Raw genomic sequence first — 139,292 nt, 5'->3', positions numbered from 1 at the left:
GATTTATATTCATTTTGCAACATCAAGAAGTGCTAATTGCATTCCAGCTTCACAGACATCAAACATACCAGACTATGTTTTAGATGTATTCTAAAAAAGATTAGGTAAGTTTCAGTTTCAGTTTGTGATAGTTTTATCATTCATGTAATTTAATTAAATGCTGTGAAATACCTACATGAATATGTATATAATGTTGTTGCCAAAACATCCATTTAGATGGACATCTTCTTCTCACATTTTCTCACATGCATTTAGTAGTTTTATTCAGTTTTAGTGATTATTTTTTGCTTCTTCCTTGAAATAGACAGAAATATACCAATTTATATAAATATATACAATATATATATAATACAGAAAAGACTCCTCAATTTCCAAACCATACATCTACGCGTGTTTTTTTGTTTTGCAGTATCCAATATGATATTACTCGGGCTATCCACGACTATTATCTGTTTTTTATTGAAGTACAGTTTGATTTGTTTGCAGTCATTGATTTCAAGGGAACAATGAAATCACTCTATATTATGTTTTATTTTTGGAAACTGCAGGTCTCTTTCGCCTTTGAACAGACATAAAGAGCTCCAGGCTACAGCACATATAACAACTATCTGTGTATATCAAAGAAAATCAAACACATGACTTGAATATGTACACAAGCTTGATTTTATAACATGTTTGCTCCACTTATTTGTGTTTAATTTCAAATGTTTAAATTCATCTGATCCACAGCATCCTCTCTTTGAGCCCCCTCGCCACCTTTATTTAAATTTTTCTTTCTTTGACTTCCCTTTCCCATCCAAACACATTACCCTTCTTGTCTGCCAATTATCCTGTAAGAGGCTGCAAGCCTCACTCTTAAACAATAGGAGCAATCAGTTGCCCTCTCTCCATCTCCCCCCCTGTGTGCCCCTTTACTCCACTCTCTTTTCCTGTGGAGAGAGTGCAAAGGGAGTATAATTTTTTCCAAACAACAGCATTGGAAGGAAAATGGCAGAGGCAGGAGAAAGGAGAGGCAGAGAGAAATAAAGAAAGAGAGAGAGGGGACAGGCTGATTGGCCAGGTCACGTCAGTTCAAAGAGTCCAGAGCCACATCTGACAACACAACACAACACAACATGCAGATGTTTGCTGTCTTAAGCCGAGACAGGCACATGCACAGCTGCTCTATAACCCCTGACACAGATCCTCCAAACCCTAAAACACACAACAACAACGGGACCTGCATGCCGCATGTGACACTCGACTCTGCTGAAGTGATCCTGCAACAAAGAAACTGATGGAGACCTGCTTTTTTTTTTTTTTAAGGGGTGGGGGTGGGGGGGTTAATTGCAGAATACAAAACACACTCAGACATACAGGTGTACATCATACAAAGACTGAAGCAAGGCCCAATTGTATTTATGTCTAATGTCAGAGATGTGTGAACTAACAGGGTTAAACTAGTTCATAAATGCTTAAGGCTGATTCTTCTTGTTGTCATTTAAATAAGATGTGTGAATTATTTGTTCATCACAGTGTAGCCTAATTCTATTAACCTTCAAAATAAAAGAATCACAGTTTTTGATTAAAAGTTAATAAGACAAGACAACAGTAATCATTTGTGTAGATTTGTGGAATAAAGAGGCAATAGCCTAAGATTTTATAGCAAATAATTTTAGCACATTTTCTTGTGTCTTGATTTTTTTTTTTTTTTTTTTTTAATTAATTCAGGGGTGGGTTTTTTCAGCAGCTTTCCAAATCTTTCAATTTAACGCCTATTTCCCCTCTCATTCATGTTGGCCATCATGAGTCATCAGTGGCCTCGTCCCTGGGGAGGGAAATCCCAGCTGTCACTAAATAACTTTTCAGATCACACCAATAAAGCTAATGTCCACGGACACTAAAGGCCATGGAGTCCATTTAACAGCCAGTTAACGCATGAACACACAAGTGACACGCACACCCACACACACACATATGCATGTGCGAACGCACACACACAGAGTGTTGTGGATTACTCTAACCAAGCTAATGATCTCCTCAATGGGACAACTGGGACTCTTCTGAGACCGTCTCCAGCCCGGGGCCCCACAGGGACTTGGAGAGAGGCTCAGGGGTAATTACAATGTAAATACTGCAGGTCTGTGTGTGAGTGTGTGTGCTTATGCCTCCATGTGCATGTCCAAGATTAGGTTAATCTACAATCTTAAATTTTTAGAATTAAAAAAAAAGAGTAAATATGTGTTTGTAGTTTTTTTTATTTTTATATATATATACTGTATATATATATAGTATATAGCCTACCGTAGAATATTATCATTTTGTTATATGTTAACATATATCACCCTGTTTGTTGTCCTGCTTTAAATGCTCTTGTGTTAAAAACTCTTTATCACTATTTTATCCTGGTATCAGGGCCGTTGAATTCTGGCCCCCCTGAAAGAATACTAAAGTGGGCCCCTGCCCCCTGACTTTTCCACTTTTTTTCATAGACAACATATGTATTATCATTTCTTACTTTGTTCTGATGCTAATGCAGCATTACTATGAGTATCAGTCGGGGTCTTATGCAGAATAATTCAGTCATTAGACTACTGGGGTTTTTTGTGGGCCCTACTGGGCGCTGGGCCCCTAGAATTATCATCACCTTTCTCCCCTATACAACGGCCCTGCCTGGTATAAAGTGAAGTGCATGCAAAGATGTTGAAATGAATAACTGCATTTTGTATTTCAGCTCATTTAAGTAAACATATGACTAAGAAAAAAGTAAAGGACAAAATGGAAAAGCAGCACTAATATTGAATACAGTAGAATAGTTTAATTTCATTTCAGTCCTTTCAGCTTTATTCTACTGGGCAGCACAGTCTGCCCATTTTAGCAAAGCTGAAGTTCACAGTAAAATTGTGTTTGTGCGTTTGTTAGTGTGTCTTAAAAAAAGACATTGTGCAAATTAAGGTTCAGCTCCACCTCAAAGAGACAGGGCTCACGTTTGAAATGATGCTAAAAATGAAAACTCGGTGACACTGGATGCAGATGACGGGAAAGCAGAGGACAAGAAACGGAGGGGAGAGTGTAATTGAGAGGGAGAGAGAGGGACGGGGTAAATGGCTGTATGATTGATGTGAGTTTGACGCTGGCAGAGAGAGGTGAGGGGGGAGAGGGGAAGCAGAAAATGAGGTGGCAGGCACAAATTGATCCTCACCTTTTTTTTTATACTGCCTTTGTTTCGCCTCATAGCCCCTCATCATCATCACCATCATTATTCCCCCCCTCTCTCTCTTCCACTCTCTTTTTCTTTCTCTCTCTCCCCTCTTCCCACCCATATCTGCCAATCAGATTGTAACGTGACATTATGGCTCATTATACCTTGGATGAGGCATCTGCTGCTGGTGACCAAAGCCTCCTCAGGTTGATGCACCGCACAAAACATAAAACACAAATACATGTATGACATGTTCTGGAAATGAACATGCTGTTTCTTTGTCTCATTTCTGTGGCGTGCAGACACAGCTGGATTAAACAGGACATTATGTAACCTGAGGAAAGAAAGCAGTGATGGAAGAAGGGATAGCAAGAAAAAGGGGAGAAATGAAAGAAAAGAAGGGAGTGAGGAATGAGCACCATAAGGAGAGGGAAAGGTAGAAAGAGAGCCATGAACGCTCAAGCAGCAGAAAAACATTGTGGTCATCTGCAGTGCGATGAGTCACCTGTAGGCAACACACACACACACACACACACACACACACACACACACACACACACACACACACGTACGTACGTATACGCACAAACCCAAAAGAGACAGGCTTTGCAATCACAGCCCACAGCTGTGTAGTTACAATGCCATATTGTTTCATAAACTGGATTCAGTTTAACTTTGCATTGTCAGATCTGAAACACAATCTTGATCTGTAAGTGAAAAGCGAAAAAAGAAAATAAATTTAAAAATGTTTTAATGATCTAAAGAAACAAAAAAAATGTTCAACCTTTAACAGCCTCTCTGGTTAAAAATCAAGATATCTACATGATGATTAACCCAAACTATCGCAGTAAATGTTAATGAAAGAGAGAAATTAGTCTTAAGATGGTAAACTGGCAGCATGATGTTGCTGCTTTTGTAATTATTTCAAATGCAGTCTGTGGTTTAACTCAACCATCTGCATGGTGTATACATATTTCCTTCTGTTACCCGTCTGCTCTCCCTCTGCTGGGTTTGAAGAGGCTATCAACATGACTAAGTCATTGACGGGTTTTTTTGACACGCAACCAAACAACACACAGTGTACTACAGAACATATTTAGTACTACAACTGACGTCTATGTTCATTATTGGTTAGTTTGCTTATTATTTTCTTAATAATCCATCATTGGTTTGGTCTGGATCAGTGGAAAACGTCGACGACCTTCTGCTGCACATGGTGACATCATCAAAGATCCAGTTTTTTTCTAACCAATTCTCAAAAACACCCCAAATGTAATAATAATGTATGAAGGCACTTTAATACAATAAGAAGTATCATCTACACATATGAGATTTTATTTATGAATGGCATCAAACACAAACTCAAGGCTCAAACAAACTGGAATGAAACTGTAAACAGGTCACAATAGTGAGGGCCAGTAAATTTGATGTAAATCACATTAGCATCACTGTTTAGTGCTGGACCTCTGTACAAATAACATCAATTCACATGCTTCTGCAGGATCAAAAGTTGTATGAAATTGCCATTTGCATGAATCACCATGTCATTACTGTTACACCAAACAGATGTAATATCTTGTTATCTTATTAGAGAAACCAAAACAGAACAAACACACCTCAAACTTTTGATTTAGCTTGGTATTGAATGTGTTTATCAATCACAGAAGCTTCTGACTATGTGGCAAAGCTACATTTTGAACTGACTCATTATTCAGCGGCTGTCAGATAAGACAAGGTTACTGTAAAACAAAAACAAGGTGTTTACGTATGCTGCAGCGTGACAGGAGATCAGGTGAGCCTTCAACAGCAGCATCACTTAATAGTGACATTATTTCACCACTTTCAATGTCTCCATGCAGACTAACACCATGCTTCTTTTTCCATCTTTATTCATAAAAATGTTAAAGTGAGGATGGGGGTAAAAAAAAAAAAAAAAAGGGGGGATGTAAGAGCAGATCTTGTCATTCTTTCTAATTCTCTCTGCATTTAACTCATGCTCTCCAGCCCCCCACCCCTTTGCCCTCCCCTTCCCTTCCCTCCCCTCCCAGCTTCACGCACACACGTGCACACACTGCCTCACCACCTCCCTCCCCTTCCCCAATTTCCTCCATCCACTTTCATGTTCCTGAACAAGAGATTAATTCAGTCCATTTGTATTAGTAGTAGCTGGTTGTGCTGCTTCATGTTGCCTTAACAGCAAAAAAAGACACTCAAAACGTCTGTCTGGAGGAGGAGCTGCTTCTCATCGACCATCTTCACACACACTGTTTAACCTCGCTGGTGTGTTGTGAGCATGTGCACAACCCCCCCCCCTCCACCGTGTGTGCGCACGATACAAATTATTTCAGAGGCACTCTCATATTCATGGACGTGTGCATCTTTTTTAAAGCATTTCATTTTGGGAACATTTTAGTTAAGTGGTTTATGCAACTTTCAGGAGACTGGAAACATTCAGGTGTGAAAGAACAGAGTAGCTATTAGCTTTTTTTTTCACGGTGTTGCCATGGCAACAATGTCAATGAGAGACAGTTTGATTATTAATATTTCGCCACCACCACGTACTGAGTCGGAAAGTTTTATGTTCTTGAGAAGGGAGGGGAGTGCAACGCGTCTCTCGGTGGTTGTGACCTTTAGCTGGTGTGGGACGACATATTTGGCCAAACTGTTCAAACACAGTGAGTAACACATGGACAAACAGACACACTGGGTCCAAATCCTGCCCTGGCACCTGCTGAAAAGATTCATTAGCCTCCCTCTCTCACATTTGGTCCAAACCTGTATAGAAAAAAGAAAGAAAGAGCATCATCCTGCTGTATGTTTGTTTATCTGTGGTCCCGCCTCCAATGTCATTGTGTGGGAGCAAAAGAAAAAAAAAAAGGTTAAAACAATATGAATTATCTCTGTGGCTTCTTGGTGCATCAGACTGTTTCATAATGGATCTGATTACATCTTAGGTTTGAAATTCAAGGCAAAATATGCAAGTATTTATCAGGAACTATTGTTGCAGGTCACAGAGAAAGAAGAAATGGACCAGGAGGTGTGTAAAGAAAGAAGGAAAACAGATTTGCATCTTTGTGCGTCCACACTTTTCAGATGAGAAACTTTCTACAAATTGGACCAGGTACAAAACAACAGGCAGATGTTTTACTCTAAAGTCACGAACAACCCTGGACCTGAGGTGTTTTGTTGTTTCTGCATAGGTTTTTAATGGTTTTGTTGATGCTTTTAAATCTACATTTTTTTTATATTTGATTGAGCCCGTTAAATGATGTTTGATGTAAGTGATTAATCTTAACACACTACGTGTCTGAGAGTAAATCCTGCCTCACGGCAGCTGACATTGACTCACTTCAGTGCAGTATATGAATCATAAAGGCCAGGGAGCTATTCATCAGTTTTATTTTGTGTGTGCGGAGTTGTTGTTGTTTTTTTGTTTTTTTTTCTTCAGCATCATTATTTATGTATTTTTAAAATGCTGCAGGACTTAGACATAGTAAATACGCCTCATTATTTACTCCAGTGTGTCAGAGTTTGTAGAAATGTTTGTGTCAAATATATTTAAAACTATTTTTATGTTGGTTCTAAATCTGTAAATCGATAAGTAATCGATAATCTTAATATCAGTCATGGATTTGATCTCCCTGCTATGAGGAGAGTTTATAGAGTTTATATAGAGAGAGGTTCAATGTAATGTGCAAGAAGGTCTGTCATGAAATTATTACACGTTCACTGTATGTGTGAAGCATGTACACTGAGCAAACACAACACATTCTCTATTTCACTCAATTTCTGAAACAAGATATGGTGTGTTCTCAACCCTCTTGCAGCAGCTTGTCCTAGCCTGTAAGGATTGACTGTTTTGTTTTTTTATAGACCTGGGAGCCTTTCAAAGTGTCACAAGCTGCTGGTGTGTGTTAGGCGTGATGCTCTGCAGGTGAGGACAGGTCCTCTGCTCTCCTCCTGTGACTCTCGTGTCAGATTGTACATCTCCCGCTTCACTTCCTCACACAGGAAAGAGAGAAAAAACAACAATGTAAAAAAAAAAAAGCTCCCGAGGGTGAAACTGCAAGTGAAAGAAACAGGTTGCCTTCTCTCCAAGGTCAACCAGCTGCCAGAGCAATGAGTCTCTTCACTCTGAGTCAACAAAGCACAGCATCAGTTCCAGGCATGAATTTGTCATGTGTAATGCAGCAGCCCTATGACCCCAGCCAGTCGCATATAATAACAACATGAGTGTAAATGGGAGGCTTTTCACTGAGTCATACAACATGTCCTCAGAGATTGTGTTTAGTTATGAAATTTTCCTCTCCTCCTTTTTTCCCCCACCTGCTTTTGTCTTTGCAGGTGCGAGTGGTCCCCTGTGACACCCTTGGGTGCTGTCTGTTTGTGTTTACCCCTGTGGACAAACCCACAGCTTCATCAAGAGTGCAATGGAAAGGACAGTGTGTCATGAGGGACCGAGCAGCACGGTGCCGCATTGTTTTAGAGACTGGATGAGTCACAGAAGACAAATCAGGGTTGGTGGCATTTGAGAAGTCTGGTCCTTTGCATCAGGGACGACACTGTTAAATCAGCGGCGGAGTTACCACGTGATGCCGGTTCTAGCAGGTCAGACGAGGAATTCATTCATGAAGGCTCAATCTGACCCCGGGTACCTGACAGAAACCAACAGTTACACGCCATGGCTGTAATTTGTAGTCAGAGGAGAGGATCTGTCTTCCCTCCCTCGCTCCCTTCGCTCTCTCGCCGTCGACCTTCCTTCCTCACGAGAACGATGGAAGTTAAAATTCCCAAAACATATTTATAGCACCTCGTACACAATGTGAGTGCAGCGTCGCTCCGACTATTTCAAGTCATTTCTATGACTCACCAATGAAAATTCAAAAGCTCATACATCATCAAAAGAGACAGACAGCAAATTTTCTTCTGCTTTAGTCATGGCTGAATTACTTTTCATCTATATCGTCGATTTTTTTTTTTTTTTTTTGGGGGGGGGGGGGGGGGGGGTGAGATGAGTCTAAGCTTCAATTATTTGTTCCTTTCACAAAGTCTGAAATTTAAATGAGGAGCTTTGACATTTCTGTAGATTTAAAACTAAAATTGTAGTTAAAAAAAAAAATGTTCACGCCCTCTCATCCCCACCCCCCACCGCTTCACTTCCCCCCACTATCTCATTCAGGTTTTTAGCACATTTCAAAATAATGCCCCTCAGTGAGGGTTCAGCTTTCTCTGAGTGGCTGCCTTTGATTTTTTTCTTTGCTCTGCAGTGATAAACACACAAGATTACCCACATACAACTGGGAGGGGAGGAGGGGGGGCTTTAAATCCATTCATTTTTGTGTTGTTTTTTTTACACTTTCAGCACAACCATCATGCATTCACCCCTCATGCGAATGTATGAAGTGCATCCAGGTGACAGACTCTGAGCCCGTCATTCATTTTCCTCTCTGTTACCCCTCTTTTTCCCCCCCTCTTCCTCTTTCCCCCCTCTGTCTCTCTTTGTGTCTCGCCCCTGACCACCCTCACACACACTGCCAACGTGAGCTAGCCGTGTCTGTGTGTCCAGTGCAGTGTGTCATGTGTGATAATCTATGACGTACGCGTCACGTGCCAGCGGTTTTTAGGGTTCCACACGAAGCTACCTATTATTGTTATCATTTTCAGGCATCATCATTATCAGCTGGAGCAGACGCGACGGGTCCCTCTGCGTCATTGTTCCCTCCAAAAAAAAAAAAAACCCTAAAGCGCTCGCCGCCAAAGCTACCCACATGGTAACCAACAAAGGAGGGAAGAGAACAACATCGGAAATCACTCTGGCACTCCTTCAGCATCTCTTCCTCCATCCATCCTTTCACCCCACCACCACTACCACTACCACTACCTTTTCTTTTTTTTTTTTTTTACCTCTCCATCAAATATTGAGTTCTTTTGTCTCGTCCACTCTTTCTTGTTCCATCGCACTCTATCTTTCAGTGTGACACGCTCTGCCCTCATCTGCTCTCTCTGGCCGCCATTATCTAAACCACCCATCTCCTCATCTTTCTCTCAGTCCTCCCTCTCTCATAGTCAGAGAAAAATTTCACAACCTACACACACACACACACACCAATGAACGCACTCCCCCAACACACACGCACACAGTGACACTGAGAGTGCAAATACTCTCACCCCTCCCAAAACCTCCCTCCATGCACACCATACCCCCCCCCCACGCCCGCACGCCCACCCCCGCCACCATCACTACCTTCTACTCTCTCCAAACCCCCCCACCTCCACCCTAATCCTAATCACACCACCACCACCGTCATCAGCCCTTATCTCACTCCACCAAATCTGCTGTGACTCAAAACAATTTCCTCTCATTTGCGATTTTACTACCCGCCCCCTTCAAATACACACACACACACACATACCCACCCACCCACCCACCCCCTGCCTCCTCCTACACCTCCATCAACCCACCTACCCCCCTCCAATAAACCCTCTCCACCTCCTCAATACCCCATCGCTATACCCATCCAGCACAAACCCCACCCAAACGCACATGCACACAAACACAAACACGTCGTATACAAATGCACTCACGTCGTACACACACTCTGAGCAGTCGCCATTAAGAATGACGGCTCGTCATGTGTGAGCAGTGACTTGCCACTGTCATCCAGTGGAGCCCGAGAAGAACTGCAGTGTGACGTCACGGCGGACGCCGACCCCGCTGGTTGGTGGAACATATTTACGTGTGTGTGATTCTGCTGCGTGTGGTTGGGATGGGGGAGCTGGAGGAATACAATTTGGTGGGTGGGTGGACCCGGTGGGCCTTGCTGCATCACTGAACCAGGAAAATGAATGAGAGCCTACAAGAGGTGTCACCCCCTTCCTCTCTCCCATTGGCCTCCGCTAGTTTCCCTTTCTCCTTTTTCTGTTCTTTTCTCCTTTTGACCCCCGGGACAATGAAAACACGTGAAATTTCGACAATGAACCGGGTGTTTGACTGTGACGGTGTGTTTCGAGGTGATGTTTCAGGGTCGCTCGGCCGTGTTTAATGACTTGAATCGGCTTAAGGAGAGACAAATGTTGATAACATTTGATTAACTGATTAGAAATCCATTCAAAGTTCAGTGAAGCAGCCTGATGTGCCAGAGAATTTCGAGCGTTTGAGTTTCAACAGGAGCAAAACAGTGCCACCCGATGGGAGGTTCTCATAGCCACAGCCGGAGAGAGAAGCACCTCACTGAGAGGTGTTACTATGGCAGGAAGAATAAAACATCCGCCATGAAGAGGTGACAGGGATACGAGCATGTGTGTTGTTTTAAAGTGACAGACTCAAGGGTTTAGGCCTCAGTGACGGGAAGTATCAGACATATAACACCAGTTCTCGCTGTTTCCCTGCAGCCATGAAATGTTTATCAGAGGTCTGTTTATTTATTTTCTCCAGGCCGTCAGTGTGAAGCTTGTACTGATGATATGAATTAAAAATATCACAATTGGCCATTAGAGTCCATTCAGATAAAATCAGAGGCAGAGCCACGTTTAATACTCTGAAGGTTGTCTGTCGATGAGTCAGCCATGACGACGTCTTCCAGCTGCTAACGCTGGCTTTAAACCTCGGCGTGAGAGGAGTAGACCAGAAGATGTGCTGATTGACAGCCGAGAGCTCCTTCTCCGATTGGTTCACAAGGGGCGAGGCACACGCAGAAAAACTTTGGAGAGGAATATCACTGCACTGCAGCCGTTCAACATCTTCCATTCAGCTGATTGTGTTTTTATGGCCCACAATAAAATTCTGGCAACATTAATATTTCGCTTTTAGGCACGAAAGACTAAACCAAAGTGGCTACATATGCAGAGCGATTATAGAGAGAAAGAGAAAACAAATCCACAGCAGGAAAGAATAATTTAACCCCTCATTACGTTTACAGTAGCGGAGCCAGTGTGTCGTTTATCTTTACTGTTTAAGCCAAGGGGTAAAAAGTAAGAAACATTATATTTGGACATTAAACACAAACACATTTCCTCACACACACACACACAAACACACACACACACACACACACACACACACACACACACACACACACACACACACACACACACACACACACACACATCTCATTAAAAGCTAAACAAAATAGAACTGTCCTCAGTTTATTATCAAAGCAGGACAGTGTTGGTGCAAACCAAACATCACCTGGCAGCTGCTTGATGCTTTCAGAGCATAAACACAACATTTTCTCTCACTTGATTTTGAATGAGCCTTTTAGATTTGGAGAGGAAGGCTGTTCTGGGACCTGAGGGATCTCCCTGTTTGATAAAGTGGGAGGATGTCAGCTACATATTCAGGGTCCAGGCCATTTAGTGCTTTATAGACCAGAGGCCAAACTGTTAGCACAGTTTTTGCAAACCACACTTTGATAGCTCAAAGAAGCTTTTTCAACTTTATGCTCTGCAGTAATAAACTGTCGGCGTCATAACTTCCACCTCCCATCAGCGCTCTATTAAATTCTGGGTGAAAACACTGTTGCTCATGCGGTATTTTTAACTACAGGCTTGCATATTCATACTTTGACATAAAGAAAAACTTAACCCCCTTGAACTGTGGTGAAAGAGCGAGGATCTGCGACTCTGCAGCAGCTGAAAGAAAAACAACCAGCTTTATTTTGGCAGCACTTTACAGTTCACAGCTTATTGGTGTGTCAGGGGTGGAGATATGTGACAAGACCCAGTGTACTGTATCTGCCCACTCTCACAGACACACAGCTAAGGTAGGCAGACATTGCCTTGGTTATTGACTATCGTCTAGGTAATTGGTTATTGATTACTCCCAGCCTTCTTGTCTTGTCTGTGTCGGAAGGGAATTGTACTGTATGAACATCATTCAGTCGTGGGTGCTGTTTTCTACCAAAATCTCATCTCAGTATGGAAGATTTAGCTCCAAAAAACACATGTAAGGGAGTAAATGGACAGCCCAAAACAGACGAATCATCGTCTGCGGCTGCTCGCAGTGTTGACTCATGCTGCAGATCCTGCCTGAAAAGTCTGAAGCTCTGGATACCTGTGGACTACAAGAATGAAGCCACTCAGTTTTTGAAACTGGCAGGACCTGTGGTAAGACTGTGTTTATAGCTGAGTCATTTTCACATCTTTCGGTACTTTGTCTGCAGCATTTTTCAAAGTGATTGAAAGTGATTTATAACAAATGCAGGTTGTTAGGACTGTATATTTTTAAAGCTAAAAAAAATAGAGTAGTTTTCGATTTCTGCCTTTTAATCCAAATTTAATTTTAAGAGGCTACTTTTTGTTCAACATGAGAATTGTCAATAATTATTTTCAATTTACCACCTGCTTTGTTGTAACACTAATCAAGAGATTATTAACTCCAAAACGAGTGGGACTAATTAGAAAAATAATTGATTCAACTGTGGTCATGACATGTAACAATAAAAATAATGATGCCTTAGATGTGTCAATAGTACAAGAATTAGACCAATACAGTTTGATGTTGGGTGTTAGTCTGAGTTTTGTGGTGCTTGATAAGCATTTGAATGTTTTAGAAGAAGCTCAACAATGAACCTTAACTGCAACCAAATCAATTAAAGCAACCCCCAAAGGATTTGTTTCCCCCTCTATTCAATAAACTTAGATGTATTTGCAAGATGAGAAACACTTAAGCACGTTGGAGAACCCAGCCTGTGTCCACCTTTCACTGACTTACTGCAGGAAGCCAGAGCGTGATAGACGAGGACATTTTGTTTCCTTTTGTGCGAACCTTTTGATGCCAAAGAAGGCTTGTCAAAAACCTACACGAACAATCACTACAACTATTCTATGAAGAAGTAGAAAGGACGTTAAGAAATATGAAATAGCTGCAGCAAAAAAAAAAAAAAAGACAAAAGCATAACACGTCAGCTGCCAGGGCAAATCTGAAGTTTGCTGTTTATGAAAAACAACTGAATGCAGTGTAAAAGTTTTACTCATGTTTGTTGATGTTCATTTATGATGGAAAAAAAACTGGGAGCATGATTTTGTTTTTCAGTTCATTTCACAGCTGATGAGCTTCCTGATCGGCTTCGTCAGCATGGTGTTCTGTGGTCACCTGGGGAAAACAGAGCTGGCAGGGGTGGCGTTGGCAATAGCAGTGAGTGATCTCGCTTTTCTGCTTTTATTGGCGCTCTGCTCTCAAGGATCACATCAACTCCTTCTCGCTCACAGCTTTGCTTTTGAATTTAACCATTTATTTTTGTCCAGACATTTTATTCCAGTGCATCCGTGTTTTACTTTGTTTATATGCTCTTGTTTTCTCATATTTAATTTCAATATAGGTAATAAATGTCACAGGTATTTCCATTGGCTGCGGTTTGGCGTCAGCATGTGATACTCTCATATCTCAGGTACTCACTCCATTCATCTTGTTTGTACAACCAGGTCAGACCTGCTGTGTTAGGGTGGTGCTGTTCCTCATTTGTTTTCCCTGTGTCGGTTTTTCTTTGCACATCAACATGTTGTTATATTTTCCTGTTTTTTCTCACCCCTTCCTCGCAGACTTATGGGAGTGGTAACCTGAAGCATGTTGGGGTGATACTCCAGCAGGGAGTTTTGATTCTGCTCTTAGCCTGTTTCCCCTGTTGGGCCGTCCTCATTAACACTCAGCCCATCTTGCTGGCTGTCAGGCAGAGTGCAGAGGTCGCCAGGTGAACCCTCCCAACTTCCTCATCAGTCCATCACAGCCAAATAATCACATTCGATGAGACAGATTTCTACAAATTCACTTATTCATAATAAATCAAGTGAATCAGTTATTCTTAATTCCCCCTCTTTTCCTGTCTTCCATTAAGACTCTCCCAGCTGTATGTGAAGATCTTTATGCCGGCTCTGCCAGTGAGTTCAGCTTTTTTTTTTCTCTTTTTTTCTTTTTATTTATATCTGCATCCCTATAGACTGTATTGAAGGGCTGTTGTGTTGCATTATAGATCTAATTAACCCCATTCATTGGCTCATGTTGTTGGCTTCTGCAGGCTGCCTTCATGTACCAGCTGCAGGGGAGGTATCTTCAGAATCAGGTGCATGTAATGACTGAAGGACCACCGGTGTGAAACCAAATGATGACTCAAAGTTGGTTGGTGATGATATCGTTTTGTGGGTGTGTTAAAGGAACATGTACTGTGAGACAGGAACAAACAGCAGGTGCACCAGAGTGTGTGTGTGTGTGTGTGTTTTTTTTTTAAACAGTGTGCTTTATTGGTTCACAGGGCATCATGTGGCCACAAGTGATATCTGGAGCCGTGGGGAATGTTTTAAATGCAATAATCAACTACATCTTCCTCATAGTCCTCGAGCTCGGGGTTGCGTGAGTATATCCCCATAATATTATGATAATATAACGTAATAACCTGCTTTTAAAGGTAGATTAAAATGTTGATCCATCTTAACTATCATCTGGAGGATTTACCAGAGGACATCTTTGTGTGATTTTCTGCTTTTCTTCTATTTATTTATACCTCTCGACAAAACTAAAGTGGATCTGCAGCTGCCAACACCATCTCCCAGTACATCTTAGCCGTGTTCTTGTTTGTTTACATCTACGCCAGGGGACTACACAAAGCTACATGGGATGGTAAGTTCACTGTAGGGATAATATTTTATTTGCCTTTTATTTCAAATGATTCCTTGTAAGATTTTGAATTTGGTGCTAATTAAAAGACCAATAGAGACAAAGGTATTTTAGTTAATTGTTTTTGAAATGAATGAGGATGCTAAATGCTAAATCCACCATGTAATCAGTGTGCCATTTCACAGAGCCAAATGTAGTGGAAGTGAAAATTATTATACTGTATATAGTGGATTCAGGATATCCCACAATGCATTGTCAAAGTAGGGTAAAATCAATAGTCACTTACCAAGCAAAATACCATCATGCCTTGAAAATAGTGTCTAAAAAATGTTCATCCGTTTTACTGATAAGCTCATTAAATAATCCTGAAGTCTTGGTGTTTCTATTATTTTGTCCACCTCATTTAAAGACTTAACAACAGCATCTGTAAAATAAAGCATTTGGACATAATTCATATTTATATTTTCTGTGCTCTATCACTGAAATGTCAGTGTAGCCATTCACATATACATACATTTCACTGAACTCTCCCAGGTTGGTCCAGAGACTGTCTGCAGCAGTGGGGTTCGTTCCTGCGCCTAGCCATCCCCAGCATGCTGATGCACTGCCTGGAGTGGTGGCTGTATGAGATTGCAGGCTTCCTGGCAGGTGTCATCAGTGAGGTCGAGTTAGGAGCGCAGTCTATAGTGTATGAGCTGGCTGCTATCGCTTATATGGTAACTCCTTTTACTGGTTTTGCAGTAGTTAGTATTTCTCCCCCTCACTCTTATATAAAAACCCTTTTCCTGCTCTGCATTGCCTTGAACACGATGTTAGAGTAAGATTTTTTGTGTGTGCAGGGTTTGACCTTTGGGACTGTTCTCAAAGAATCTTTGTGATTGCCTATATTTAGCTCCGAAGTGATTGTTTTCCTTTTCTTCATCTTCCACCACAGTTTCCGATGGGTTTCTCTGTCGCTGCCAGTGTTCGAGTTGGAAATGCTCTCGGCGCTGGGAACACTGAACAAGCCAAATTGTCCAGCAAGGTCTCCCTCATCTGTGCATGTATGAGTCAAACATGTAGCCTGACATACCTGCAGCAGCAGCCACGTGGAGTTATATAACAGAGGAGCATCTTTCTTCTGATTTTCAAACCTTTGGACATAATTGTCTCTCTGTCACTTGCTAATTAAAAATACCAGCTAAATTCTGCTATATATAAATACTATGTTGTGTTTCTTTTCACCCACACCAGCTATCGTCTCATGTGTCATCGGTGCCTGTCTCGGTGTGTCCAAGGATGTGATCGGTTACATTTTCACTACAGAGAAGTATGAGCAGATGTTAACACGTGTTGTAGGTTTGTGTATTCTGAGCATAAAAACAGTAACCAACAGGCTTAGGACTGTGTAACTCATCATGTATTAACTAGCACAGCGATTTTGGATTTGTGTCGCCATTACCTCAGGCCTTGGTGGATGCAGTTATATCAGGTCATCTCTCACCTGACCTTGTTGGAAGTGCTTTTTTTTTTTTGCATTTTACTTTTTAGAGACATTGTTCAGAGGGTGGCTGATGTCATGAAGATGTACGGTTTCATCCATGTCGCCGAGGCCTTTGCGGTGAGAACCCTCTGCTGCACAAGTCACTTACTGAGCAAAATAAGCAGGTTTTTAGTTTAGTTTCTTGTTTGACCTTCACAGGGTGTGACAGGAGGGATCGTCAGAGGAGCGGGGAAGCAGACGATCGGCGCTGTGTTAAACCTGGTGGGTTACTATCTCATCGGGTTCCCCATTGGAGTGTCCCTGATGTTTCCTGTCAAAATGGGCATAATAGGTGAGGACAAATCATATATTTATGGTATGAGTGAGAGTTTAGTTGTAAATCCACTTGAGTTAATAAACTGCCCTCTTTCCATGCATGTTGCAGGGCTGTGGACAGGATTTTTACTTTGTGTTTTGATACAGTCCACGGTCTTTCTAGTTTTTCTATGCAAATTAAACTGGAAGAAAGCCACTGAGGAGGTGAGTAAGTCAATGAAATGAAACCGATTCAATGATATTTTGATGATACTGCTATTGTAGATGATACTGCAGTCATTCTTCTTCTCAGTAAACACTCCAAAAAATATCTTTACAGGCGCTGGTGAGAGCAGGAGTCCACACTAAAGAGAAGAACAATATCTTCTGGGTAGAAAATAAAGGTGAACACATAATGCTTCATGCCTTTCTACTAGCTATTACACATCAAACATAAACTAATAATCATGTATTAAATCTCCCTCAGTTCATAGTTCTTTGAGTCTAGCGGAGGAGAATCTGGAGGCGCTCAATGACGGTCAGCAGAACACGGCTCTGTCTGTCCGGCAGCTGGTGATACGACGTGGCCTTGCTGTGCTGCTCATGTTCGTCGTCCTTGCTGCAGGAATCTTCATGAGCGAGATGCTCACCAGACTGCTCCAGTTAGATGAGTGACCATCGATTTTCAGAGCTCTGTGAGTCAACAGGTCTTCTACGTCCATGTTCAGCAGTAATAACCAGTTTAAATGTAGTGACACAAACAAACCACAACACATCCCTCAGGTCTGGATGTTACAAGATTAACAAAAACAGCACATTTTACAAAAGCTGCATCACAATGACACGTGTTACTCAAGCAAAAAATATTCTGTAATTTCATTAAATAAGTGGAGTCTCTGCTCAGCTCTGAAAAGTCGTTGGGGTGAATTCATTCAGATCCATTTTGATTATTCTTTTATTTCCTGTTCTTGCTTCACACAGAAGGGATTGTCTTTGAAGTAAGATTTTCCTGATAGCAGATTCAGTGTGTCATGTCAATTTTCTGGCACTTTCTTCCTCTAATCTATTTAACTGTTCAAGCCCATTCACTTCTTTTTGCAGTTGTTAAATTAGTCATGTTTTGGAAAATCTAAGAGGAAGCGGGGCTTAAATGAGGCAGCCAATGACAAGCTGAACTGAGAGGAATACTGTATAGGCATGTCTCCTTTATATAGAAACATGCTGCGTAAGAAGGGCTCCACTCAAGGCACTAAAAATATATGTTTTCATCCTGCAGTATATATCAGTCTGAATAGATGCCACAATTAGAAATAGGATGATTAAATGCTATATTTAGGGTACAGCGCATCTGTGGATGTGTGCTTTCATCATCAAAGACAGAAAAGCTGCTCTTTTTCTTTGGTTTATTTCTCTTTCCTTTGATCTGTGTCGCCAAATTTGATGGTAATGAAAGGTCTGTGCACTCACACTGCAACGTGCTGCTGGATGAAGACATGTCAAACTGAGCAAATCAGCCACCTGTATCCTCAGTGCAGGAGCAGATAACTAGCTAGCCCTGGCTTCACAGTTACAACGTGCTCATGAATAATGAATGAGCCCTGGTTAACAGCAAACAAAATGATTTTCTGAACGGTGTTTGTCTGCAGATCCTTTAGAATTATTATTTAATCCTGTCATATTTTCATCCAGGCCACAGCTAGTCAGGCTCTCCTGAAGGTTTTTTTTTACCTGCTATGCATATTCTCATTTATTGATTTCACTAGGTGCTAACTTCAAACGAGTCTCTGCCCTGGTCTGTATGAGGCCAGTGCACCCACTGCAGCCACATGTTCTCTGCAACCTGACACCAGCTCTGGATTTTCAACAGACTGATGTTTGCACACATAAAATACACATAACGAACTTGCATATTAATTTATCATTATTCAACATGCAAATCAGCCTTGATTCATACGTGGTTACACCGTTCGTCTGAGCTTCGGTCTCGCTCATCAGCGGAGACATTGCCACAGGCGCCTCACAGAGACTGTAATCTTGGCGCGCTCACCTCCAGAGACTGCAATCAGTAACATGCTGTGGCATCATTAACAAGTGACTGTGTAAAGATTTGCTGTCAGTATCATTCAACTAGAACTTGTGATACAGTAGCTTAGGGCATCTGATATTAACTCCTGGGCTGTGTTGCCATGGCTTACCTGGAACTTAAAAAAATATGGCTGCAGTTCATAATATTGCATATTACTGAGATTCAGACACAGCATATGCACATGTATTAATATGTGAGGTTGTTGTGGCCTGGAGGTGGAAAGTAGGCTACCAACAACAATACTGAGCAATGACAGTGCTTTCTGAACCCAGGTGGTACAAATACTCCTTCTCATGTTAATTCAATAACTTTTTTTTTTTTTTTTTATAAAATTATCTTTGGGAATATAGTTTGTATTCCCTCGACTGTACTGTATTTACCAGAGTGTAGAAAATAAGAGCTCATAACGACTTTATGCAAATTTCTTGGGGTAATAATGTGATTTCCATATTAGTTGATCATCCCAGTAATTTTATTGTCACACATGTTTAAAGTCATTTTTAGCAATTAGGTTCTACCACAGTACATCATATTATTGACTCAAGATATTTCAGTAAAAAAAAACAACAACAACAACCAGCTTATTATTTATCAATCACTTCTGTCCTGAACATATCAGGACAATGATTAAGGAAGATAATGAAGTACAATAATACTGTATATTAAAGCCTACTCATATAGTGCAATACATATTTACATGTGTACATGTAAATTGTACCTCAGATATTTACAGGCATTTTTATACTTGAAGTTAAAACACCAGAACATGATTAAAGGTCAGTAAGAAAGATATGTCACAGTGCAACATGTAAATCAAGAATAGGTTCAAAAATCAAAAGCTATCAGTGGAAAAACATCTGTTCCTTTGTGCCCACGTGTTCTCTTAGTGAGGGATTTGTAATGTGTAAAGCCTGAGCAGGTTAAAACATTATCTTTTTAACAAGACCTTTGTTCATCCAGCTTGTCTCAGGCTCTTTTGATACTCTGTGGATTTGCTCAGCAGTGCAGCACTGAGACATCATTCTCTCTCCATGCAAGACAGAGGCAGTCGTCCATGTCAGGCTGTACTTTTACAAAATGACAACCCAGGCTCATGAGAACGAATTCAACACTTTTCTCTTCGGGACGACTGTGTCCAGCCACTAGGTGTCCACATTCAGAGGTCAACGACAGCTCACAGGTTTGGGGTCAGGGCCAGAGGAGCTGAGGGTGTAGGAGTGGAGGCGTTGGCCCAGTTCAGGGTAAAGTTGGCCGTGCTCTGAGCAGAGGGCTCCGGTGGAGGGAAAACAAAGTGGCAGACAACACCTATGGCCAGAAAAAGAACTGCAGCCAAGAAGGTGAGTCCCCGACGCAAGATCAGCTGAGTGACAGAAAGCAGCGCTGGATGTTTGGTGCTTGCATTATTTTTGCTCTGCTCAGCATCAACATCAGCACCTCCTGCATTATTGTTGTTGCCCTCAGCTTCAAAAGCTGCCTTCACCTCCTGATCCTGGGTGTTGACGGGACTGTAGCCATCTGCTTTAGGAACCTCCTCGCTGTTCGACTGGGCCTTCAGGGTGCAAGGACGCTGCTGTTAACCAGTGTATGAACTAACACAAAGTGAGGACAGGTTGTTTAACTTATTTTCCATAATGCACTTACTGTGTTAGGATCAGTGACGTCAGGCACCATCGCTTCACTCAGCATTGTACTAATGGGACGTTTTGGTAACACGACCGGTTTCTTTCCAGCACGAAGCTGAGCCTGAAAAAGAATTAGATGCAATACAGATTCATGAAATAGTTCATAATAAACTAACATCTTTTTATTCATGTAGAAAATAAACCTGGATGAAATTTCAGCTTCTACAACAGATGTAAACATGACAGAACCAAACTGGACTTTGTGATTAGCATGAATGTTGTAACTCTGTTCAATATTCAGCTGGTATGGGGGGAGAAGAGGCCACAATTTATCTATTGGAGCTCCACCAGAGCAGAAGTAGGAAGTTTCATTTGATAATATTGTTTACATTCATGATTCATACTGTACTGGAGGATGAGAGGATCCTACCTTATGTTTGGCTTTCTTCCAGTTGAGTTTGAAGATTAGAACAAGGAAGAATCCCACCTCAAAGAAAACACATATGAAGAGACCCAGCCACAGGCCTAACAGGTGAGACACAAACACACACACTTAAAAGATTAACGGTGTACTCACTTCATATACGCTAGTAAAAACAAGATAAAATAAATAATATTAAGTTGGAAAAGTCCCCGGCAGTGAGGCTGTACAGGAGTGTTGACTTACTGACATCGGCATTGTCATAATGACATAATTAACAGGCGTGGAATATTTAGCATGTTCACCATCTTATTTAGTTTTGTTAGCATGCTGACACGTTGCCAAGTAGCATTTTAATACAAAGCACTGCTGAGGTTGATGGGGTAGGGGAGAGTGGGGTAAGTTGAGCATAGGGGCAAGCTGAGCCACCCCATGTTGCTACGAAACTACAAGAAAACTTTAGCATGTGACCAAATATTTAGGAGGAAGGCATCATTTCATGGAGTCTGTAAAAGTAAGAACCACATTAGTGAGTGATTAGACATTTATGTCCCCAAAAACATTTTTCAATTTAGTCAATCATAAGTTTCATCAGAATTGTGTTTAGACCAAAAGAGATCATTATAAATGTATTTTATACATCAGTTATAGTATCTACAGTACGAGCTACAACATGAGGTAGTAAACCCAGCATGAAAGTGCACCATATTAGCTGTGGGGACTAATACATTAAATGTATTAGTCCCCACAGCTAAATTTTATTAATATGGTAGCTGTGGGGTAAGTCTGTATATGTCCTAATTATTCAATCATGATTGTCTTGATGTAGGGATCCTGAATATGAAAAGTGGCTCATCTTACCCCACTCTCCCCTAGTATTTATTTTGGGCCTATGTAGGATTATTTTGACTTGATGACATATCATGATCACAATCATAAAAGTCCAAATCTGATGAAAATCCATAAGGCAGTTGCTGAGATATTTCAGTCTGGACTGACAAACTGGACTGTGCCACACTTACACTATCATAAAACTCTGAGCTAGTCCAGAGTTTGTATCTCAACTGTTACCATCAGAAACTGGAGTTATTCAGTCTAAAAAAAAAAAGAGCTACATCAAAATTAGGTTTCTTGTCGCAAAGTTCCTCATGGAGTGAGCGCAGAGACACACACCGCACAAGGTCAGAGCGTCAGTGGACATCGGGTGAATGTGTGTGTGCAAGAATGCATGCACATTTATCAATACATGGACACTGGACAGCAAAGAGCACCACTCTGGTAGGTGGTAAATGACAGGCTGCAGGGAAGGAAATTAGTCAATGGCTGGTGCAGCAGGACGCAGTGGGTTTGTAGGCTTAACTAATGAACCGGGATTTAAATATAGAGACGCTACCTTCAGTGCTGCTTCTGCTGCTCATTGGACTACACAAGAAAGTCCCCAGTGTCATAAAAGCAAATGGACACAACTGACAGATTACTGACAGCTGAATTTATGAAGAAAATAATGTTAGTGTGAAATGTACTGAATCATAGCCTTGTGGTTTATGCCTTCAGTCAGCTGATCCTCCAGATGAAGACATTTGTACCAAATTTGAGGGTCTTACAAAGGTCTTGTGTCCACAAGTCCAGAACCATTGTGAGGTCACCACAAGCTCATTTGATCTATGACCTTTAATCACCAAAATTTAATTTGTTCATTCTTGAGACCTAGTGAAAGTTGGCGCCAAATTTGAAGATGCTTGGTCGAGGCGTTGCCAAGATGTTGTGTCCCCACAAATGAGACATATACACAGGCTGCCCAAAAGCAATATGCTGACCTTAGGAGGGTTAACACCATGCTGCTCTGTCTGGATATATTTACACTCATTCTGTTTGTTTGTAAGGATGCATAAAGACTCAATGTGTCTTTCATCCCTAGTGCTATTGATTTTCTCAATACTAATCTAATTGTTTCCTCTCACTTATCCTGGCCTATTTGCACTTATTGCACTTACACACATTGCACTTTGTGTATTTACATTTAGTATGTATTATTGACTTGTACTCCCTTCCCTGGTTTTATTGAAATCCATATTTGTAACGAATATCCAATAAAAATAAGGTGTTGAAGACCAGCTACTGTAGAGATAGAGTGGGATGAACAGTGTTACCTAATACTCTGAGCTCGGTATAAAACATCAGACCAACTGCCATTGGCAGAGCGAAGAAGTAGTAACACACAAGATTGGACAGGGCAGCAATTTTCTGCATCCCACATCCTACAAGAATCCCTGAGCAGACGCACTGGAAACACACACACATTGAAACAAAGAGAAAGGACATTTAGTCAACAACAATTGAATATTTAACACAAGAGCAAAATAATTTGTTCTGTTGTGTTGCAACATACCAGCAGTGCATCAAAGAATTGAGCAAATGTGTAGACTTTGAGGGTCTCTGAGACAATCCCCACAATGGTCCTGCAGACAGTGGGAGAAGATCATCAGACATGTCTTTACAAAGCACAGGAATTAATGGTTGCTGGTGTGAAACTCACTCATCAGAGGTAAATATGTAGCCGACAACGGACCTACAGCCAGCAATGGCGATACCCTGGAACACGGCAAGCACACCTATAGCGAAGACATAACATAAGGGATAAGACCTGCTTTTCAGTCATGCAAAAAAAGAATTACACACATTTGAAAATAAGATTGCATTGTTCTGCATTCGTAATCCTCATCTACACCTACAGTACATCAGAGATGTCTGTTGTACTATTAGACATTAACACAGCTGGCCAGTATAAATTGCATTGATCATTCATGTTAAGTGTTGTCATACCTGCCAGAACCAGGGTGACTTTACAGGTGAGTATGGCCCTGGAAATGTTTCCAGCCCCCAGAGCATTGCCCACGCGTACACAAGCAGCTGCATGGACACCTAGAGGGAACTGCAGGGACCCAGTGTTACTGTGTGGCATCAGACACATTCAGTTAACATTTTAGGAAATGTGTTTATTCCATGTACTTCATATACATTAATGTGTGGTCTAATATCTTCTTATCTGAAGTGAATTAATAATGCATTTCCTAAAATTCTGAACTATTAATTATGTAAATCTTCATGTTAAAAAAAATGCACACACCATGAATGTTATGGCTGATACTTCCATCATTACATGCTGGGCAGCAAGATCCTTTTCACCAAGTACACCTGATAGGATAAAGGTCAGAGATTTTCAAAAGGATATTCTTTTATGGCTAAAAGCTGCATAAAAGAAACACAGTAAGGAAACTGAGGGATTTTTTAAATGAAACACATGTGGCACATGTAGACTATTCTCTTGTTTTCCAACTGATATCGTACTGCTAGAGAAGAAGTGTGGCCATTACTAACCTGCAAGAAAACCACCAATCTCCAAGATCCACCATTCAAAGCAGACCATGAACAAACTGGGAATAGCCAGTTTCATATACAAGCCCCATTCTTGTAGACAGTCAGTGGACCAGCCTGCAGAAAGTTTGACAAACAACTGAGTACTGAAGATGGTCCACAGGGGACGATAGATTACCAAGGGCAGTGCTGCTTACATGCATTGTTTGCCTTTTGGCCCGAGGTGAGAAGAGGAATTTCAGATGTGGTTATTTAGTATTTGATTTTCATATTTGTGTTTATAACTCACCTCCCCATGTCTGCACATGGAGCTTCTTCCATCTGATGTAGCCAAACAACAGCAGGCAGATGGTGATCTGAGAGAGGCTGTTAGCGATTGCTGACCCGCTGTAACAAAAAAACCACGGGACAATTAGAGTCTGCTTCAGCCCTCCCTCCATCCCTCCCTCTCTCTCTGCAAAGACAAGTGTGTGTCTGTGTCTGTGTGTGTGGGGGGGGGGGGGGGGCTTTACACTGAGGAGTCCGTAAGTATGTCAGCATCAGTGGTTTGAACACACTTGACGTTTATGGGCCTGACCCCAGGAAACTAGCAGGAATCCACGGTTGACATGAGAGAGGAGGGACAGTCGAGTCCATGTTGTATCAAATGTTTGTGCAGCTGGACTGGGATCAACTCCTGTCAGAGCTCTCCTTTCTTTCTTTACCCTACTCTGCCTTGCTCTCTAAATAAAGTACAAAGACAATAAACATCTGTGTTCGACTGACTCTATTTTAACAGAAAAACAAAATTCTTCTCAGATAGATGCCTAACGATCCTCTGTCCCCTTCCTCCTCACAGACTCCTGGCCATTCATCAGACCCAGGCATCTCCTGTCGGACACGAGTGGCACAAGGTCCATAAAAAATAAAAAGGTAAAGAGAAGCAACATGTCACACTTACACAACACCCCAATCGAGCCTGATGATCAGGACATAGTTGTACCCCAAGTTGAAAATATTTGCAGCTGCTGCTGTGTACATCTGCGGCAGAATGATCTCCTGCCAAACAAGAAGAAACAGTCACAGTAAACATATCTGCAGAATTAGTATTCAATCACAAACAATTTAAACTAAGATAAACTTCATTTCATTTTCATTTTTTCCCTCCATGGAAAACGCCTACATTCAAGCTCGCAGCTTGGTGAGGCTACACACATGCATGTGTTTAGCATGTTAGCATGCTATATATTTTCTAATAAGCACTAGTCATTGCAGCTGAGGCTGATGGGGATATCATAAGATTTGCAGGTAATTTGCCATAAACCAAAGTACAGGACAAGTTCATATTGAACTGCACTGATGGCACTCAAGCTAATAGTCAGGAAATTTCACCCTGAGCCAAAAAATCTAAACATCATTGTAACGCTGGGGCGTAAAGTAAAATCAGATGATCATCAGAGCCATTAGGAAACAAATATGACTTTCTGTACAAGTTATGTGCCAATAGCCTTTAGTGTGGCTTTAAAAAAACGAATGAAAATGGAAAATTTTATTTACAACTAATGGACTGGTAATACATATTGTTTTTGCGTCGTACACTCTTTAATGAAACACAAATTAAAGGTCATGAGGTGCTCATTTCAACATTTTTTCCCCACAGGAGTGTCACCATTGTCTGAATTTGTTCAGGGGAGAAAAACACATTGCAGTGAACCTTTGGAGACAAGGAGGAAGTGCTGCTGTTTAACTCACTTGGTTTTGGAGGTAGGCAACCTGCAGCTGGTGCAGGAACATGGCCTGTGGCAGGGAAACACAAAGGGGCCAGTGAACACAACACAGCTGGAGCACTTCTCAGGTATCAGCCAGGGCTCTCACACAGAACTTTAATTTGTGATGACAAACATAATTACTCCTGTATAAAGTGCCCCTGTGCTGCCCCAGATGTTGATATATTGGGGTTAAACAGCAGTATCTCAGCCAAGAGAAGCATGCATGTGAGCATGACAGGCTGGACAGAGATGGATTACTTACCATTTACACTATTGATTTCTGATTCATTATGATTGTATTGTAAAAGTATTTTAAATTCAGGTTAATGCCGAATGTAAATGCTTAAGAAAGTAATTTATACACTCACTGGAACAGCTGGTAGATATGCCATCACGTAGAGTTGGGCAATTCTAAGGAAAACAGAGTGATATTAATTTAATACAGAAAACACGCTGGTAATGAATTACTTTATGCTCAGACATGCACCTGTTTTATTTTAAAACATTGACTTTCTGCTTTGTTGTTTTCTTCCTCTGAAATAAAATAAATAAAATGAAACAAGATACTTAAAATGCATCTGTACATAGAATAACACAAGACGTCTGTAATGCTGCTGACAAAAATAATAGCGACGACACAGGAGAAGATTAATGTCTTGTTTTTTTTTTCCTTCAACAAGCAAACCAATATTTTGTCTTCAGTAAAAATGTAAAGCCTAAATATGTCTTATGAACTGTGGTTGTACCTTGCCACCTCACCCTCTTGGTACATGAGGAGTAATAGGTTTTCAACGTTGAGGAGAAGACCCCAACAGGGCAGGCAGAAGAGCAGCAGGATCAGTAAACCCCTCTGGAGAATGACTCCCACACGTTTCATGTTCTTGCTGCCATATGTCTACAAAATACAAACGAGAAAAATGAGAATCAAATCTGATCACATAATAATAACAAGAAGGAGCAGACGATGTGGTTCGCTCACCTGAGAAATCAGCGTGTCACAGGCCAGAGCCAGGCCTATGCTTGTTGCAGTAGTGGTTAAATTAATGGTCTAAGGGGCAGAAAAACAAATATGAAGGAAACGAAAAAACATCTTAAAGTTATTCTTTATGTTCATAACTTTGGGTGAGCTAAATCCATATTTCTGCCAACATTGGTTTTACCTACTATATTATGTTGTGCACATACAGGTTTTCCTCTTGGCTGTAACTGTATTGGTATTTTCTTGACTCAATATAAATCTTGTGACAGTGAATGGACACACAGGGCGTTCTGACTGGCTTATTCACTCCAGTGTCATTGTGTCCTCCCTCAGTGTGTTGTGATCATCTTACACGGTCACTCAGGAAGACACTATTTCTGTTGTCTAAACTCAAGACAGAGGACTTTGCTGATCCTGGACCTCGGCCCCTGCAGTGCAGGCAGGACAGCTGAGGAGGTTACAGGAGGTGGTTGTTTATTGTCTATGTGGTCTCTGGGTATTGGACACTTACGTCACATGCTCCTGGGGTAGTATAAAAAAACACTTCTGTCTCTTTGGGTTATTTATGGCTGAATCCAGAGAGTTCCAGAGTTTCACTCAGCCCAATTTATCCAGCACCAAACCATTGGAGAGTTTACAGAGTGTTGGAAGTAAATGGCACTCCATGATGTCAGCAAGAGCTGTAATTTGGACTCAGTCACTCAAATCTCTTGCATTTGGCCATGTCTGTCAGAAACCAGTCAAACTACTGTTGTGGGAATCATTCTGATAGCACCTAAGAGCAAATCAGAACTCTGTGCTTCACAAGCGTAGTGTTAGGTGCTTTGTTCGGTCTGTGACCACCAGAGAGTGACGAGCTGTCTGCAGATGTTGTGCACCACTCCAATGCCATTCACCATTTGCAGCTATGAAGATGAACGACAAAATAATCAGACAAGGTTTGGAGACCTGTGGTGCCATCAATTACAAAATCCCAGATTCAAGTCCAGTATGAAGGATCTAGGACATTACATGTCCCCTCCTTCTTTCATGTCAGGACTAGAAATAGATCGTTGAGCACATCCCATGTTGGCATTGCCCAAAGCAACGATCCCCAGTTTGACTCCAAGACCAAGAAAATCTTTACCACATTTTGTCCCGCCCGCCAGCATAAAAATTAAGTCATAAGTTTGACATGTGGTGGAAAATTTGCTGCCATTGGTATTCTCCTTGTAATAAGTGGTAGGATAGTAGTCTTTGTAGAGGTTGTAGTAAAATCATGTAGCAATCCTGTTAAAGCAGAAGCAAGCGGAATGTTTGTGTTACTATAAGTCTTAAATAGTTATATCTTCCGACGGCAATCACTTAGAGTGTTTGGTCTGAAACACGGGTCTGTCAGTCACTCTGCTCTGCTGTAAGCCTACAGCCTACATCCTACAACCTTTATCCAATGAGGAGAGAGAACGGCATTAAGGGGCGGTCCTCTCTGTGTGTGCAGCCAAGGGATGCGCGTGAATGTGGTGACGTAGGGACGAGGGCGGGGACTGCTAACTCCATCGGCTGGCAAGAATTTAGCCAAAACGACCGGATCGCATACTTCTGCTTTAACTCCATTAGTGGAGACATTTGAGTACTGACTACAATAAACAATAAACCCATGTACAACCTTGTTTACTAACTGATCTAGGTTGTAAATTCCTATAGGTACAACAACAACTGGGGTAGCCATTCATTGAGTAACACATCTGTTGACTCTGGGAAGGCTAGAAGTGCTTGTAGTAATGAAGTAACCAGAGTCATAAAGTGGGGTATAAGAAGGGACTGCAACCTCTGTTCTTGGGGCACTACTCTGAACTGCTACCTGCCATGTAATTCTGTGTTCTGTCCCCTTCTCCCCTTCTCTGTGGAGAATGGAGAATAAACATGGGTGCATGCTACCTCTCCTGTCTTGTTCTTTGACTCGCCACCGGCAGAACCAAAAATTTCCATGACAGACATTATTCACATGATGCAAACGTCCTCTTGCATTTTACATTAAATGCCACTGAGTATTAACACATTTCCTGAGTCAAAACACCCCCCAAAGATTACTTGGTAACCCATTAAATATGGCGGTTCCTGTGTAACTCTTACAAAGGATTTGTTTGTTTTGGGTTAGAAGTCTGGTTGTTTAGTGAGCTTCACCATATGCTTGTTTCATCACCAGTGTCTTATTCAGCAGACTTAGTACAAGTCTTTGGTAACCCTTTAGGCCGTTAATTACGTGGTAATGTCAAGAAATAGCCAAGAAATAACAATTAATTGTCAAGTACTGTCAAGAAATAGCCTAGAAATAATAGTCAATTTCACCGTAATGTTGTGTCTTTCATACAGGCAAAAGATTACACATGGGAAAGGCCAGAATTTTTCTCCACCAAGTCCTGGCAATTGACCGTTATTTTCAATCAATCATTATTTCTTGGCTAATGTAGACATTATGATGCAATTAATTGTTATTTCTTGGCTATTTCTTGACATTACCACGTAATTAACGGCCTGTAAATTAAAGGGTTACCCAATCTTTTTGCAGACCTGCTCAGCCAGAACTGGACGGTAGACTGTGGGCATGAGAAGCGTTAAGCTCTGTCAAATTCTTGACATTAACACTGAATTAATTTTGCACTGGTAATGTGAAAGGATTGATAGACTCAATCCCACTGAGGATCAACATCCCAGAGTGCAGCTTGGTGCAGCTTTCAGCCAATTTCACCTCACTGATTTCCATACACTGTGTTCATGATGAACTGTGGGGACCCACTCCCAACACACTCACACATGCAAACTTAATGCTGTCTGCCTGGTGCCAAATGGCAGAGAGCCAAACTTAATGAGTATCTGGTGAAAGGACCCCGACATGTAGCTCGCCAAATACAGCGCAGACCAACATGGCCGACCAAACTGGGGCCGATGATGTGCTAACGTGTCTGTTGTTCTGCTGCTGATCTTGTGTCACGCAAAAGGGACTTTCATCTTAATGAAACAATTAATGAAATTCAGTTAAAAGGTTTGTCAATATTTGAGAAGCAGATCTAATCAGTGCTTTGTCTGCAGGGTGTATGATCAGCAACTGTTTTACAGCAGTTTAGCCAAAGGCACAAAACCACTGTAGTAGAGGGTTTAGGAAAGTATCTCAGGAATGTGTAATATCAATATAATGTCACTCTATGTTGCTTCTCTTTAGCTTGTTATCTGCTTGTACAATACAACTGCTCATCCCCGTTTTATCAGGGTTTTCAGTGTTTTTACTGCACGTGACATAGATATCAGTGTCGCTAAGTGTGTTTGCAAACAGATGCCATATCACAGCAGTTACTGAAAAAACCTGCACCATTCAGACAAAACACAGAACACACCAACACACCATCTGGGTCACCAAAGATAATGGTAAACGTCCGCTGCCCTCCCAGCATACTCAAGTTACTCATTATATTCGTACTATGAGCACAAGAAGCAGCGGTATAGGTATAGTAATAACTGCTGTAGTAGTAACAGTACAAGAACCAAGAGTGGTGGGGGTACACTACATTCATAATTACTTGTATCTGATAACCATAATGGGTGAGTATGCCACAAAGGGGTATAAACTGTACCGCTGAGGCCAGTGCGTATCCAGCAAGTTCTGCATTGCCAATGTGACCACAGAATATGGTGATAACAAACGGCAGGAGGAAGTCCAGAATCCGAAACAGCAGCTGTAGAAACAAACAGAAAAAAAGATGGGATTTGTTTCCAAACAACCTCATCGTTGATCAGGTGAAGCCTGTGCAGCAATTTATTGCAACAAACTGAGCTCAGACAGCTTATCTGGACTCAGAGAAGCAGTCTGAAGTTAGGGAGCAGTGTTGTGAAATCACCAAAGACTGGTTTGCACAAGCATGAAGTGCAGAGATAATTTTTTCCCCCTTTTGCATGTGGCTGATTGCACTGTGCACCATAATTCTACAACAAACAAACACATGCATTACAGTTGTAGTCCTTTATGAATTACATACCAACCCCACCACTAACTCTACTACCAGCAAAAACCCTTCAACTTTCCCCTACTCACCAGTGGGCCTGCGAGCAGCAAGACATGGTAGAGTTCCTCTCTGTAGGCCAGTGGTATCCAGCGTCTCACGCACGCACACCGAAACAGTTTGGAGCTGACCGCTGCCACCTCCTCGTCTCCCTCAGCCCCTGACGCCTTGGCAACAGAAACCCCAGCAACGGGCTCTGCACCCGACAAGGGCTGTGCAGGTTCCGGGGAACCCAGCTTCTCCATTCAAACAGTAAAATAAGAGAGATGGGAGCGAGTAGGGAGAAAAGCTACAGGGACAAGGGAGAGAGGGAGGGAGGGAGAGAGAGGGAGGGAGAGAGGGTGAGAGGGTGAGAGTGTGGAGGAGGAGTGCAAGGGTAAGAGGGGCAGTTGGTCTATCCAGGTTTAGAAACACACTTATTTAAAGTTATTGATTATAATGTAAGAGAATGGATGCAGATGAAAGGAAAAGAAAACACAAGAAGAGACTGTTGTAAAGGGCCAAAGCAGAGTGGACAAATGTGTCTTGATAGTGAGGAAGGAAATACAATATCAATGTATTTAACTGTGTGTGCAGTTAGTGAATGAGTGAGTGTGTTGCACAGCTCAGTAGTAATCTGATGAGGAATGCCTGTTTGCACCGCGTACACAAGGACTTCTAACGGCATAAACACTGCAGGCTATGATTAATTACCTGCAAGTTTAACAGATTCTACATGTTTGTGTTTCTGTGTGTGTCTGTGTGCTTATGTTACACTACTGATCTTATCTGAAGAAGCGTTGTACTTTGAACGCTGACTTTATCCCTGTGGTCGCCCTCCTAATGCGGTTAACACATAAACAAACAGTTTCACGTGCTTTCTAACCTGCACCTCTATTTTCTCCTGGAAGAGCTCGGTAACTTATTCAATCAGCATCCAACCTTTAAGATGCTTAGCTTCTCAGGAAAAGACAGAAGACAGGAGAAGCACAGTTAATGTGTATCAATGGTAACGGCAGCAGCAACATGGCCTGATTTCAACATCAGTCAATTTCTGTCTCAAAGGCTAAACGATCAACGACATATTGACCTTTCGTATGAGAGAAGTCATAAGGACAACAAACAGCTTACACAGTAACAATCAAGACACTTCAGGTGTGTGTGAATATAGTATATGGGTTACGCCCTTCTTTATACAGTCTATGGTTATGCCTGGTCAGTTAAGTGGTCACATAAAGAGCACATTCTTCCTTCCAATTACATACTGCAATAGCTACTAACCTTTGATCTTTGAGAGCAGGTAAGACTGAACATTATTCACTGATTAAGTGAATTTTATTGCCAGTAATGCATTACAATTCATTTTGTCAAATGCAAATACATGAACAAAGAGGAACGGAGTTTGAAGGAGGCATTACTAATACAACTTGCACTTTCTATGCCCGGTCAAAAGCACATAAGGGATTATTTTTGAGAGTAAGTATAAGAAGCTGTCAAAGACTGAAAGCAGGCCTAGTAGATACAGGCCTACCATTTTAAGAGGCTTAAATAATGTGAGCTCTGGTTGAGACGGGACGGAGAGAAATCAAAATCTGATTGAATAAAAAAGTAATAACTGCAACAATGAAAAGGAGATATGATACAGTAGCCTAATGTCTACAGCCTTCAAATTATTATCTTTTGTTACAAAATGGTCGACAAAAAGTATATCCATGATATCAACTGGAAATGAGACTGTGAAGAAGTAAAAAGTTTTAGGCGATACCCACTATTCACAGACACTGCAGCACAGAGATAGGCCTACTATTGTAACCCTGGTTTCTGGATGGGTAGCGTGCCAGGACCGTGGGTATTGCGGGTTACAAGGGTGAAAATACTTCTTTAATAAAAAGGCACCGTTACAGCAGGACAGGAAGACTTTATTTACTTCACTTACAGGTGAGGTTCAACCTTTTTTTTTTTTTTTTTTTTACAGTCTATGGGTTCAACGACGAGGCAACGCACACGAGGGCAGAGCTAGAACTCTCTCTGGAGCGTCTGTATAACCGGTCCCCACCAAAACAAGGGCAAGCGGAACCAACATACTCATACTTTCTCTCTATCTTCAAAACATCTCTGAAGGGAAATACTGAGAGTGATAATAAAATATTATAGACTAAATTAAATAATTAATTAAATTAATAATACCTCATAATTTAAACACAAAATAAAACCAATGACATGACGTGATATAATACAAATAATGTTAAGGGTAATAACATAAACTTGTATAATAATTAAAATAATAAACACATAATAATCTACACGGTTACACTATCATAAGCACATAAAATAATAGGATGATGCGCTTAAAATGGTCTATTAGTCTTTTAAACATTCAATAGCAATGTGATTTTACCCTGGCATCATGTTTTAGTTAGAAAACATCTGAAATAAAAATTACAGAAAATTTGTTATGATACCAGTGCACAAATAATGCAGCAAGTGGGTCTAAAGAAATTACTCAAAAAAGAAAATCATTGACGAAATGTAGTTGCAGAAACATTTTCCAGTTGGACAATGCCTCTCTCTGGTGGGAAAGAAAGGGAGGGCCCACACACACACACACACACACACACATGCGCACACCAATGATGATTAAACAAATCTACCTGTGTGTGAGTGAGTGTAAGAAGGCTCACCTGCTCGCTGTGCAGAAAAGCATTCAGGTGCATAAGGCTGTGGAAGAGCCAAGTCTGAAGATTCAAATACTTAATGAAGAAACTACTGATGTGCCACAGGAGTGAATAGCGCAGAGCCCGCCTCTCAGTTTGGAGTGAACATGCACTTGGTCAGAGTGAGGCAGTGTCTCACAACTTTTCAAGTCCTCAGGCAGCGCTGTGGTCTCACCTAACAGGTGTGTAACTCAAACGCAAGGGTTAGGGTGGGGCACAGCTCTGGGGGCTGCTCTCATTGTTTTCAGTCACAGCAGGCAACATCATATCAGTGGTGTAAATATTTTCTTATTATCATATGAAATCCATTAAATAGCTACACATTTTAGTTTAAAGCCACATCCCAAACCCATCCCTCAGTCCTGTGCCCCTGAAACTCCGCCTCCCCTCTGAAAAGGTAGGTCATTCCTCAGGTCACATGCTCAGCAGGAAATGTCAGGCAGTGGATGTTGTGAACATCATGGGAAGAAGGACAGTAAGTTTTCTCATTTGACTTTTTGTGTATTTGATGATACTATGTTGCTGAGACGGAGAGTGTCAGTCTCAACCTATTGTCCATACTGAAAGAATCATTTTGTGCTCAGTGAGTGAGTTCATGTTGTGCATGCATGTGTTTGGTAACTATGCTAAAAACTCAGTCCTGTTGCTGTCAGTCACTCATTAACAGTAACGGGAGCAGAGGTGAGCAGCAGTTCATTGAAGTGGACTAAGTGCACAACCAAACCCAATCATGGGTCCTCCAGATGGCCATATAGCAGGGATGACTGTTATGGCCATATTTCTCTCCTCTGTTGCTATGGTAACCAGGGTCCTATAGAAAGGTAGGAGGAAAGCATAGACTTGGGAGAATGTTTGGCAAGCCCATAGTTATTGTCAAGGGTGAGCTACACACAGGTGGGGACTTTGTAATATTAACGTGAGGTGATAATACAGAGTTTTGTGACCATTAGCATTTGCACATAGTATTGTTTAGAATACAAATTTAAGGAGAAAATTAATTCCACGAAGACTAAAAGCTCTGCTTCAGAGTAATGAGTTCTTTATTATGGTGGCCCCCCTGAGGGTTCAATGCACTGCAACTTAGCAAAAATACACACAAAGACTCAAACACACTGCAAATTCAGAAAACAACAAGGTGTAAATAATATGTATGGATTTGATCATCATTACTAATCTACTGCACATTCTTTCTATGTTTTACATCAAATAGAATAAAATATAAGCCCTGAGAGAAACATGCTTATGTTGGCTATACTGAGTATAGAGGCCAATAAACTGTTGAAGCTTTTGTTTGCTATACTTCACATTCACATTACATCTCTTGGTGTAAAAATGTAATCAAATTAAAATAACTTGAAATAAGTTTCATTTTCCAAAAACAACCAGCAGGTAGAAAGTTATGACTTTGACTCTAATGTGACAATTATAAGTCTTTAAAACCAGTTCTTTCCTCAACACATCTTTAGGCCTATTTTGACAAATATGTTAGTAAGTTGAATTATCCGTGCATTTAAAACCTTTAACCACTAAAAGCCAATGAAAAAAAAGTATTTTAATCCCAACACCCACACCCAAGACATTTTAGTACCACTGTAATGACTAGTCAATAAAAACACATAGGTGTACAACAATAAAAGAGAGAGAAATGGGTGGGAAGACTGAATGCACATTGACAGGAACAGGCAACTGGGATGATGAGAAAGCCATTTAGAAACACACATGGGAGGTTATAAACGTGTCCTCATCTACATGAGAGGCTGCATATAAGAGCGGCTGAAGATTCAAACAGTCCTTCACATCCTCATCTTCACACAGAGAACATCAGGAATAAAACGCAGATGAGAGATAATCAATACCAGGTAAGTCTCTCTGATGCAAAACCTTTATGTGTGATTACTAAAAGGTATGAGCAATCAACTTTTCATGCATTAACATGTACTTTTACAGTTTATTTTACATGTATGAACAGAGAGAGCATTTGTATAGTGTGACTGTATAACTTGCTGGGAGCTGACATTAATTTGTTGTTGTCTTCAAGTAACAAGAACTCTAGTAAACAATTACTTTTAATGCTTTAATATCTTATATTAAGATATCCTAAATGTACTTTGATGTACAGGCTTATAGGAACTGCACCAAATGCGATGTGAGTCGCATTTGGTGCAGGAGATCTCGATTCTGTTCATCATATAACAGATGTCAAATTTTTATTGTGTTTTACTTAAAATGTCTCATTGAACTATAACTCAAGATTACTACAAATATTGAAATGGCACACATTGACAAGTAATTTGCTGCCTCATGTAGCCTACTATGATTTAAGTGTTTTTAACTACTGCCTCGTCATTTTGCCTCATTTATAACTTATTTTGCTCTAAAGTCGGTTATAAGTTATAAGTTTTGGGAATAAGACACGGGAGAAAGGTTTGATTAGCAAAGAAATCTCTTATCAACAGAAATAGACAGAAACTGGAAATTTAAGAATAGTGGGGATTTAATTCAGACAAGTGTTAGCTTACTCACTGATTGTGAGTTAAAATAATTATCTTGACGAGTGCTGAACTTTTGGGGAAAGATCAGATGAGAGTTTTACAGAAGCACAATGATCTTTCTGATGACCTTTCCCTTCATTCCAGGTTTATACCAGGAAGAGTACAATGAAGACAATGTTCAGATCCTCTCTTTTACATCTGCTGTTCTGCTGTGTAACCCAGACATTAGGTAAGCATGTGTGGTTTTCAGTTCAGGTCACATACAGTAGGTTACAGTTTATCAGACTTTCAGTTAAATAAGTCCAGTTTTTTTGTGTGTTCTAAGTTTTCACTGCTTCACTTAGCGACCCCTTAAAGTTTCAACTCTCTCAAGGTGTCAGTATCCAGTCAGTCCCAGAGGTCAGCAATGAGGGGATTATACAGACAGAGCTGAAGAGGTCGGTCACTCTGCTCTGCCTCCATGACGGCGGCTCTGAGACTCAGGCTGAGGAAGAGCTGGTGTGGTTGAGGAACGGTGCCGTGGTCAGTCTGAAGGAAGAAAACAAGAAGGGTCGCAGCAGCGTGTGCGTCACACCTGTCCTCCACGAGGACAATGGTGCCACGTTCACCTGCCACCTGAGCAGAAATGCCACAATTAGGGCCTCAATCACCTTGAATGTCACATGTGAGTTTCTACAAATGAATGAATTAGTAGAAAATGGATTATTCATGATTATCAGAGTTATGATTCCCTCTGATGTTTCACCACAGATGAGCCACAGCTCTCTGGATCAGAGGAAGTTACAGTAGAAGCTGAATCCGAACTCGTCCTGCGGTGTGATATCTGGGCCAATCCACCAGTCTCATCCGTGTTGTGGACACTAAATGGACGTGCAGTGGATCTATTAGCGGGTGGTTTCACAGTGACCAATGACGGCTTTACGAGCCAGCTGACTGCCCACAGCGTAGACAGAAGCCTGCATGAGGGCTCGTATCAGTGCACAGCTCACTCTCCTCTCTATGGAGATTACAGCAAGAGCTTCCCCGTCATGGTGACAGGTCAGTTCACACACAGGGAGGCACATTTCTACCAAAGCTACGCTACATCTCAGAGTTGTTGAACAGTCCCATTTGATATTAATCAGTACATGAAATGATGAAACATGGGCTGATCACCTTCTTCCTCATCTGCAGAAAAAACCATGAAGTTCCCACTGATGCCCATGATAGCAGGGGTGGTGGTTGTGAGCCTCACTGCACTTCTTGCTGTGGTTGCACGGTGGGACAAAATCACAAAGGTACAACACACACAAAATACAAGTAGCCTATGACTCATGGATTCACTCTGACTCATTACAAACCAAACCCACTGATGTTTTATGTCTCTTTCGACAGTGCTGCAAGTAAATTGTGTGGAAAATAACTGGTCTTCGACACATGAGGCCATGAGGACATCGCCTTTCTCTATTGAGTGCAAGAGACTGTGATTTTGTGACATTTTACATAGACCAGGTTTTAATTTTATATTATATTTGATATTTAAAGAAAAGGAAAAGTTCAATATTTTGGGGAAATGCACCTTTCTTGCTTTACACAGAGTGTAAGTACAAGTTGTACTTACTACAATTACTCTTAGCTATATAAACATGAAGCTTCAGCAGCTGGTTGTCTTAGCTTAGCTTAGCCTTGCTGTGTCTATGTACACTTTGATAAAACTGTGTTTTTAAACAGAGGAGATATAATAATAATATGATATCTCCTCTGTTTAAAAAACACATATTATATCAAATCAAATCAAATCAAATCAAATCAACTTTATTTGTCCCGCAGGGGAAATTCGTCTTGGGCAAGTTCAGATAGATTGGGCTCAGATAGATTAGAATAGGCTACAGAGTTCAAATAAAACATACTAAAAACTAAAAGCAGGGAACATCAACAAGGCCTATAGTGGTCGCGTGTACCATGACGCAATAGCAATGACCAGGCCAACAGAGCATAGGTAGACCTGGGTGCAATATTAATCAGTAAGCTTTAAAAGTAGGCTACTGGTAGGTGTGTTTTGTTTGCACTGGGCAGAGTTAATACCTAGGCTAGTTCTTCCGTTTCCAGTGTTTGTGCTATGCTAAGCTAACTGGCCACTGCTGGTCGAACATCTTGTTTACCATTAGAGACATAAGTGTTACCAATTTAACTCTAAACAATAAAACAAATTGAGCATTTTTTGTTAATATGTCCTTTGCCTACCTACTGTAGTCTACTAGTTGTCTGTCATTTATTTAACTATTGATTAGCTACTGGATTGTTGCAGCAGGATCTGTGAAGTTTGCAACAAGACCTTGAGATGATGCTTAAACTTTTTATTTAACTGTGTGATGCATCCTGATCCTTTGATGCAAAAGTGGGTTGTCAGTTTCACCTGTTTCTCTGTGTCGTTATGTATCTTTTCAATTAAAGTGCCATAAGATCACCTGCCCCTTTGAGAGTCATGGTTTGATGGCAGTGAATTAATGTTGTCAGTGATTGAGCTCCTCTATTCAACAAATGGGAGAAATTTGCATAAAACATGCTAATATCATAACTCATTTCCGTAGGTTTCTCATACATAGGCTATTACATATTATCCTATATGCTCTTGTCAAATCATAAATGATAGCCTACAATTAAGGGTTAGGGTTAGCTGACAAAAAATAGCATCTTTTATAAAGAACAACAGAATAAACAGGCACGTTTAGTAACTGTTTATCTAAAGACTGAGAGCTGAAATCCTTGTTTTCACATTTGCAATGAACTTTAACTCCTGACTCCTGACAATATAATCCAGGCTTGTTAAAATCATGTTATACATTTACTCTTAACGAGACAAAAGGATCGGAACTTGCCGTGTCATTAGGGTCAAGGTCTAGAGCTTTGTGTTCTTACCAATAAAGAGACACTTAACAGGTTCACATAAAACAGCGCAATACCAATCAAGGACAAGAGCACGTTTGACAAGAATGCGCAGGTTTGATATCAACTTCAAGAGGTGATCAAATATACAATACGAGGACATGTTAATTGTCTGACTCATCGGTTTTATCGGAAAAGAGGCTGCTGGGTTGTTCCCAGCGCTTTGCAACACCACTGAACATTTTTCTGTCTCAGACTTCACCATTTAGTCCAGTCAGTGATGATAAAAAATGGAAATGTCTAATTTGTGTCTATTGGGATATCCTCAGCTACTAAACATTTGTTTGAAAAGACATCTCATTGTGTTTTTCAAAGTCAGACTCCTACACTGAGACAAAAGAAACATCTGGGGCCTCCACATTGACTTCCCAATCATGGAGAAACGGCCCCTTTGTATCTTCTCATTGTCCCTAAACTATTACAATGATCTCTGCTTTGTTTCACACCAGGGTGCTGCTGTCAAGCTGGAACCCATTTTATCCAGATTTAATTCCCCAAACCTCTTTGGCAGTACACAGGTTCACCACAAACTGTTTAATGAGACAAAATAACAGGTAGATTAAATATTTAGAAAAGTGGAAACACTGGTTTGTTAATGACTTTATAATCACCCCTGACAAAAACATAATAGATGGCCAAAAAGACAAAGATTTCAAAGCACTGGTGCCTGGAAGCATTTTACATGCAGGTGAACGGTGACACCTGCTGGACACTTTGAAGCCCCTCCTGTGTATTGTAATTACATTTTATGTGAACGTGCTAAGACAGAGAATAATATTCATGGGAAAAAATGAAAAGTTTTATTGAGTTTAGCAAGGAACAAATCTATTCATTGACCTTTTTGTACCCACTCTGTTCTGTTGGTGTCAATCCAAGAGACAGACAGACTTGTGTATTTATTATATTAAAGTAGTTATTAATTTTCTTTCAGCAGCCATTTACACTGAGATGTATATAGGGTTGGACAATATTATGGAAGATTTAGTCTTCATCATAAATGGGGCAGAAAGAAATTACAAACATTTCTCAATATGTAACAATCCAATGACACGGCCTGAAAACTTGCCAAGTTGAATCAACATCTGTCTCATGCCAAGGCAATAAAAATGGGACATTGTAAGCTCACAAAGATAAGCTTATCTTTGTTATTGACAGACTATTGCATTAGACTGAAGCATAAAAACTGTGTGTGACACCTGTACATAGTCTGTGCTCTGCTCATTTGTATTTGATTTCTTCCGTTGTGTATTTAACTGTGCTTAGAAAAACCTGAAAGTATATATTGCAGAGAGGTATGAAGAAGAAGATAAAGTGTATACGGTGAATCTGCAAAGAGTCGACATGACAAAATAAACTATTTACGTTCTAAGTAGAGGTCGACCAACTGTGGATTTTTAAAAGCCAATACAACAATAGTTGGAACAGGCAAAAGCCAGTAGCTGATTAATCTGTCTATGCAAAAAAATAAAAAAAAAGAGCACATTGTGAGTTAGTGGTCCAGACAGCTTGGTCAGAGTCAGAACAAAGAGTGACGGAACACATTTTAATCACAATAACCTCTTTTGTTCCCTGCCACCTCCTGCTGATATAGGCCATGACAACTCAGGCAGCTCAGCTTCAGGCCTAAAAGGCACTGCCACCATCCCAGGAGACATTTTATTTTGTAGGTGTAGTGGGCAAGTGTTAAAGTCAGGGCCTGTTTAGTACAAATTATCTCAGTTTACCAAATGGTGTTTGTTACCTTCAGTGAGGGAATCTGGTGCAATTTATGCACATCTGTGAAGGGTGCACAGCCATCAGACACATTGGAGCTGATACTTCTCCTGATTGTTGAGCTTACAGTAACCTCTAGTTCTAAGGACACTGAAGCTACAATTTCATGAACAGCTAATATTAATTCTATATAGCTACATAAGTTCTGTAAAAATGTAATTCATAGACTTACAATAGCCTAATAAAAAAGAAAGAAAGAAAGAAAATCACTGACTTGCCTTCCAAAATAAATATAGAACTGATACATGAAGTGTACTGACATTAAATCAAACACGATTTTCCAACAGTCAAAACTCTTTCAAATTATTAAACATTACAGAAAATACATAGACTGTAAAAAGAAAATACCATAAGAAGAATCTCTACAACGACGTAGCCATGGACGTACGTATTACGTCATTTGGGGTCCCTTACGTGGGGGGCGTGGTCTGTGCCGTGTGTGCGTTGGTTCTGTGGTCGCCGCCAAATTCAAACCGAGAAAGAAAGAAACCGCAGCAGCCGCTGCCGCAGTGAGCTGAAGCACAGAGGACACAGTCTCCGTTTGCAGGTAAACTAGCGGCTCATGATACAAGTGGATAACAGATTTTTTTTAGTATGTGTTGTTTTAATGAGGCAGACTATTTAACGAAGATTTAGCTCGGTGTTAACGTTAATGGGCTACCGAAGATAAGCTAACGGTGTGTTCACGGGCACATGAGGTTTTTGTTTGTTTGTTTGTTTGTTTATGTGTGAAAGACATAACGTTAAACACACCTCTGTTGATAATAGCGAAAACATGTGATTAACGTTGATATCTCTGACCTAAATGATATCCTCAGATCGCTATTGTTGCCTCCTCTGGTAGTGTTTTTGAATGAACCCATCCTCCATTGATTTTCTAGAAAGGGTAGGGCAGTCTGCCAAGAAAGAAATCCTGGCCAGACAATAGACAATAGCCTTGGACTTTTTTACTAACACAACTGCTCGATTGTATGGGCTCCTAAGGGTTATTTTCTCTTTCATATTTCATTTTATTCAATCTAAAAAAAAAACACAATGCTGTCGACCCTTTACAATCTTATCATATTCTAAATGCATATTTCATTTTTTATTTACTTATACTTCACAATGCATTACTTGATTCTTCAAAAGTTAGGCTGTACTGAAATAGAAGAAAATGTTAAACAGACTAACTTTTTTTTTTACTAGGAGCCCAGTGACCTCTAACTTAAAATTTTAGAAGTGCAAGTAGAAAATTTAGGGGGTGCACACTGCACATGGACTTTCAAAGCAAATATTCACAATTCCCTTTCATTCATGATCCTACATTGCATGTGCCTGACACCTGCAATGACAGATTACAGATTCTTTGAGTACCCCCAACCACATTTCAACGAAAAATAGCAAATTTACTGTTTTCACAGGCGCAAGTAGATGAAAAATTTACTTGCACAGTCTCAAATTTTAGGGGCAGTCTGGAGCCCTGTTGGATATTTATTTTAGGCCCCCCAAACCTTTGACTGCAATTGTATATTGTAGTTTTCTGCTTTTAACTATCAATAATTTTTCATCACTGGTATTGGTGAATCATGTTTTGTTTTGTTTTTGTAATAGAAAGAAACTGGCAATAATTTCCAAATGATTGTTCCAGGGCTTTATCTTTATGTTCTGATAATCTGTGTGAAGCACTTAAATTTCAACATGTGTTTTATTGTTATTGTAAAATATTCTCTGCTGTTTTGCTGTCTTATTTCAGCTCAGTCAACATGGCGTCTTCAGTGATGGATGGAGTTGGTAAAGCTGTGGTGGGAGTCTGGCGGGCTCACACAGTCCTGGATGAGTCCGACGGTGCAGAGAGCTCCCCCGAGGCTCCAGACCGTTTCCGCAAGCTTCGGTCCTCATCTTCACTTAACTCCCTGCGAATGTCTTTGCGTAAGCGGCTCCCGCTGCGATCCGTCCAAACCAACTCCCTCCCTGAAAATCCGACCTGGGAAACCGTGAAGGAAGAACCAAAACCCAGCACGGTCCGCAGACTTACCCGCACTGCTCGCAACTCCATCACTGGAGTGTATCAGGTAGATGAGTCTGTCTGGTTTTACTTGGTTTTACTTGAGTTGGACATGGAGGTGCCAGTCTACTCCAAATCAAGTGTTTTTCTTTTCATTTTTAAAGCTATATGCATCTATTAGTCAGTTGCCCCTCCGACTCATCTTTGTGTCAATTCCTCTTTCTCCCAGAAGCTGCAGAGGAACAGGGAGTTTTCACGCGAGGAGTGTTTGGTAGCCACCCCAGGACGGACGTGTGATGGGGAGGAAGCTAGTGCATCAACTTCTCGCACCCCAAGACGCACACCTGGCCGGGCTGTGACACCGAGACGCACCCCCAGAGCAGCGGGCACGCCCGGGCGGACGCCAGGCTCCAGGGGGAGGAAAACCCCCGAGGCCCGCGTACGGGGGGTGAAAACAGGAGGAGGCAGGAGGCAGCTGGTCCGCATGGCTGCATTACGAAGTCCCTTTGCCTCACCCAACACAGAGAACCAGAGGCTGTGAGTCTTGTTGTGTGATTTACCAACTGCGAAGTTGCTGTTCACGTTTTGCTTTTAATTCTGTTTCTGAGTTTTTTTTGTGTTCTCTTCTGTAACAGAAAGTTTGACCGTGACCTGGATTCAGTCTCCAGTGGACTCAGGAGGCTCAAACATCTGTCCAAAGCCTTTGACGATATAATTGGCAGAGATGACAGGTAAAATAAAATCTTCATTTTGTGTTAAATGTGTTTTGTTTTTTGTTGTTGTTGTGGGTGAATGAATGTAAAGGCAGTTAAAGTACTGTTTATCTGTCTCTGTATGTGTTGTTCATATCTGAGGAAACCACAGGCCCACTTCCTTTTGTTCATACATGGTCTGTATAGAGGAGACACAGGAATGACACTGTCTCCCTGTGCTTCCTCACCCTCCCACCCAAAGAATCCCAGTCCACCGCGGCAGCTTGTTGGTCCCCCCCCCCGACCTCCCTCCCTCCCCCCGACCCACCCACATTCTTCCCGCTTCAGTTTGAATCTGGGTCTGTGCTCTTGGTATTCGGATGAGGAGGGAGTGAGGGGTGGGGAACAGCGGGAGGAGAAGGGTTATGGCTGTGGGAACTGGGGCCAGATGAAATGACAAAAATGTGCTTGAGAGAGTCTGGAGTATGTTTGCATCACTTCCTGTGTTGACTTTCAAAATGTTAAAGCAGCCAGAAACAATTTGATACACTGTGGAAAGCTGAGAGGCTCCTGCACGGTGACCTTGTCCGTTACCAGTGTGAATTACATGCAGCCACATGTTTTCCTTGCTGTATGTATGTACAGCTGGTGGGAATTTAAACACAAATTTGCTTTCCTTTCCTACGACAGGCAGTTCGACTATTCCCTTATTATGGAGTAGGGAAGAAGGTAAATCCAAACAAACGTGCTACTAAAACCAGAGGAGTTTTTGTGATACGAAAGTGCATGACATTCGATGCATGAGCTTCTGCGTCTGAAATTGCAACTTTCTTTGAAGAGCTGCTCTTTTGTGGCTGATGAATTACTCACATTGTCCAAGCACAGGATGCTCATCTTCTCTATCGGACTCAAGCTTCCTTCCTCCTTTGCACCCTTTTGCTTTACAGATCGATTTGTTCTGTGTCGCCTTATCAGTTCCTTACCAGTATGTGTGCAAGCCTAAGAAAAGCCTTAAAGGGATAATTCAACATTTTTGCAAATTGGGCCATTGCCATAATCCCTAAAATTTTAGGAGTAGGTGTGTTACCTTTAATTGTCGGTGCAAGCTATTTTTAGAACAGCGGGGGGAGTTGTTTTCGAGGCAAATTCGTGCAAAACCGCTGATGCGCGTTCCCGTCTGGGGCAGTTTTTCGGCAAGTAGTCTCGAAAAAAACACAGTCTGGTAACGTTCCGTTATTATCTCATAGCGTGGTGAATGTGCAGGTCACAACTTGTCCATGAGAGCGTTTTGGAGTTGTTGGATTGTGTATTTGATTAATGTTAATAGTTTGATGAGGGAAACCAAGAAATCCTATGAGCCTCCGTAGCGTAGCTCTGAGCAGCTCGCGGCTCTGCTCGGTGGTTCTAGAAATATCTCGCACCGACAATTAAAAGTATTGAACCTACTTCTAAAACTATATGGATTATGGCAATGGGCCAATTTGCCAAAATGTTGAACTATCCCTTTAAGAAACTATATATTTTTTGTCCAAATTATAGACGTTAATTAAAACATTTGGAAAGTCATATTTCTAAATGTACATTGTGTTCTGATCATTTGCCTTTATTTTGTTAATTAAGAAGATGATATCGATAAGAAAAAGATAATTCATATGGCAACTGTTAGTACACAAAATTAAGTTAATCTACATTTATAACACTAACCAATAACAAAAGAAGGAGAATAGACAATTTCCTGTGGTAATCGTTGTTCTTTTTCTCTGCAGAACCAAAACAGAGGGACGTCCTGGAGGATCAGTGATGAGGAAGTTGGACCCCAGCGGGAAACTCAGCCGCTCGAACCTCACACGTCGAGCCACGAACCTCTCAAACACACTTGGAGGTTGGGCCCACACAGCTGTGAACACTGTTTACAAGCCCAACTGAATTATATAAGTGTGTGCGCATTTAAAAACACGGGACCTTTTGTAGCTGTGATTCACATTATTATTGGAGCATTTACGTGTAGTATTGTCATTGTATTGGGAGACTATTACGTGGCAGCTTGTTTTTTTTTATATATATATCTGTGTTGTGTGTCATTCTTGTGTTTACTTTTCTCAGGTTAGCTAGTTGTGTAGCTACCAAAGGGATTTCTGTGCTGTTTGTACTTGTCATAGCTGCTACAACCAAATGTCTTAGTTACATTTCCAGAATACTAACATATCGTATGTATTTACTCTACATAGAAAGTTTCTGATAGTTCACGAAATCAAGTTTAAAAGAGATGCTGCATGAGACCAAAATATCTGCAGGACTAACTCTGAATTTACTGACGGAGGGAGTGTTTCTTCCTCTACTTTGTATGTATGCAATGATGTTACTAACATTTGTTACACCTTTTTTTTAAATGTCATTTGATTATGCCAAATTGTAAAGTGTATTTTCTATGAAAGGGTTTTTTTTATATAGTATTTGAATGGGATTTAATAGGTCAGCACTTTTGATGGCCTGTGGGTGATTCATGCGCCAATATTGTACACACATCATCTGATTATGTGATGGGAAAGATGGGATGGCTCGTTACCCGACGACAAAGATGATGCTATAAAGCCATATTCACCAGGTCATGCATTTAGCGACTGTCAAGCAAACAGTGTCAAATAAAGCAAAATGTCTCTCATCTGCCAAAGTGAGATATTGCGTCCAAATGTGAAAAAAAAAATACACATAATAAAACATATTCTTCAAGTAATCTGAGTTTATATTGTGTACATAATTGATGGTGTTACTCTTAACGTTAAAATTTCTACAGAATAATGATATGAGCTTCATATTTTTCCCATTCATATTTTATCAAATACAATGTATTGTTATAAATTGCACTGGCACACTTATTTAGAGAAAATTCATATTAGTAGTTTTTTCTTTTTTCTAACATTAAAAACTAAACAAGAAGTCGCTTCTCAAAAAAAATAACTGTTGTGCATTGTTTTACAAATACTCATTGGTTGCAGCTTCACAGTTCTCAAATAGCACTGCTTTTCCTGCTATTTCTGTGTTTGTCTTTTGTAGCAATTTGATAAAACACCCCTTTGTAACAAATGAGCACTAAATTGTTGGTCAAAACAGGTGCCCTTTGACAGATATCTTAGATTTAAGTTCTGCCATGGAGTAAACATTCCTCCTGGTGTATTTTTGGATATGAACCATTTGGTCAACAGTGCACCCTAGTGGTGCTTCGGGGTCACTGCAGGCAGAATAAACCGCGAGTCGCTCCGTTTGACCCTCGCCGCTCCCCGTCGCCAGCCCCACGCCTCGCTGAAGTCGCCCCTCCCTCGGTCTCTCCGGCTTTGTACCCAGAGCTGAACCCACGCCGCGGCTACCATCTCCAGGATCGCCGGGCAGCTAAACATCCGAAAAAATGGCCCTTCACGTCCCCAAAGCTCCGGGCTTTGCCCAAATGTTGAAGGATGGCGCCAAGGTGAGTCTAAATCCTCACGTTACGGCACTTTCTCTCGCTTTGGATGAATTATTCTGAGCTAGCATGCTAGTTAGCGTTAGCCCCTGAGTTAGCGCGTCATGTGCGGAGAGTTTTCTAGAAAGGAGCCGGGCCTCGCTGGGCTGCTAGCATGGACTGGGGGCTGCTTTCTGCGTCTATAACAGTCCCCTCAAGCACTTGAACATATTTGAGTGTGTAAAGCGGTGGATGCAGACTGTCAGACAGCAGTCACACCCAGACAGCGTTTATCTGACTGTCAGGGATGACTAGAGGCTTTGATTGTCACCTCATCTCTCAGATGCTGATGCTTCCTGTTTTGGGTCAGCCCGATCTTCATTACGTCTTAGATTTCCCCCCTGCTAAGTGTTTATCTAGTGAAATCGGTATAATGCAGAATACCATTAATTACTCCTGTGACTTTAAGACCATTGAAATGTGATTTTTGAGATGTTTTGTGGTCTGATTCAGCACTATTCAGGGCTTGAAGAGGCAGTCTTCCGTAACATCAGAGCCTGTAAGGAGCTTTCTCAGACCACACGCTCCGCCTATGGCCCCAATGGTAAGCACTCACCTCCGGCAACATGACATATAATTGAATGAAGTCTTTGTTTTTGTTTTGTTTTTTAACTTGATAAAGACATCAAAGTCAGTGAAGACTAAACTGTAATGTTTTTCAGGTATGAACAAAATGGTCATCAACCACTTGGAGAAGCTGTTTGTCACCAATGACGCTGCAACAATTCTCAGAGAGCTTGAAGTGAGCTGAGTGAACTATTTTGTGCAACACACTCCATACTGTATACATTTTATTAAATATGATTTAACTGATTTCCTCTGTGTGTGTTGTTTTATAGGTGCAGCATCCAGCAGCCAAAATGATTGTAATGGCATCCCACATGCAAGAACAGGAAGTCGGAGACGGTACAAATTTTGTTCTGGTCTTTGCTGGAGCTCTGCTGGAGCAGGCTGAAGAGCTGCTCAGGATGGGTCTGTCTGTGTCTGAGGTAAATAGATGCTGACACTGGTCGTCATCATCACGACAAACCATACTGCTCAGAATATGTTGTCATAGACCAGCTAGGGTTAAAATGTTGGCATTAAATAGCAGGATTCAGTCATGCTTTTGCAGCTGATGCCTAAATGTCACTGTTACCTTTACACAGGTGATTGAGGGCTATGAGATGGCGTGCAAGAAGACTCTAGAGATCCTTCCAGACTGCACATGTTCCTCAGCCAAGAACCTGCACGATGTTAAAGAGGCTACATCTCTGATCCGTACAGCAGTCATGAGCAAACAGTATGGCAATGAGGACTTCCTTGCTGACCTCATCGCACAGGCCTGTGGTGAGTCAGCAGATCAGACTACCTAAACTAATCTGGGGTTGTGACCATTATCATTTGACAAAAATAACTTGGTGGCAGTATAAACCTTGTTTTCCCTGACGGTCATCGTGTCTGTGTTGGTTTTGCGCTGCAGTGTCCATCTTCCCAGAGTCCGGCAGTTTCAATGTTGATAGCGTCAGAGTGTGCAAGATTTTGGTAAGTGATCTCATCTGTTGAATATAGTGTAATATGTGTGTTGTGTGATGTTTCTGTAAGTTAATGTCTGTGGTGTCTTCAGGGTTGTGGCGTGACGGCGTCCTCCATGCTTCATGGCATGGTGTTTAAAAAGGAGGCAGAGGGAGACGTCACATCTGTTAAGGAAGCAAAGATCGCAGTCTTCTCCTGCCCCTTCGACAGCATGGTGACAGAGACCAAGGTAATGGAAACTATAATGATTATGTCTCTTTTTGATTCTTTATGGAAATCTGAGAGTGGTAGTCCAGTTGCGACTGCGAGTGAGCTACTTTTTAGGGTTCAGAGGAAAAGAGAAGAAATCACGATTTTTATTATGTTACTAATTGTGGTCTTCACTATTTTCAAAGGGCACAGTGCTGATAAACAATGCACAGGAGCTCATGGACTTCAGTAAGGGAGAGGAGGACATGATGGAGGCCCAGGTGAAGGCCATCAAGGAGGCCGGCGCCACCGTGGTAGTAACAGGAGGGAAAGTGGCCGACATGGCGCTGCATTACGCCAACAAGTACAAGCTCATGGTGGTGAGGTAAGACCAGCAGGACCTGTGATGAAACCCAGTTTGTGTAAAACATTTAACCCTTTTTAAAAGTCTTTAACCTATACTACATAATTTGTATTAGTTAGCAACCCTCCACCCTGAGTTTGTATGCAAAAAAAAAGTCGTCAAAAAAAGTATTTTTGAGTTAAATGGCTCTGGAACATTCTGGGACAAGCAGATATTTTAATCACCATGTGTGGTTCTCCTTGCATCAGTCTGTAACTTCATGGCATCTGAGAAAAAAGTCCACATTATTGATGATTACCATGTTTTTAATATAGTTGCACCTTGTACTTCTGAGCCTTAAATCCTCCTCTTCTTCCTCAGGCTTAACTCCAAGTGGGACCTCAGGAGGTTGTGTAAGACTGTGGGAGCTGTGGCACTGCCCAGGATGGTGAGTCATTCAGGTCAGATGTCTGAACCATAATGAATCGAACCATTATATCAACTAAAATCACACTTTTGCACTCTCAGACGGCTCCAACTCCAGATGAGATGGGTCGCTGTGACAGCGTGTACCTGACAGAGCTGGGCGACACTCAGGTGGTCGTCTTCAAACATGGTAAACTTTTGCTCTTTGCTCCAGTCTGGTCAAGCTTCATATTGAACCTTTTTTTTTTTTGTTCTAGACCTAACGTGTTTGGTTTTGATTATTTCAGAGAAAGAGGACTGCGCCATCTCAACGGTGGTGATCAGAGGCTCCACTGACAACCTGTTGGACGACATTGAGAGGGCTGTAGATGATGGAGTCAACACCTTCAAGGTTCTGGTCAGGGTAAGTCGGCACAATGGATCATTGTTTGATTTTGTAATACCTCTGTTAAGTAGTTTAAATAAAGGTTATGTGCAGAAAATTAAGAAGAGATTAAAGTTATTTCACTGTTGATACTTTATTGGTACTAATGTTTTTTTTACTGCAACTCAATAGGACGTAGTACAGTGCACACACACCATCCATCCCCCGTCTCTGTTTAGACTGACACTGCCCACACAAATCTTTGGTCTGTGCCTTAAGCAGGCCTGTTAATACTTCCCCTTTTTAAGCATGGCGGTTCGGTCTTTGTTTATGTGGGCTATACACAGTTATAACATGACCACATCTTGAAAGTATTCCAACCATTTTGTAGTGCACTAGATTCATTCATAATTAAAACAGTATTATTCTTGATAGTGTCATTTTTCAATTTGAGCTTTGAAATAATTGAAAATAATTCAAATGTTTGAGACAAAGTTGATTATTCATTCATTTAATCCACAACTTTATTAGTTTACAGCAGCTTCACTTTGTGTTTTTAACTGTCTCTAGGACAAGCGCCTGGTACCCGGAGCAGGAGCCACTGAGATTGAGCTGGCCAAACAGATCACCTCATATGGAGAGGTATGAAGATATTAAAGTGAAACAGGCCGTTCTTTTAGCCCTGTTTGTTTGTTTGTTTGTTTGGCTGATACATTGCAGTGTGACTGTTTTCCCCCCTGTGTAGTCCTGCCCTGGTCTGGAGCAGTACTCCATCAAGAAGTTTGCTGAAGCCTTCGAGGCGCTGCCACGTGCTCTGGCTGAGAACTCTGGTGTGAAGGCGAGCGAGCTCATCTCTAAGCTGTACGCTGCTCATCACGAGGGAAACAAAAACATGGGCTTTGACATTGAGGTGCGTGAACACAGGAACACTTTAATGACTTCATTACAAACTGATTGAACAATGTATTGTATGGAAAGTCCAGCTCATATTAGACCATCTTATCAGTTTAAATAATGTCAATCAGCCTAATAGAAAATAAGTAAAACTAGCCAAAAGAAGGCTTCTTGTTCACAACCAATATTGGCTCTTTGCTGTAAGAGAAAAAAAGAGGATTTTTTGTAGGGTATCTTGAGTTGCCTGTTTGTGTGTTTTATCTGACGACTGATGAGACGGATGTCATGTTTAGGGAGAAGGCCCCGCGGTGAAGGACATGCTCGAAGCTGGTATCCTGGAGCCGTACATGGTCAAACACTGGGGCATCAAAATGGCCACCAATGCTGCCATCACAGTACTGAGAGTCGACCAGGTGTGTGTACAAATACTCACTGCACACATAATGATCATAACATAACATGTACCTTGAATTCTTGGGTTAGGAAGTTTAACTCGGCTTAACTCGGGTTTCCTGGTAAAAATGATGCTAGGTCATATTTAATTGGGTAGACCATGGTAACATAACTTCAGAGGGTCAGTTCAGCATCCTGATCGATATCACTCACTATAATAAGCTCACTGGGGGAAAAATGAATAATCTTTTCTACAGTATCCTGACCGGGACAAAAGAGTTCACAGCATAATGATGAATAACAAACACTATAGATATTTTGATGGATCAAATTATTTTAATGATTTTATATAGTAACCCCTACACTGACTGAGAACATAAAACCTCTTTCTTTCTATTGAAAATGATCTCTATTCCTATAAATACGTATGTTAAAGGTTAGAGTCAGTGATGTGATTATATTCTTAACATAATAACTTTTGCCACAGAATATTCCTACAGTTTAATCACTTTTTCATCTGGTATCATATCCAGTTCTTAACTTATACTTATGATATTTCACATGTCAATAGCCATCAGCTTTGTGCTACAGGTTTGTACAGGAACACTGTTAGACTGATCATTTCAGTCATATAAATGGTTTATATTCAATTTTTTTCTTTGTATTTGTGAATGTGATTCAAAACTAATGTTCTTTTATATGCAAGTCAGTAGCTCCTGGTAGTTAATGTCAGTATGTGTGTACATATGCACAACCCAGATCATCATGGCTAAGCCTGCAGGAGGACCCAAAACTCCTAAGCAGAGAGGCCACTGGGACAAGGACAGTTGGGACGAGGAGCCCGATCATTTTGATACTCATCATTAGAGGGTGCACACACACGCCCTCTTGTCAGTAGGTCCTGGAATGTGTGTGGCTTTTTCTTTTGTTGTTTTTTTGGACTCGCACGGATCTGCTCAGTCACTCACAGGCCATGGAGAGACGTGTGTATTTTTGCCTGTCACCGCTAATAACACCGGGTGTGATACCGAGCTCGATGCAGAGATGTTTTACGAAGTTGATTAGATTGAACCACTTCACAGGTGTTTCTGATAACCCCAGGTGTGTCACTCACAGCAGACTAAACTTGCACTGAAAAGATACAGTGTGGTGTGTTGGCATGCTGCATGCACTCATGAACTCTTTTCCTCACAGTCGACGTTCCCGGGTTGCATGTAACGTGTTTTAATATGAAGGGAGCATGTAAATGAGATGAATTGCTGGAGGCTGCTGTGGCTTTGTTATATGAAGGGCATTTTCTTCATAAGATGTAGCACAATCACCGAGGCCTCATCAGACATCTGCACTTTTCTACAGTTGCCCGTGTAGTCTGAGATTATTAGATCAGTGCTTTTCTTGTGTTTTCACTCTTATCAGAGCTTCCATTGCCTCACCTGCCTTTTTACCAAGTCTTATTCTAAGATTTGTATTTTTGTGTTGTAAATATTCCAGCACTGAAAATACATGGATGTATTTTATCTGTTTTTAATGTAATTTGTGTCTTAAAAGCATTCATGGTATATGCTACATAATTTCTCCTCATTTCAAACACCGTTGTATGACAGTGTAGTATCTTCATGTGTGCTCATGAATATGTTATCACCAGAAATGGCCATATATGGCATATGTAAGGATTTAAATCTCCCCTATAACTATTGAAAGTGTTCAATAGTGCATGGATTTGAGCAGAGAATTTTAAGGCAAAGCCATGGCAGCCATTTCAGAATCTGCAATTTTTGCTAAACCGAGATGTTTACAAAGCTGGATAATGCTGTTTTCAGATTTTTTATTTCTCCCTGTGCCAGCTGCTGTCCAACATGTTTGTTTTACAGTCAGAGTTTGCAACCTGGTGCCCTGCCTCAGAGCCCACAGCCTGCCGTTTGGATCCCAGAGCTTAGCGAGCAGGGATTAAATAACTGCTGTCTTGTCTTCTTTCAGATCATCATGGCTAAACCAGCAGGGGGACCCAAACCTCCCCAGGGCAGGAAGGACTTCGACGAGGATGACTGAGCATGATGCCGCCTCGCTGATGTGCCTCTAACCCTGAACGCTCCCACATGGATTCACAAAACCCTTTTCTACTTGTTTATTTAAAGCTCAACAGTTTGGTTTATTTTGTAGAATTTACCATGCAGTGGTAAACAAAGTAATATGTGAAAGTAAAATGTCCAGATCGCACTGTTTGCTTTTTATGTTCTTCGTCCCGAATAAAAAGCACTTTGGGCTGTCATGTCATTGTTTGGATTGTGTTTTTTTTTTTACTTTATTGTGCGTTGTGTGTGCAGCAGGAAACAGTACTGCGTATACTCATGGCCATTGTTTGAGCATAGATTTTAATTAATTTATACTAACCTGTTTTCAGCTTTTTGCTATAATTCAAAAAAGGAAAACTAGGATGAAAGCTGGAACCATTATGACCCAGAACCACTGTTCATTTTCCATCTGACTCTGACTCAGTTTAAAGCTGCATCTTCCCTTGAAGCTCATGGTTGATACCACATACATGCATGAATTTACTTTTCATGTTGCCCTGTGGGTTTTGACATGCCATGGCAGCAGAAATTATGCATGCACTCGTTTATTTTTAGACTTGGTGAACTGAAGAATTGCTGGCGAGGTTGATTGAAGATGCATCATTTTGCACTGATCCTACTTTTTATTTCTAAATAATATCTGCCTGTATTTGTTCTCTGCAAACTATGAGACCCATCACACAAGAAAATATATGCAGAAGATAATGGCAAGAAAATTGCATTGTATTTTTTGCACAATTACTGCACGCAGGTCTGGCCACAGAGAGCAGCAGGGGGAGCTGAACTCCATCGGGTTGCTGTCTCATTGGACGGCAAAGATGTGGGCGGATTTGCTCTGACGTTGCCCATAGTCGGGATTAACTTGTTTTTTATGTCGCCATATCTATCACATTTTCCCCAGGATACCCCGATCACCTGCAGGTCGTTGATTCAGGGTGGTAGTTATCTCTCTGTTAGTCGTAGCCTACATTAGTGTGTCAGTGGTGCATGTGACAGCAGACAGGCTGGAGAGCGCACTACAATGTGAGCGGCTGGATGAGGAGCAGCCGTCGCACTGAGGCTACAGGGTCGATGTCCTGGCTCACTGATGGGGGCCGACGGCAGCAAAAACAGGAAGGTGAGTTCACTCAGATTCCTGGTTGCTAAGGTGTGACGCAGACAGGGAGGCTTCCTTGTTTCCATGGCGATGCTTTGCTGCCCAAAAACCACAGGGAAGAGCCGCGGTGCCAACATGGTGCCGAGTAGGCTAACTATTTTTACTCTTTTCTTTTTTTTTGAACAACATGTCACATTTCTGTTGTTAAATTGTAAGTATATTACGTTATACTTGATCATTTTTAGGTATTATAACACATTATCATCTTTTCTATTAGTTTTCTGTATTTTTTGTGCCCTTATTTTGAAGACCTTTGTCACGCTTCCGTTATTGACCTACACAAATCCATAAGCAATTGAACAGCTTTCATCAATCAGAATTAAACCCCGAGATAGGCCATCCTCTGGTCAGATGTCAGGCAGTGTCCCATTGATGTCAGTTATTTCAGCTGAGTGACTATGGATGAGTCCATGTGTCCCTTAATTTTGATAATAACATCCTGTACGGTTGATTACACACATCTTGCTCCACAGAGCATCAGATCTGTTGTTGCAGCTCAAGGCCCCGGGAGGAATAGGGTTCGTGTGACTGAGTGACTGCAGCATTAGAGTACTCTCTGTGCATATTTTCTTTCTTGTTGAATCACAAAAAAGAAGAGTCCACTTCAATGGAAATTTGAGCACCACATATCCATTGTTTTCCCCAAGATTTTGCATCATTCACAAATTTACTGCAGGCTACAAGTCAGCAACACATAGGGCCGTATTTCCATTTTCTATCAAACTACTTGATTGACCAGTGCTGGAAAAATTCCCCCCATGAATGAACCTAATTGCAGATCCTTGCTGTATAAATACATAGGCTATGCCCAATTGTTTAAGTGGAGCTACAGAGTCAATTCAACAGCAGAAGAACTGTGTTTGCACTCGGAGCTCCCCACTCTGTGAATATGAAGCAATGATTAGGAAACTTTCCCTGGTTAAATAGTGGGAAAATAAACCTAATTTTACCAACTCTGTTTGCTCATGAGTTTCTATTCTACATACTCACAAAAGGTCCAGTATAAAAACATTGCTTTTGCATAATAGTGACCCAACGCTGTCAAATGAAGTCTCTGGATTAACAAAGTCTGAGTTTCTGGAACTTTTAAGACTTTTATTATATTTTTTAATATTGTCCCAGACGACAGTGACATAATCCACAATGCTATAAAATACTCTTTGTTGTAACACCTGCAGCACCATTTGCTTACCAGTGCCATCACTGTTTCTTGGTGCATTCTTCCTTGTTGACCCCCCCCCCCCCCACATCCCTTACAGCGGCCCACTGAGGGCCAGGAGGACTTCCCATCAGGATGGCGAGGCCTCTTCTCGAGTATAGGACTGTCTATCCCAGCAGGCCTCTGTCGTCTAGCCCCTCCTGCCCTGCGTCTGGGCCAGCGTCGAATGCTCCAAGGAAAGTCCGCTGAGATACCAGAACACGTCCTGAGGTTGGCAGGAGTCGGCCCAGACAAGCTGAGAGCAGAATGGTGTCTGCCGGGGTTTATTACCATGTTCCTGCCTGAATTCCCCCACAGAACTGTGCCTGGACATGAACACTTTCAGGTAGACCTCAATCCCAACATAGATGCCACTAAGGTTTGATATGGCTGAATAATACATGACTTGGGTTTTTCACTCCACCAGGTGTTGGGTTACATCGCCAAAGGTTCCTTTGGACCCATTCTGAAAGTGAAGGACAAGGCCAAACAGAAAACTTATGCTGTCAAAGTAAGTCTCTCTTTTAAATATGTTTATTTGAGTCATTAAAGCCATGAATGGGCTGCCAGTTGCACAAACACAGTAATATACAATGTGATTATTTGTAGACCTGAGGAACATAAAGTTACTTGTATACAGTTTTGTGCTGTTGAAATGCTGAGTAAGATTACATCTGTAAAACTAAGCAGAAATTTACCTTTAATGATCCTATTACCATAAAGTCAACATAAAGACTTTTTGAAGTTAAAGCAGAAGTAAGTGGTCCGGTCGTTTTCGCTAATGCTGCGTTCCAGGCAGGATTTTGAAATCGTAAATTACAGCTTCAAGTCACAACTTACGACTTTGTAGCGTTCCAGGCAACCCACTCGTGTTTTTCCGACCTGTTTTACCTGTGAAAGTCACTATAACAGCCACTCGTAACTTCCGACCGGTGAACTCGTACCAGATCGAACTGGTACGACTTCACGGTCGGAAAAATACGAGTTTCCTTGAACGCACCATAACAGTCCTCGTCCCTACGTCGCCACATTCACGGCGTTCCTTGGCTGCACACACAGCCCTGCATGCCGTTCTCTCTCCTCATTGGATAAAAACTGTAGGATACGATAAATGATTTCTCCTCGGCTCAGAGCAGAGCAGAGGGACTGACAGACCCGTGCTTCAGACCAAACACTCTATGTAAGTGATTGCTGTCGGAAGATATAACTATTTAAGACTTATATTAACACAAATATATCACTTACTTCTGCTTTAACTATAATTGTGGAGATATCTTTGTGCACATTATATTAGTGCTGGGTCATTCTATGAAAATGGTAGCTTTTTGAACAGCAATTTCATGTTTCATTTGTATTATTTTTTTAACAACTTAAACATGGTCACATAACAGTTAACCACTTGCCATTATAAATCAACATAAATTACAGCTTAATGTATTTTAATATTTCTATTATATTATATTTTTAAAAAATGCTAATGGTGGTTGGTGTTAATGATCATCACTGGTGTTACCCACTGGTCACTGGTGTTACTAACGAAAACTGGTGTTACTAACTAGAACAGTAACACCAGTGACAGTAACACCAGTGACAAATGAACAGAAAAGATGGCCTATTCAAGATGGTGGACATTGCAGGCAAAACCACACTTCTTAACTTGTAAATATATCAGCTTATCATACAATTTGATCAATTATTTTAATAAAATTTCCTTTCCCCTTACTATAAACTCTATAACACCAGTGACGCATCTTAAGTCCTCACATGAAATTACTCGTTAAATCTTAACATTGTCAACATATGAAGAGAAGGTGCTGACTAACCATGTGCTCTTCAAAATGGACACACCTCCAATTAACTCTTGACCCCAGAAGATGTTTGCAGAGATGAAGTAGTTTTTCAAAATAAAGGGTTTTACAAATAGTAACACCAGTGACATGAAATCAAGGGACAGCAATTTTTTGTAAATTATTTAAATTATTTATTGATATTTTCATTATTTTAAGTATTATACTAAATAGCTATAACACTTTCCTTTGTATTATAATCTTTAAAACAGGAGAAAAACATTTATTTAAATTCAAAATATGTCACTGAACCATGACTCCTTACCCGAGGGACAAGCCAAATTCATGTCACTAACAAGATTTTCAAGATATATTTTAAAATAAATGTGCATTATAACTGTCCTATGCATGGTTTAATAACAAGAAAACACTTTAATTACAAAAAAACATGTATATTTTGTGTCATTGTTGAACACTTTTGAGCGCTTTTCCTGGTGAATAATGTAGGGACAGGAAAGTGACCATTTCTATAGAATGACCCTGCTGTGTGTACGTCCTGTGTAGTGTTATTTCAGGTCAGTATTTCTGTCGGTCAACAGGTTATACCTAAATCAGAGATTCTGAGACTCGGGGTCTTGGAGCAGTCAAAAGAAGAAGTTATAGTCCAGGTAAGTACCTAGAACAGAGCCAGGAAACTATAGAGAATACGTTTCTTGAATGTTTAAGACATTAATGCGTTTCATTTCTAAGGTGTCTAATGTAAAAGTAGTTGGACTTGAAACTCAATTATTCATACAAGATACAAAATAATGCATCGTTTATCACTTTTATTAATTGTGTTTTTGAATCTAGACGAATGACTCATCTTTTTAGCTACACTTTTAAACTGAAGGATATAAAAGGTATAAAAATGAGCAAAAAAGCCCACAAAAATGTGTCTTTATGCAAATGATGTTCTTATAAATCTCTGAATACATTTTCTAAATCTTGGTAGAATGATTCAGTTTAGTACACACTGAGTAAGACTGAAGCTTACGCTGTGAATAGAGTCACACCGCCACAGATGTTGAGTATAGTCGTGGGAGGTCATTTTTTCGCCTTTTCCACTGTAACGATGCATCTGTGTCTCATTCAAAGCATCTTTATGTCAGATTTACTAAATTTGTGAGAGAGACATATATCTCATTTGGACCCAGTGAAGAAAAAAAATATGGACTTCTATCTGATCGATGGACATAAGTGAGATTTTCCAGGTTGACCTTTGACCTTTGCTCACAGCGTCAGGTCCGCCACCCATTTGTCCATGACCTCCAGGACTGCTGGCAGACACAGCGCCACCTCTACATTAGTGAGTCAGCCAGAGTCCAGTGATCCAATCCAACCCAGATCCACTATCCAATTCCCCCCCGGTTCCATTTTATTTTCACCTCAACACTGGTAGTCTTGTCCAGGGTCTACCCACAATCCTCAACCCAACACCTAGAACAAAATACAAAGAGCCCTTCCTGTAAAGTCTTTGAATTCCCTGTGTTTTGTTTTGTTTTGTTTTGTACAGCACCTTGAAACACAAACTTTATCAAAACCCTACAACCCCACAACCCCAAACAACCACTGCCTGCATCCTGTAGCTGCTTTGCCCCCTTTCGTCTCCATCAGAGAATTTACCCTTTTTTTTTTCCAGATCAGTCAGTGACTCAGAAAGTGTGACCCAGTTTGTTTGCTTCCCCACCCCCTGTGAAAAGAGCGTTAGCCCGGGGACCAGATGTTGAACACTGCTGCAGCTCAGCAAGAATACATGTGTCACATTTAAAAGAAAGGACACCCCTGCTCGCTTAAATGGTGAATCACCACTGAATCACATCTCTATAATCATAAAAATGAACATGGAGTGTGAGCCTAGATAAACATTTTCTGTTCTTCTTCATGTGTAACAGCAATCCAAAATGTAATTTTCTTCAATTAGAGAAGGGTGATCCATTTCTCCAGACACACACGCCTGTACACTTCTGCACCCCGAGCCCACTTCGTATCAGTAAAGAGGGATATTGTTTTATACCGTCCTCACTTCCAGATTGTACTTCTTTCTCCTAATTCTTTTCACCAGTGTGTGTTCCACATCCCGCTGACTTCCACTACCCCTCTTCAACTCACGTCACAGGACAGAGGCATCTTTTAACACTGTGTCTGTTCCCACAGTGTGCGACTACTGCAGCACAGGAGACCTGTACACCTACTGGCAGATGATTGGTCAGTTCTCGGAGGACACAGTACGAGTGTTCGCGGCTGAGTTGGGAAGTGCGCTCGGTGAGTACGGTCAAAGGACTTGAGTAGAAATGATTCAACCTGCTCACTTAGAGAAAAAGTAAGTCAATTGTTATTGTATGAATATTATTTCTAACACACACATCAATGTATTAATTTTATCCATATTGGAAATATCATTCAAACATTGACAGTTTAGGCTGGAAAAGTAAGTGAAGCCCTCAGCTAATGACATTAACAAAAGCTAATTGGAGTCAGTGAAACAAGACTGAAGGTGTGGGTCGCAGCTGCTTTGATTTATGAAACACTGCAACATTTTGAGTTTGCTTTTTGGAAGAGAGATCTCAGACGACTTGTGATGGAAAACTGTTGATGTACATAAAGCTGCAGGGCCACAGACTCACTCATCTCCTGTCAGACAAACTGTCTATTAATAGAGATGATTTAGTTCTGTGTCGCTCCCTCTCATCGTGGGCATCCAGCTAAGATGACTCCAAAGGCATAATGCAGAATGATCGAACCATGCTATCGCTCTTTAAAAAATACATGGCTGCACCACTGAAGTTTGCCATGGAGAAAATATTCCATGGACTGATGAAACTCAGGTTGAATTGTTTGGAAAGAACACGTAGGTGTGCGGAATTAAGCTTCATTTCAGTAAAGAAAACATCATCCTAAAGGCAAAGCAGCATGGAGGGAGCATCAAAGGTCCACTTTTTCACCAACAATGTGAATGTTAGGTGTTTTGCTCTTGGAACTTAGTTAAAAGATCTTATCACATTTAATGCAGTAATCCAGGTAATTCCAAAGAGTTCAAATCATTTTTCTAGCCACGTACTGTATGATACCCTTCACCATTTTTACTACAGAAAGAATTAGATCAAATTTGCCCTAATCAAATTTCCCACAGTTGTTTAATTGTAAGTAATTATAAAAGAACACCTAATTAAAATGGGATGAGCTCTCAAAGGATATTCCACAAGTAAGGGCAGGGCCAGTAGTAGGAAGACAGAGCCGATTTTGTAACATGTTTACATTTATATTTACATTTATATTTTTGTCCTGACAGGCTTTCTGCATGATTTTGGGATCATCCACAGAGATGTGAAGGTGAGACATGGACACAGGGACCAAATTGAAACAGAACCCACTCTGGTTAATGGACTGACTAAATATTGAATACTCTGTATGGTTCTTAGGAAAAACTTTCACAGACAGAATATGATTTATGGAGTTTAATCAATGATCTTAAGTTTGTGAATTTTGAACCAGTACAGAGTTTATTTTCATTCACATTAATATTTTCTTATCTGTCACATTGTAAATTCAAATTTTTTGAGTCAGTTCATTGATAAAGTAAAAATCCTCTCTTTTGTTTATAATTCTTGTAGTAGAATTGTATCTCAGTACAGTTAAAGTGCAGTAAATTACATGTGTTTCCTGATTAGCTATTAGCTTTTGCTTCTGAAAGTTTTCTCTTTCAAGAAACAGGTGATTCTCTATGACTTTTGTACTATTAAAACTGTTCAAATTTGATAATAGGAAGAACAAAAACCAAGGCAAATGTATTTTTATTGTCAAGTTCATGGGGTAATAATTAGTTCTAGGTGTCTAATTCAGTGTTTTTGGCTCTTTTGTGTAGATGGAGAATATCCTGCTGACAGAAAACGGTGAGTAAAGGCTTGTGCCCAGCAGAGAGCAGCATAGCTCTGGTGTCTAACAGAAGCTCAGAAGCTTCCAGAGAACATCCTGACTGTGCACAGATGACAGTCAATACACATTAATGCAAACAGTACATGTGTCAACACTGAGAACAGGGAACAGCGTGTGCATCCAATTACATACACTAAGGAGATCAGATTATGTCGGGCATTGTATATATAAATAAATATTTCACTGCATCAGTGAGGATGTGTCATGTGTCGTGAGTTTATAATGATGCAGAGGAAATGGTCTCTTCTAGGACACCTCCGCCTAGCTGACTTTGGTTTGTCCCGTCGCCTGGAGAGAGGAGGACGAGCCTTTACTATCTGTGGAACAATCCAATATATGGGTGAGAGACGCACAGTGAATCCACCTCAGTAGCTAATTTCTGCCAGAGCTGCAGATGCTGGAACGCATTAAGAGAGAAGCACTTGCTGCATTTTTACTATATTGTATTAAAAATCAAATATATTAATGTACAAATGTGCAGTACATCCAGTGCTGTGAACATGCTCTGTCTGTCTGCAGCCCCAGAGGTGCTGAGTGGTGGACCCTACAACCACGCAGCTGATTGGTGGTCGCTAGGAATCCTGCTTTTCTCATTGGTTACTGGGAAGGTGAGCTCTTGTTGCCAGCAGCCTCAGAGCGTCTTGCGTGACAAGCTGATGATGTTACTCACGATTACTCCTCCAGTGACACAGCTGAGCGTGAATTTTTGCTGTAAACAGAAAACAGAGGAAACCTTACATTCAATAGTGATAAACCTTTATTTTAAATTCAATTATTTAAACATAAAAGGCTCAGGTGGATTTTCTATTGTTATGTTTTGTCATGTAAAAGTGTAAAAACAGTCATAACTGTTCTTCCTCATGTACCTGAAACTCTCCTCAGTTCCCTGTGCCTCCAGAACCAGACCACTGCAGCATGCTGAGGAAAGTGAGGGGGTTTCCCTATGAAATGCCCCTTAGCTTCAGCCCCCCATTCGCCTTGCTAATAACCGAGGTAATGACCACATTCACCAGGATTTAGGTTTGTTTTGTTGTGTTTATTATTTCGACTTATACCTGTTTGTCTCCGCAGCTTTTGTGCAAGACTCCCGCCCGCCGTCTGAGGACCCTTGAGCGTTTCAAACGCCAAACCTTCTTCTATGGAACAACTTTTGACCTCGCCCTGCTGCAGCGCCAGCCTGTGGAGGTAACTCATGTCTGTCTGGATGTAGTCGACTCAAACACAAGACTGTATGCAAGAAAAGTGCATTGATTATTTTTTTTATTTTTTTTTTATCTCATCATCACTGTCCAGGTGATCCTGGAGCTGAGAGAGAGACCGGACCGAGCCGCCAAAGCTCGAAGAGGTCTCACTTTGTCTCTGCAGCCTCTCAAAGGCTTCGACTATGACTCACTGCTCAGCCCTCCAGCCACGCCGGACACACAGTTGGACGCCGACACACAAACTCACACAGTTGTACCGCTGCCAGGCCCGATGCAGCCACTGCAGCCTGCTCAGGAAAAAGGTCCACGCAGAGAAGTGTTTGTGTGACATTGAGTTTACAGTACGATTACTAACGCAGGAAAGGTAAAGGCCTACAGTAATGTACTTCTGCACACTTATTCACCCTTACACACAGGTGTGGTGCGCCTTGTTGAACGTCTTTTTTTTTTAGCAAAAGCCAAAATAGCTGGTGAGGATTTTTATCAGATCTATAGTTTATTATTTAGTCGAGTAAAAACAACACCTCCCCACACATATCGGTGAGTTTTATCTTTCTTTTTCTTGTGATGTGCTGAGCACTATTCATTTTTCTTATTTTGACTTGTTTGCCTTGCTCCGATGAGCACTTTTTCTAGCCTACTGTATTTACTCAATAGTTGTGCAAGCGAGATTGCACTATTGTCCATCTACTTCAGTTTTCCAGAGACTGGCCGTGGTGGGAACATGATGTACAACTGCTATCAGACTCACCCCACATGGAAAAGTCAAGCTGGTTGAAGACAACGCACCAAATTCCTCTTTTCTTTATCAACAAGTTCAATGTAGTTAAGTAGACGTCCAGACAGAACCACAAAGTGAGTGTATTTCTGAGCTTCTGCCTTCGTTTCCATGGTCGACAGAAGAAACTAATTTCTTGATTCTGTTGAAGGAGGCAAGAAGATAATGCTTTGATTTTTATTTTGAAATCTATAATCTATCTTTGTTCATACTGTGACTCAACCTTCCCCAGACTGACTAAACTCTGTTGGAGCAGGAACATCTCTCCTCCTCTATCATGTAAAAATCATGCAGACATCACAACATCACATCAAGAAGTCTTCACCTTCAACATCTACTTTATCATTTATAACCTATGACTCAGGGGAGCATTAGCTGGTTTTCCCATGTCAGCCTTGATGTTCACTCCAGGACACATCTGGGCTGGGAACAAAAGTGTTGTTTGTCTCCAGTTAACATTTTAATCGATACAGGGCTTTTTCTATTGTCCAAGGCTTAATCGCCTCTAATTACACCTTCATGCACTTTCCTGATCATCAGATTATATTATGATTTTGTAAAATATGCCCCGATATTAACCCAGAATGCCTCACACATGTGATCCTGAGCTTGTTTTTGTTTTCCTCACAAAAATGCTAATTTATAAATTCCTCTTTACAAAGTTTATATAAATATTTTGGATGCTATTTGATGTTATATGTTGTGTGTTACAATGTATTTTTGTAATTAACATGTAGCACAGATGGGATATTAAACTCTTAATGCACAGTGACCTGCTGATTTCCTCTGCATTGATTTGATTGCCTGAACAAAGGGAGAGGGAGAACTGAAATGGTTTTCAACATATCATTCAGTGATATGTTGCAAAACACTTCACTGCTTCACTTCTCATAGCACGACTGTATTCAGTTAAGAAATCCCCTTTTGCAACATATCCAGAAGTTGCATACAGTTCAGTTTGTATTGGGAATAGTACATCAAGCAAATCACTTACACTTTCAGGTATTTCTCCTGAGAAGAAAACAACTCAACTATCAATAAACATCACACATACTCACTCCCCAAATGAGACTGAGCATCTATACGCTTGTTTGTTTTTTAGTGATTTTATAAAGCTTCAGTTTGAGAAAACAAAAGTTTAAATCTCAGTTGTTCTTCAGATAGAATTCAAATGAACGTGAATATCTATTTAACACAATAAGCTACAAAAGCAAACTATGAAATGAGAGACAGAATACGAATGGAAAATTACAAAATGAGTGGGCTTTTGCTTTTATGAATAAATGATTTTGCAAATAAATGTAAATAATAACAACAATCATGATAAATAATAACACTAAATGATAGCTGTAACAGTGAATACATTCTTCACCATAATAACCACTAAAAGAACAACTTACATCCACATATTTGATTTTAAACAGAACCAAAAAGTTTACTTCTTTCAAATATATATATATATATATTTTTTTTTTTACTTTGTTTCATGTTGATGCCATTAAAACTAAAGGCCAGTGGTCCTTCCACCATGCCATGATGGAAAAGTTGCACAATCATGCTGCATTCACGCTCTTTTCCATGCACACGCTGTGTGACGTTGTCCGGCGCATGTGCGACGGCACGTCAGCGTCGTGTGGTCACATGTCGCGGTGACGCGGCGGCGCGAGCTCCGCCCAGTCTCCAGACTTGTGTAAAGGGTCACGTTGCGCTGCAGCACTGACACAGGAGACTGTTCCGCATCCTCCTCAAACGGTTCACCTGTTCTCTGCGCTTCCAGACTCATCAGCAGGTAAGAGCAAACCTTCACCTGATCGATAGGACATCTACACACTCCCCATCAGTTATTGATCATATATAGATGGTGATTATAATTTTAAGGATGATGATGCTCTGCACCACTAAACTCAACTTCATCTTCTTCATCTTATCACTCGTGAAATAATATCTACTCTAACTGTGTGTGGCTACAAATGTCGTCGTTTCCTTTGATTAAAATATTATTCTAAGTCTTTATCTTTGTTAAAATGTTGCGCATCTCATCACATCATCGAAATACGCAACAGGAAGAGAAAAAACAATGACCTTCAGAGGAGAGCCTGTTGCGTCCTCTCTCGGCTTAAACATACGACGAAGCTCCAAGATTTCTATCTTTGCACTGAAGGATAGCTACATCAGTTGTTGGTTATTGACCAGCAGGGCAGCAGCAGTGGTGAGGATGAGGAGGGAGGGCGGAGGAGAGGAAGAGGAGGAGGTGTGAGTGTGTATGAGAGCCAGAGCACGTAGACCTGCTCCTTCATGGGAGGAGGATACACTCTCTTCCCATCATCAATGGTCTCACACTTTTTACCTCAGTGTGTGTGTGTGTGGCATCCATTCAGAGAATATGTGGTTCTGCAGCACAGTTTAGTTTACACTGAGGAGCTGAAATGATTTTTTCATTTTCATTAATCAATAATTTAATTCATAAACTCTGATTCGTCATTTCATATTGAAACTATTTATGCAAAAAAGGCCACCTTCTGCATCTCATGTTTCATGATTTATTAATATCAATGAAAAACGGAATATGAATTCAAGAAAACATGATGTTACCTGATATTTTATAGACTAAACAGTTTAAAAATACATTTGTAGAAATATCTACATAAGAATCAATGAAACATGAGGATTATAGTTAGCCCCACACCCAGAATCAGAGCTGTAACAAGTGACTGACATTGAAGCTAAGCATCTTGTTGATGCACTGATAAGTGGAAATTGTTTCAATCCCAGATATATTCAGTTTTCCATTCACATCTGAACTGAAAATCAATATCTATAACATTTTCTGTTGATCAACTAATCTAGTTATTGCTGTACAGTATATGTACAGTGTAATGTAAATCAATAATATAGCTGAAGGGCGTCATATCTACAATATAAGATGCAACACAAATACAGCAGCACTGGAATCTAGACACAGAATATATTTTGATTTATCATAATAATAGTTTTAAACAAATATAGTTTAGTTTAAGGTGTTTGGGAGGGAAACATCTGCACACTCTGACCAGTGTCACCCTCTCTCTGAATGCACAACGCACACAGCTGTGACGTCTTCCATCGGCTCTTATATCAGAGAGCTGCATGGGAAACAGCGCTCCTGCTAGCGCTGCTGGACCAAGGCCCGAAGATAGAAACAGCCCAAACACATCGACGTGCAACGTTGCCAAGTCCAACGGCCCGTCTGGTAACAAAACGCAGCAAAGCAAGCAGCAGCTTCCAACTTTTGACTAGTAGTGCTGCCCCTCGCAGGCGCCATTTCACCTCCTTAAAGCTCATGCAGCTTGCAATGTAGAGAAAAGAAGGTGGGTAAACTTGGAGGTGGTGATAATCATGCAGACGTGGCAACAAGAACATGATCCCGTTTTCCCCTCAAACGCTCCTATCCTCTCTCCCTACATGCTTATTCTATTATATAATATTAAATATGTTATGCAAATGCCAGCCTGAGTCCCTGCCTGCAGATACTACGCAGCGTAGTACGTGAGCTTCAGACATCTCGTAGTTTAATGCCTGCACCAATGCTTCGAAGACGACAAGCTGCAGCACGATTGCTTGAGATGTAGACGTCCAGTCTGGGCTGTGACTGATGTTTATGTATCTGTGGTCTCTCTCTGATCTTCCTCCTGGGTTGGTAAGTGAGTCTCAGGTGAAACCTTAAAGTAGACCGCAGCATCATCAACATACATGATGGCTGAGTGGAAGGAAGCTGGCATTGCATTATGTATTTACCGCTCCGATATAGCTAGGATCTAATTAAACTTATTTCCCTTGAGTGCATGTCGGCTCTGGTCTCCAGTGTGAGCACCGCTGGCTGCGTTTGATTGATGATTCGTGACATCATGACAGTGGTCACAAGTAGCTCTGCATGACGCCACAGTAGGGAGTTGGCTGTTGCATCTTGATGTCGCAGTGCAGAAGCTGTGTTTGTCGAGTTGAGGTCGACCACTGTGTGCAACAGGCTGGGATGAAAATAACAGACACAATGGAGAGAAGGCAAAGATAATCTCAGCTGTCTCTCCATCACATAGCTTTTGTAATGATCAAATTTGATGTGAATATTAATGTAAATTCATAGATTTCTTTCTTTTTTTTAAACAACGAAAATGCCTGGCGTGAAGCATTTCAAAGCTGTACTTGTTGTACAGTGAATGATGCAGTGATGCTCGTCATCACCGGGTAACCCCCTGTACACTGTGCAACAGTGTGCCTGTGCATCAGAAGGTTATTATCTCAAATCATGTCAGAGTGACATTTTTGCAGCAGGATGCATTTTTGTTGATAAGGAAGATGAAACACCCATATTCCCTCATAGAAAACACAAGATTAGTGAGCTACCAGAACAAGGCTGAAGGTTGTTAATCATTTCCAGGATCTGCTGGTGTGTTACAGTAATAATAGGATTAACATTAGTCCATTCAAAATTAAAACAATGATGTAATCAGAACTACATTTAATCAACATTTCTATAATTTTTTACCAACCCAATATGCACCTAATTAGTGGCACTAGTAATGAATGGACCTCAACATGGAATCAACTTGACTCCAGAGTTTCCCTTCAGACAGATGGTGAACAGATGATGTGTTAAGTCCTGCTGTAGCATCACACCTCTAATGTACAGTAGTCAGTCACCACAGGATCGTTTGAACCAGTCGCCTTACACTGCTCAATTTTAACTTGAACCAAACATTATGTTTTCTCAAATAAATTCACAGCTGTTAACACAATATTTATCTATGAAACCAATGAAACTCTTAACTCCCTTACATGAAAAATCAAGTGTCATTAATTCTTGTATTTATGTCAATAATATTATCTAAATGACTCAGATATGCGGCCAGTAATGATTTCAGACACTGTAAAAAACACTAGCCTTTCATCTGGGCTTTCAATCGATCAAGGGAAATCAAACTCTATGATGAGACTGGATGAACAATGAACGTTTCAGTGCTGAGTGTTTTCCATCCATTATTATTCAATTAAAACCAACAATATTCACAGTGACCAGACAATTTCAATGTCCGGCCATTTGTTAAATCTCTGAAACATCTTCTTTTAACTGCTTAAACAAACAAGTGTAGACGGACAAATAGGAACAACCTCACTCTTCTCTTGATTGAAACTCCTGTTTGTTCTACCAACAAACGCAGCCTTGTGTCGAAACTTCTCTTATTTTAGTTCTGGAGGCAGAAGCAGGTGATAATCATTCAGTCTGCAGCGTTACCTGGAGCTTCATGTAGTTTTGGAGAAACTCCCCTGGAGACACATCAGGTGCAAACACCAAAATAGAAAGCACTGACGTGAGTGTCTCTTGGGTTTTTGGGAAAACTTGTGACCAGACAGTTTGTCCTCCAGCACAGCTGTTTGAAAAATCACAGCTGCAGTAACAGTGCTACTGACTTCAAAAGCTATAAATCCAGTCTCATTCTTCAAACAAACCACGTTCAGAGTCCCGTCTCGTCCCATCAACCTGAGATTAAATATAAAACAACGGTGAACATCAGACAAATATAATATTTCCTCCACCTGCACAGTGCTGTTGCCTGGAGAGTCACAGGTGATGCTGATCCCATGTGACCATTGGTGTTTTAAATAGCTTGTTCATAATAGCATCCACCATGACAACACAGTTTTAGCTCTGTGATCTTCTTTGGCTGTTTATCGCACACCCACAAGATGACAGTAGTTCAGAGGTTTAAAGGTGTATTGCCTGAGTATGTTGTTGTTTTTTAACAACCAACCCGCTCCACATTGTGTTTGCAGCAAACCGGCTGCAGGCTGATCATATGTCAGAGGCAGGTCACATGTGCACAGTTTGTCCTTCAGGCTCCATAATTCATGGGCCCAGACAATAAAAAATTGTGTTGTTGTTTGACTCAAAATTCAGCAAGGACATTTTAGTTGTAGAAACATTTGTGTTTGACTCAACATTGTATAAAATGTAGACTTTACATTGTCTTGCAAATTATTTTGCAATGTTTTCCCAACAGCAAGCCATTGACGAAGCACACAGGTGCTTTACAAAAGATAACAGATATTTGCTGAGCATGAGCCGAGTCTAGCTAACGGTGGAGCATGCACGGCTATGCACATGCAAACATACTCAAATCCTGTGCATAATGCTAGCACGCTTGGCGCGGCCTTTTATCAAGTGTAAATACTGAGTTTTATTCACCAGAGACGTCTGCACACAGTTTATACTCCTGGTCAGACTTCTCCCCCTCAGGGGAGGTTTGTCCCCCCCCCCCGTGGGCCGGGCCTCTTTAATTTCACCTGCATGTTGAATTTAACCATCAGCAGTGAGCCGTGCTCGACGCTCGTGTTGTCATAACTGCACACTGCTTTCACGGAGAGGCCTTTTGTGCGTGTGCGTGCGCTCCAAGGTTGTTATCTCATAGCTTTAAGCTGAGGATTAACACAGAGGATACCGGGTATGTCAGGCACTGTCCTCCCATAACAAACCAGCCACAGTGGGGAATTAAGCAGTCGTATGACACAAGAATGTCAGTGTTAGTATCTGAATTAGTCTACACACATATTCTGCTTCTCTTTTGTGTGATGCTCGTGAAAATTGACATTGGTTGGGTTAATAAGCAACAAAACCAGACAAAGATTTTTACCCTAAAACATGAGTTCAGTTTTAATCTGGACTGAATGAGTTAACTGCATCCACCATGGTTGGACCTTTATGTGACATGTGGCTGTTCGTGTCCCGTTTTCTTTCACTATGGGTGGCAAATGCAAGGGCATCGAATTCCTCCACACACAGCTGACTGGAGGTAACCTCTGCATTTGTCACTAAAGGATCGGCCTCCATCCATCAAATAGAGTCATCTATAGCGGATCCAATACTGTGGCATGTGCTTCAGTTGTGATGCCGAACAAAGCTGCGACAGTGTGGCTGTGAGCTGGGGGGGCGGCCTGGCAACCCGGTGTAGTCAACCAGAAAGAGAAGTCACAGCTTGTTCCCTGGCACAGTCTGCTGCACTAGTGGGAGTGGTGCTTTTAAGTGATGTGAGAACATGGAAATTTACAAATCCCACATATGATGTCGCTGTAGTCAGACAGTAGCAACAGAGGTTTTAAAGGAAACCGAATGGGGCCAAAAACACGGAAGCGAATCATGTATGAATCAGAGCTAAAGGACTAAAGAGCAGGTGTACGTGCACTGCACATAGAGGGGCGTAATGACATTGGTAGAAACCAGGAGAAGGCCGAGTGTTGCTGAGGAGAGGGAAACACGCCGTGCTGCATCCAGTCCTGCAGCTATAATGAGGACTGGCAGCAGAGTATATAGGAGCGTGGTTACATAATCTCTCCCTCTCTCTTCTGCGCATCGGAAGGGGGTTGGGGAGGGGAGGGGTTACGTAACGGCTTATTTACGGCAGAGTGAAGATGGGAACAGGGAACAGCATAATCTGGTCGGTAGTGCGGATGCGCACGTTGGCACGTCGTGACGCCACCGACAGGGTTTCTGTATGACTGAGGAGAAGACGGAGCACATCAAAGATAATTTTTTATAAAACAGTCACATTCAACCTCTGGTGCCAATGAGAAAGGTTTAGCAGGAGTCTAGTAGATAACAGCTACATCTTTGTGCCATTCATTTCCCTCTGCTCACAGTCGTTTATCACATTTCACACACACGGTTTAGTGGTTTTCACCCGCCCTCCCTCCCTCCGCTCTGCAGCGAGGTAGCCATGTTGTGGACAATAGAGGGACACTAAATGAGGCCCCGTGCTGGGCAGTCATCCAGGTCGACAAAGCAAGAAACAGTATGACCTCTCTGTGCCTCTCTCTCTCTCTCTTTCAGCCACCATGACTCACCAGTATCCCGCACTGACTCCTGAGCAGAAGAAGGAGCTGCAGGAAATCGCCCAGAGGATAGTAGCTCCAGGAAAAGGCATCCTTGCAGCCGATGAGTCCACCGGTATGCACTTACATGTCTGTGTGTGTGGATGCACATGCTAAAAATCAAAATGATTAATCTGTGCTGTGATCAGATACAGCAGGATCATGTGTCATTATGAATCTTATTGCACCAAACCTTCTACAAAATACTCACAAAACAAGATATGACAGTCACCTGGATGCTTTTAAAGACATTGAAATTGTATTTTATGGTTTCAGTCATTATACACAACACAGAAACATCTTTGAAAATTCCCTCAAATATTATAAAACAAAAATTATAACGTGTCAAATGAATTCATGAATTAACTGCGCAGTCATGCGTGTTTGTGAATAATTCTGTTTACTGTGTGCTGTTTACAGGCAGCATGGCGAAGCGCCTGAACCCCATCGGGGTTGAGAACACGGAGGAGAACAGGCGCCGCTATCGCCAGCTGCTCTTCACAGCCGACCAGCGCATCGACAGCTGCATCGGAGGAGTCATCTTCTTCCACGAAACCCTGTACCAGAACACAGACGACGGCACCAACTTCTCCAAGCTCATCAAAGACCGCGGCATCGTTGTTGGCATCAAGGTAAACAATTCTTAATCACATTTAATAGCATACAGTAGCACACACTTGTGATTTTTGCCTTTATTTCACTCGATCAAATGTACATTCATTTATAACCTTTCTTATGATGATATTATTTCTGGATTTTATGTTGATATTTTGTCTCTCTGTGTTAAAATAAACACTATAAAAACTACTGACCATCTATTTCTTTGTGGGGGAGCAAACTTACAAAATCAGCAGGGGATCAAATACTTATTTCCCTCACTATAACGCCTCAGAGTATAGTTCTTCAGATGAGATACAGCAGCTTCCCAGTCCTTCACATCATCTACAACATTTTAATTGCTACTGGCGAAACATTACTTTTTGAGTCTTAGATTTTCTGCCTTATTTGGTGGCTGTTTGCTCCCCACTTCCTCTGTGTTGATATTATGTTACGGCCAAGTTTTTCTAGCTCTGTTGGCAAAGAGACAGTGCTCATGTGTTTGGCAGGTGAAACTAAAAGGCTCCCACACTGTGTATGAAAACACAGAGTCACTGTCAGCATGTTTAGACACACACACAGACACACCCACAGCAGAGGGTCAGGTTGTGAGAACAAACTGGGTGAAAGAGCTTCCAGGTGCTGAAAACAATTTCTGTTTCTGTCCGTACAGGTGGACAAAGGTGTTGTGCCCCTCGCTGGAACAAACGGAGAGACCACCACTCAGGGTAGGAAAGCATTAGGAACACACTCTCAACAATGCAAACCTCCGCTGCTGTGTTTCTCCAACCCCTTTAGTTCGGTTCAGGCTCAGCAGGTTGAAGATAACACACTTCCACTTCTTTCAGCTTCATTAAACACAGTAACACAGTGGTTGGTGGTAACGCATATCAGACACAGCTCCTGCCCCTATACATTGAAATAAAATGCAATAAACACACCTAAATACACTTAAACTACACCCAAATGGTTGATGTTTACATTAACAGCTGACCGTTAGAGCAGTTAAAGGTTATAAGCAGTAATAAACACAGCTTCACTCAGCTAAAACACATGCTATTACAGATGACAGCACTTACAAAACATGACAAAATAACTCATGAAACTTTACATGCATTTCAATTTGACTGAAGTTAATCTTGTAATGTGATTTGGGGCAAAAAAAATAAATAACACAATGAAGCCTTAATAATGAAAATAAAAGCCAGCAAAATAACCTGCTGACTAAATAATCTGAATCTGAATGAATGGATAAATTAATTTTGACGAACTTCAATCAGTTATTGATCAGTTACCCTGTTACATTTCTAATCAGTGTCTCTGTGCGATGTGATGTGTGTTGTTGACTGCAGGTCTGGACGGGCTGTCCGAGCGCTGCGCGCAGTACAAGAAGGACGGTGCAGACTTCGCCAAGTGGCGCTGTGTGCTGAAGATCAGCGACACCACGCCGTCTGACCTGGCCATCTTTGAGAATGCTAATGTGCTGGCACGATATGCCAGCATCTGCCAGCAGGTTGGTGTGAGATTGCATACCATTCAGGGGGGGGGATCTCTAAGAATATAAGAGTTTTATTTTAAATCTATACTTTGTAATGTCTCCTAGAATGGTATTGTTCCTATTGTGGAGCCTGAGATCCTTCCTGATGGAGACCATGACCTGAAGCGTTGCCAGTACGTCACTGAGAAGGTAAATTTCAGGAGAATATACTGTATACAACACAAACCACTGTTGAAGTCCTGTTTATTGTGAGACACGTTGACTGTCTCTGTCCTCTGACCTTCGTGTGTGCTTTCTGCTGCCAGGTGCTAGCTGCATGTTACAAGGCTCTGTCAGACCACCACGTGTACCTGGAGGGGACACTGCTCAAACCCAACATGGTCACAGCCGGACACTCCTGCCCCACCAAGTACAGCAACGAGGAAATCGCCATGGCCACCGTCACTGCCCTGCGCCGCACCGTGCCCCCCGCTGTCCCAGGTCAGAGAAACTGTGTATTAAATGTGAACAACAACTTATAGACAACTGAGATTCAAATGTTTAATCATTTCTATTGGTTCTCAGGAGTCTGAACCTGATGTAAATGTACCCATGAAATACAGCATTATCCATTAATTTCCACATTATTTATTTGTTTTTAGCGTTGAAAGGCTTAAATGTCCAATGAAACCTGGTCTGACCAGTTCTCTGTCTTGTTTCTGTCTCTCCCCAGGAGTGACCTTCTTGTCCGGAGGCCAGTCAGAAGAGGAGGCCAGTGTGAACCTTAACGCTATGAACAACTGCCCACTCGCCCGACCCTGGGCCCTGACCTTCTCCTACGGCCGCGCCCTGCAGGCCTCCGCCCTGAACGCATGGAAAGGAGAGCTGGCCAACGAGAAGGCAGCGACTGAGGAGTTCATCAAACGTGCTGAGGTCAGACAACGACAGATACGGTCACGTCTTTGCAGAGTAAAATGAATCATAAGCTTAAACTGTTTTTTTTTTTCTTGTTCCTCTTCAGGCAAACAGTCAGGCTGCGCTCGGCAAGTACGAGTCTTCTGGAACTGCCGGCGCCACAGGAAAATCCCTCTACGTGGCGAACCACGCCTACTAAACATCGAACCACCACATACTGTTGTGGCCTAGTTATTATAGTCTTATATCTGCTCTGCTATTTCCCCCCTCACACATCCGTCAATCACAGGCCTGCGCTGTCTACTGTACTTTAGAGTTGTCAGAGTTATTTAAAATGATATAATTAGATACATGTATTTAAAAACATAACACAAAATACTAAAGGGAACAGGCTGTTTATTTTTTATTTTTTGTCTATTTGGTCAAACACTTTTGAGACAATTTAGGGCTGAAGTGGACAACTCTTTTATTTCATGTCAAGCTGTCTGTCACTGTAACAGTAACTGGGCTCAGAGATGAAGTAAATCAAGATAATCAGTCAGTATTCAATTCACGCCTCCTCGTAAATGCGCCCTATGTTTTCTCCATTCCCCCCCCCCACATGACCAATCTCGAGCAGTGCAGATCAGCTTGTGTGTATCTGTTTCGCTTCTGTCAGAGCAAAAGTGTCGGCTCATCCTGAAAACACCCTCCGTTGACAGTGGGACCAACCCATCATTTAGTGGCATCAGTACACGGGACAAGACGAAAAGACAAACAGTGTGAAGACTTTTCAAGCTGAGTTGATCTCTCGTTGAGCGACTGTCCTTGAGCGTAGAGTGCTGGTTGTACTTTCAGACAGCTGTAGCTCCAGCAGAGGTCAGTCACACTTTAATGAACCGTTACACACCAGGATTCATCCTAACCTTTCTGTTCTCGCGCTTCTAATCACCACTAATCAGAGGACGTCTCGTCGTGTCATCTTGTCTCTTCTAAGTATAACATTAGCTTTAAATTACATACAGTAATTAATGTATTCAGTTGTGTGAAGGTGTCGATATTATGTGATGCTTGTGTGTCATCATCGCCCACTCCTGACTTCCCCCGGCCCACCCCACGGACAGACAAGACGATTTCCATTGACGTACCCAAGAAGTGGACCAATTCGTGGGGTTAGCAGTGGGGAAACAGTCACTGCTGTGTTGGAAAACTGTGACGTTTGTGATGTTAATATTGTTCTTGAAGCACTTGGTGTGTCAAATAGTGGAGAAAAATAAACTAAAATAAACATTAAAAACCAGCAGCCTTGTCTTTGTGTGATGATGCTCTACCTCCTACTCCGACGGTGGACTGTTTTACACTGTCAGGAACATTTTATACAGTGATGTAAGGCAAGCCAAGGTATATGTACAGTCAGTGGTGGGAAATAACAGATTGAAGTATAAATTCAGTTTTGGAATATTTCCATTTTCTCCACCGTATGTCAGCTATGGAATAGGCTACAGTGTTTTTTTTTTTTTTTTTTTTAAAGTGATATCTGTTTTCTAAACTGTCTGGTTTGACATCCAAATTACAGATTGGTCTCAAAGTGTCTGTTTGTCAGCTTTCAAATGTCTATGAGCTGTTAGGATTTCAACACGAAAGACATATTTCCCTCAAAAACATCTGTCAGATAAGACTTGTCTTTGTTTATAAAGAAAGTGAAGACTATAAGATAGAAATAAATTCATCTAAATTTCTTTCCCAGTAGATACATGATGGATCAGCATTTACAGTTTGATGATGTCGTGTACATCTGCCACAAGGATAAATGCTCCGTCAAATGTGCATAGCTACTGCAAAATGTGCCTGTGTATTTCAGTCAGACTTTAGATGCAGGGATTTTAGCTAAAATGGGCTTAATACACTGCCACTTAATGCTCAGGAGCTGCCAGGAAGCTGCATAGAGCATCAAGTGCACTTAATACTTAATAATAGTAATGAAGGGTTAGGGTTAGGGTTAGGGAAACATGATAACACTTACCAGGGCCTTTCTGCACAGGGAGTACTTGTACTATTTCTAAGCACATTAGTCTGGTAATATATCAAAACTTTTGCTTAAATACAATTTAAAAAGCAGGAGTTTTATTTTGACACCTGAATAATAGTGTTATCAATAACATGTGCTCTTCCTTTTATGACAACAGACATGCACTCTGTTGTACGATCTTGTAACATTTTTGTCCTCCAACATTTGCAAACAAGGTGAACAAAATAATGAAAACACTCCTCTCATTTACATGCCAGCTAAACCACACCACTAAACCTCATGTATGTACATAGTCTCACTCTCAACAAGGTCACACTGTGTAAGTCACTCTTTGTATTTTTATATTCATTATTATTTCCATGAAGTATGATGGACAAAGAAGTACATGCATATAAATAAATACAATGAATAATAGAATTTCCAAATTCTAAATTAACATAAATTAATTTTAGTGATGAAAATGCTTTTCTATTTATTTATTCTTATGTAATTTTTAACTCCACAGCTCAATGGAAATCATGTTAATTTCTCCAGCGCAATGACTGAGGCCACCACAAGGGGCGCTGGTTGAGAAAATAGCTCACATGGTGTTGTGCGTTTAATATGCTCATCGTGTGAGTGGGGTGGGCGGTGATTGTCCTTGAGTCTGTCTCTTAATCGTTTAATTCGCTCATACTCTCAAACCCTCTCAGAGCGTTTCATAATAATGTTAATCTTATTGTTTAAATAGTGAGAGATTTGTTTCTGTGTTTGTTTTTTTGTATAAATGTAGATCATGTGACTGTGACTGACTGTGCTGCATCAACAAACGCACCGCAGCCCCTTCACCAACTGAAATGGCTACCACGGAAGTAGGTGAGTAATTGTACAGCTCACTCTTGTACATATGGGCTTTCCCTTATTCAAATGGGACATGTCAACAGTATTCACACCAGTTCACCGCGGTTTATCGGAGCGTTTCGGCCAGTTCAACAGCCGTAGACAGGGTGGTTTGAGGCGGCTGTTTTCTCCATGTTATCGCCCTCTGGAGCTAAATGCTAACTAGCCACACCGGCGGCTGCTGCAGTGATGCACTGACCCTGTCACACTGCTGCAAGCGAACCTGCAGCTGTTTCCCACTTTGGGTCCTTTGTATTCATTTTACTCCACAATCAACCATACATTTAGAGGTAAAAAATTAACCCGCAACCACATTGAAACACACAGTTTCTCCGTGTGTTTTGTTTGTTTGTAGATCTACAACCAAACCAACCAGTCTTACAGCCAGGTTGACAAATGAATGTTTTCTCCTTAAGATCTTACATGTTTGCAACTTAATACTTGAATAAAATCGTATGGGTTGCATCTAGCTCAGTCTAAACATCATTAGTATCAGTATTATTGGTATGCTAACAGTCGTGTCCATTGAGGGACAATCGCGTAAATGTATTGATGTAGATGTAACGATTAATACAGACTATACAGATTGTACAGACATCACGTGACAGAATTTGTATTTTCCTTGTGGATCTATTGACAAATCCATGTATATGTGACATTAATGCAAAGAACATTTACATTGATTGATTGTTTTATTTAAGTGCCATGCACATTCTTTTTGTGCCCAGCCCACACGGGCTTATAGGACACTAAACATTTAAATGCATACATTCAAGAGTGGCTATAGTGTGTCTCTTAAAGGAAAAGAAAGGATAATAAAAAAAACAGAGCACACTAAATCAGAAACAGACAGGCTTCCAGGATACAGAACAACAAGCAGCAAACCACGATTTTATTTGGGATATATAATCCTTCCTGTCTCAATTTCCAAGCTCCTCTAGCTAGAGCATAGATCTCCTCTTTAACAAACCAACACAACATATCATGTTCAGACATCCAGAATAGGTCTGGGTTCTTCATCTCATACAGGGAATGTCTCAGTTTATCATACAGAGGACAATGAAACAAAATGCAACTCATCTTTAACAGTGGCAACTAGCAAGGTCGCTCTTCTGGTATACCCTTGTACCTCCCTACTTCAATTGTTAAAGGCAACGTGCTATTTTATGTATTGCACTGCTGCTTAATGAATAATACAGAATGTTTTTATTGATCACTGATGAAAATAAAAATTAAATGAAATCCTGTTGACATTATTCTCCATATTTGTGTGTCTCTCAGAGCGCAGACGAGGCCAGCTGGCTGCTTTGTCCATAGCAGCAGTGGTCATCATCGTGGGAGTCCCTCTGTGGTGGCGGACAACTGAAACGTACCGTGCGTGGCTGCCTGTCAGTCAGATACAGGAGTTGGCCAAGCTGCAGGTTTGTTTTAATGACTCCACCATCTTCTGGCCCAGTATCTTCCACATATAATACACCTGTACCTTTTTAAAAACCTCTCCTTCTTTTTGCAGCTGCATTTAAGTGCTGATGTGGAGGTTGTGTTTGCTCGTGGGACAGTGACCCCAGAGCAGCAGAAGAAGTTCCCACTGACCCAGACACAGGATGAGAAGCACGGAATAGATGGTGATTTCTTAATGTTGTCTCTCGCTCTTATATGAAGATATAATGTGCAGACTACATGTTCATTCTTGTCTCCAATGACTGTGTTTCCAGAGGACACAAGTTTGAAGTACAGTTATGAAACAAAGTACCGCACGGCAACAGTCATGGAGGAGGACGCCCTGGACCAGCCCTCCGCTGCAGGTGAGCAGCTGTTTGAGATCAGTTCACATGCAAACATTATAAACACATGTAGTGATGTTTCTCTGCCTCTTCTTGTTGTCCGTCTACAGAGGCAGATCTGTCTCTACATACACTCAGCGAGAGTCCATGTGGTTCTTTGGTTGTGTACGTGATCCCAGAGTCTTCTTCTCTGTTGCCTCAGGTATTTTCTTATTTCCTATATTTCTGTAATGAGCATTGTTTGGTTAGTTGACCATCCTGTTCTTTATTTCCTGTGTTATATTATTAATTATTATCTTTTGAACCAAGTATTTATTGGCATCCATATGTATATACACATATATTTTGGTTTACATCAGATTTATTCAAGTTATTCAAGCGATGTGTAAACTGAACAGTCGAACCAATAACAGTTTGGCAAACAACTTAGGCTGGATTGTTTCTGACATTCTTCTGCATAAATCACAAATACACTTGGACAGTTCTCCTGAGACAGCATAGTTTGACAGCATTTCACATTGGTAGATTTAAGTATTTGCTTACTGGAGCCCATCTTGTTCTGAAAATGTCCATCTTAAGATGAAGGTGTGCTGTTATCTTCTCCATTACATATACAGTATCTTCTCCACTCTCTCCTGCCACTGGTGTAGTAGGAGGGAGCGGTTTTAACCACAAGAGAGTTTATTAATTATTATCTGAATGCAGTGCCTTCTGTAAAGTTTGGGATAATACCTCACTGAATACCTACTTGTACCTTCACACCTCTCAGGATGTGGATGTTTATATCGGTCAGAGACGCACGGCATTGCTTCGTATTGGTGCCCAGATGAGAGTGGGCAAGACTCTGGACCAGCTGCTGGCTCACCTGGAGCCTCGGATTAAGCAGGTGCTGCAGGTGATGTCTTTCAGCCACACTGACATCAATGCTGCCCTGAGCGACAGAGTCCGTCTCAGCCCCGGCAGCAAGGAGAGCATCGCTGACAGCATGAGGGCCTTCAAATCCAGCCCAGGTTGGTGTTTGTTTCAGGACAGCCATAAAGCTTTTGTTCAGGTCAGAAAACACTTCATCAGTGTGAACACTCTCCGCTCTCTGCTGATTCTCCTCTTTAGGTTATGAGATGACGTTCAGCCTGTTGAATCCAGACCCAAAGTCCCACCGGCTGCACTGGGACATAGAAGGTGCCGTTCACACCTACATCCGACCATTGCTTACAAAACTCTCCCCTATAGCCAACTTCAGCATTGACTCTCAGGTATGTGTGTGTGTGTGTGTGTGTAGCGGCCCTGTCACTGTGACAACACGCTCAGCTGTGTGTTGATGTGTACATTCTCCTTGCAGACATTATACTACGCCGTGCTCGGTGTCAACCCTCGCTTCGACAGCAGCCGCAGCTCCTACACACTCAACGCTGACAGCCTCGCTCACGTCATCAACCCTGTGGAGGCGAGACTTGGTAAAAGAAAATGGGCACAGAATGATGATTAATCCCTATTTGTCTAATTTTTACTGCATTCATATTAATAACTGTTTTGTTTTTTCTTTTGTTTTTTTTTTCATTTCCAGGCTCCAACGCAGCATCCTCCAACCCGGTGTTGAATTTCCTCCTGTATGTGCCAGATGCCCACCATACACCTCTTTACATCCACGACCACAGGAAACAGGAAGTTCCTTCTAATGCGTTTCACTCTCCTCGCTGGGGTGGGATTATGGTGAGACGTTATTAAAGACAGTATTGGGTGATAGTTGTTTAAATACAATGAATGTTTATAGCTCATTAAGCAACACTATGTAGTTTCTGAACATGGATAGCCTAAATATCGGACCAGTGTTGTAGAATTTTCCAACTAGATTCATCCAGTTGGAATAGAGTTTTTCTACCACTATGAGTTTAGAAACATTGTTTCTCATGAGCTGTATGTAAGAATGTGGCCAAAACTTTGCTGCAGTCAAATTCAAAACAAAGCAGCACGTTGTTTCCCCTCCCTTACCCCCAAGACTCGAGGTTGCCAGATAGCGACGTGAACCTCTGCTCTGCTCACTCACACAGTCAGTCCCAAAGTAAAGATGATCATGCCTCTCTAAAACATGTTAGACTGCATTAGTTAGCTACTACCTGCATTCAAAGGGATGAAGCAGGAGTACATCTATATCTGCCTACCATTTCCTATGTGTTTGCGTTTCTGTAGTTTCTGTAGTCACTGTTTTATTGCTCTGACTCACAGTAACTACGAGCGGAGTTCACGTCACTGTGACCTGCAAGTTGTGCACTCAATTAATTGACTTGATTTCTGAGTTAACAATGATGTCTTTCTGTAGGTTTATAATGTAAATGACTTCTATGGATCGGAAGCGGTGTTCCCCGTTGACATCAACATCAACATGGCTAAAGTTATGGGAGTCTTCCTCGCACAGCTTCGGTAAATGAGCATCTATTATCTATCGCGTATTGAGGTTTTCCTTTGTTCTGATGACAAGCGGTAACTGTGCTGTTTCCTGTCAGACTCCTGCTGGGTGTGCAGTCGTCCTCCCCTCCTCCTGGCTTTCTGATGGCGCCGTGTGGCAGCGCAGGACTGGCCGACTGGGAGCTGGATCGCCTCATGTGGAGTCGGAGTGTGGAAAATGTTGCCACGGCAACCACGACCATCACCTCACTGGCGCAGCTGCTGGACCAGATCGGTAATATTGTCATCAATGACAACATTGCTGAACAGGTAAGTTGCACACACACACACAGCTGCATGTAATTTGTGTGTATACTTGGAGAAGATTTTGGTGTACAGACGTGAACTACTTTTGTGTACCTTTAATCTGGTGTTTTTTTAATGGGTTTGCAGTCACACACACACACGCACACTGAAGCACCTCGTGTTGGCTTAATACCTGGCTTCATTTCCCACATTCATTAATCAGTGTGACAAACCTCATGTTGACTCATGCAGCTTCCGTCTCGTCCGCAAATAAAGTCAAAGGGAAGGATGTGCATGCTGCTGAATGTGAATTATTATATTTTTTTCTATTTAATCTTATTTTATTCTGTATAATCTGTTTTTTTATTTTAGTAATGATATTTTCTATCTCACTTTGTGTTGATTTCTGAAAAATTTCCCTCTGAGGATAAATAAAGTAATTCTGAATATGAATATGAATCTGAATTAGGAAAATAAAAATGAACTCTTAAGCCTAAATTAAGCTATTGTAACAATTAACTTCCTAGGCTGCGCATACATACACAGAAATAACAGCTTGTCCTTTTTTTTTTCCTTGAATGCAATGCAATGACGGTCAACTCCGTGTGATATATCGCATTGGCTTATTTGTTATTTAAATGAACAGCAGGTGTATCTAACTTGTGACTGTCTTTGCTACTGTCTCTCAGGTGTCCAGCGCTGTCACGTCTCTGCAGCTGGCTGTGGCCGAGCTGGAGGCCGGGAACCTCGGCTTCGCCCTGCAGTACAGCAAAGAGGCCATCTTGGCTTCGGAGAGAGCGTTCTTCGACCCTTCACTGCTTCACCTCCTCTACTTCCCTGACGACCAGAAATTTGCCATCTACATACCACTCTTCCTGCCCATGTGTGTGCCTATTCTACTGTCACTGCTCAAAATCGTGTCAGAGGCGAGACAGAAACGCAGAGAAAAACAAGCAAAGAAAGACTAAGAAACACTTGAGGAGAAGAAGATGTGATGAACAAAATGTTTTGTGTGTGGCCTTGACATTTAGGTACAAAGGAAGCATGAAGACGGGCTCATTTGCAGAATTCAAGTATGGGGGTTTACAAATCAGTTTTTATTGTTTTGTCTGAGGAATTGTGTTTAAGATTTTAATGTAAGAATGCTGCGGGTGTCGGGACACTGTACTACTGAAAGCTTGACTTGTTGTAAATAAGTAAAAGTTTTATATATGAATTCCACTTTCTATCCTAAGTTATTAATAAATAAAGACCAAGTTGAAACAATGTTTTGCCTCTTGTCTTTGCTTCCTAACTGGCATTAATGTGCAGTTTTATCTCAAAGTTTTTACAAATATATACAGTATATCAACACAGGGTACACTTACCTGCCTTTCCAAGAGCTTTCAATAGCAGCTCATTCTAACCGGTCTATGGTGTTGTCTGACTGATGTAATAGGCTTTATGCACAACTCCACTACTTCCTGAACTTTAACAAGCTCCTTTATTTCCTGTCTTACATTATTGGACAAACTGATTAATCCAGGTGTATCTGGCCATTGTGACTACTCAGACACACTTGGATTAATCAGTTTGTCCAATGATGTAAGACAGGAAGCACTAAGTTCAGGAAGTAGTGGAGCTGTGCATAGAGCCCATTGAAATCAAATTGTTATTAAATAATCATGGAGAAATACAGTTAATGTAATGCAACCGGGATGCATTTGCCTTTAAAGTAGTTTCATGAAAACAGTTCTTAGCTATGTTGCCACATTATCTTTGGAATTATGTAAAGTAAGTATAAAAAGGTGCCATAAAACCCACTTTTCCACATCATTTGCTGCAAGTTTCTTCAGTCGTTTTGTAAATGTTTGACTTGACATTAACTGATTGAGATCATTTGCTCGATCGAAAGCTCCACATGGACCTTGGTGCGAGACTCTTTTTATGTTCAGTCTATGGTCTGGATGATGTGACCCGGAGCTCCAGCAGGCGGCGTTGTGAGCATTTTAAAGCGGGCTGAGCAACTCTTATTACAGCGGCGAAGAAGGACAAGAACAAGGCGTTGATGGTGGAGTTCGTGGAGACGCAGCTTTCAACTTTTCGCTGTAGTTTATGTGATTTTTTCGATATCTACCTGGAGATATTTCAGTTTCCATTTAGACGGAACTGCAACTAAATAATTATCGTCTCCGTTTTTATGCTCGGTTGATAACCTAAGCGTCGTTTTTTATCGTTTATCCGTGAGGAGGGAAACCTGCTACTCTGCTTGCTAACTTCCTTTGACTGTTGACGCTAACAGTTACCCAGCTTTGTGTGCTAGGCTAGCCAGCATGTCCGGAGGTGTTGTTAGAGGACCCGCCGGGACAAACGACTGTCGTATCTACGTGGGGAATCTCCCACCAGATATCCGCTCAAAAGACGTCGAAGACTTGTTTTACAAATACGGAGCAATCCGCGATATTGATCTGAAGAACCGGAGAGGAGGACCGCCGTTTGCCTTCGTGCAGTTCGAGGACCCGAGGTGAGCTGCAGCCATCTCTCTCTCTCACCCCCCTCAGTCTCACCCTAATCTCACCCCTAGTAGTTCATTTGTTTAGAAAAGATACTACCACACACACACACTCAGTAGTTTATTCAATGATCTGCAGTTATACAGTGCCCCCTTCCTGATTGATTTCATACTTTTTTTTTTTTTTTGCATATTTGTCGCATCTAAATGTTTAAGATCATCAAACAAATTTTAATATCAGACAAAGATAACCTAAGTAGATATAAAATGCATTTTTCAAATGATGATTTCATTTAGCCTATTAAGGCAAAAAGAAAGGGGGGGAAAAAAGCTAATCAAACCTACCTGGCCCTGTGTGGGAAAAGTATTTGCCCCCTCCCCCCTCCTTGTTCGATCATGAACTAATTGTGATAAGCCACTTCCAGACCTGTTGAATCAAGAAATCACGTAAAAAGAAGCCGTTTGAGTGAAGTGAAGGACACTAAAAGATCTCCAAAAGCAACACAATGCTGCGATCTCAATAAATTCAAAATTAAATCATTGTGAACATTTGCTGCCTGTATGTTGTGGCATTTGAGTGATGGATGATTAAACACTCCTCAAGAAAGACTAATTTATTAAAACAGACAATTTCTTAGTTATTCAAGACCAAGGTTAGTGTGAGCCTTATAAACACATTAAAACACTAGCATTCAGAGTGACATTCATTAACTAGTATTGATAGATTAATCTAAGAATCTACAATAAAATGTTGTGCAGTGCTTTCATAGCGGCCATTCCTTGTCCTTTTGTGTTCAGGTCTTTAAGTGCATAATGTGTATTCATTGATCACGTTGACCTCTCTCTTCTGTTTCTTTCTTCATGAATAAACCAGGATGATTAATTAGATTAGTAGTGACATTACCAAGCTTACGTTCACTTCGGCGAATAATTGCAAGTTGTAAAACATGAGATTGATGTTTGATGAGTGGAAACTGTTTGAATCCACAGGGATGCTGAGGATGCTGTTTACGGCCGTGATGGTTATGACTACGATGGATACCGCCTGCGTGTCGAGTTTCCTAGAAGTGGAAGGGGAGGCGGCGGCGGCGGAGGTGGAGGGGACAGAGGTGGCGGCGGTGGTGGTGGTGGGGCAATGGGACCCCCGAGGGGAAGGTACGGCCCCCCATCCCGCCGCTCTGAATACAGAGTTGTTGTGTCAGGTGGGTGCTGTGTTCCTTCTCGTTTTTTGTTCGTTTGTTTTACACTTTTCTCAAAGTGTAGAGATGACAATGAGTCTTACGCTACCTTCTTCCTGTCAGGTCTTCCCCCCAGTGGAAGCTGGCAGGACCTGAAGGATCACATGCGAGAGGCAGGTGATGTTTGCTACGCTGATGTGTTCCGTGACGGCACCGGAGTCGTGGAGTTTGTACGCAAAGAAGACATGACCTACGCCGTTCGTAAACTGGACAACACCAAGTTTCGCTCTCATGAGGTATGTAAAGACTGAAAACCTCAGAGTAACTTGAATTTTTTTTGCACAAATCTGCACATTACAAATCTGTAATGTGCAGATTTGTGCAAAAAAAAAAAAATCATCTGTAATTACAGATTTTTCAACTTGCTCCTTACTTAAAGGGATTTCAACATTTTTGGAAAATTGGCCCATTGCCATAATCCTTATGGTTTTAGGAGTACGTTTGTTACCTTTAATTGTCGGTATTTTTAGAACGGCGGAGCAGAGCCACGAGCTGCTCAGAGCTACGCTACATTGGCTAATGGAATTTCTTGGTTTCCTTCATCAAACTCATCAAATACACAATCCAACAACTCCAAAACGCTCCGGTGGACAAGTTGTGACCTGCACATTCACCACGCTATGAGATAATAACAGAATGTAACGCTATGTGCTGGTCACAACTTGTCCACGAGAGCGTTTGAGTTGTTGGATTGTGTATTTGATGAGGGAAACCAAGAAATCCCATTAGCCTACACTGCGTAGCGTAGCTCGCAGCTCTGCCGTTCTAAAAATAGCTTGCACCGACAATTAAAGGTAACGAACCTACTCCTAAAACTGTAGGGATTATGGCAATGGGCCATTTTGCCAAAACGTTGAACTATCCCTTTAAATGACTGCTGACTCATGTTGTGTACACGTGTGTTCAGGGAGAGACGGCCTACATCCGGGTGAAGACGGACGGACCTCGCAGCCCCAGCTACGGTCGCTCTCGCTCTCGTAGCCGCAGTCGCAGCCGGAGCAAGAGCGGGTCTCGCAGCTACTCACCTCGTCGCGGCGGCAGAGCATCTCCACGTTACTCACCGCGGCGTTCCCGTTCCCGGTCCCGCTCCCGTTCTCGCACCTAAATCCACCGGACCTCACCTGAAGCAGTGGAGTACCTCTTGAGCTGGAGAAGAAATCTTCACATCACAGAACAAGTCATGTACAATGACCATGGATCATCCCCTGTGCTCCCTGTTTGTACTGTCATGTTGTGTGTCCCCTTTCCCCCCTTGTAGTTTTTTTTGTTTTTTGTTTTGTTTTTTGGGCAGTTTTGTTTGTGGTTCTCAGTTTTGCAGACCAGATGTACACAAACCACTTGTCTGGCTTTTGTACATTGTCCCATTTTGCTCTTGATCTGCCATGCTTCCCTTGTTCCATTCTCACAAACATGAGTTTCTGCTTTTTTTTTCTGCTTCTCTATACTTTTTCCTCAGCTTGTCCCCGCTTTATGTTTTGTTTCATTTTAAAAGATTTTGCTTCTAAGTACATACTGCTGTCCTTTGACCTTCTTGTGTGTCTCTCTGTAGAGTTCAGAGGAACAGGATAGGATGGAAACAGAGGAAACAGTTCATATTAAGATAAACAGGAGGAGGAGAGGAGGAGGAGGATTCAAATGTGGCACCAATGGTATGATGTCTGTGCCTTGTCGACTGTGAAATTTACATTATAAGCCTGTTCAGCTTTTTGTTTTCATACACTTGACAATAGACCGTTATGGAATGTTTTCAGTACTAACAAGTTCTGTACAACAATTTGTATTCCCAAGGTTCGAAGCTCGTGTTTCTGCTTGTGCTCATTTTGTAGTTTTCAAAGTAAACCATAGTTTTTTGGGGGGATTGATCATAGAAGGCGTCCCTTGCTTTTTCTCATCGTAAACTTCCTCATAGATGCATTTATTGATATTTTCAATAATTTGTGAAGGTGTGATTCTAACTTGCCTCCTTCTCTTTGGTTCTGCTGGTATTCTGAAGGTTTGGACTGGGCTCATTGTCTCCCCAATCCGGAGCCGGATCAGGATTCAGGATCAGATCAGGATTAGGATTAGGCTTCAGGATGGATACATGGAGCATGGGAGCATTTTACTGGGAGAGGATCCCGACCCCTGGCCCTGTCCACATAACCCCGACAAACCGGAAACATTGTAGTGGAAATTCAAACTAAATTCGGCTTTCGAACGATCTAAATTACTTTTTCCAATTACGGCGGGACCTCAGAGATGCAGTTACTGGCGGCAACAAGATGAGCAATTTATTTTTCAGATTTTGTTTTTTTAATTTATCGTAAATGAGAAGAGCAAAGCTGGGAACAAGTCCAGGAGGAGGGCTGGGAGGTGCAGGATGGATCCCCACACGAAAGGAGAGTGGTAAATAGTGGGCAACCATTAACAGGAGGAAGGGGAAGAGGGCGGACTGGGAGATGACAAGGGAATGTGACCTTAATGTGGTTTGTATCTTCTTTTTTTTTTTCCTTTTTTTTTTGTTATGTTAGTTTTTTCCAGAGGAGGAGGATTTCTGATTTTCAAAGCTTTATTCTCTTTTAATAAAATTTCAAAAACATGAATTCATACCTGTGTATTTTCTTTTATCAGTGATTATATTCCAAGTGCAAATACTGTGAGATTTGTCCTTCAGTACACAACAGTTCCTCGATTACGGACCACAGCGTGGTTTTCCACACAGCAGTCATTTAACTCGGGTGAAAGAATAACAACAGTCTCGGTACATATCAGTGGTCGCTGTTGCCACTATGGCTGTTGCATGGATGTATTAGGGCTGTTGCCGGCTGTGTTTTTGAAATGTCCGGGTTTACGCTCTGCCCAATCAGTGGAAGGCAGTCGGCTGACGTCACGTTTTAGTTTTAGCGCCGTCAGAGGAGCCAGTCCGTGCCGTACCGCGCTAGTAGAAAAGAAGAACCGGAGAGGAGGACCACCGTTTGCCTTCGTGGAGTTTGAAGACCCGAGGTGAGCAGCCGTGTCTCTGCTTCACCTTGTTTCATTGGTCCTATTGAAATGTAATAAAATAGTGAAAAGTTGGGATATGTTACATTAAGTGCATAGCCTATACCTATATATTTAGCTTGTTATTTTGTAGCCTGTATTTGTGTGTCGTAATCAGCTGTTTCCCCCTGCCTGTGGTTGGTTCAGTGAGTGTGGTAGTGGTGATTGTTTGTGGTTGTCATGGGGATGAGGCCTGTGACCCTGATTAACATTTAAGATAACTCATCTTTCAGACGATGTAGGCCAAACTTTGTGCAAAATTCTATTTTTGAGTAAATCCGGGATGAAAGTGTGTATTTTTTTTTTCGCATTGGATAATGCAGGCGCACGGATTATACGTCAGCCTGTACACGATTCATCAACCGCTGATATTGGATCCGTAATCCGTCATTCAAACGTCTGAGACACGCACACACACACGGAGCTCGGGCTCGCCCCAAGCTTTGAATATCCCGCCCGCTCGTTAACGACCAATCAAATTCGTTTTCCTTACTGTTGCAGCTCGTGACAACTCGGCGCGACAAACAGGACAAACGGCCATTTCTGTACATCCCAGCAAATTATCAAAGAAACAAAACACAACAAAAAAGCCTTCTTAGGTTAACTGAATGTTGGCTAAGTGCCTCAAAAATGTTTGGGCGGGTGTACTTGAATTAAAGTATCTCTCACATAAGACAAAAGCAACTGAGCATTTCAGTCTAAACTTGAATTAATTTGTTGTATAAATAGTAGGACATTGCTAGGTGACAATCAGGTTGACAGATTGTTTTGTTGTGGTCTATGTCGTTGTAAAGTCTTTGCTGTGGTGTCCCGGGTGTATCAGGAGGATCTGGGAAGTTGACCGTCTCCTAAGTTGCTGGTTGTTTCTTAGACCAATATGACAATACATCAGTGGATACAGTCTATTACAGTATGAGGGCAGATGTCACCAGAACTGTACGATATGAAAATATTATATTGCGACACACTCTGTGTGTCATTTTAGTTTTAATTCTCACTTAGCTATATTTGATGTTGGTTGGATGTTTTACCAAACAAACATGTTGCTTTACATTTTGAGAATATGATGTGTATGTATGTATGATGTGGCCTGAGTGTATCTGTTGCAACATGACACTTGTGGCGTTAACAATACACATTTACCATTGGGACACATTTTACCTTTATCCAACAAATGCAGCCCCTGTGATTGCGATTTCATTACATTAGTTGTGCAGCTCTATGTATCAGTAAAGAAATATTAAAAATATATTTTAGGGACTTGAATAACAGTACCTCCCATTAGATAATGTTGCAGTGTAATACTTCAGAAAATGATATAGATGGTGTTATATGTGTATATGCTTTGATTGAATTTGACTGAGCCGAGAAAGAACGTGTTTGATTTTTCAGCACCATGGACAGAGACACTGAGGCTGCATGGGTTTGAATCCTGTTTTTTTACAGTCTATGGTTTGAATCAGGTTTGAATAGTTCAACCTAAACTGGATCATCTGTGTCTAAAAATGAGCTGTTTGCTGTACGCCATTTAATGAATGGCCAAGCTTGAAGTGTAAGAATTTTTAACCATGTAGTGCACCCAACAAAATTATTGTACCCTCTATAATGTAGTGTGTAACTCACTGCCATCCTGCAGGGATGCAGAGGATGCACTTTATGGACATGATGGTTATGACTATATGGCTACCGTCTACGTGTTGAGTTACCTCGAAGTGGACGAGGAGGTGGTGGTGGAGCTCTGGGAACCACGGGGTCCTCCATCATGCCGCTCCGAGTACAGAGTCATTGTCTCAGGTATGGTGATTTTCCCATCATGGATGATCTTGTTTCCTTGAACTGTTTGAGATTATTATCACCTTCCTTTCTTCCTGTCAGGTCTTCCCCCCAGTGGAAGCTGGCAGGACCTGATGGATCACATGCAAGAGGCAGGTCTTTTTCAGATAAACTTGTTTTTCTCTAGTGGAGCAAAGCTGAGAACAAATCCAGGAGAAGGGCTTGGATGTGCAGGATGGATCAACGCATGTAAGGAGAGTGGTGGAGAGTGGTAAATAGTGGGGAAAAATTACCAGGAGGAGGGAGGGAAGAAGGAAGTGAAAAGGGACTGTTACTTTGCTGTTTTTTTCTCTGTCTTAGGTCAGATTTTTGCTGCAATAGATGACTGGAGTGTTGTTCTCTTCAATAAAAGTTCAATTCATAATTTCATGTGTCATGTTTCTCTCTTTTCTTTTGGTCGTAAAAAAGATTCTAGTGAACTGAAAAAGCACTGATGAGCTGACAAGTGCAAATTGCTTTATAGTTGCATTATGCGACTAGCCTCAATGGTTTTAATTGATTGTTTTGATACTATGTCCTTTCATTGGGCCTTTGTTAATCTAATACCAATTCATTTATACTCAGAAATGAAATGCTCTAACTGCACCGAACAGCTCACTGACAGTCAGTGGTTGCTGTCAGTTGCATCTGTACATGTGAGGACATAATAGCTAATGGGAAGAATACTTCTGTAGCTAGTAATTATCCTCCTGGATAAAATAAACAGGAAGTCAGAGATGGATGTGCATTACATCACCATCTGCACTGGAGATTGTAAAAAGTTTCATAAATAGGTCACTGAGGACAACTGTGTGGTAAAACTGCCTGCACATTCACTTACGAGGGTCAGATTGCCTTTTCTTCAGTGGATAATGAAGCAGCTCTTGGCTTCAAATGAGAAAAAACTCACACCTCATTTATAAGAAATGATCTTTTTCATTTTAACATTCTCTTCAGTATTATACTCTTTTTTTCCCCAGCCAGCGTGAACGCAGTAGTCTTATCACTGCTGCATCTTCCAGGTGTGCATTATTGCCCCCTTTGTTTGAGTCCAATATGATGTTTTGCAAGTGATGCTGATCAATATTATCGATCAATCCGATCGCCGGATCAATGACGCCCACTGAAATGAAAGGGGGGAGGAGGAGGAGGTGTTGAAAATGGTGCATTCTGGGTGGATATAAGATGCGGACACTGCCTGCAAGTAGAAATTGCCGTCGATAGGGTGGAGCTCTCGCACCAGCCAATCGGGTTGCGGGTCGGATGCGGTGGGCGGGGCTTAGACGAACATTTCCCGTGCATAAATGAACGAAACATTGTACAGCTGCGCGCAACGCACACGTCTGAACGTCATAACTTCGCGGATACACGGTAAGACCGAGTTGCATGTCTGCTGGGCCGAGTGGCGCTTTGTCTGTGTGGTGAGGTGACCTGTGCACTGGTGTGAGCAGGTGAGGGAAAACACGCAGCCCTCTGCTGCTGCTGTACACGCTAACCTCGGCCCAGTCTATTGAATCTATCCTGGGAAGCTGTGAGTCCTGCTGCCACTCAATTAGCATTGTTTGCAGACCCAACCTCACACCTTTGAGTCACGGTTTAGACTAGAGCTACTAACATACTGAGTCATATAAGCAGAAACTTGTTGAATTTTGTGCAGATTTAGTGAAGCAGCAGCTACAATGCTACCACTCGCACACTGTAGGTGCATCTGATTCATGATTGCATTGTGTTTGTCATGTCAGGGCCACTCTTGTTATTGCTTACCGTGACAGGTCTTCAGCCCAGAACAATTGCACTACGTTTTATTCAGCTGTCTGGGTTGGGTGGTCCAGGTTTCCCCCCCTGGATGTGTTGGTTATCCTGCTTTATGAGGCTTCCTGTCTTGTTATGGTTCCAGGTGTCAGTCATGCCTCTTCTCTTACAGCTCTCTGTGGTAAATGATGTAAATCATCAGCTCTACATGCAAATAAGTCGGTACATATTTAAAGCCGGGGCCATGGAAAGTCTCATTAGCTGAAACTAGTAAAAAACTTTGATGAAAATGTCACTGATTATGACTTGTCTCCCTCTCACACAGTTAAAAAGAGCCAACATGTCTGACAAGAAGGCAGTGATAAAGAACGCTGACATGTCTGATGAAATGCAGCAGGACGCAGTGGACTGTGCCATGCAAGCTATGGAAAAGTACAACATTGAGAAGGATATTGCTGCTTATGTCAAGAAGGTATGTTGAATAAATACTGAATAATTTCCACAGAAGTCATGACTTTAAATGGCCTATTTTCTAAACTTCATCTCCCCTGCAGGAGTTTGACAAGAAGTACAATCCCACATGGCATTGCATCGTTGGCAGAAACTTTGGCAGCTATGTGACGCACGAGACGAAGCATTTCATCTACTTCTACCTGGGCCAGGTGGCCCTGCTGCTGTTCAAGTCGGGCTGAAATCCTAAAACTACTTTTAATGCCGCCGTTCTACTTCTGTGCCACGCTGTATATCTGCTCTCACCTCTCTGCAGACATGCCTACCTCCAGGTTTCCTACTTGCTTTAATCTGTTACTGTTTCCCACCCACACCTACTACTACCATCACTGGATGGTGCTTCAGTCATGTCTGGACTGGTAATGTGCTGATCATAGAAAAGCGCATTGTAACACTACTATCATGCCACTGTCAGTCAGCTGTTGCACGTATGACATTCACTAGAAATCATGATTTCTTGATATTATTTCTGCTGTGCGTTGATGCACGGACCTTGTACATTATTTCATGAATGTTGTAAAAATAACTTATTTTTCAAGAAATTAAAATGAGCAACAGAGTTTTCGTTGAAATGCCTTTAATTTTCAGTGTTAACTGAGATTGAATTAAAAAAAATTGCCAAGACTGTTGCTTACATTGAATAAAAAGACTATTACATGCTAACAGGTTCGAGGTTTTGTACATGCTTGGAACATTCCTGTTTTCACTTCTGCCGTGAATGTGAATATTTACAATGTCACTGCTGTGTATCTCTGAAATACAATTTAGTGTGCACTGTGGTATTGTGGTATTTTCAACATGTAGAGTCCAAAAAAACTGTCAGACAGTAAATAGTTTCAAACCGTGCAGTGTGTGTGTTCTTATTCTTCCATGTAGTTTCAGTGTCTTCACTTCTTGGACAGTGTATTGCCTTCTATATATTTGATCATAATGTACAAGCAAGGTGCATACTGTTTGTTCTCCCATGCTACAAACAGTTTGAGATTTTGGGTGGTGTTATTTCAAGATGTTTTATTGGGGAGCCATGATCCACCTGAAAATAATATTAATGCTACTATCATGTATGTTTTTTGTTCTCTATACCCGTGCATGCACCTATGGTTATAAAACAGCTAGATGCCATGCAAAAATTGTAATATCACTTAATAAATTGAATATGCATCTATACAATAGTCTTGCTTGACCCCTGCAACAGTAAATTAACACTTAATACATCAATATTTTAGTGTACAGCACTAATATCATAGCTGGTTTATAATGCCTCTGCACCTTTGTATGAAAACAACTTAAAAGTTAAAAAAAAAAATAGATTAAATAATTAAACGCTTTCATCTAATGAGTGAAATGTAACATGTGTAAGCCTTAAAGCAGAAGTAAGCGGAATATTTGTGTTAATATAAGTCTTAAATAGTTGTATCTTCCGACAGCAATCACTTCTATAGAGTGTTTGGTCTGAAACACGGGTCTGTCAGTCACTCTGCTCTGCTCTGAGCCGAGGAGAAAACTTTCCTTGTATCCTACAACCATTATCCAATGAGGAGAGAGAACGGCATAAAGGGGCGGTCCTCTCTGTGTGTGTAGCCAAGGGATGCGCGTGAATGTGGTGACGTAGGGACGAGGGCGGGGACTGCTAACTCCATCTGCTGACGGGAAGTTAGACAAAACCACCGGATCGCTTACTTCTGCTTTAAGGTAAGGTCAAAGTTTGTCCACTGTTTGCCAGTGTTCCTCAGACCTACAAACTCTGGAGTAGTGAAAAAGGTGACGACATACAAAACTAAAACCCTCTTTCTTCATTCAGTTCAACCAGAGCGATAGATATAGGTTGACATAAAAAAAGGTGACTGTAGCCAAAAGGTGACCAGTTTGCAGGTAAGTTATGGTTCCTGGATCAGCCTGCAGGTGGCAGTAACGAACCGGACACTCGGGTAAAAGAAGTAAGGAAGTAAAATACTTCCGAGGGTATCAAACATGGCGGCTCAAACCGGGTTGTCAGCACCGGTTCTTGGGCGTGGAGGAGTACCTGTTTACCCCCCGATGGCTCTGACAGAGGAGGCTCCCTTCACCCCCATGGGCACCGATGGCTGGCAGCTGTCTTCGCCGTCGGACGCCGAGAAGACGTTTTCCCGCTGCGCCGCGAAGCTCCGAGCTCTGCGGGCAGACTCCTGCCAGCTCCGAGAGGAGCTCAACCTGCTGTTTGACCAACTGCTGTCCGAAAACTACAACAAAACCTTCTACCCCAACATCAACGTCCAACCAGAGGTAACAGGTGCTCCCTATCCTCGACTAACTTAACTTGTGATATTGAAAAAAACTCACACAAACAGAGCCTGAAGTATCTAGGCTAGTTCAGGTAAGTTCAGGTTTCCATGGTGCCAGCGTTTCCATGGTGTCATGATGTCACTGTAGGCTCGCGGACACGAAACGGAGACAAAAAACTGCAACAACAGACAAATATTCATAACATGTCTGTAACTTGAAATATCAAAGAGAGATTGTTAGCTGCAACCCTACACTTCGCTTCTCCTATTACCGGAGGTACGCTCAATTTGAATGATATTATCTCGTGATTTTGCTTTGGGCCCTATCTGTCTCTTCTGAGTACTACATACTGTACATGCAAAAGTTTGGACACCCGTGGTCAAGATGTGGACAGTTAAGCAAGTGGAAGAAGAAATGATCTCCAAAAGGCATACAGTTACAGATAACACATTCTCTTTATATTTTAAACAATATCTTCTTTTTTTTTTCATCCTTAACATTTTCAAAATTGCAGAAAAGATAAAGGTCCGGCCGCAGCAAAGGTTTTGGCCCCCTGCATAGTTAGTACCTAATAGTAGCCCCCACCTTTGGAAACTATTATCACAGCTTGTAAATAGCTTGTTTGATACCTGATATTGCTTAAAATATTGCAAAAGAGTGTTTCATTTTTAACGTTATGCCTTTTGGAGATCATTTAATCTTCAACTTTCTTTAATACTGTTCACATTAACAGAAAATTTGACCAGGGATGCCCAAACTTTTGCATGCCACTGCATGTAATAATGTGGTAGTAAATTGTCAGCCCTTACAGTTTGGGTCTTGTATTTCTGTTCCAGGATGTTTGCGCTTTGCTGAAACATGCCAGCTGTCTTGTGCCGCTGAGTCAAGAACATTTAGTCATCAAACTCTGCCAGCTGATTCACCATCTACTCAATCAGCTGAAGGTAACAACAGCAATCCTTCAGTGAGCAGTAGAGCTCAGTCTACACACCCGCTGACATACAGACTATGAGTTGCGAAGCTTTTCTAATTCTGTTTTCACATTTGTTTTTAAGGTCATTATGGACGAGCTGACACTGGACGTATTGGTGAACTACACAGTCGGTGGTTTGAAAATGTGCAGTACATGGACACACTCAGATGTCCTCCTGGCACTCTCCACAGTAGTGTATGGGAATGGACCTCAGTGCCACCAGGTGGGTGTTTTTACACACTTGCTGAGAGTACGTTTTATTGATATCAGTTGAAACTTTACATGTTTTTTTTTCTCATTTGCAGCACCTCAGTGGCTTACTGGGTGAAGATGGAGTGCTGCTGCTGTATGGTGCTCCTTCTCAGTCCAATATGGAATTACGCCGCGTTGCTCTTACCTGTATGGCCAACATCTGTCTCAGGTAGGCTTCAGCATCCTTATGAATTTACCCAGTAGACATATTGTGCAGTGTTGCTGACAGCCAGAGCCGGTTCAGACCTCCATGGGGCCCTAGGCAAAATTCTGTTAAGGGGCCCTCCGAACTGAACTCCAAAAAGGTGGGGCTGAGGTGAAAGAATCATAAAATAATGGGGATTTGTATTTACTTTGCATATAGAGAAATTAAGGATTTTAAGTAACAGGAAGTAGGAATCTTTGTGCTATATTTAATCTAAAAAGTGAACTTTATCAAACTATATATAAACCCTCAGGGGAAACCTCTCAAAATTGCTACTGCAATATAAGCCATGCTTCCTTTTTGACTCAGATAGGAATGTGTTTCAAAGAAAGTTATTATTTGGTTCTCAAACACTTACATTTCATGTTCTCAACACAGCCCTATTTCTAGTACTAATCATATAAATCAATATTATGTCCAAAATCTATTCGATAAAGATTTTAATTTGTATTCTTGGCTTCTTTATTGTAACATTTTCTGACTGGATGCTTCTTCATCTTAGTGTTTACATTCTTGGTTGTAATTGCTTCTGTGTTTGGCTCATTTCTTTTCAGGATTCCTGGTCAGCCACCTCTGGATGATCAATACAGAGGTGTATGTTTCAGAGTCTTCCTGGAAACACTGCAGTTGCCCAAACCTCCTAACACAGACGAGCTCTTCTACTGCATGGTATGGACCAGTTTGTGTTTGTGGTGACAAACGTTTCCATGAGGAATAATGTGTATAAAGAAGATAGCTAACCCATCCCTGCTCCTGTCTCCTCTGTGCAGGTGATCCAGGCAGCTCTGAAGGGACTTCAGTGTTGTCTCTCAGGTGGAAAGTGGAAATTTGGAGGAGGGGAGGAGCTTGGATCTGTACTGGCCACACTTAAGGTGCCTTCTTTTTAGAACATGTTATGATTGTTATCCTTTTTCGGTCACAGACACCACTTGATAGTTTATGTTTTGGTTATAAGCTGTAAATTCCTCTGATGTATCCACAGAGGCTCATGTTCCAGGGAGCTCCAGGTGTGAGTGTTGTGTGGCCGGCTGTGCTCTACCCAGCTCCTCTTCCCCAGTATGAGGGTCCCACAGCACCAAAACCTGCCGAACCAACAAAACCCACAGACCCACCAAAGGATGCTGCTGCACCGGGCAAAGCCTCGGGGGTAAGATGAGCCTTCATATTTGTCGGATTCAGTTATTGTAAGAACCACATTAAAATCAGTTTCCTCTCACCTAAGAATAAGAAGAGGAAATCCAGGGGAAAGGGGAAGAAGACGACTGCTGAGGAGAGCAAAGGGAATGACGGAGAGGAGGATGAGGCAGACACAGTGTCTGCACTTCAGAGAAGAGGTGGAAGAGAGGGAGAGTCCTTGTGTAAACCGCCTGCCACATCTCTCTATCCATCCTGGAAGCGAAACAGCTCTGACTCTGAGTTTTCCGACACAGAGGGCAACGCACAGAGCAAACTAAGGTACAGAAATAAGATTCCACTTTGATTTGATTTTATGTATCTGATCATCTTTTATTAATGTTATTACATTATTTTTATTTTATTTATTGATTTATTTACTTTTTCACCTCACCTGCTTTTTGCTTTTTTATACCCATGTGTTGAATATCTATTCCATAATATTTTTATGCAATCTTTTATGATATCAGATGCAACAGTGCTTGTCATTATCATTTGATTTGTCATTGCTTTAAAAGGAAACAATAAAAAAAAAAGTATGAATTGAAGAAAAAAAAAAAGAAATAGGATGTTCTTGTTCATCTATCCACACATGTTTCTTTCAGCTACTTTTTTGTGCTTAAAAACCCTCCTGAATGAGCGAGAGAGCTTAGACCGGCAGTCTTTTTCTTTTTTTAGACTTTACCACGGACGTGTGCGTCAGGGAACTCTGCACTGTTTGCTAGCGGTGGTGAAAGGTGTAGAAAAGCGGACTCTGTACGGCTACTGGTCCTCATTCATCCCTGAGTCTCCTGTTGGGGGACCACCGCCTCTCACTCTGGTCTCTATCATACTGAAGGACCAGTCGCCAAAGGTACAACATAACCTCATTTGTGTTATAATACAGTATGCCTCCACACTGTCACTGTGACATCTATCCCCCCTCTCTCTCTCTCTCTCTCTCTCTCTCTCTCAGGTACGAGCGTGTGCGCTCCAGGTGTTGTCGGCCATGCTGGACGGCTCTCGTCAGTTCCTCGCTGTGGCCGAAGACACAGCTTCTCCTCGTACATCTTACACCCCTTTCTCCTTCTCGCTGGCCACTGCCGTCAGAGAGCTGCACCGTGCTCTCAGCCTGGCTCTGCTCGCTGAGACCGCACCTCAAACACTCACACAGGTCATAAAGGTGAGACAACATAACATTTGTCTGGTGTTTTAATCAGGATCAACAGGTGGACCGAGGCAAAGATGTCACCACATATTAATGCCACTCTTCGGATTTCAGATTTCAATGCTTTATTGGCATGTCGGCCAAGTTGATTGGAATTTGTTTCACTGGGGCCCACGATGCCAAAACACTCCAATAAGATCAGATTCAGACAATAAATGTAGATAAATAGCACAATACTGACCAATAAAATAAAATCCAACTATAAAAAGAGATATGAAGAGAAAAAGAAGATAATAAGATAAGATAAATAGCAAAAATATCAATAAATAGCACCAATACCAATTCACCTGCTGAGGGAGGAGCAGCCTCATCAAAAAAAAGTGCACAATGCTTATGAAAGTGCACAGTGGCAATCATTACAATTAAAAAGTCGTTAAAACGTTAAAAGTGCACAATAGACAATTATTAATTATTAGAAACTTGGAGGTCCGTGCTGTTCTTAAATCTGGTTGTTCTTGCTTTGATGCTTCTCCGATACTAGACAGATACTATAAAATAAACCTAAACCCAGTGGTTCTGATGGTGTGTCCACAGGTTTATTGTCCTAACGGTGTATCACCTTTCCTGTGTGTTAGTGTCTGGCCTATCTGGTGGCCAACGCTCCCTACCACCGTCTCAGACCCGGCCTGCTCAGCCCGCTCTGGAAGCAGATGCGTCCTTATGTTCGTCACAGAGGTCTGTATTTGTCAGCACTCTTAACTACAGTAACAGGCCAGTAAGTTGTGGTTCTTTTTAAAAAACACCTGTTCCTTGTCTTTAGACGTGAACGTACGCGTGTCGGTTCTGACACTTTACGGGGCTCTGGTGACGACTCAGGCTCCTCTCCCTGAGGTGCAGCTCCTCCTCCGACAGCCCGACACTGGGAGCGGCGGCGGCGGCAGCGGCAGCGGCTGCTTCACCCCGCAGGACTCGTCCCTCAGCTGGAGACAAAGGGACGGAGTGCCCTCGCCCTTCCGCACGCCAGCCACACCCTCCAAGTGCAGCTCGCGCTCCCCTCATGTTATACACACACCTGGGGAGGAGGACAGCTCGCCGCTGTGGCTGCTGCAGCTCTGTGTGTCGCTGGTCACTCAGCCCAGAGAGGACCAATCAGACAGCGAGGGAGCGGGAGCAGGAGGAGGAGGAGGGGCCGTTTTGGAGCCCTCCCCTGTCCGACTAGAAGCTCTACAGGTTAGAGACAGAGGGCGAGATGGAAAACCACTGAACACATCCCCAGAGAGACACTTCAGAAATCTAAAAAGTGTGTCCTGTATCGTTGTGTTTCAGGTCCTGTCCCACCTGGTCCGAGGCTACTTCTCTCTCACCCAGGCATGTCTGTGTGAGATCGGGCAGGTGAGCGCACGCTGCCTCGGAGAGACAGACCCCTCCATACAGCTGCACGGAGCAAAGGTAGAGCCCTCTAGATCCTAACATGAAATGACATAAGTAACAACCAGAAGGTCCAGATCTGGGCAGTGAAATCAACTTTGTCAATGTCATCAACTTTTATCCAGTTACTAGAGGAGCTGGGGACAGGAATAATCCAGCAGTACAGAGCAGAGAACAACGTGCCTGAGAGTGCGAGAGTCCCCATGAGCCAAGTACGTACACTCTGTCTCTCAACTGTACATCAGACTAAAACTGTTTCATTTAGTTCAAACACAATTAGTTCCCTGTTGTTTGTTTCTGTTTTATTGTATGTAAATAATAAAAATTCATTCATTCATTAAAAAAAAAAAAAGAAGAGATTTATGAGTCTGACATGAACCTTAGATGATAATATTGTTGATAGACAGTGATGGACCAGACCCAATAGTAGAGCGTCAGCCTGTGTTTACATCGCATCCCACTGAAGGCTCATTATGTGTTTTCCTCCCTTTTTTTTTAAACAACTCAGATAGGCTTATGTATCCAAACATATGTCAGAGGTAAAAACAAAAAAACAAGATTTAGAAAACACAAAATTTTTTAATTTAATATATTTATTTGGAAACAGTTTTGGTCAAATTAAAAAAATATTTACTTAAAAAGATACTTCACCCAGAATCAATAATTCACCAATTTTCTACTCACGTCATGCCAAGGAAGGGTTTGGAGATACTACTCATCAAAACGCTTTTCATATAATGGTGGCGGATAGAGTTCACTTTTGAATCGTCCAAAACACACACTACAGTGTTTCCCATACATTCATTTATTCGTGGCGGCCCGCCAAAAGCGTTTTGACAAATCCAAAAGTTCTCCAAACCCTTCCTTGGCATGACAGTGAGTAGAAAATTGGTGAATTTTTGATTTTAGGTGAAGTATCCCTTTAAGATGTGGCATTTTGTTAAGTCAGTTCGTCAGTAAACTATGAGATATTTTGTGGGTGTGCATGATGCAGGTGGTACAGTTCTGGTCCGAGGTGCTGAGTGGCCCTCTGAACGCAGCGCTGCAGAACGAACAACACCCGATGCTGCAGACGAGCGCCTGCGACACGCTCTCCTCCATCCTGCCGCAGGCCTTCGCGCAGCTGCCTGTGAGTTTCACCACAGTTGAGCTTTGCCTCTATTTCTACACTGGTTGCTGTCGTGTCGTGTCGTGACTCGTGCGTGTTGTGTGATGTTGTTTTCAGGAGAAGACCCAGCTGATGTGCATCACCGTGCTGCTGGGGCTGACCTACAGTGAAAACTACCTGGTGAAGACCGCAGCTGTCAGGGCGCTGGGTGTCTACATCCTGTTCCCCTGTCTGAGAGAGGTGAGCCGACTGAACAACAAGTGAAATGTTTTCGGTTCTGTCTAGAGATGTGGAAAAACCCACACAACGGCACTATAGAGAGCGTGTTTCCAATCTGCTCTGAGGTTGTGATGTCTTTTTTTTTTTTTTACAGGATGTGATGTTTGTGGCTGACACAGCAAACACCATCCTCGCCGCCCTTGATGACCGATCTCCAAACGTCCGAGCCAAGGCTGCATGGTCACTGGGCAATCTCACAGACACGCTTATTGTCAATATGTAAGAAATCACACTGAAATCACACTGTACTCTCCTTTGTAATAATACATTAAAGCAGAAGTAAGCGATCCCGTCGTTTTGGCTAACTTCCTGACAGCGGATGGAGTTAGCAGTCCCTGCCCTCGTCCCTACGTCACCACATGCACGCGTATCGTCCTCAGTCTATGCAACTGCCCCCTTGGCGTGCACACACAGAGAGGACCGCCCCTTTATGCCATTCTCTCTCCTCATTGGATAAAGGTTGTAGGATACAAGGAAAGTTTTCTCCTCAGCTTACAGCAGAGCAGAGTGACTGACAGACCCGTGTTTCGGACCAAACACTTTATATAAGTGATTGCTGTCGGAAGATATAACTATTTAAGACTTACATTAACACAAACATTCCACTTACTTCTGCTTTAACATAATCTAATATGGAGCATCACTCACAAAAAGCTGCATGATTCAGTATTCAACTCCTGTAATCTGTGATAATTAGAGGTGTGTGATCTATTTATTTTCTGTGTATTTTTTTATCAGGGAGAGTGTAGGTGTGGACTTCCAAGAAGAGTTGTCGGACATGTTGCTGCTCAAGATGTTGCAGGCAGCTACTAAAGCAGCGGCCGACAAAGACAGGGTGAGAACATGCAACACAAGAGCAAACGGATCGTTAAGTCTTAACGACACATTGATCGGCTCTCATCTCTGAACGTGTGTCCTCCTCTCCCAGGTCAAGTGTAACGCAGTGCGAGCACTCGGGAATCTACTTCATTTCCTGCGTCAGAGTCAGCTGACCAGGTCTGCTTTCCAACGCCCGCTGGAGGACGCCGTGCGTGCGCTGGTGAAAACTGTCCAATCAGAGGCCACGATGAAGGTCAGGTGGAACGCCTGCTACGCCTTGGGAAACGCCTTTAGAAACCCGGCCCTGCCACTCGGTGAGCCATGTGACCTTCAATATGTGTTTTTTCTCTTTCTTTTTTTTTCAGCACATCTCAACAGATTTTATTTCAGCTGTGCACCAGCTCGTGGATTTTTGAATGTCTGACCTCACTAGAGAAAAACAGTCACAGTCTTTAAATCGCACATAATTATAGGACATTTTTCCTCACACTAGCACAAAACCACATATTATGCCCTGAATTACAGTTGTTTTTGTTTTTTTCCACAAGGAAAATCCACACAGGAAACAAATGGATACAAACATACACACATTCACATTAACACATATAAACATATGCACATTGATATATACTGGGGCGCCGATCGAGAGATAAATAAACAAAAAATACAAAAAAGAATAAAACGAAAATATATATTGAATTGCAGTTTTTAAATAATCATAATAATATTTTTTTCCAATATTTGGGGGAAAGGAACTGTAATAAGTTTATTTGTTGATCAGATTATCTGGATAATAAACAACTGGTTAAGTCAATCCTCAATATTTTAACATTAAATTAGAATTTACAAGTTAATTTCTGTTTCTCTCTCCTCCTCAGACTCTGCTCTCTGGTCTGGTGATGCGTTTGCTGCCCTCTGCCATGTCGTTACTTCCTGTAAGAATTTCAAGGTGCGGATTAAATCGGCCGCTGCCCTGGCCGTCCCCACCCGCCGCGGTTGCTACGGGGACGCGGAACGTTTCAGCTGCGTGTGGCATTCGCTGGCCACAGCGCTGGAGAACAGCGAAGACACAAACGACTTCCTGGAGTACCGCTACAGTGCCAGCCTGAGACACACGCTCTCACAGGCTCTGCTGCACCTGCTCAGTGTCAGCCAGCCTCAGGACATGGCCGCCCTCAGGGCGTCGCTGGCCAGCGAGGACGGGAGGGGCATCAAGGAGCATCTCATCAAACATCTCAGAGCAGAGGAAGGAGGAGAGGGGGCAGAGGGAGAGAAGGACACAGGGGGGGACGGTTTCAACCCACAGCAGAGAATCAGCCGACTACAGCAGACTCTGATCAGACTGAAGGAGCTGAAGGCTGAAGAAGGAGGAGGAGAGGAGGAGAGAGGAAAAGAGGTTGTGGTCAGTTTTCTGGAGGATTTGTTAAAGACCTGTGAAGATCTGTAAAGAGTCACGTCTTCAGCTGCAACGCTCGGTCTCTCACACTAATGAAACTGATGAAGTGATGCAGTGACTGGATGCAAAGATTATGTAACTCACTTTGTCATAATGTGATCACATTCACAATGAACCACAAGACGGTTGAAAGAAACCTAAGGTCATGTAGCCTCTGCCAAATTCTTCTTAAAGCTGACAGTGGCTTTTATATCCATTTACTTATACTAATTTACTTAATTGCACTTGCACTCTTTAATGGGTTAACATCTGGTGTACAAAGCCGTGTAGTTAAATGACATTTTATGAACAAATGAACAGACAAATTTTTTAGTTTTAGACAAACATAAAGACAGGCATTAAAGCTGGGTGATGATGATTTATTGATTTTAACTATTATTTTAAGTGCCATTACATTGGAGTAATGAAATCATGTTGAGCTTTTATGTAACAAAACTTTGAGTTTGTTTACATGCTTTTTGTCTGTTCTGTAATGAATAACAGTGAAACAACAGTTTGACTTGATTTTTATTTGTCATTTTACATGAATTGCCATTGACAGACAAATATTATTAATTTCATTAAATTTATTTTAAATTGCCCTGCTATAATTCATGTCATGAGGTACACAACATTGTCTACAGTATGTTAACACAGTAACGGTGACATTGCACAGACTTGGACATAATGTACAGCAAATAAGATGTTAAGAACAATAAATACATTGATTTCCCACACAGTGGCTTGTGTTAGGAGGTCATTCTGAACAATTGGTATTTTGAGTTTAAACTAAATTTGTATTTTCAGTTATTTTCATAGTTTGAGAAAGAAGAGAGAAAAGAAAAAAGATGCCAACAAGCTGGTAAAGAAGGCCCAGTGATGGACAACACCACCCATCCCCTCCATAAAACACTGGACAGACTGAGAAAGCACAGTAACAGATACAGACTCCCCTGCTGTTCAGGAGAGCGCTACAAAATCATTCATACCGACTGCAATACAGCTGTACAATGCCTCTGATCATTCACCCATATGCACTCCGGACCCATATGTATGCACTTTTAACCTTTTTACACGTGCCCTTCCTTTACCCACATATTTATGGTGTTTGAAGTATTTTTTTTTTAGGTATTTCTGTGTCCTATCTATCTATCTATCTATCTATCTATCTATCTATCTATCTATCTATCTATCTATCTATCTATCCATCCATCCATCCATCCATCCATCCATCCATGGGGTAGACAATATAAGTTTGCTTTCTGTTTGTGTTTTCTGTGTCCTGTCCTGTCCTATCTATCTATCTATCTATCTATCTATCTATCTATCTAGTACTGTCATTGTTTTTTTTATGAGTTTTATTTTAGTTTTAGTTTTTATGCTCGATAAATGAATGAATAAACTAAACATCCATCCATCCATGTTACCAATCACCGCCGGTAGGTGGCAGCAGATCAGCGGTGGCTCTGGTTCGACTCGTGCTGCCTGGCTGAGGACGGACCAGACCGGACAGACCACGCTGCTGCTACGCTGCTGCTACGCTGCTGCTGGAGGAATGGACGCCTTCGAGTTGTTTCGGAAACTCGGAGCTGGAGCTAAATTTGACCTGAAGAGGTTTGGACAAGACGCCGCTCGGTTCAAGGTAACGCTAACGTGTGTAGCAGACGACACACTGGATGATAACTGCGTTTACCAGCAGCAGCTCAGACAGTGTGGTCCAATGTGTTACTAGCACGAGTTGTGATGCAATGTTTCCTTTACGAGTGTTTGTGGAGTTGCAGCGAGTTTTGGCGCCTCCATATGACAATGAATTAGATAAGTAAATGAACAGTGTTTGTATTTACACACACAATGTTCCGTTGCCTCGTTTTGTAGGCTGTTAAATCTCACGGAGGAGAAGCGTCGTCAGATCCTCTGACTGCGATCGACTACTTTGGCACAGGAGCAGCCAATGGAGCCCAGAGAAGGAGCACCGGAGAGGAGGAGGAGGAGGATGAAGAGGAAGGAGAGGAGGAAGGGAGTGAGAGTGAAGACTCTGATGCAGGAGGCAAAAGGAGGAGAAAAGATGAAGATGGAGATGTGGTGACAAAGAAGAAGAAAAAGATAAAAAGAAACCAGGCGCTGTTGGAAGGTAAATAATGAGGCTCTTTGCTTTTGACCAGATGTGAGTTGTTTTAATGCGAGTTTGTGTGAGTGCCACATTTGACCAAGCCATAAGTTGATTTACAAAAAAATAAAGAATTGGTTGATTATTCTGAAATGTAAAGTACCATTCGTTGCTGTCCTTTTGTAACCTGTCAAGTTGATCAGTTTCTTTGCAATGTGATATTATAACAATGGTCTTTTTTAAAATGAGCGTGATGTAGCCGTCCCACTGATGTTACCTGTGCTCTGTCTGACTGAAGCCGGTGGCACAGAGGGAAGCGGCATCACCTGGACATCCTCGCTGGACAGAAAGATCCAAAACCTTCCGAGTGGAGGGAAAGAGAAAAACTCTGAGAAGAGGATGAAGCATCTTCATCAGGAAAAGGTCTTAGACACAGACACACAACTTGCAGCACAAATACTGTATGAAAATGATGTCTGCCGCTAAAATGTTCCTTAAAATCCTTTATCCTCTGTAAAGTTTCTTGTCTTTGTAATTGATTTCAGATGAACCGTGTTCGCTCTCAACACCGGATCAACGTACACGGCAGCGACGTACCGGACCCTGTGTGTACGTTCGAGGAGCTGCAGTCGGAGTATCGCCTCAACCCACGCGTCCTTCAGAACCTCAAAGACGCAGGCCTGGACTCCCCGACGCCGATACAGATGCAGGCGATACCGCTCATGATGCACGTGAGTAGTGTACAGACGCCATCGATGTTGTTGTGTGAGTAGGAAAATCCCGACTGTGGGTTGGTGACTGTTTCTGTGTGGCTGGTTTTTATTCGTCAGAGTCGGGAGCTGCTGGCGTGCGCTCCCACAGGATCTGGAAAGACTTTGGCTTTCTGTCTCCCGCTGCTCGCCCACCTGCAACAACCGGCCAACCGGGGCTTCAGGGCGGTGGTCATCTCCCCGACCAGAGAGCTGGCCAGCCAGGTACACACACACACACACACACACACACACACACACACACACACACACACACACGCACGCACGCACACACACACAGGGGTTCAGTCTCTGTAGATATGCAGCTGTTTACCATATTAACCAAAGGGCATGATCATGTTTCTCAAAAACAGATGTTCACTGAAACACGTGAAGATCTCGTTTCCTGTTTAACTTTCTGTCATGAAGCAACCCTGTCCAGTTTTTCATATCATTACTATTCATCATAATTTTTTATTTCCAAGAAAGGGGATATGAATTTTGAGTGGATCCAATGTTAGTTGTTTGTAATTTGTTGTTGTGTTCAGACCTACAGAGAGCTGCTCCGTCTGTCAGAGGGAGTTGGATTTAGAGTTCACATCATAGACAAAGCTTCCCTGGCAGCAAAGAAGTACGGACCACAGTCAAATAAAAAATACGGTGAGGAATGACGGATGTGGTCACAGAGGAGGTAAATCTTGATCGTCCTTCCTTGTTATTCACGTCTTGTGTTTCTGTGCGCAGATATACTCGTCAGCACTCCAAACAGACTCATCTTCCTCCTCAACCAGGATCCTCCAGCTCTCGACCTCAGCAGGTAACACAGCGTGTGCTGCGTCATTCTTTCTTTACTTTTAGATTTTCTCTTCCCTCCACTGATCTCCGCTGTTTCTCACCTGAAAATGACACCACCACCAACCAACACATTTTCTTCTCGCGCAGTGTGGAGTGGCTGGTGGTGGATGAGTCCGATAAGCTGTTTGAAGGCGGTAAGACGGGTTTCAGGGAGCAGCTGGCCACCGTGTTTCTGGCCTGCTCGGGTTCGAAGGTGCGCAGGGCTTTCTTCAGCGCCACCTGCACGCAGGACGTGGAGCAGTGGTGTCGTCTGAACCTGGACAACCTGGTCTCCGTCAATATTGGACACAGGTGATGATCTACCTGTAACTGTCTGTACTGTGAGACTTGTATGAGATTTATGTTTTAAAGAACTGACTTTATCGTCCTCTCAGAAACACAGCTGTGGAGACGGTGGAACAGGAGCTGCTGTTTGTCGGGGAAGAAAACGGCAAACTGGTGGCCATGAGGGACATCATCAAAAAAGTACGGAGGTTACTTTTCATGTTTGTTAAAAACTTAGTTTGTGAACTATCCCACTGTCACAGGTTTGATATTTTTTCCGGCTAAACACACAAGATCTGACATGATAATAAACAATGAGACTTGGACTGAGAACAGCAGAAATGAGAGGATGTGCCTTTCTTTATTTCAGGGTTTCCTGCCTCCCATGCTCGTGTTTGTTCAGTCTATAGAACGAGCACGGGAGCTTTTCCACGAGCTGGTGTACGAAGGCATCAACGTAGACGTGATCCACGCAGATCGCACACAGCAACAGGTTCGCACAGTCACCTGAAATACACTATTGTCAGTTCTCTTTGTGTCACTGAAGTGTATTAATCCTCCTCCTCTGCATCTCCTCTAAATCAGAGGGACAACGTTGTCAACAGTTTCCGCTCCGGTAAGATTTGGGTGTTGATCTGCACGGCGCTGCTCGCCAGAGGAATCGACTTTAAAGGCGTCAATCTCGTACTCAACTACGACTTCCCCATCAGCGCTGTGGAGTACATCCACAGAATAGGTTAGTATTAGATTATTTATTGGTTTTATCAAAATGATTGACTGAATAATCGTATTATCAGTATTGGCTGTGATCTTTTGTCGTTGCCTTTTGATACATTTCTCCTCGTTTTTTCTCCCGTCTGCTCACATCAGGTCGAACTGGCAGAGCTGGACATCAGGGGAAGGCCATCACCTTCTTCACAGAAAATGACAAACCGTTGCTGCGCAGGTTTGTAGCTCCAGTGCAATAAATGTACACGAAGCACACAAACTTAGGTGTAGACTTGTTTTTATGAATGTAACCCTGGAGAATTAGTTTGCCCATTGTGTCCCACATACCTGCAGTTGGGTTTGACAACTCCTTTCTCCAAGTTAGTTTTTTTCAGTGAGTTTTACCATATTTACGCTGTCACTCTTGACTATGTTTCTCCTTCCAACAGCATTGCTAATGTCATTAAACAAGCTGGCTGTCCTGTCCCTGATTACATGGTCGGCTTTAAGAAGATAAATAGGTAAGGGAGATGATGGTCATGATGAAATGTCACAATCTTCAAAGCATTCAAAGCCCTTTTTATTTGCTGTGTAATTTATATTTTATGGTAATATGATTGTAATGGCCCATCTCTTTTTGTGTTCAGCAAAGCGAAACGCAGACTTGAGAAGAGACCTCCCAAGAGAAGCACCATCAGCACAACTCCTCGCTTCTTAATGAAGAAGAAACCCAAAGGTAAAGGACAGAAGGGACCGAAACAGGAAGCGGATGGAGAGCAGCAAGGAGAGAAGAAGATAAAAGAACGGGGACCGAAGAAGAGAAATAAAACACAGAAGGAAGAGGGAACAGAAAAACACAAGAAAGCGTCACAGAAGATGGGATCAAACTCCTCTGGAGCCAAGTTAAAAAAGTAAGATCGGTGCTTATTGTGCATTTAAATTCCAAAAGCTCTGATGTTTTCATCAAGAATTTGAAAAATGTCAGCAAACCAGAATCAGAAATGTTCCTTATTAAGTAAAATGCAGTAATGGTTTAACCACATCTGATGTATGCCATAAGAGCTTTTTTTTTATCAGGTTGATGTTCAAAAATAACCAGAGAGAAAATAATTTAAATTTTCTTCTTTTCTCTCCACCAGGAAAAGTGGGAAGAAAAATAAGCCACAGGAGGAATAGAGGAGCGGAAAGCAGAATGATGTGAAAATAAGATGTGGATTTTTTTTTTTTTTATATATATATATACATCTGAAAGTATGATTTACTGTTAATTTCCACATTTGTGCTTTGTATTATCAGAGTTTAAAATAAACAGTTTTGTATATAGTTGTATTGTTTCTGTTTCTGGTACACTTGCTCATCTGCAACCTGAGAAATAAATTTCAATAAAAGCAAAGTCAAATGATTTTCAAGTGATGAATGCTTATGTATAATAGAAATAATATAAAGACTATAACTCAACACAATTGTAAGATGTTGAGTATACAATTCTGTACAATTTGTAAGCTGAACAAGAAACAATCAGTAATAGACCCACTTTAATTGCTGATTAAGTACGGGATATAAATACAGCATCATACCGCTCAAGAAAAATGCAAACATCGGCAGCAAAATGGTTTTCGTAGTGTCACACATTTACACTTAATTTAGATGTGCAGAAAATGTTATCCCTGTTTTATCCTTAAAATTCAGTTCATTCTAATCATGATAATGAAATATAAAGTTTTAGGAAAGCTAACTGGGAGGGAGACAGCTGGTTGAAAACAAACAAAAAAATAGAAAATAATACATGATGTGCATGTGCAGCGCCATATCTAACACATGTAAGTTTTCATAGCCCTCCTGTTACAGTAGCGAAATGTGGTGCTTTGTTCTGCTATGACAATAATTTCCCAGTCTGGGACAAATAAAGTACATCTCTAAATCTTAATATTCAAGTGCTTTTTGGGAAAGTATTTAAAGTTTTTAGTCTAGAATACATCTGAAACAAATTAAACTCTTTATAAGAAAAACTTAAATCCCATAATCTAAAACAAAAGATCTCAAAACTGTAGGGATACATCAATGGTGAGTCTGGTCACCACTTGAATCAGTAGTTCCAATGTTTTAACTATCGCGATACATTTTCCATGAGATCTCGCCCATGCATTATACTGCAGGAAACCCCGTTCAGCCTTCCTTTCTCAACATGGCACCGAAGGTGAAGAAGGAAGGTTCGTCTATCTTATCATTTTCAGTTGATAAACTGTACAATTTTCACTAATAAAGTCACCAGCGTTCAGTAGACGTACCCGAAATGTGAACCTTAAACCTGGGTTGGCTTAAAACATCTCAGGGTTTGGTTGATAGATGCTAAAATACGTATAAAACGCAGACTCGACTCCGGCATGTATGCCTGAACGTGATGCTAAGCTAATTTTAGCACGTTAGCGTTGACAGTGCCGACTAAAACGCCCTCGCCTAAGTTAGTTACACGGCAAGATACAAATTATTCCGATACTCTGACTCGTTTTTATCTACACCACATCACCATATCATCGTAACGGTATCTATTTGAGAAACTTGTAAACACAAGTTACCCGGCATTGCTAGTAAGTTACTCGCTGCACCCTAGCGGTGTTTGAAACGTTGCGTTAGTCACACGTGAGATACCCAGTCCTTATGTTGTCAGAGGAAAACTAACCTAAGACTTTAAAATTAAGGTTATTCTTCTGAGCGAGTCTGTAATGAAATGAATGGATGTTGATGATGTAACCCCACGCAATTGTCCGTAAGAAGTGAGTGTAACGTTAGTCCAAAGCTATGCGCTAACGTTGTAGTAATATGCTTACATACTTGACGCTGGAGGCCTGCTATAGTTTCAAACGTCGATTTGTTTATCAATGCTCCATCAGTATGTCACATTAATGGCTTTAATAATTGAGACTACCCACATGTGTTGGCTGCATATGTCACGAGTTAAAAACTGACAGTGAAATTTCCTGGGGAATGTGCCTCAGTGGTGCAGCCATCCCTGCCATTTGTCAGGCATCATGCTAAAATGTAATGTTAATGCCTTAGCATGTTGATGAACATGTAGATTTTCCTGATCATACACTTTTCCTGATCATACACCTTTTCTAAGGACTCAATTACTACATGTCATGGTGGTGATGCTGTCAACAATCGTAACACATGGTATTTGTCTGATTTTAGCTGTCCCTGCCAAGACTGAGGCCAAGTCAAAGGCTCTGAAGGCCAAGAAGGCTGTGCTCAAGGGTGTACACAGCCAGAGGAAGAAGAAGGTCAGGACTTCTCCCACCTTCCGTCGCCCCAAAACCCTCCGTCTCCGCAGACAGCCCAAGTATCCTCGCAAGAGCGCTCCTCGCAGGAACAAGTAAGTTGCAGCGGCTGCATGCTACCAACAAATGTACATGGACTGAACATGGTGCACATGATGGTAATAAGCGATCAAAGTATGAAAAAGAATGATTCCAGCTTTATAAACTACTGATGCACCCAGCTGACATAATATTGATAGCTGTATTGGAGATACTGGTATACAGTAATGGATAATCATTGGGTTGTATTCTTAGAAATTTGTTTTGTGTCTATTTGTCCAGGCAAGGATGTGAGCTTTTGACTAAATATACATTGTCATTTTACATTTTTCCTGCAGGTTGGATCACTATGCCATCATCAAGTTCCCCTTGACAACAGAGTCCGCAATGAAGAAGATTGAGGACAACAACACACTTGTGTTCATCGTGGACGTCAAGGCAAACAAACATCAGATCAAGCACGCAGTCAAGAAGCTGTACGACATCGACGTCGCCAAAGTCAACACACTCATCAGGTACGGGCTGGATATCAATTCATTTTATCCTGTTGGAAGCTAAATTCATAGACTTTTTTTTTTATGTAACAATGGAACAGTGGTATATTGGCTTACAGAGCTACAGTCATTGTTACCTTTATTGGACTTTGCAGTTCACGGTCACAATGGTTGATTACAGGACTTGATACACCGTCCCGGGGGGTTAAATCTGTGGTCATGTCAGTTTGGACAGAGGACATTTGAGATTGGGATTTGATTCATAATGTGATCTATGCATCTTCCTGAAGAGCACATTGTTCTCATCTTGGTAATTCGATGTCATGAACCTTTCATTGCTTCACCTTGACCGTCTCTTTTTGTTCTGATCCGTATTCAGGCCTGACGGTGAGAAGAAGGCGTACGTCCGTCTCGCACCAGATTACGATGCGTTGGATGTTGCAAACAAGGTGAGATATCAGAAAATAAATAAAACGGTCTTGAAGTTCAACATAACATGTTTGTCTTGTCAATTCTGTGCAAGTGATGTAAACTTTTATTTGATCTGAATGTCTATGATGCATTCAAAGGAACCACTGATGCCAGATAATGCTGGTACAGGTCTGTTCTCCCTGTTGATGAACAGAGTGTAATATTTTGTCTCTCTCTCCACAGATTGGCATCATCTAAGCTGTGGCTGAAGAGACTTGTGGAAGAATAAATATTTGTATTAACAAAAACTTATTCAGAGTCTGTGTTGTCTTTCTGAAATACATTTTTGGGGGGAAACTTTGATTTGTCAGCTGTGTCAGTTTAAGTAATAGTTTGATTAGAGTTTTCAGTATGCAGGGGGTCTAACGTGTGATTTTCTCACAAAAAGCTCATACACAATTTCATCAAGTAGTGTAAACAAATATGAAGTATTGCATCTTCCTGTCGGTTTTATTCATTGAGGCCTGTAGCAGTTGGGAAATGATACGAAGGATGAAGGGGGGAAACTTGTACTTGGATGAAAAGCAGATGGTGTTTTTTTATGTTCAGTGTGAGTATGGATCACATAAGTGGGTGTTGTCGACCGTTTGTAGTGTGAGATTTAGACATGGATGTGTTTGTGTCATTTTTTACTGCACATGCAATATCAATATTTGTAACGGGTAGTGTCATGAAAAATCTGATTTGGTCATTCACAAGTCAGTTTAATATCATACACAGAAAAATAAAATATGCCATAGATTTACATTTCAAGAGTAAAGTTTTCTCCTCCTGAACTGATCAACAACTCCTACAGCCAGAAGAAACAGTATAATAAGGTAAAATTTCCCTCTAAGTGATATTAGAGTCCTGATCAATTACTACAAACTAGAATCATTATTACACTTATAGATTATAAAACTTATTCTACAATCCTCTTTAATGTAGTTGCTACTTGTTGACACTAAATGCTTTACATTGACCGTCTCAATAAAACCTCTGCAAATCGAAGATCCAAGCATTTTCACTGATGTTGACTGCAGGGCTGCGGTTTTAGACTCAAAACAATTTATTCTGGAAACAATATTGATGTTCAGATCAATAACAGTGGACCACACTGTCTTGAACAATGATTTGATTGTTTTATTTGATTTTCCCATGTGACTCTTGTACGGTAGTATAGTGATCTCGAACATTATCAACCAAAAAACATCAACCAGTCTTGATCTATTTGTTTTATTATATAAGATTATGTCTGTTAGATTTCGTTTTAGATTATACAGAGAGTTGGCAACATTTGAAATGTCTCTCAGGATTCATTCAGATGAGTGGGTGATTGACAAATTAGAAAACTTTTCCAATAAATATAAATTTATATCATATTGCTTACATTCAATCACATGAGGCTGAGATAACTCCACCTCCTGGTTACGAGAGGAAGGTCCGGACTGTGCCTTTGACCAGACCTCTGCAGATGGGGCACTTTCTGAGAGATGGCGCACACTCTTTGCACACCACCAGGTGGCCGCATGGGATGAAGACGATGTTGACTTCTTTGTCCATACACACCTTACAGGTCCGCTCCTCCTGCAGGCGTCGCAGCTGCTCCTCCATGGGAAGGTCTGCGGACAAAAGAAAGACAATTTTCACTTAAAATCCAACACGAGTTTGTAACATTTGAGCCTCAGGAATCTAATGTGTTGTGTCAAATGTAGGAGGTGTTTTACATCAAACGACTAACAGTGTCCGACTGTACATCATTGTTAATCTCAACGTTAAGTCTATAAATATTAACACAGTTGTTTTTTTTATCCATAAAGTAAACTCAATCGCCTCGTTGACAGAGTTCAACATTTACATTGAGGAGTTTCACATGGCTTTTTAAAATAGAAGAAACAAACGGATCCTCAATTAAAACGGGTGTGTCTTCATACCTGAAAGATCTTGGCTTGGTGATGCTGCTTCATTTGACTGGGCTGAAAATGTGAAAGACAACATATAATTAGTACAGACCATCATCTGCATGTCTAACTTGTACTTGATGTCGTCGTATTTTTTATTTTTTATTTTTTTTACTTTTGATCGTTGTACCAAACCTTTGCTGAGAACAATCAAATGCAGTGCGTTTCAGCTTGGACTTGTTTACACTGAGCTAAACCTTGATCACTGCATTCCCTTTTTTAATAATCCGGGTAAATGGTTTCTGTACCAGGCGTCCACACGCTGACTGAAGCCAAATATGTTTCGTACCCATGAGATCTCTGAGCAGGTGGACGTCATTCTTCTGGATCCAGTTGCGGAAGACCTCGGCAGCAGCGTTGCCCTTGGTGAGGATGAGCTCTATCAGCCTGGCTGTTTGCTGCTGGGCCGACGTCTGAGCCTGAAGACCGCTGAACTCCTCGGCAGCTGCAGGTGAACAGGGAAGAGTTGATTCCCAGTCAAGGTTCCTGACCTTTACATGCTACAGCTACAATTATAGAATCAAATTGTTCTGCGAAATACTGTTTGCAAAAACATTATGTTGTGAGTTGGTATCATATTTCAATGTGTCTGTATTATCTAATGATAAACCACTGAACGTAGGTAATTTAACTGAGGCGTTTCATGGAAAGGTGCTCTTCGACGCAAAAGCCAGCTTAGCAATAAGTATCATTATGAATTGAATAAAGTTTTGAGATTTGATTAGAAATATTTCAACTGTAGCCGTTACTAAACAGAAAATATCCGACACCAATGTATTGAACTCTGAGTCCCCCAAATCTCAAACTAAAGCAAACAAAAATGATGAACATACTTAAAACATTTTGCTCTCTTAAATGGTCCAACACTGGTTCAACACTCTTCAGACGCTGGATCAACGCTGCTTGGTGTCTCTTCACAAAGGTGAAACCATCTGAAACAAAAAGAGACAAAGAATTATTAATTAATTTACACTAAGAGGTTTTTTTTTTTTTTAAATATTCACAGGTCTGAGATCAGCTGGGAGTGCAACTAACACAGCGATTAATAGCTGACAGAGGAACAGCTGTACCTGATGCCATTGCCTCTGCCAGCATCTCTCGCTCCTCCTCCCTCTTCTGGTCCTCGGCACTCAGCAGGTCTGAGACCAGCTCCTGGACCGTCCTGTAGTTCTCACCGCTGGTCAGGATCTTGCTCTGGACCGTTTGCTTGACCAAACTCCTCTCAAAACCCATCTCCAAGGCTGACTTAATCACAGGGGTGTTCATCATGACGGCATCCTCGGACCGCTCCTCTCCTGGACCGAGGTGAACGACTGCGAGACAGAGAGAGCAGACATGATGAGTGATAAGACTTTTTAACTTCAACATTTTATCTCAAGTATGTTGATTTTACATGATTTCACACTCACCAGGTGGATCGACAAATTCTCGAGAGCTGGTGTCTCCGTTTGTTAAAAGCTATTTGATTGAAAATAGAAAAATGTGCATTTTTGAAACAACTCATTCTATACGATAAGTGTGAACTGAGAAAACCAGTGATGCTGCTCTCTACTAACCTGCTCAAACAGCCGAGGGAAACGAGCCTGGATCTGGTGAACAAACTCTTGTCCCTTCTCCTGGAGCAAATATTCACACCTGCAATTAACAAAAGACAAAAGAATATAAACACTGGTATAAAGAAGCCTCCTGAAAACTGTACACAAAGTACAGTTTAAAGTGATCTGAACAACACTGGAAAACCTGAAAACAGCAGCACTTACCGAGGAAACCATTTAGCATGTTCCACCCAAGGGTCATCTCCAGACTCCCAGCATCGCAGGCCGCCATCGCAGCAGAAACACTTGACATCATCATTACGACCTGGAGGGCAAACAAAAAGCTTTCAGTGTGACAAATGGTTTTGGGATTTTAAGGAAAGAAAAAAGAAAAGAAAGACCATTGTGATTTTTAGTCAAAGATGCTTGTTCAAAATCAATTTCAATACTTGTTTGTTTCTCATCTTTCATTTCCTCTTTCAATTGAAATATTTGTGATTTCATTGGCAACTTCACCAACATGTCATCGTGCTTAAACACCGAAGAGTTCCTAAGAAGTTTTTTTTCCCCAGGACTTTCCAGCTTAAATGAGACACTAAACAAAACGTGATATTAGTAAACACCTGTCTGCACTGGAACCCCCCTGAAACATGAGTTGGGAAAAACTCACTGGTATCAGAGGTCAGAGAGGTTGTTACTTTGTTTCAACCCTTCAATTTCAGAAGCTTTTTCATTGGAAACGTAAAGTTGATAAACATTAAATTAAGAGAATGATGTATTTAGTTTATAGCTTTCTCTGCCTATGGGGGGAGGGGAGTTTAACAAGCTGTATAAACACATTAAGACCATGTAAAGTTTAAAATGATTGAAAAGTTGTTTCTTTACACAGAGCAGACATGTCAGCAACATTAGCTTTCATTTTCATTCATGTTTATGATAACAACCTGATAGAAGTCCAACATTCACCTTTCTTATGGAGGTCACTGATCAACTTCCTTACCTACGTAGTAGAAGCCAGCTTTAGCCAGCTGCTCGGGGCGGACAGGTATACGAGACGGCCAGTGGACAAAGGTGAGCAGCCTCTCGTCGCTCTGCTGCATGTTGGGGTTGGATACGTTACTGAGAGCTGGGCCTCCTGCGGACGTCCCCGCTCCGGACGCAGCTCCCGCCGCCCCGGCCAGCGACACATTGTCGGCTCTGTCTCCCCGGACAAAACGACAGTTTGGATAATGTCTCTGGTGTTCGGACACTGCTCTGTCACCAGGCTCCCAGTTACTCAACTGCAGATAAAGAAAAAAAAAACTCTTGTCACTCTTTGTTTATATGGGACTTTTTCTTTTTAAAGGCAGAATTAATGTGTATGAATAACATATAATACTAGTCTAGTAGAATAGAAAAAAACAACACTTGGCCAAACTGGTCAGTGATGACACACACCTGTCCACCACAGCTGAAGCAGGCCACTCGGTCGCCCTGGCCTAAATAGTAGAATCCTGCTTTGGCGAGCTCTGCGGGGGTGATGATGGAGAGCGTCCAGCTGTGGAAAGAGTCGAGGCGGTCCTGCTCTCGGCGCATGCTGGGATTGTGGCATGTTGGTCTCTGGTGGGACATGTCTTCTACACCCCGAGAGCTCAACGGACTGGAGGGCGGAGGAGCAGAGAAACCCATGTTTAGGTAGCCGACCTGCTCATCGCCCTGGCTTACTGTTGCATTAGGAGCTGCTGGGCCTGGACCAGAAAGCTGGAAGAAAAAGAAAAGACTAAGAATATTGTCATGTAGCTAAATGAAAGCAGACGGTAGAGAGAGATAACTGAATTCAAAAACACAAACTGTCAAAGTCTTAACTATGATTTTCTTTGATATATGGGCAGTCTAAACATCTCTCATCTTCCTATTGCTGCTCACTTAATGTTACATTGCATTGTTACAACATTTTTCAACAATGGCAGAAAGAAAGCATATCTTTTATTTTGTAAAAAAAAACTTTGTGTGATCTTACTGGAATGGCTGGGGCGATGCGGAGCGGAGAAAAGGCAGAGTGGGAGGAGGAGAGCAGGTTGGCTGTAGACGGGAGGCTCTGGATGAAGGAGCAGGAAGGAGAGAGCTGCCTGTGTCTCTCTGTCGGACAGTCTCCGGCCTGCCAGCCCTCGGCCGTCACGTTGCACCTGAAACACTGCACACGGTCGCCCACGCCTGTGTAGAACCAACCGGCCCTCGCCAGGCTCCGCTCAGTGACTCCTGAAGCCGGGAAACGAGCAAAGGTGGAGATCCGGTAGAGTTCTGTGGATTAAAAAACAGCATCATATTAACATACATCCTCTACTTTGGAACATTAGATGGGGAAATAAAAATAAATCATGAATATATAATTGATAAAAACAAAAGCTTTGTACCTGAGGAGTTGTCATATTGTAGGTCAGGTGGAGGCCCGTTGCGACATAATCCCATTAAAAATTGGTTGTTTTTGAGTTGAACAAGAGTTTCCATTGTGAGGTTTAAATATAATGATATGAGGGAAAAGCGATGTCCTTCGAAGGGAGAGAGGTTTGAGAAAACCCAAGGTCTTACCCTCTGGCACAGACACACTCAGTCACACTGAAACTGAAAAACCGTAAAATTAACAGAAGGGGGGAAAGACGTGGGGAAACCTAAGGGCTCTTGTAGAGATAAAACAAAAGTAAAACCCCAGCAATCAGCATTACCACACAGCAGTGCATATCTCAGCCATTTATCTTCCTTCAACAACCCACTTATTGACTTAACAACAAGATCTAAGGGTAGATCACGTGTGCCCTGTAGGGAGTTAACATCTTAGAGCAAATAACTGCTGAACATGTCCAACAAACCACCTGTGCGGTTAAAAAAAAAAAAAGGATGGACTACCTTAAATTAAAAAGCATTCTCACACCAGGAATTAAGTCAACCAGGATCAGTGCATACATCATGATCATATTCATTTACTCCAAACATGTTTAAAACATTACCTAACCACTTAAACTTAAACATAATGTTATGTGATTATGTGCACTAACTAATAATTATTAAATAAACACCTCAAGCGCGCGCACACACATACACAGTGACCAAGGGTTATGTGTGTATCTCAAACCCCTCCCCCCATTCTGGACATCGCTTTTGTAGGTGTCTAACCCACCATACTTGAATAGTAAAAACCCAATAAGAAAATTATATTCTCCTTTGGTAGGGATAATGGGCTTCCCTCCTTAGTTGGATGATATCAGCACCTGAAGAAGTGAAGAAAACAGACACAATTTGTTTCATTCATTCACTTAAAATGCACAATTTCTAATTATAGAAAACAGGAGTTAGAAGCAGAAAAGCTTAAACAATTTCAAGCAGAAAATTTCACTCTAAAATTGGCCAAGAACTGACTAGGTTATTCAGTAGTAAAAAATAATATATTTCCATAAAGCCATTGAAGCAGTCATGAGAATTGAAGAGCAGAAGTCAGGATAAGTACATGTAGAGTGTTTTTAATGAAAATAATAGTTGATATTTAAATTCCTTGTTGGCTGCTTGCTTGTGGAAAAGCTAACTTACTCAAACCAAACTGTTTTATTTACTTGACACGTTAAAACTTTTGAGTTTTCTGTACAAATGTAGCAAATCTCACAGTGTAGACCTGTGTGACAGTGTCTGACTCTGCACGGCTGCTGTGTTTTTAATGGTAAACTGGTGGAATGTCCCTTTATCATAGCCGCCGAACAATCAATAATAATGGATCAACTAATCAATCATTCGGGTGCTTTCAGAATTACAGCTGATGATACTGAAACACACACATACAGTCAAATAAAACTACATGGTATTATACTGTTGTTGTCACTGTTTCCTCCTGGAGAACTAGGTACTTTCCTGAACACGACGCACTGTTAGTCAGCAGACCACGACCTGGTGATTCGGCTCTGCCCATGTTTCGGGCCCAATTCTGTCTTTGTAGCTCATGTTAGCTATGTCGTATTAATATTAAGGGATGTATTCGATAGATTTAAAAGTGGTTTCGGTGGAACAGTGTTTGTTAAAATGAGAAATATGCAGAGAGCTAACAACGCCCTACAGATATCATCAGTTCATGCTTAGCTAACTTAGCTAATGCTAACGGCTGCTAACGCTGACAACGGCTAACAAACTTTGCTCACGACGGTTAAATACATTTAAAACCAATTTAAACATGAGACACAGATGTTTCGTTTCTCCTCTCTTTCCATATGGGTAGATCACACACTCACCGCTGAGAAATCCCGGCCACTTCTCGGAAAGTCCCGGTGATGTCGATGTTATGTCAAACGGCGTCTGCCCCCAGCCTCGTCTGCTTCCGGTCAGCGCGAGAAGTGAAACACAGTGCATGTGACGTCAGTCTTCATTCAGGTGAGACCCTCAGGTGTCAGTAGTCTGCATTGTCATGGTCTACCATGTCCACATACATTAGGCTACATTACAGTAATACGCTACATAAATCACCATACAATACTAATACTTACTCTGGAAAACTAGTTTGTTAAAATGTTTTAGTACCAACACAGAGAAAATTAACATCAATACCGAGACTGTAATACTGTACCTCTAATTGATATACAGATATCCAATTATGTCCACACCGAGGACCCACTTTTTATACTCGAAGGTACATGTTCAATTAATATAAAGTGTCAGTAGTTACAATATGCATCTAACAATAATACATTTAGGATATAATGAGTATAGCCTACAGTAACACTGTTATTATAAACCAAATAAGACCATGCCGCCGGCAACAAATATTTGTTAAAAGTCAGATCTAGTCAAGTTTATCTAGTGTTATTTAAGTTAAGATATAAATGTGCATTCATTAATATCTTAAATATTCCTCTAAAATAAGATACTTACATGTTCAGGTCTTGGAGACTAGTCAGATGGTGAGAAACTCTGAGATGTAATTTCGATTGGTTTGTATTTCCACTGCTGCGACATTTAAATGCCATTTCCCCTCCCACAGAAACACCTCCTACAAAGCTAGGAGGAGTTCTATTGGTCCTTTCAATATTACAAATGAAATGAAAGCGGTATTTTGACCTAGGCTATGTAAAGTACCTGTCATTTTTACTTCAAGGGTGGTTTAGATAATTTTCCATCACTGACTACCGGTACTCAAAAAGTGATCAATTATAAATACCTCTTTCATTGTTATAGAGAAATCAACACATCCTGGAAATCCCTACAACCTCAAACGCTGTCTTTAAGAGCATGAATTTATTAATCTCTCCACAGATATTTACATGTCGTATTGCTACTCCACCTGTGAGATAAGCTTGTTCATGAGCCTGGAGAGAAGAATTTATACACCTCAGAAAAGCCACATGAGCAAACATGACAACCTGTGAGGTGTTTTTAAAAGTTTATTAAACAGAAACTCCTTTAAAATGATTACAGTGAGAGTAAGAAGAAATATATTTATATAAAGCACATGCATAAAAAGGTACAAAACAGGTCTGATTGCCTCCAAACTCTCTGTAAATAGGATAATAAACATCATTATATGTAACATACATAGCGAGTGTCATGCATGCTAAGATAAATAAAAGGCTAGGTAGTGTGTGTTGCGTTATGTGTGAGCCCACTGTGCTTTTATTTTGAAAAGATTACAAAAGGTGACTGGGCTCTTTTATTTTGGGGATGTTGTGAATAAAGTCTTTATAATCTATATACTGTGTGTATATATTTATAAAAAAAGGAAGCCGGTTAGAAGAAATGCTCTCACAATAATAAAAACAGCTCCAAATTCAGATAAAATATCACAGAAACAAACACACAGCAGAAACAACCCAGCAGATAAAAACAGAATATATACTTATTATATAGTTTAACTAAAGGTGGAGGATTAAAGAGCTCCTGTATTGATGATTGCCTTCTGTATTACAGCACCAGATAGCACCTGTAAATAAAACTAAATACAAGAACACAGCATCTGCAGTTAGTATTGTCCTTGACTCACACTACATTCTCCATACAGCCCTGAAGGCCACTTTTAAAGCACAATATTTTCCTCACTTCTTTAAGAGTGGAAAACTTGAGCCAAGGACAGATTTTGTAGTTTTGTATACATTGATAGCAATTTGTCAATCACATGAATGATATGAGAGCAGGTGAAACAACTTGATATACTGGAGAAAAGCTGTGCGACGTATTTTGATTGTGACGCATTGTTGTCAAAGTAAGAAAAAAATCATTAGCTTCCTTTCTTTCAGTGTTATATTATCCTCATTGTTCATTAATGCAGTGCTGCCTCAAATCAAGCTGCACTTTAATTGCACCACCACACCACAATAACATGTGACCGAAAGAATGATGCACACTTAAAGTTCATAGCTATTGATTACGCAATTCAATTTTCATGAGATTGGTAATTTCTGAAATTATGGAACATAATGGATGTCTGAACTGGTAAGAAAGACGTATCTGTGGTGTGTGCATCCAGACATGGTCAGCTAAGTCTAGCGCCTTGTGGGTTATTGTGTGGTTGTGAGGAAGAACTAAAAGTGAAACTGTTCCGGTCTTACGTCCGTCTACGGTTTAAAGATTCAATGATGCCACTGAATGAACAGATATTGTTAAAAATGTGAAAAAGAAAACGATTAGGAATGCATCACACCAAGAGTGGAAAAGGAATAAAACAGCTTAATCTCAAAGTTCGAGGGGCGCAGGCTGACTCCATTAATATTTATCACTCACTGAAGCATCCCAGCCCTGATGGTGATCATACGGCGTCACTTCTTAAACAAGGGGTGAACATATTATTAATACATCTGTACAATATAATGTAATCTCATAAAACAAATCTCCAATAAATACTACCTTTGTGAAGCTTATATTCAATGCTGGAGTAGACAAAATGACTGGACCTCTTTACAATAAAATGCAATCCAATACAACAACAACAAAAAACGGAAAACACAGCACTGACAAACCCTGAATATTAGTAACTTCAAAACAGGTGATTTTATAGAAAGTAGAAAGGCTGTTGCAGGATTTCCTAACATGTTTGAGAGCGAGAGTGGATGACGTTTTAAAAGAAAAAAAAAAAAAAAAGAACCCTGTTCATAAAAATAAAAAATGTAAGCTCAAGATAAGAAAGAGCAGAGGTGCTATTTCACACAGCAGAGGCCACGTACTGAGTCAAAGTTGAAGCCGTTATCTACTGACTAAATAGATCAAGAGACCAGATGCGTCAGGATTACAGTATCCTGAGGGAAACGCTGTAGTGTGTTGGATTGCATTATACTGACCGTATGTTCGTTTACTGTAGACTTTCTCCATTTTTTTGCAGTGGTCCTCACTGTAAAGAGATATCCCACCAACACACTTAACTGTTAGTGTAAGGGTAAAGTCAAGACTCCTCTACACAGGGGCCTTTTACTTCTATTAAGTGCTTTTGACAGGCTGTGATTTTTACTATGATAAAGTGTGTCCTTGTGAACTTATTTTTGAAAAACCTTGGAAGACATTACAATCTGGGTTCAGTGCAGCCCCACAGTCTCCAACACAGGCTTGTTCGTTGTTGTTTTTGGCTTGTGAGCATTTTAAACTGATCATTTCTTAAGTTTGAGAGTAAATGGGAGTTTGCTTCATTTTCTACCGACTCTTCTCCCTGATGTGTCTGCGTCGCAATGATGTTCATTAAGCAGGATTGTTTTTGGTTTTCTGGAACCATTGTTGTATTAATTGAGATAAATTATTTGAGTCATGGCAGAAAATTATGAATTACGAGCTATTTCGAGGTAGTAGAGCTACTGTAGATGATGCTGTTTTGTTCCATCGGCTTCACCAAGAAACGAAAATAAATGTGGATATGACATTATTTTGTTACCATTAATTACATTTTTGTTTTTTTTTTAGTTCATTTTGACCTGTCTCCTTTGTATTTATGTAACTGTTACATGAAGACTACTATGCCTAACTGTGTTTATTTAAAGATTGCTGTAACCAGTATTACCCAACTGGGGATAATAAAAAAAATCTGTACTCTAAAATTAACTCTGACGTACTTCACCAGAGACGTGGAGCACATCATCTGAGGTCGATGCCTAAAAATGAAAGGAGTGTCTAAAAAAACACAGATGCTCCGTCACGTGTCTCTGTAAGGCCAGGCCCAAAAAGGAGGAGAAACACCAGCAGCTTACCACCTTCTGTGAGAGTCAGGCTCTTTATATTCCTCAGGGTGTGAGTAGTGTTAGGTATCCATCACTCAATAGTAGCGTATTCTCTCAGTTATGATGTTCTGTACCACTTTTGAACCAAAGAAAAAAAAAAAAATCCTCGAAAATTCTCAGTCACGTCATGAAGATCTGATGTCAAACCATATTTAGGCGGCGGCTGGGTGTGTCTATAGCCAGGTGAGCAGGCTGTCTCTGTCCATATGCGATCCAGAGAGAACCGTCTCCATGTCCATCAGAAGGTCCGAACTGAGACCCTCGGGGATCCCGGGCATCAACTCATCGCCCTCGGACATGGGGAGCACGGGCATAGTCTCCTGTAAGGTCATCGAGGAGTTCTCACCGGAGTCACCTGAATGAGTCACAAACACAAATCAGAAAGTGCATTTTCCCCCTGCAGCAATGTGTGTATAAATTAATACACAGTTTAAAGGGATAGTTCAACATTTTGGCAAAATTAGCCCATTGCCATAATCCCTATAGTCATAGCAGTAGGTTTGTTACCTTTATTTGTCAGTGCAAGCTATTTTTAGAATGGCGGAGCAGAGCTGCGAGCTGCTCAGAGCTACGCTAAAGAGGCTAATGGGGTTTCTTGGTTTCCCTCATCAAACTCATCAAATACACAATCCAACAACTCCAAAACGCTTTCGTGGACAAGTTGTGACCTGCACATTCACCACGCTATGAGATAATAACGGAACGTTACGAGGCAGAGTTGTTTTAGATTTAAATATAGAGACTGCTTGCTGAAAAACTGTCCCTGAAGGCAACACGCATCAGCGGTTTTGCAATAATTTACCTCTAAAACAACTCTGTTTTGGAGTTGTTGAATTGTGTATTTGATGAGGGCAACCAAGAAATCCCATTAGCCTCCGTAGTGTAGTTCTGAGCAGCTCGCGGCTCTGCTCCGTCATTCTTGCACCGGAAAAAACAAACCTACTGCTATGACTATAGGGATTATGGCAATGGGCCAATTTGCCAAAATGTTGAACTATTCCTTTAATACACAATTCATAATTTCCATCTCCCTCTCCTACCTCTGTTTAATATGCAAAAATAAATCATACACAGTGCACAATACACTGCTGTTAGTCACGTGATGTAATTAGATAAATATGTGCACAAATGCTAATGTAAAGGAATTATCACAGTATCATGTGGACTCTACTTGAAATAACCCAGTGCATCTGCCAGGCCAAATCGTCTGTGTGTCCTTTATGGCTTTAGAAAGAAGAAATGTTTACAACTATTTTCCATAATTACCACAGTCTACAGCTTTAAAAGAGATCATCTGAGGTATTACAACTAAATAAGACGGTATAATGGCAGGAAATCACTGGCTAAACGCATGTGACACATTATAAAGTGCACCCAAAATAAACTGTTTCCCATTGGTTCTACTGTAGATTTAGACCAACAGATGCCAAATCACAACACTGTGTTCTTCATTACTTTGGTTTCAGCAAAAAAACAAAAAAACACATAATATTTAGTTTGGAGGAATGATTTTGAAAAAGGAAAAAAAAAAAAAAAAAATCAAAGCCTGCTTTTCCACTTCAGACACCACAGGTCTGTATTTCATGACTTTGTTTTTGGATGTTTGTGTGTGTGTGTGTGTGTGTGTGTGTGTGTGTGTGTGTGTGTGTGTGTGTGTGTGTGTGTGTGTGTGTGTGTGTGTGTGTGTGTGTGTGTGTGTGTGTGTGTGTGTGTGTGTGCGCCTGTGTTACCAGTGTCCATGTGATCCACAGAGCTCAGCATGTGGTCCGACGTGCGGGGTAAGCTACTGACACTCAGACCACTGTCAGTGCTCTCATTGCGAGAGTGAGCGCTGCACAAAAACACATGCACATTAATATTCCTTTACTCCTCTCATCGTCATCATCATCATCATCATCATCATCATCATCATCTCTTTTTAAAGACATATACAATCATTTTTCCTGGAACCGTGACACTATTTTCATCTTAACTAACTGAGAAATATTTTTTATACGAACTGCTGCCAGCAGGATTAATAGTTTATCCGGAGCGACTGGGACTTTGTCCCTGGAAAGAGTCGCTTCTGTTGAGTCTCTGAAATGTCATTTTTCAATGCCGTGAGCTGCATGAATGGAATTCCATTTATCCCTGATGTATGGAGGTATTTTTTCCACCTCTGTCACTTATCGACGCTACAGAAGCCGCAGCTACACGACAATAACATTGGACATGAACTCACCCATTAAGTGTTGGTTCGTGGTTCGAGGCTCTGATCCTGACATCCAGAGACGGAGCAAGTGTCGGTGCGTTCCTGTCATGGTCCATCCCACCGCTCATCTGGTTTCTTCCTCCTGCCTCCTACAACACACACAAACACACACACAAACACTTGTATAATATATATATAATATATGATCAAATAAAACCGAAACTGCTTTAAATGAAACACTTTAACTTTAACTCTTGAATCAGAACCAGATGACATGAGGAATAACTCGTGTGATTCAAAATGAAACCACTGAGTTTCTGGGTAGCTCATCCACACGTCCACCTACTGTTTTATTTGACCTCTGACCTGTGGTGTGAGTTGTGGAGGGAGGCCTTGTTTGCATCTGAGCCTCTCTTTTTCCTGCCTTTGCTGCATCGCCAAGCCGAGGATGCCTGGGTTCATCTTCTGCGCTGGAATCATAAAATTCATAGAGAGAGGACGTTTTGACTATAAAGTCGATATTAAAGAGGTAAAACATTTCAGTAATGACATAAATAAGGAAAAACTTGTCAAAACTTTGCGATCTTTCTTATTGTTGCTACTAAACAGCAACTTGTGATGGTGGACATTGGAACAAAATGTTTCTCATTGACAAACAATAATTGTCAATTCAGGAGACACAAATTTGATAGAGTGCTACCTAGACTCGGGTCGACCCATGAGGTGTTCTTATTTATGTGATCGATGTAGTACATCTCTCCATCTGCAGTCACAGCCTGCTCCCAGCCTTCAGGCAGTGGACCTGAACAGCAGTGAAAGTACACAGTGAGAAGGCAAATGGTGGATGGAGCGCATCGAGTGTTGAGAGTAAAAAGTAGAATTTGGCCCACGTCCTTTAAATGTCTGTGCAACTTCTAGTTTGTATAAGGTTTTTAGAACAGAAGTGAAGGTTAGTGGGGAAAACAGCTCCAGCATGTTCTGTAGAGGAACAATGGTCTGAAATCTGGCCTGAGTGCAGTGGATGGGAGATTTTGCAAATAAATATAAGATATTATCAGTACATTAAAGGGTCTCTTTAGCCGAATTACAACAAAACAGCAACTCCTATTAAAAAGAAACGCTGCCCTTATTATTGTGGATAAACTGGAAATGCTTTGTAACTTTTACTTCAACCTGCATCAGTTGATTCTTTCACCACTTGAGGGCAGTAGAAAATAAGCTGTCAACACAACACTGACATACCTCATGAGGTTGTTATAGCGAACCTGCCTTCTGTTTACAACTGCAGAGATTATGAATTAACATTATCATCCATACAGAGTTGAGTTTTAGCTCCGTTTTTGGTCTCCACCTCCTGCTGACAGAAGGCAGACCTGTGGATCTCTTCAGCTGCTAAATGTTTCATTATGAGCAGGTCGTGTTCAGTGGGTTTTTCTGAGCTGCCAAAAACAAGGCTGATAAGAGCAATCGAGCGTGAACCATAACACTACACTTGTGCCTTCAACGACCATAACAATGAGCTGTAAAGATGCAACAACGGTTTGTAAAGCTTCAGGGGAACTGCAGAGTAGAATAATAACTTTCTGGTGGTCCAGGTGTTTTTGTTTTTTTTTTGTTAAGAAAGATTAGAGCAATGTTTTCAATCTGATGAAACCACAAATAAAAATTATTTCTCCTCCACTGTGTAGACCAGACAACAGACATCTCCAGAAAGAAATATCTCAACACTTAGGCAAACAGAAACAACATTGTGGTGGAGAGGTTTAACACACACACAAGTCTGATTTAAAACTACACTCAGGTGCCCATGTGAACATTAAAATCATTTTTGCTTGCTTTAATCTTTTTCTTCAAAGGGAATTCATTTCAAACGTTCATCTGAAGTGAATTTCACCGTGTAATCTGTGTTTCACTGAACTGACTTTACTATTGAGCTGCAGAGTTATAAAGAGATATTAAAACAACTTTAACTATGGAAGATATCCACTTAATTTAAATATTCATAACTTGGCTTGGGGGACTATAGGAACAATTTCCAGTATGAACATGATTGATTACAGAAAGCAAAACCCGTCTCACTGTTCATATGGGCAGTGACTTCACAGATCTTTTCATCTGATCAGGAACTTGTGTGTTTGTCTTGGTTTTTCGGGTGAACCGTAACATATAGTCAAATATAGTTAAACACAACCTATTGGGTGAACGAGCTATAGAACTTGCATTTAAATAATAAAAACACTAAATTGAATAAACTGCTTGAGTTTGAATTTCTCACACTAATCCATCTTGTCATTAACGTTCACCCTGAATCTGTCAATGTGATTATTCCCAACAAAGTCACAGGAAACCACGGAAACAGACACCCAAAGGGAATCCCAAAGAAGCCACACCCTGCAAAGACCCCGGCCCGCTGGAGATGGAGTTGAACTGTGAGAGGCAGGTTTGTGCTTTAAGGAGAAACTGTGGTGAGAGGGGGGTGGGGAGCGGTGGGGTTATACCTGTCTCTGGATTGATGTTTTGTTGCGTGGTGGGTGCTGGGTTGCTGAGGGAGTGGGCGTGGACCGGAGCGCTGCCGATGGGATGCTGAGCCGCAGCCGACTGCAGCTGCGAGAGACGAGGGTCGTGCCAAGTGGTTGTCTTCTCCAGGTGACTGCGAAACACACACACACACACACACAACAGGTCTAAACTCATCTGTATCTGTTAAACCACTGTAACCTGCCGGATGAGAAGCGAGAGTGGACCTGCTTTACCTGTACTACAAGATGTGCGCGTACATCTACCGCTCACGCAGATAATTGACGCTGCTTGTGCCGTTGTAAACTGTAGTGGCCTCTGACTGACAGGAGTGTGAGCTGTCAGGCCATGTGCTCCCGTGAATGAAACCACACCGGCTGAAACCACACGGGTTGCAAAACTAGTTGGAGCGTTTTCTTTTTTTGTAACTGATTGAGGTCTTATATCTTTACAGTTGGATGTCTCTCCCAACTGCTGCCTTTTGTGTCATCTCTCACTCCCTCTATTTGCTGTGCTTTGATTATCTAGATACAATTTTTGATCATTTCATCTCAGCGTTTCAGGTCATTTATCAAGCAAAATGAAGAAATTCAGCTAATCCCAGTTTTTTAAATGTAAAAATTTAATTTGGAGTTTCTATGTTTCTAAATCCAAACTCAAACAGAGCAAGACTCATTTGGGCTTTTGGAAAATTGTATAAAATAACAGATAACGCAGAAATGTAAATATCAGGACAAGGTTAAGTGTGTGGGTCAAGTAACCTGCAGAGCAACAGATCAGACACAACGATAAAAAGAAGTTAGACCTCTTACTTGAGGAAGTATCGTTGGCCAGTAGGCGTTTTGGCCATTTCCCAACCGTGGGGGAGTGGCACGTCATCAGGTATGATCGGCGGCGGTGCTACATCTGTCGCTTGAGTGGAGAGGGAGTTGACTGGGAGGGAGGCAGGGGAGGAATGGGCGCGGACGTGATGAGGAGTGAGGGAACCGCACACACCTCCATCCGAACTGGCCTGACGAGAAAGATTCAGGTTGACAACTGCCACAGGTGACAAATCATAGACACAAACCAGCAGGAAGAAGAAAAAGGTGTTGGATGGAAACCAGAGTGAAAACACTTTTGTGTGTGAAAGTGGCCACTCAAACGTGTGGCTGCTTTACTTTACATAGCTGGTTTCAGTTTAAGATTGTTGGCAAAGTTTTCTAAAAAGCCTTCAGATGGTTTTATGAGCTCAATGAATATCAATATTTGAGTCACAGCTATAAATCTAACAGGTTATTTCAAGGTGTGTTTTGAGGTGAATAAAAAAATGAACAATGCTGAACATGAAACTGAAGTGATGCCAGTTTGTAAACACATCAAGATCCACTGGCGCTTCAACATCTCATCCAATTTAACTCTAATTTCATAAGTATCATCTCCAAAGAGTGGGTTCAAATAGCCTACCATTGAATGCATTCACCTTAAAATACTAATACAAAAATCCTTGTTAAAGTTCAAGGTGCCCAAAGATATTCAGTTAATTATGGTGTTTGGCATCACTTCACAAATCAATTAATCATCCAAACTAGAGGTGTAAATATTTATGTCAATTCACAAAAAACTGAGGTGACTAATTCACTTTTTCAAATAATTTCCCAACACATTTTCTGAATCCTGTTGTTGTTGTGCACGAGACACATTTGATCTCAGGGTGTTCAGTGTAAATGTAAAAGTAGGCCTACAGTAGGCTATAATGTAATAGGAACAATTATTTCACTAATCTGACATTTTATGAATCACATTTATTATCAATTATGTAACAAATGAAAGGACAGATTTATCAATGATGAACATTAATAATCAGAACAGCTGATCGTTTATACTAACTGGACTGGGTGTTTCTAATATCTTTATCCTGTATGTTATTTGAAGGTGGACAAAATATAAGGGGTACACACACACACCTTCCATACTGACTGACATATCAACATGTGGGGTATTTCAGTGACCACTGTGTGGTGTGTGTGTGTGAGTCTGTGGTGTCAGTACTTGTCTGGAGTGACCCCGGGGGTCCGGCTGCCTGAAGAACGAGTCCGGTAGTTTCCTCATCCTCATGGGCAGAGAGGCCGGCTGTCTGGCCGCCTTGCTGGGGTTCATCACGGCGCTGAACAGGGCCTCCAGCTCCGTCTGCGAGTCCCCGCGGACGTGCACGATCTGCTGCCCGGCCTGAGGCGCGCCGCCGACGCGGTGCGCGTCCATGTCGCCCAAAAAAGTTCGGTGGTGGTGTCGAAACAAAACTGTGTGAGTGGGGGTAAAAAAAAAGAAAAGTTCACAAATCACACACACACAAAACTGACACACAAACAAACACAAACAGGAGAGGACGACAACACAGCGGTTCCGTCACGACTGGATGCGTGTGAGCGCTGCGGTTCCGATCGGATTTGTTTACACTCTTTGCCCTCCAACTCCCCCTCCTCCTCCTCCTCCTCCGCCACCCACCCTCCCTGTCCTATCTGAACCGCGGTGTCGGTGTCTATTTCAGGCTGTAACACATCGGGAGTTAATCAGCTGCGGAGACAAATCCAACCCGAGGCCGGAGGAGTCGAAGCGGGGAAGTTTGGAGCGGCGCGTCGGTGTCTAAACGCAGTGCGAGCGCAGCGCAACACGTTACATGCCTCCCACATACCTTCAAGCAGCCAGACCGTTTTCCCCCTCTCTCTGTCTCTGTCTGTCTGTACTCCTGCAGGAGAAAAAAAAAACAAAAAACAAAAACTGGGGCTGGAGAAATCACAGCACGCACGTCCGCTCCGGTTTCAGGTGCAAACTCTCAACCAAAAAGCCTCCCGAAGTGGAAAAAAACACACGTGTGCGTGGAAGTAGTTGAGGAAAAGTGCTTTGAGCGAGTCCTCCAAACTTTTTTCAACATCCACTGTGGAGCCCAGATTCATGTGATAGTGCTGAGGGGCGGGGCTGCGGGGTTTAAAGCTGCCGCAGTTAACAGGGGAAATGTCTCAGTCCAGCTCCAGACAGCACAGCAAGTCGGTGATTAAAGAAGATCACAGCTTCAAATGGGCCGAAGAGCCGTGAAAATAAAAGATAACGAGTCTTTTTGTTGTGTTTTTATCTCCTCGGTGCTGTTTCCAGTTTGTCTGCGGCATGAGAGGGAGAGCGAGAGGCACCCACAGGAGGACAGACAGCCGAGGACCGAGACGGAGACATTCCCCCGGACTCTGGGCTCGGGGTCTGGCCAGGTTTTAGAGGGGGTGGGGTGGGGAAGGTTGGGAAGTTGCATTGGGAAAACATCCGCCCCTGATGAGGCCAACCCAGCCGGAGCCTGTTTGTCCGAGCGGGCTCAGCCACAGTGAAGTGCCCTCTGGTGGAAAACATGCACACATTGGACTGGTGCTAACTGTGCGCTCATTGATATATGGTATCATAAAATTATATAATGATGAATATTAATTTGAAATCACGAACAAACTTGACTAACAAAGTTTTAAAAGCACTTAACAAGCAGCAGTATACACAATTTATATAACCAGACATGAACAAACCCACAAAAATGTATTTTATTCTATTTTAGTCAAGTGGAAATGCCAACATTTCAAATGTCTGGAAAATCTTTCTGATGCATATCTAATAGGCTACATCCACATTATATCTGTGCAATATAAATCTAATAAGTAATCTTACAGAAACTATATCTATCTATCTATCTATCTATCTATCTATCTATCTATCTATCTATCTATCTATCTATCCATCCATCCATCCATCCATCCATCCATCCATCCATCCATCCATCTATCCATCTATCCATCCATCCATCCATCCATCCATCCATCCATCCATCCATCCATCTATCTATCTATCTATCTATCTATCTATCTATCTATCTATCTATCTATCTATCTATCTATCTATCTATCTATCTATCTTTGAGATAATAAAATATCATGTCATATTCTTCTGTGGACCAATCAGGATGCAGAGACAATATTGATTCAGATTACAGGGATTGGTTATTTGATCACTTTCAATCAAATCTAATCAAACACAAACAGTCCTAAAAAGACAGATACATTTTCTCATGACTTTACTAGATCAATTGATCATTGCCATCTGGTCTATCTAATTTATAACAGATTTCATGTTTGTGTCTTTGTGTGAGTTTTTTTTCTTTTGCAGTTGTGTTATTTTTAGAATAAAGTCTATTAAACATCTCTGATGCAATATGCATCTAATTTTCTTCTCACATGCACCACAGCAACTGACAAAAGGTCAACACCAGAGAAAAATGTAACGTATTGTCTGATGTTGGCCATTAGATGGCGCTGTCTCACCTCAACACCTGAGACAACTGGCTTTGACATTACTGCATTTGACAAAGTAGCTACAAAAACAGCCAACAACAACGCTGGTGGTGACTGATGTTTCATTTTCTTTTACAGCAGGTTTTCAGTTGTTTGCCTCATTTAGGTCATCTGTTTCTAATCAGTGTTGTTTCACAGTCAGATCAGAGGGAGTCATGACCGTCATGGTAACCTCCCAGGCCATGAGACATGCAGAGGGAAATAAAACTACACAGTTGACATGAAGAATCAGTCATAATCAAAGTTTAACCAACCCAAATCAAGCAGTAGGAAGAGTAGAAAAGAGCAGAGACCTCATGGAGTGAGAGACAGAGGATCGAGACCTGGAGCGAAACAAACCAGAAGCAGCAACAAGGACGAGAAGTTAGAGGTCAAAGCAGCAGGTCGTCATAGTAACAGTCACAGTTGACCTTTCACACCAGAAACCACACGACTACAACAAATGAGTGTCTCAATCATCACAACATATCATTTTATAAACAACAAAGTGACTAAAGTGACTGTTGTTGTGAAATACATTTTTATTTTTATTTTCAAGGAATAATTAATGCCATTCTACCTAATTTTATTTAATTTTTTATTCATTAATGAATGGGCAGTTTTTGTAGGCCTATTAAAGGACCACTGTGTAGGAATATAGTATGATATCAAAAGATATTTCACCACCATGTCTCCATACAAGCCTTGATAAGGTTCAGTTGCAGTTAAATTTTCAGTGTTTTTGAGTTTAGTTTCCACCTCTTTTACGGCTGATTTAGTTAATGATAGGCCTACTTTATCTTCTCTCATTTTTTGGCGTGAATAAAATACTTTTAAAATCCTAAAACCTGTGTCCTATGTTTTGTTTTTACGTAATGTATCACACCTTTACAAATCACACAGTCTTGTCTGAACATTGCCATCATGTGGCCTGGCAGATATAGCGTGTCATTCACATGCACAGGCGGCTTTACTAGAGCACGTAACATGGGACAGATGTGGGGGCCCCACGGCTTCGGCACCAGGCTTTTCACATTCCTCTCTCGCTGACCACGGCTGTAAACTCACACAGGTTCAGAACAACAGCGAATCTTTTCTTTGGCACTCGTAAGCAAAGTTTTCCAGGGAAGCGACAGGCCTCCAGCTGGACTGTGCGCTGTGTGCTGTGTGCTATAAATTGCTCTCCATCGTTTTTCACTTTACCTCACTAACTTAACTGCCCAGTTAACTAGAGTAATTGGTCTGACCCGGTGGGAGGCTCCTTTCAGATGTATGAGTCAGTGGTCAGAGAGGGGAGAGGGGAGTTACAGAGAGGAAATATGAGCCGAGGAGGCAGAGGCCTGACCTTCAGCTGCAGACACAAGCAGAGGGAGTGAGTTCTTACATTAAAACAAGCTGCTCATTTGCCCGTGCACATCTGTTTCTCATGCTGATGCCAGGATATAAGCTGTAAAACAACAGTCCCGGGTAATAGACACACCGAGGGGGAAGGTGAGCTCCACCACAAATCAGGAATCAGCACATTCAGCTGATGTGTCAGAAACACATCCAGCCTCTTTTTTCTTTTTCTTTTTTTCTTCTTTTATCAGCAGCCCATTTACCAATCTGACCTTCTCCCACATGCTGTGGATGTTGTCATGGGAGTTTACAAGAAGAGGTGGTGGGAGTGACTGACGGAGGTGGAGACGGGGAGGAGGAGAGTGAAGTGTGACAAGTTGAGGGGAAGGAGGAGACGGAGAAAAGACTTTGTAGATGAGGAGGGGAAGGAGGATGGACGTGTGAGTGGAAAAGAGCAGAGTCTGCGGAAAAAACGAGCCTCAATGAAGGAGTGTGAGCTGGTGACGGAGTGGACAGAGCTCAGCCCCTCGCTCCTGGAGGAAATCATCACAGTCAGACGAGACAGGCGCGATGTGGACGACAACCGTCCTCCTGCTGCTGTTGCCTCATCTGCTCTCCTCCACAGTAAGATGCATGTCATAGCCTACATGTTTTTGGTTTATGGTTATCAGGAGTTATGGGAAATTTACCACAAATTTCCACTGGAGATTCTGATGCAATCACAGATATTTAAAGGATAATATATTGGTGTGTGTATGTGTGGTGTACAGTAGCCTATAATACATTATACATAGCCTATTTATATGGTGATTGGTCAAATTTCAACAGATTTTAATTGTTTAATAAGGCGTTCATCTCCAAACTCACAACATTTAGGATAATTATTGGGTCTATTTTGTTGTTTAAGACAAAATAGCGTACTATTGTGAAAATCTTAAATTTATGGAATGTATAACACGTTATATTACAGGTTTAATATTCATACCCTGGCAAATATCTATTTTAGAAGAAAATAAAACTTGAAGGACTTCATTCCAGAATTAAATATTTTCATGAGAAGAACTGAATACATCACATTTTCTCAACATGTCTTAAGAATAAGTAAGTAGTGGGGCAGAAAGTACAATATAATATGTATGATATGATCAGTGAAGCAAAGAACATCAGAGCTGTGCTGGTTTTATTCCAGTGCCGTTTCCATATCATTTTGTAGGATTTAATCACAGGATATTAAAGTCTGTAGCCACCAGGTCTTGCTCTAAAACTTTGTTGATCCTATGATGAAATCCTCATCCCTCCTCAGTTTATATTAGAGGTCAGAGGTCAGAGGTCTGTGTCCTCTCAGCAACACTTCGGCCCAGCGTCTTGTTTGCTGACTCAGATGAAACAGTCCCGCTCCATCCAAAGTGCTGCTGAATGTTTTTCATATTCAGCACTGAACATCTTCACTGCAGACAGTCTGGCTAGTCGTCAGGAACATCACACATGTAGCTTGTTGTTGATGTTAAAGTGGCTGTTTTTCCATTTAGGTTTAGGATCCAGTTCAGGCTCCTGGTGCTGTACAAGCTGACCAGTCCAAACTCCAAAAAGATTGAAATATTCAGTTTTTAAACAGGAAAAGCAACAGTGTGTGGCCTTCGAGACACCATAAAATGTTTACACCATAAATAGTTTCCAGTTATTTTTTAAATGGTTGACTCATCTTTTTACTGTCTGGTTGGTTAAACATAACAAAACGTATATTTTCTTAGTGCATAATATATATATATATATATATATATACAGTTTATGCATATGTTTATAGTCATTTAAACAAATAGAAATATTTGAAACAAATAAAATGTAAAATAACAATAAAATAAAACAAAATTAAAAAAAATAATAATAATGCCATTGTGCATAATAATTGATAAGTAAGTAATATTCAAATCACTCAGTCTATACTCCTTTAAACGGTTAAAGCCACACATACTAAAACTTATAATTGCAGACAGTGGTTCACATTTTGACTGTCGCTTTCTCTTTATTCCCAGGACACAGGAGACAGCACTGATTTTAACCAATCAGAAATAGACAGTGAGGATTTCTCTGATGCTCCTGGAAAAGCCCAGAAACCTCTCGGAGGGGTCAAAGGTCGGGACACGTGCTCTATCCCGTGTGACGTCACCATCAAGCTGCTACGAGATGAGAAACATTCAATCTGTGGTAAAACCTCTCTGTCTTTCCTGGAGCTGTTGTGATGTCTAGCATCATGGTAGTTCAAAGTGTGTGTGTGTGTGTGTGTGTGTGTGTGTGTGTGTGTGTGTGTGTGTGTGTGTGTGTGTGTGTGTGTGTGTGTGTGTGTGTGTGTGTGTGTGTGTGTGTGTGTGTGTGTGTGTGTGTAGGTCAGTTGCAGCAGTCTCTGTTGGCGTTTGGACGCAGCAGCCGAAAGCTGATGAGGGATGTGATCGAGGAGCAGCAGAGAGCTCTGGACGTCCTCAGCAGTCAGGTGGAGTCACGTTTCTCTCTCCCTCAGTGACCGACAGAGTTTCTAAGCGTCTGATTGGTCGGCTGAATGAACAGCGTTGTCACCTTTACAGGTCACAGAGCTGATGACCAAAGTGCAGACGCTCAGCTCCGAGGTCCAGAGAAGCAACACAGAGATGTTCTCCATAAAACCAGTGCAGTCCCACGGTAACTCACAGTCAAGACAGTCGGGTCTTAATTCATTTTACATGAGAATATCAGTTTACTAGAGGTGGGATGTCACTATCAAGTGCAGCTTTTGGGTGTTTCGTTTTTTGTCTTTGCTGCTGCTTTGTAGGTTGCATGTAATCAATGACATTTCAGCCACAAATTTTGAATTTCTCCTCTTCATTGTCTAATATAGTTAGTTTTATTATGTATTATAATATACTGCACTTGGAGGCTATTTTTACTCCAGTCAAAAATTTAATAAGTAAGTGTATATAATCATCATATTCGGATATAATATCATGATCATAATACTATGACAATAATATGACTTTTAACACTGCGATATTGCAATCTTTACATGAAAGCTTAAATAAACAATTAAATAATAATTAAATTAGGAAGTAAAATACCAATCTTGTTCAGTATCAAGTTTGATGTTTATTATCCAGTGACATACAGTAATTAATGTGGTTCATGAGAAGTTTTTTTTTATTTTTTATTTCTCCTTCCTTGTTCTCAGTGAAATACAGAGGGATTATTATTGATCAGACTTGCAGAGGCCAATTACAGATGTGTTATCAGCGACTATGAAACAGCAGCTGCTTTGGTGAACTATAACTTTAACTCTGATGACAAAGAGAGCTGTTTGCTCTGAGCAGGACGAGACTGCAGCGACATCAAGGACAGCCTCATGTCAGTCGTCCCTAAGATCCCCAGTGGTATTTACATCGTCCACCCGGACAACACCGACTCTTCCTTCGAGGTACACGTCTCACTCGTCCCACCACTGTCTGTTCCTCACTCATCAGTAGATGCTCAAAACAAAACTCGTCCTGCAGGTTTTCTGTGAGATGGACTACATGGGAGGTGGATGGACGGTGATGCAGAGGAGGGCAGATGGACTGACCGACTTCAAACGACCCTGGGCTGATTATACTGATGGATTTGGAAATCTCGCAGGTTGAACATTGCAGCACGGTGACGCATGCAAAATATGAAAGAAACTGTCTCCTCAAAAGACTCATTCTGTCTTTTGTGTTGAAAACTTTGAAGTTTGAAGAACAAACACTTAAAAAACGTGCCAGAAGCAGTTATAATTTATTTGTTTGTTGTGTTTCAATAGGTCTGATTCTGTGTATCAGTCAACCAGCAAAGTTCAATTCAGGAACAAACCCAGTGGAGTGATGTGACTTTAACAATAACAATGTCAGCCTAGACTGGCTGTCTCCCCCGTTTCCCCTCTTTATGCTAGACAATGATTTAATGTTACTCAACAGTGACAACAGTAGCCTAATGGCACAATCTCTTCTTGTGTGTGTGTGTGTGTGTGTCTGTGTGTAGGAGAGCACTGGTTGGGCCTGAAGAAGGTGTTCCACATAGTGAACCAGAAAGATACTCGTTTCCAGCTTCATGTTGCTTTGGTCTCCCACGACGACGTCACCTCTTATGCATCGTATGATGATTTCCGTCTGGACAGTGAAACCCAGTTCTTCAGTATCCACCTGGGCCGATACGCAGGCAGTGCAGGTAGGACTGAATAAAGTCAAGACTTAAAAGAAGTTCACCCTTTAATTTCCATAGTGCAAACTCTAAAATCCCCTCATGTGCATTTTTGTGCAGGTGATGCATTTCGTGGGTACGAGCAGGAGCAGAACCAGGACACGGCTCCGTTCAGCGCCTCAGATGTGGACAACGACGGCTGCAATCCTTCCTGCTCCATTAATAACCAGACGGTGGAGAGCTGCAGCTCTCAGCACAACGACACAGGCTGGTGGTTCAACCAGTGCGGCCTGGCGAACCTCAACGGCTGCCCCGACGACCCGGAGCAGAACTGGGGCCGGAGGACGCAGATCCTGTGGGACACCTGGAGACAGAGCGGGGTCCCTCACTCCATCAAGTCTGTCTCGATGAAGATCAGGAGGATTCCAACCAATAACTGACAGAGAGAGAGAGAGAGAGTTAGAGCACAGAGTCAGTACTGTTTAAGCTGCACTATATATTTGAACAACCTTGGAACCAAGTTTTAATAAAATTAATAAGTTCTGTTGAAGTCTCATTTTCATTGTTTCACATCAGCTTCTATTGCAACAATATGACAAAAACAAAAAAGTTTCACTAATAGGCTAAGACAATGTAGCAGTGGTGATGGTGAACCTTTAATTCTTGAGATGATTTAATGATTTTACTTATGTATCATTTTTATCTTTTTGACTTTGTATACATTTATAGGTAAGGTAAAGGTATAGGTAAATAGCT

General features: G+C 41.5%; 16 protein-coding genes across 20 annotated transcripts; 13 read left to right on the top strand and 3 right to left on the bottom strand.

Annotated features, from left to right (window-relative positions):
• Positions 1-12,097: 12,097 nt before the first annotated feature.
• LOC310997013 (multidrug and toxin extrusion protein 1-like) lies at positions 12,098-17,241 on the top strand (the record flags this gene model as incomplete). Its single annotated transcript, XM_083986581.1, has 16 exons — positions 12,098-12,286; positions 13,215-13,316; positions 13,501-13,569; positions 13,721-13,869; positions 14,014-14,056; positions 14,194-14,238; positions 14,428-14,525; positions 14,695-14,792; positions 15,324-15,505; positions 15,724-15,832; positions 16,023-16,098; positions 16,320-16,389; positions 16,471-16,603; positions 16,697-16,791; positions 16,907-16,970; positions 17,054-17,241. The coding sequence occupies 16 exons, from the start codon at positions 12,098-12,100 to the stop codon at positions 17,239-17,241; spliced, it is 1,710 nt and encodes a 569-aa protein (XP_083842707.1).
• Positions 17,242-19,112: 1,871 nt separating this feature from the next.
• Positions 19,113-31,131, bottom strand: slc47a1 (solute carrier family 47 member 1). The gene is made up of 17 exons (XM_083986540.1): positions 30,864-31,131; positions 30,406-30,507; positions 26,798-26,866; positions 26,565-26,713; positions 26,187-26,229; positions 25,802-25,846; positions 25,011-25,108; positions 24,360-24,457; positions 24,074-24,187; positions 23,823-23,890; positions 23,519-23,627; positions 23,232-23,307; positions 23,085-23,154; positions 22,846-22,978; positions 20,705-20,799; positions 20,294-20,395; positions 19,113-20,201 (listed from the first exon to the last, which is right to left on the bottom strand). Exons 1-17 carry the CDS (start codon positions 31,074-31,076, stop codon positions 19,827-19,829), a joined length of 1,959 nt encoding a protein of 652 aa, XP_083842666.1. The 5' UTR covers positions 31,077-31,131; the 3' UTR covers positions 19,113-19,826.
• Positions 31,132-33,953: 2,822 nt separating this feature from the next.
• Positions 33,954-37,498, top strand: tmigd1 (transmembrane and immunoglobulin domain containing 1). Its single transcript, XM_083986382.1, has 6 exons — positions 33,954-33,999; positions 36,161-36,245; positions 36,390-36,680; positions 36,767-37,054; positions 37,190-37,293; positions 37,391-37,498. The coding sequence occupies exons 1-6, from the start codon at positions 33,985-33,987 to the stop codon at positions 37,400-37,402; spliced, it is 795 nt and encodes a 264-aa protein (XP_083842508.1). The 5' UTR covers positions 33,954-33,984; the 3' UTR covers positions 37,403-37,498.
• Positions 37,499-41,204: 3,706 nt separating this feature from the next.
• On the top strand, positions 41,205-45,691 carry pimreg (PICALM interacting mitotic regulator). Of its 2 annotated transcripts, XM_083986086.1 has the most exons (5): positions 41,205-41,261; positions 42,450-42,768; positions 42,931-43,238; positions 43,337-43,432; positions 45,160-45,691. In XM_083986086.1, exons 2-5 carry the CDS (start codon positions 42,460-42,462, stop codon positions 45,317-45,319), a joined length of 873 nt encoding a protein of 290 aa, XP_083842212.1. In that variant the 5' UTR covers positions 41,205-41,261; positions 42,450-42,459; the 3' UTR covers positions 45,320-45,691. The 2 variants fall into 2 exon arrangements, 1 of the variants encoding a protein (XP_083842212.1); XR_014595906.1 differs by lacking the exons at positions 41,205-41,261; positions 42,450-42,768 and adding an exon at positions 44,084-44,122 and having other exon boundaries at positions 43,196-43,238.
• Positions 45,692-46,670: 979 nt separating this feature from the next.
• On the top strand, positions 46,671-53,287 carry cct8 (chaperonin containing TCP1, subunit 8 (theta)). 3 transcript variants are annotated; one of them, XM_083987103.1, is made up of 16 exons: positions 46,671-46,856; positions 47,343-47,433; positions 47,552-47,631; positions 47,729-47,878; positions 48,038-48,218; positions 48,352-48,413; positions 48,496-48,633; positions 48,800-48,978; positions 49,318-49,384; positions 49,465-49,552; positions 49,650-49,765; positions 50,297-50,368; positions 50,472-50,636; positions 50,914-51,033; positions 51,773-51,903; positions 52,991-53,287. In XM_083987103.1, exons 1-15 carry the CDS (start codon positions 46,797-46,799, stop codon positions 51,878-51,880), a joined length of 1,677 nt encoding a protein of 558 aa, XP_083843229.1. In that variant the 5' UTR covers positions 46,671-46,796; the 3' UTR covers positions 51,881-51,903; positions 52,991-53,287. The 3 variants fall into 3 exon arrangements, with proteins under 3 accessions (XP_083843229.1, XP_083843228.1, XP_083843230.1); XM_083987102.1 differs by having other exon boundaries at positions 51,773-51,907; XM_083987104.1 differs by lacking the exon at positions 51,773-51,903.
• Positions 53,288-53,952: 665 nt separating this feature from the next.
• On the top strand, positions 53,953-63,615 carry rskrb (ribosomal protein S6 kinase related b). Its single transcript, XM_083986229.1, has 13 exons — positions 53,953-54,202; positions 55,501-55,785; positions 55,867-55,950; positions 57,826-57,894; positions 58,505-58,574; positions 59,423-59,530; positions 60,558-60,598; positions 61,131-61,158; positions 61,452-61,541; positions 61,721-61,809; positions 62,084-62,194; positions 62,273-62,386; positions 62,495-63,615. Exons 1-13 carry the CDS (start codon positions 54,173-54,175, stop codon positions 62,729-62,731), a joined length of 1,356 nt encoding a protein of 451 aa, XP_083842355.1. The 5' UTR covers positions 53,953-54,172; the 3' UTR covers positions 62,732-63,615.
• A 1,273-nt stretch (positions 63,616-64,888) lies between these two features.
• On the top strand, positions 64,889-75,308 carry aldocb (aldolase C, fructose-bisphosphate, b). The gene is made up of 9 exons (XM_083986213.1): positions 64,889-64,970; positions 71,040-71,156; positions 71,501-71,712; positions 72,351-72,405; positions 73,030-73,190; positions 73,281-73,364; positions 73,481-73,655; positions 73,888-74,087; positions 74,176-75,308. The coding sequence occupies exons 2-9, from the start codon at positions 71,045-71,047 to the stop codon at positions 74,266-74,268; spliced, it is 1,092 nt and encodes a 363-aa protein (XP_083842339.1). The 5' UTR covers positions 64,889-64,970; positions 71,040-71,044; the 3' UTR covers positions 74,269-75,308.
• A 1,605-nt stretch (positions 75,309-76,913) lies between these two features.
• On the top strand, positions 76,914-82,686 carry pigs (phosphatidylinositol glycan anchor biosynthesis, class S; the record flags this gene model as incomplete). Its single annotated transcript, XM_083985928.1, has 12 exons — positions 76,914-76,932; positions 78,238-78,377; positions 78,470-78,581; positions 78,672-78,761; positions 78,851-78,942; positions 79,510-79,750; positions 79,851-79,993; positions 80,080-80,194; positions 80,305-80,450; positions 81,058-81,158; positions 81,242-81,452; positions 82,118-82,686. The coding sequence occupies 12 exons, from the start codon at positions 76,914-76,916 to the stop codon at positions 82,394-82,396; spliced, it is 1,689 nt and encodes a 562-aa protein (XP_083842054.1). The 3' UTR covers positions 82,397-82,686.
• Positions 82,687-83,462: 776 nt separating this feature from the next.
• On the top strand, positions 83,463-87,687 carry srsf1b (serine and arginine rich splicing factor 1b). Of its 2 annotated transcripts, XR_014595923.1 has the most exons (5): positions 83,463-83,931; positions 84,910-85,121; positions 85,221-85,393; positions 86,065-86,806; positions 87,151-87,687. XR_014595923.1 is itself a non-coding variant. In XM_083986536.1 (4 exons), exons 1-4 carry the CDS (start codon positions 83,741-83,743, stop codon positions 86,260-86,262), a joined length of 774 nt encoding a protein of 257 aa, XP_083842662.1. In that variant the 5' UTR covers positions 83,463-83,740; the 3' UTR covers positions 86,263-87,687. The 2 variants fall into 2 exon arrangements, 1 of the variants encoding a protein (XP_083842662.1); XM_083986536.1 differs by having other exon boundaries at positions 86,065-87,687.
• A 3,578-nt stretch (positions 87,688-91,265) lies between these two features.
• Positions 91,266-93,095, top strand: dynll2b (dynein, light chain, LC8-type 2b). Its single transcript, XM_083986638.1, has 3 exons — positions 91,266-91,358; positions 92,065-92,211; positions 92,294-93,095. The coding sequence occupies exons 2-3, from the start codon at positions 92,080-92,082 to the stop codon at positions 92,429-92,431; spliced, it is 270 nt and encodes an 89-aa protein (XP_083842764.1). The 5' UTR covers positions 91,266-91,358; positions 92,065-92,079; the 3' UTR covers positions 92,432-93,095.
• A 1,125-nt stretch (positions 93,096-94,220) lies between these two features.
• Positions 94,221-104,016, top strand: heatr6 (HEAT repeat containing 6; the record flags this gene model as incomplete). Its single annotated transcript, XM_083986155.1, has 20 exons — positions 94,221-94,511; positions 95,348-95,455; positions 95,567-95,707; positions 95,790-95,905; positions 96,496-96,610; positions 96,712-96,813; positions 96,924-97,088; positions 97,164-97,396; positions 97,793-97,967; positions 98,070-98,276; positions 98,897-98,996; positions 99,082-99,491; positions 99,588-99,710; positions 99,815-99,901; positions 100,684-100,818; positions 100,915-101,037; positions 101,171-101,295; positions 101,815-101,911; positions 102,005-102,209; positions 102,774-104,016. 20 exons carry the CDS (start codon positions 94,221-94,223, stop codon positions 103,340-103,342), a joined length of 3,627 nt encoding a protein of 1,208 aa, XP_083842281.1. The 3' UTR covers positions 103,343-104,016.
• An 828-nt stretch (positions 104,017-104,844) lies between these two features.
• Positions 104,845-109,324, top strand: ddx52 (DEAD (Asp-Glu-Ala-Asp) box polypeptide 52). Its single transcript, XM_083986381.1, has 15 exons — positions 104,845-104,972; positions 105,206-105,461; positions 105,736-105,860; positions 105,983-106,168; positions 106,268-106,411; positions 106,735-106,846; positions 106,931-107,003; positions 107,129-107,332; positions 107,416-107,506; positions 107,676-107,798; positions 107,891-108,041; positions 108,176-108,251; positions 108,463-108,534; positions 108,661-108,924; positions 109,153-109,324. Exons 1-15 carry the CDS (start codon positions 104,886-104,888, stop codon positions 109,187-109,189), a joined length of 2,001 nt encoding a protein of 666 aa, XP_083842507.1. The 5' UTR covers positions 104,845-104,885; the 3' UTR covers positions 109,190-109,324.
• Positions 109,325-110,153: 829 nt separating this feature from the next.
• On the top strand, positions 110,154-112,547 carry rpl23a (ribosomal protein L23a; the record flags this gene model as incomplete). Its single annotated transcript, XM_083986326.1, has 5 exons — positions 110,154-110,223; positions 111,206-111,386; positions 111,669-111,845; positions 112,204-112,273; positions 112,479-112,547. 5 exons carry the CDS (start codon positions 110,154-110,156, stop codon positions 112,491-112,493), a joined length of 513 nt encoding a protein of 170 aa, XP_083842452.1. The 3' UTR covers positions 112,494-112,547.
• Positions 112,548-113,074: 527 nt separating this feature from the next.
• On the bottom strand, positions 113,075-120,699 carry birc2 (baculoviral IAP repeat containing 2). The gene is made up of 14 exons (XM_083986855.1): positions 120,658-120,699; positions 120,021-120,100; positions 118,164-119,015; positions 117,770-118,050; positions 117,208-117,510; positions 116,771-117,050; positions 115,996-116,095; positions 115,792-115,870; positions 115,645-115,693; positions 115,306-115,548; positions 115,069-115,167; positions 114,525-114,680; positions 114,209-114,250; positions 113,075-113,896 (listed from the first exon to the last, which is right to left on the bottom strand). The coding sequence occupies exons 3-14, from the start codon at positions 118,255-118,257 to the stop codon at positions 113,703-113,705; spliced, it is 1,920 nt and encodes a 639-aa protein (XP_083842981.1). The 5' UTR covers positions 118,258-119,015; positions 120,021-120,100; positions 120,658-120,699; the 3' UTR covers positions 113,075-113,702.
• Positions 120,700-121,219: 520 nt separating this feature from the next.
• Positions 121,220-131,839, bottom strand: LOC310997541 (transcriptional coactivator YAP1-like). The gene is made up of 8 exons (XM_083987279.1): positions 131,357-131,839; positions 130,717-130,964; positions 129,498-129,697; positions 128,667-128,818; positions 126,535-126,638; positions 126,199-126,317; positions 125,708-125,808; positions 121,220-124,332 (listed from the first exon to the last, which is right to left on the bottom strand). Exons 2-8 carry the CDS (start codon positions 130,924-130,926, stop codon positions 124,151-124,153), a joined length of 1,068 nt encoding a protein of 355 aa, XP_083843405.1. The 5' UTR covers positions 130,927-130,964; positions 131,357-131,839; the 3' UTR covers positions 121,220-124,150.
• A 2,989-nt stretch (positions 131,840-134,828) lies between these two features.
• angptl5 (angiopoietin-like 5) lies at positions 134,829-138,976 on the top strand (the record flags this gene model as incomplete). The annotated part of the gene is made up of 8 exons (XM_083985936.1): positions 134,829-134,984; positions 136,394-136,565; positions 136,745-136,848; positions 136,940-137,033; positions 137,696-137,799; positions 137,876-137,996; positions 138,378-138,563; positions 138,657-138,976. Exons 1-8 carry the CDS (start codon positions 134,931-134,933, stop codon positions 138,974-138,976), a joined length of 1,155 nt encoding a protein of 384 aa, XP_083842062.1. The 5' UTR covers positions 134,829-134,930.
• Between the last annotated feature and the right edge of the window lie 316 nt (positions 138,977-139,292).

Source organism: Trachurus trachurus (assembly GCF_905171665.1).
Source record: "Trachurus trachurus genome assembly, chromosome: 14".
NCBI classification, from domain to species: domain Eukaryota; kingdom Metazoa; phylum Chordata; class Actinopteri; order Carangiformes; family Carangidae; genus Trachurus; species Trachurus trachurus.
The sequence above is the reverse complement of the archived record's forward strand: the minus strand, read 5'-3'. Positions and strand labels throughout refer to the sequence as shown.

Bases quoted from the DNA above. Each gene is read 5' to 3' on its own strand.
- pimreg (XM_083986086.1), top strand. From the start codon at position 42,460: ATGGCGTCTTCAGTGATGGATGGAGTTGGTAAAGCTGTGGTGGGAGTC. The intron at 42,769-42,930 runs GTAGATGAGTCT...TCTTTCTCCCAG, and splicing joins CCATCACTGGAGTGTATCAG to AAGCTGCAGAGGAACAGGGA. The intron at 43,239-43,336 runs GTGAGTCTTGTT...CTTCTGTAACAG, and splicing joins AACACAGAGAACCAGAGGCT to AAAGTTTGACCGTGACCTGG.
- rskrb (XM_083986229.1), top strand. From the start codon at position 54,173: ATGGGGGCCGACGGCAGCAAAAACAGGAAG. The intron at 61,159-61,451 runs GTGAGTAAAGGC...GGTCTCTTCTAG, and splicing joins TATCCTGCTGACAGAAAACG to GACACCTCCGCCTAGCTGAC. The intron at 62,387-62,494 runs GTAACTCATGTC...ATCACTGTCCAG, and splicing joins TGCAGCGCCAGCCTGTGGAG to GTGATCCTGGAGCTGAGAGA.
- slc47a1 (XM_083986540.1), bottom strand. From the start codon at position 31,076: ATGGAGAAGCTGGGTTCCCCGGAACCTGCACAGCCCTTGTCGGGTGCA. The intron at 25,109-25,801 runs GTGAGTTAAACA...CTTGTTTGGCAG, and splicing joins TTGCCTACCTCCAAAACCAA to GAGATCATTCTGCCGCAGAT. The intron at 23,308-23,518 runs GTATGACAACAC...TCTTCGCTATAG, and splicing joins AGTCACCCTGGTTCTGGCAG to GTGTGCTTGCCGTGTTCCAG.
- ddx52 (XM_083986381.1), top strand. From the start codon at position 104,886: ATGGACGCCTTCGAGTTGTTTCGGAAACTCGGAGCTGGAGCTAAATTT. The intron at 106,847-106,930 runs GTGAGGAATGAC...TTCTGTGCGCAG, and splicing joins ACAGTCAAATAAAAAATACG to ATATACTCGTCAGCACTCCA. The intron at 108,252-108,462 runs GTTTGTAGCTCC...TCCTTCCAACAG, and splicing joins GACAAACCGTTGCTGCGCAG to CATTGCTAATGTCATTAAAC.
- srsf1b (XM_083986536.1), top strand. From the start codon at position 83,741: ATGTCCGGAGGTGTTGTTAGAGGACCCGCCGGGACAAACGACTGTCGT. The intron at 83,932-84,909 runs GTGAGCTGCAGC...TTGAATCCACAG, and splicing joins GTGCAGTTCGAGGACCCGAG to GGATGCTGAGGATGCTGTTT. The intron at 85,122-85,220 runs GTGGGTGCTGTG...TCTTCCTGTCAG, and splicing joins ATACAGAGTTGTTGTGTCAG to GTCTTCCCCCCAGTGGAAGC.
- tmigd1 (XM_083986382.1), top strand. The intron at 36,681-36,766 runs GTGAGTTTCTAC...GTTTCACCACAG, and splicing joins AATCACCTTGAATGTCACAT to ATGAGCCACAGCTCTCTGGA. The intron at 37,055-37,189 runs GTCAGTTCACAC...CCTCATCTGCAG, and splicing joins CTTCCCCGTCATGGTGACAG to AAAAAACCATGAAGTTCCCA.
- cct8 (XM_083987103.1), top strand. From the start codon at position 46,797: ATGGCCCTTCACGTCCCCAAAGCTCCGGGCTTTGCCCAAATGTTGAAG. The intron at 47,434-47,551 runs GTAAGCACTCAC...AATGTTTTTCAG, and splicing joins CTCCGCCTATGGCCCCAATG to GTATGAACAAAATGGTCATC. The intron at 48,219-48,351 runs GTGAGTCAGCAG...TTTGCGCTGCAG, and splicing joins CCTCATCGCACAGGCCTGTG to TGTCCATCTTCCCAGAGTCC.
- LOC310997541 (XM_083987279.1), bottom strand. From the start codon at position 130,926: ATGGACGCGCACCGCGTCGGCGGCGCGCCTCAGGCCGGGCAGCAGATC. The intron at 128,819-129,497 runs GTAAGAGGTCTA...TGTGTTTCGCAG, and splicing joins GGCCAACGATACTTCCTCAA to TCACCTGGAGAAGACAACCA. The intron at 125,809-126,198 runs GTGAGTTCATGT...GTTTTTGTGCAG, and splicing joins CACGAACCAACACTTAATGG to CGCTCACTCTCGCAATGAGA.
- birc2 (XM_083986855.1), bottom strand. From the start codon at position 118,257: ATGGAAACTCTTGTTCAACTCAAAAACAACCAATTTTTAATGGGATTA. The intron at 117,051-117,207 runs GTGTGTGTCATC...CTTTATCTGCAG, and splicing joins GCTTCAGCTGTGGTGGACAG to TTGAGTAACTGGGAGCCTGG. The intron at 115,549-115,644 runs GTGAGTGTGAAA...TCTGTCTCGCAG, and splicing joins AGAATTTGTCGATCCACCTG to TCGTTCACCTCGGTCCAGGA.
- dynll2b (XM_083986638.1), top strand. From the start codon at position 92,080: ATGTCTGACAAGAAGGCAGTGATAAAGAACGCTGACATGTCTGATGAA. The intron at 92,212-92,293 runs GTATGTTGAATA...TCTCCCCTGCAG, and splicing joins TTGCTGCTTATGTCAAGAAG to GAGTTTGACAAGAAGTACAA.
- aldocb (XM_083986213.1), top strand. From the start codon at position 71,045: ATGACTCACCAGTATCCCGCACTGACTCCTGAGCAGAAGAAGGAGCTG. The intron at 71,713-72,350 runs GTAAACAATTCT...CTGTCCGTACAG, and splicing joins GCATCGTTGTTGGCATCAAG to GTGGACAAAGGTGTTGTGCC. The intron at 73,656-73,887 runs GTCAGAGAAACT...GTCTCTCCCCAG, and splicing joins CGTGCCCCCCGCTGTCCCAG to GAGTGACCTTCTTGTCCGGA.